This window comes from Barbus barbus (assembly GCF_936440315.1).
Source record: "Barbus barbus genome assembly, chromosome: 9".
Classification (NCBI taxonomy): domain Eukaryota; kingdom Metazoa; phylum Chordata; class Actinopteri; order Cypriniformes; family Cyprinidae; genus Barbus; species Barbus barbus.
The window spans coordinates 11,658,396-11,761,318 of NC_136737.1; the positions used below are offsets into that span (position 1 = coordinate 11,658,396).

At 36.8% G+C, this 102,923-nt stretch overlaps 3 protein-coding genes and 1 pseudogene across 6 annotated transcripts; all 4 read right to left on the bottom strand.

Moving 5' to 3' along the window:
• Window positions 1-36,332: 36,332 nt before the first annotated feature.
• On the bottom strand, window positions 36,333-38,496 carry LOC306874623 (beta-1,3-galactosyltransferase 2-like; the record flags this gene model as incomplete). Its single annotated transcript, XM_079424771.1, has 2 exons — window positions 36,333-37,192; window positions 38,487-38,496. 2 exons carry the CDS (start codon window positions 38,494-38,496, stop codon window positions 36,333-36,335), a joined length of 870 nt encoding a protein of 289 aa, XP_079280897.1.
• A 9,731-nt stretch (window positions 38,497-48,227) lies between these two features.
• On the bottom strand, window positions 48,228-68,470 carry LOC306875508 (alanine--tRNA ligase, mitochondrial-like). Of its 2 annotated transcripts, XM_079426136.1 has the most exons (23): window positions 68,195-68,470; window positions 67,307-67,495; window positions 65,337-65,482; window positions 65,059-65,250; window positions 63,371-63,515; window positions 63,135-63,280; window positions 62,949-63,057; window positions 62,828-62,866; window positions 62,024-62,138; window positions 61,744-61,871; window positions 61,477-61,621; window positions 59,808-59,977; window positions 59,615-59,728; window positions 59,388-59,528; window positions 59,172-59,309; window positions 57,446-57,549; window positions 57,098-57,206; window positions 56,902-57,027; window positions 56,696-56,806; window positions 56,324-56,407; window positions 56,127-56,240; window positions 55,822-56,053; window positions 48,228-50,648 (listed from the first exon to the last, which is right to left on the bottom strand). In XM_079426136.1, exons 1-22 carry the CDS (start codon window positions 68,450-68,452, stop codon window positions 55,871-55,873), a joined length of 3,006 nt encoding a protein of 1,001 aa, XP_079282262.1. In that variant the 5' UTR covers window positions 68,453-68,470; the 3' UTR covers window positions 48,228-50,648; window positions 55,822-55,870. The 2 variants fall into 2 exon arrangements, with proteins under 2 accessions (XP_079282262.1, XP_079282261.1); XM_079426135.1 differs by lacking the exon at window positions 48,228-50,648 and having other exon boundaries at window positions 55,412-56,053.
• LOC306874624 (beta-1,3-galactosyltransferase 2-like) lies at window positions 49,555-50,375 on the bottom strand (annotated as a pseudogene). The gene has a single exon. The product of its transcript is annotated as a beta-1,3-galactosyltransferase 2-like (transcript).
• Window positions 68,471-70,936: 2,466 nt separating the features above from the next.
• Window positions 70,937-84,952, bottom strand: LOC306875352 (ribosome-binding protein 1-like). Of its 2 annotated transcripts, XM_079425856.1 has the most exons (28): window positions 84,876-84,952; window positions 82,671-83,376; window positions 82,431-82,579; window positions 82,210-82,332; window positions 81,542-81,694; window positions 81,331-81,449; window positions 80,641-80,794; window positions 79,924-80,062; window positions 79,598-79,749; window positions 79,295-79,320; window positions 79,078-79,185; window positions 78,287-78,349; window positions 78,147-78,207; window positions 78,035-78,069; window positions 77,837-77,924; window positions 75,423-75,515; window positions 75,185-75,277; window positions 75,008-75,091; window positions 74,839-74,928; window positions 74,507-74,599; window positions 74,348-74,419; window positions 74,113-74,205; window positions 73,281-73,364; window positions 73,143-73,208; window positions 72,747-72,830; window positions 71,618-71,698; window positions 71,381-71,524; window positions 70,937-71,278 (listed from the first exon to the last, which is right to left on the bottom strand). In XM_079425856.1, exons 2-28 carry the CDS (start codon window positions 83,347-83,349, stop codon window positions 71,243-71,245), a joined length of 3,162 nt encoding a protein of 1,053 aa, XP_079281982.1. In that variant the 5' UTR covers window positions 83,350-83,376; window positions 84,876-84,952; the 3' UTR covers window positions 70,937-71,242. The 2 variants fall into 2 exon arrangements, with proteins under 2 accessions (XP_079281982.1, XP_079281983.1); XM_079425857.1 differs by lacking the exon at window positions 73,143-73,208.
• Window positions 84,953-102,923: the final 17,971 nt, after the last annotated feature.

Below are 102,923 nucleotides of genomic sequence, written 5' to 3' on the forward strand. Positions count from 1 at the left end.
TGTGAAGCATGGGGGTGGAAACATCATGCTTTGGGGCTGTTTTTCTGCAAAGGGACCAGGACGACTGATCCGTGTAAAGGAAAGAATGAATGGGGCCATGTATCGTGAGATTTTGAGTGAAAACCTCCTTCCATCAGCAAGGGCATTGAAGATGAAACGTGGCTGGGTCTTTCAGCATGACAATGATCCCAAACACTCCGCCCGCACAACGAAGGAGTGGCTTCGTAAGAAGCCTTTCAAGGTCCTGGAGTGGCCTATAGCCAGTCTCCAGATCTCAACCCCATACAAAATCTTTGGAGGGAGTTAAAAGTCCGTATTGCCCCGCGACAGCCCCAAAACATCACTGCTCTAGAGGAGATCTACATGGAGGAATAGACCAAAAAAAAGGTCGGTGCTTCCTCAGGGCCAATGACCAGGGTTTTTTGGGCCGACGAAAACCTTGGGCCAAAGAGGGGCAGCTGGGGCTAGAGGAGTGGTTATGAACAAAGGCGGAATTCTCCGCGTCTGGAGAGCGTCACGCCACGGATAATTTCAAAACCGCTACAACAGCATTAAAGACTTTTAAAATAATTTTAGTTCAAAACTCACTTTCAAGCAGCAGCGAGTGTTTGAAATAACTGTTTGAGATCCGATGTGGATTATGATCACATTATATAAGGCAGAAATAAGTGATCCAAAAGACTATGCACGCTAGCCATTACCATAATAAACATGGGAAAAACGACCACTTGAAGAAATAAGAGCTTCTCAGCCAGCTTCTTAATCAGGCTATCACAATCATATATTTATTAACATATTTTATCTGTCATAAGTGTCGTCTCGAATCTTTAGCTCCGCATATGTCATTAAAAAAAATATAATAATGGTTTTAGTTCGGGAGCGCCCTCTTCTACTCATCGTATTTTTGATAAAAAATATATATATAGAAATGATTCTAAATGTGATGTATTCTGTGACTACAAATAAACAGAAACCGACTCGACTGAAAGTAGGGTATGTGTCCTCTTTCTTTTGTGAAATAACGGTTCACACTGCCAGAAAGATTGCACAACAGGGATATGGTCCTCACTGCACAACACAAGATCCAGGGAGTGTGGTTGGATCTAGATACAACTCCTCCCACCTTACATATACCTAAACCTACGCGTCTCCACCCCCTGATCCGCAGGCACGCCAGCACAGCAGTGTAGCATACATTGATCGGCACATGCACATCACAAGACAGGCAGTGAACCGCAGAAGTGAAGCCCTCCCTCCCTCTCCAGTTGTGTTTATCTTGGTGTGGAGGTGAGTGGTGATACACAAAAAACTAGCTATACCTGTGCCTCGAATTTACAGCTGATTATCCAAAAAGCAAATATAGTTAATTGGTCTTGCTAACATCAGCTACCATAGACCAGTGCACGTTCTTTCACTGCATGATTCAGTTTATTAAAATGCATTTAGATTAAGAATGATCACAAAATTCAAGATATGGGGGTAGAAATGTATATATTTATTTCATTTCATATAGTTAATCAGTATTACGCGAAGACTGACGTGACTAAACTAATCATAGGCAATTTAGTGGACATTACACAAATTAAAATGATACCTAAATAATCATTAAAAACATTTTTCATACAATTTTATTTTTTATAGGGCCAGCAGAGAAGGCCCTGCTTCCCCTGACGGCCCACCACTGCGCTAGTAGTACAGACGAAACCAAAATTTTATTTTAGCCAAACCCATTTCAAACAAGATTATCTTATTATATTATTGTTACCTTATAGATTTAAGAATACATCCATGCCAGACAAGGAAGAGGCTCTGATTTGAATTTACAACATTTATTTTACCAACCAAACATGTTAACATATTTGTTGTCGTCTTCTAAATAATGCCGCGAGAGGGCCTTGAGGAAGTGATGTCGAGTGCAACCTGATGCAGCCCCAGAAGTGACAAAGGAAACAGAAATACTGCAAAATAATAATAATAATAATAATAACGCGACTAAACGAGACGAAATAACGTTATAACATTTTGTTTCGTCTCGTTTTGGTCAACGAGAATGAAGATACATTTTTTTTATTTTGTAAACCACATTTAGTCTCATTTTTATTCGTCAACAATATTGCATTATATATTTAATTATAGTCATCGTTACATGACCAGCATTTACGTTGCGTCTCGTCTCGTTTTCGTCACGTGATAAAGGTTCGTTGACGACGATATTTAGTCATAATTTTCGTTGGCGAAAGCAACACTAACTGCACGTTAAATGCATTCATGTCCTGCGTTAAACAGTGTTCTGTTTAATCTAAACGCTGCTTCTAATGCAGCTTCTGTGTTTTCTCTGCATTGGAAAGATTCATTTTGTCAATACTGATTTAATTTGCTTGGTAACGGCTTAAATGACTTATTCTAATTAACTGATTCAATTTAAGAATTTGACTGAAAATATGATGCACACTCATGCAGGGCTTTATTGTCCATAAAAGGTAAAAAATCAATTTAAACTTATTGTAAAATATGAATTTCTACCACTGCTGTAAACTGATCACCACAGAATATGAAGAATATCAAAAACTTTAGGAGTCAGCTGTCCATGGTATAGATATCAGCATAATAACACACTCAGCAAAATATTGTCTAATTATCGTTATCGATAAAATCGTCTCGGTTACGTATGTAACCCCGGTTCCCTGAAGGGAACGAGACGCTGCGTCGAAGCGCAAGGGGAACATCCTCAGCGTGACCGCGCTCTGAACCAGAGTGTAACCTGTCCAATGGAAGGGTGAGACGTCATAGGCGGGTGATGTCACTGACCGGAAAGCATAAAAGCACGTGCGGTTGAGCCGGCGTTTGCTTCCAGGAATGAAGCAACCGCCCGCAGGGATACAGGAAGTATGGCCTCTAGACGCAGCGTCTCGTTCCCTTCAGGGAACCGGGGTTACATACGTAACCGAGACGTTCCCTTCCAGGAACTCGAGCTGCATCGAAGCGCTAGGGGAGCGATGCCCACGCCACCAAACCTCCAAAATACCTGTCCTGTGTGTATCACTGGGAGCACCGAAGAAACCGAAGAGCCGGGAGTGGCCGTAAGATCAAGGTGATAGAACCGAACAAAGGTGAGGGGCGTGGACCAACCCGCAGCATTGCAGATATCCTGCATCGAAACCCCTGCCAGAAAGGCCTTGGAGGCCGCCATACTCCTGAGGATTCATAAGAGAAATAGTATCCACAATCCACCGACTAAGGGTCTGCTTAGAAGCAGGCAGACCCCGCTTGGCACATACAATTAAGCTTCTGGTCAGGCTTCCCAAGGGGAGGAGGACTGAGGGCCTGCAGCACGACAGGCCGTGGTATAGAAGAGGGGATCTAGGAAATAAACCGCTCGAGGGTAGAAAAACGCTTTGGCCAGACCAGGGGCAAAGACGAGATAAGAAGGGGCCATGAAGGGCCTACAAATCCCCACTCTCTTAAGAGAAGATATCGCCAAAAGGAAGGAAGTCTCAAAGTGAGAATGCGATCAAAAATCTCTTCAAAGGCTCGAATGGAGGTTACAGAGAGCTTCTAAAACCACAGCCAGGACCCACTGTAAGGCCACCGAGAAGGGCGTGGTAGGCCGATAAAGCCGCCACGTAAACCTTCAGGGTGGAGTGAGTTACCCCTGCGGAGAAATGAGCCTGCAGGAACTCCAGCACTGTACCAATCGGGCAGTTAACTGGGTCAAGGTGGCGGTCTCCGCACCAAGAAGTGAAATATTTTCACTCCAGGGCATACAGTTTCCTCGCAGAGGGAGCTCTGGATTGGAAGATGGTCTCAGCAACCTCGGTTGAGAGACCGGAAGCTATGAGCTGCGCCCCCTCAGAGGCCAGAACTTCCACACGTAATGCGCGTGTCGCCTCGGCAACGTGCGCTGCAACAGCGAGCACTCACTCAGAGGGGGAAGAACCGCACACGCGGGCTTCCATGAGCGAGAGCGCTAGATCTGGGGAATGCAGGAGGAGATAGGGCGAACCTGTCTCAACCTGTTCGCCAGATCCATGTTGCCATCCAGAACTCCCGGGAGCAGAGCGATCGGGGAAAACCGTACAGACGAAGCCTCGGCCAAGCCTGTACCATAGCGTCCAGTCCCAGAGGAGCTGGAGGAACTAGAAAGAACCAGAGGGGACATTGTGCTGACTCTCGAGTCGCAAAGAGGTCCACCTGAGCCTGGCCAAAAATTCTCCATATCTGCCTCACCACCTCGGGGTGAAGCATCCATTCCCCGGGCCTCGGCCCCTGCCCCGTTTCCCCTGGGACCACACAAGGATCTGGTGCGCTAGCTTGTACAAGGGGCGCGAACGCAGACCTCCCTGGTGGTTAATGTAAAAGACCACCGCTGTGCTGTCGGTGCGCACCAACACATGGTGATCTCTTAGGCCTGGGAGAAAGTGCTTGAGTGCACGAAATACGGCCAACATTTCCAAACAATCGATATGCCACGTTAGATGGCGACCGCTCCACAGACCGCGGGCAGGGTGGCCACTCATGACCGCTCCCCAACCGGTGAGGGATGCGTCCATCGCTAGCATATGCTGCGACAAGAGGCTCCCAGCACCGGGCCCTGAGACAAGAACCAAGCTTGGCTCCACATGTCTAAGGCACGTAGGCATCGCCGCGTGACCTTGATCATGCGAAGTGGATTTCCCCTCGGGGAGAACCCCTTGGTCTTGAGCCACCACTGTAGGGGTCTCATGTACAGGAGGCCAAAAGTAATCACATTGGACGCAGCTGCCATGAGCCCCAGCTTATATTTCAATCAAATTGCACCCCAATCCCTCATCCAGCTCTCTAAGCAGGTATGTCAAGCTTGGTGCGCCTGCAACACTCTTTCTTTTTTTTTTTTTTTTTTTCGGTGTGCAGACACGCACCAGCCTGACCTGCAGCCGCGAGCCTTCAGAGACAACGCCACGCAAGGGGACAGATAGCTCGCGAGCGTCTGTTCCACCCGGGGCATCGCTCTGATATGAATGAGAATACATAAGGCACGCGTCGCCTCGGCAACGCGCGCTGCGATCCCCGCAATCTCACTCGCCGCCGTGCCTCAGCAGCGGCGGGAATGCGAGATGTACAGCGGAGAGAAACACAATCAGCCCCCTTTCTCCTTTTTTTTTTTAGAGCTGACTGTGCCCCGTTCTCATTCATAATATGCTTGTGCAAACACTGTTTAATTGACGCGTCCACCTCCTCGGAGGAAGACAGGTCTAGGGAAGGGAAGAGGATAGGGGCTCGCCCGTCTTCCTTCAACGCTAGTAAAAACTCACTCCTCTCTTTTTCTTTTTCAAAGAGAGCCTTCAGAGAGCAGACGTAAGCAAAGAAAAAAGCTCACAAAACGGGCAGTCAGCTCCCTCGATAGCTGAATCTGCGTGCACTGCTCTCAAGCAGACCACACACAGACTGCGTGTATCCCAAGCAGTGATATAATGTGTGCAGGGAGGAACACACAGCCCGTAATGCGATCTGCTATCGCCCCAGTGCTTGCACATATTGCTGGAGCCTATTCAAGTGATTGTGCCAGGACAAACAACACTAAATAAGACTCACAACACAAATCGACAGACAGATTAGCGGTTGCTGAATGACAAAAAGCAAACGCCGGCTCCACCTCACGTGCTTTTATGCTTTCCGGTCAGTGAAGTCACCCGCCTATGACGTCTCACCCTTCCATTGGACAGGTTACACTCTGGTTCAGAGCGAATGTATTTAAAATAAATTGGCTTATTCAGTACTTAAAAAATAATGACAGTATTTGGAACTCCTTTCCCAAATATTTATTTAAGCAATTGGGTGACCTCGATTTTTTTGTTGAAGTGCAATTATTCAATTGAAAAACTACCAGTTAAGCTTGCAAAATTTCATAAACAAGCTCTTATGGCATGGATGCTGGCCTACAAACATAATTTCTCACCAAGGAGGTATTATATTTGGAACAACAAAGATATCTTATACAAAAATAAATCTTTATATTTTGATTACTGGTTTGAAAACAACATTATAGTAGTTAGCCAGCTCTTAAACAATGATGGAGTTTTATTAACGTATAAGGAATTTATTAATAAATTTAAAATACCGGTTAGACCTAAAGAATTTGCAGTTGTAATGGATGCAATCCCTCAAAAAGTTTTGACCCTTCTCAGAAGTGCATCACAGGAGAAAGATTTGAATTTTGAAGAGATCAAGAGTAAAATATTTATTGGTAATACAAATATTATACAAAACAGACTCTCAAATAACTATATTAGGAATATACTTAATAACACTGTTTATCCTCCAGCTCGCTTTTTCTGGTCTTCTGTATTTGGAGAAGTGAATTGGCGTAAAGCATGGCGAACAGTAGACAAATTCTATATTAATAATAAAGTAAAGGAGGTTTCTTTTAAAGTAATGCATAGAATATATCCAGTTAAACATGTGCTGGAACGTTTTAAATTAGAAATTGATTACTCTTGTGATTTCTGTAAAGGTGAAAAGGAAACTATTTTTCATTTATTTTTTCACTGTATACATACAAAAATATTTTGGATTGATGTGGAGTTATTTATTAAGAAAATGTTGGACATTTCTCTGCAGCTGAGTGGATTTGATGTAATAATATACTTCGGTGATCATGGATTTGATAAAGATGAAGCATACTTCATACAACTGTTAATTTTAATGGGGAAGTTTCATATTCATAAAATGAAGTGGTCAGGCTAATTTGTCTATTATATTTTGTTACTGTCCTCTGGCACTGTTTCATTATATTAATGTTGTTCATCTTTTTCTATGTTTCTTTTACACTTAAATGTTTCTCGTTGTATTGTTCTGATGTAAGTCATAATAAAAAAAAATAAAAAAAAACTCCGGTTCAGAGCGCGGTCACGCTGAGGGCGTTCCCCTAGCGCTTCGACGCAGCTCGAGTTCCTGGAAGGGAACACAGAAAATATTGATATATTTTTTGTCAATATCGTACACCCCTAATATATTTAGCGTTTTGTTTAGAAAATAATTAAATTAATATGAGAAGTGCCCTTTTTTCCAATTAAGCCTCTGCCCCTCAAAATGTCTGAGCACGTCCCTGTTGCACAATGACTGTTTCAGTGGAAGCACTCACAACCGGTCTGGTGAAAATTGTTTGAAAATAAACAAAAAAATATTCTGTTGGTGACACCCTGAGGGTTGTGGCAGTTTGTGAAAGAGGCAAATGAGCTGGAGGAATACATGTCTGCACACAAACCACATTTTAAAGAACAGAAAAAAATAGGATCCTGACAGTTTTAAACTTATCTCCAACTATTAATCTTTGGTGCTTAAACTTGTATTGTTTTTAATATCATCCAACTTATTGAGGAGAGCTGTGCTGTCATTTATAAGAGATTCTCAAGATTCTTTTGAAAAATGTGTAGGCTAATAAGTGTGCCAACAAAGGCATGCAAATCGCTTAATTCATTTCCACAAAGAAAATAAAGTAAAATGCTGCTCAAAACAAACTCCTGTTCTAAACTGAACCAGATGAATTACTCTACTACTAACGATATATTTTGACATTACTGCTTTGTTGCTTCCCTCTAGAGGCAAAATCACGTAATTATCTGTTAAAAAATTGGGGGAAGCTGGACTGACAGTTTTGGATTATCTTGTCTTATTTACATATCAGGTGTGTCTTCAGGGGTTAATCTGCATTTGAGGTTTCCAAACTATTTTTTTCTTGACAGCCACATGCAAATACATTAAGTTCAACAACTTAATGTATTAAAAAGTTCATTGTCTTCTAATTCAACCACAAAATGTTCCAGCCCAAGAATTTGCTCCAGAACATGTTCCAGGCCATGAGTCCCCTCCAGGGCCTTCTCCAGTACACGTTACCCTGTGTATATATGCCCCTGTGTTCCTGTGCATATTAGTCAGTCATTGTTTCCCTGCAGATACTCTTGCCTTGTTCTCCTACACTGTTAGACTTTGCTGTAATTTTACAGTTCCTTACAGTAAAAAAGTTCAGCAAAATACCATATATATGATTTACGGTTAACTACTGTAATACACACTGCATTATGGGTAGTTTTTATTAAGTTTACAGTAATTTACTGTATATGTGAATTTGCAGTATTTTACTGTTTACGCAAAAGCAGTAGTGCTACTGTAAATGAAGACAGGTTTCTTGAATGTGCTGCGGACATTTTAATAGGCCTAAAACATTACATTTACATTTAGTCATTTAGCAGACGCTTTTATCCAAAACGACATACAAATGAGGACAATGGAAGCAATCAACAAAAGAGCAATGATATACAAGTGCTGTGACAAGTCTCAGTTAGCTTAAGGCAGTACACGTAACAAGGTTTTTTTGTAAAATAATAAATAAAAAGAAAACAGATAGAATAGAGCAAGCTAGTGTTAGAGGCATTTTTTGCTTTTGTTAATTGTATAAAAAATAAAAGAAAACAGAATACAAAAAGATTAGAAATGCTGCTGTTACGTTTTTTTTAAGCTATTTTAATTAGAATAGAGAGTGCTAGAGCTAGAGGGTCAAATAAAGATAGAAGAGATGTGTTTTTAGTCTGTTCTTGAATTCGATCCAATTCAATTTCAATTGATTCTTGAAAACATCAAGACAATATGCACATATAGGCCTATTAAAATGTCATATGATAATGTTTTTATATATATATAAGAAAATCACGAATCTGTACTAATTTTTCTAATTTTAAAATTAATAATAAAAAAAAATCTCTCACACACACATTTTCTATTAGTATTTTAACGAAATAATAATAATAATAAATAATAATAATAATAAAGCCACAATTGCGTTCCCACAGTTTTTCAAAATAGGCTATCTGAAAAAAAATACAGACAGCCATTGAGAAACATGATAATTTAATGTTATTATTATTTTTTGCAATGCCGTGGTAATACACAAGTGGTGATACAAATGTAATTTTTAAATTATATAAAAAAATATGTATATATATATATATATATATAAACTTTACTTACACATCACAAAATTTAAACACGCGTGCAAAAGCCCGCCCAAGAACCTGGCAGAGGTTATATAAACTGAGGTTTGTGTCCAGTGCGCGCATAAGGGACGTCCCTTTTGAATGGATCGCCAGACGCCAGCTGCGGGTTTTCCTGTGAGGTAAGTAGACTACTTAATTTTTTTTTTTTTTTTTTTTTTTTTTTTTTTTTTTTTTTACAAATTTTCAACAAATGTATTTTATGAGTTATTTTTTGATCGTAAAGCATTACCAATATCAATTTAATAAAAATATATTAAGTAAATCATAAAATCCAATTAGGCTGCTGCTTTATGAAACCCATTAAATTGTCATACAATTGACTGACTGCCAGAAGATTTACCGAATGTAATATTTACACGAATAATGGTTTTCCGTCTTTTTTACGGCCAGTTATGGTATATGCCTATTTTACTCGTTAATTAAACGAATACCGTTAAATGTGTGTGAAGTCATTTGAAGTAAAGCGTCTCAAAGGCGCTCTCTCTCTCTCTCTCTCTCTCTCTCTGTGCGTCTGCTCTGTTCAGCGAACACACACAAGTTCAAGTTATTTTACTAGCATGACATTTTAATTAAAGTATTGCCAAAGCATTTTAAGTATGTGTAAAATACAGAACATATTTACACCAGCAAAGTAATAAAGGAGAAAATAAATTAGTACAAAATGAGTACAAAATATACTTATAATATAGTTGTTTTTCTTACTTAAATGCTTATATTTACACTGTAATACACTTGTTTCTTTCTGTTTGCATCTGTTCTTATTTATTATAACAAAGATGAAATAAAAAATAGCTATATTGTGGTTATTAATCTAGTAATGGTTATTAAGAAGAGTGGGGGAAAAGATGTAATGTTGCTGGGTGATTTTGCATTGAAAACTTTAAATCAGTTTTTCTCTAAATTTACTTTGCTGACCCCATAGATATCAAACAGGTTTAGCTCAGTCATTTTTCATCCAATTCCAACAAATCATACATTTTGAAGGTCTTTTAATAGAGAATGTAAAAATTAAAATCTAACTTTTGAAACTTTTCTCATTGTGACTCATTTGGCCAGCACAGGTCACAAATGTCAATATGACAATTTAAGACCTGTGTTTGTTTTAAGATTCTTGGTATGGAAGAGGGCACCAAATGCACGGCCAAAGTTGGCACAAGTCGCAAGACAGGAGGTGTTGTCAAGAGAAAGGTGACAGCCATCAGCTCCGGGGTAACAACATTTCTTAATTAGGTAACAACATAATTTCTTCGAATTAGGTAAGCTTTGCAGGGCTAAACTGGGCCAAAATATTTGTATTCGTTGTGTCAACTGGCTCTCTTGGTATCATAGCAGTGGACTACCAAATCTCCATAACAGAAGTACAATTTACATTTTGATAATCACTAATTTCTGTTATTGGATGAGCTAGGCCCTTATACTCCTTATAAAAACACAACAGGAGAAACATATAATCAACATCTACTATTGCGGAGAAAAAGAGAGAAAGAGGAGAGCCACCAGCAGCTGAATTTGTCTCGACAAAATTGGACTAATAAGATCTAAAAGCTGCTGAATTTGCTGCCGTGCCGGTGAATTTATTATTTATGTTTTCCTAAAGTTTTAGTACACATATACACTATATGGCTCCGTGGATGGCGTAGTCTTTGATTTTGCACAACTATTATATTCGTATAGAATGAGATGTAAAGAACTGTAAACTGTCAAAAGTGATAAGATACAGCTAAGAGTGGTCCAGACCAATCTTACGCAAGTATGACTTATAGAAGGTAAACTTAACTAAGAATGTTTTGGCAAACACGTATTAATGATAAGGTACAGGTTAAGGTAGGTTCCAGTCCGCCAGGAATGACATGAAGAAACAGAAAAAAATGAGACAGACTAAATCCAAAAGAACTGTGGCAATATTTCCAAGAAACTTGAAGAAACCTACCCTGATATTTCCTACTGACACACTACAGCTAAAGATTGAAATAACTGACTTAAAACCATGTGTTCTTTGTGAAAATACTGATGGCCTAAGACTTTTGCACAGTGGTACATATAAGTGTGTATTTGTGTGTGTGTGTGTGTGTACATATGTGTGTGATTAACACTTTATTTTGATGGTTATTTATAGTCAGTAGAATGTCACTGGGACCATAAAATAAAGTGTTATCAGATGTTAAGCAGTTACTATCTAATACTCGAATGACTGCTGGTTGACGTTGCAAAGTAACTTGTAGTCAACAGAATGTCTAACCATCAAAACTACAGTTACAATGTTACTAAAAGCAAAAAACACTTTATAGTGTACCTTTAACGTGATTGTACATTCAGGCAATTAATGGCGTTTTCTGACAAGGATGTGCAAAAAATACTATTTAAACAGAAACAATACTAGCAATAACTGCTGTTGCACAAGTTGTTACCTCATCTTCCATGAACACATTTTGATGAGATCAACTCATGACATAAAGTATAACATAACGAGATAAACATTTTCTCCCACATTTTCCCTCTGTTTTGTTTCAGATCAGCCATCAGTGGTTTACCAGTATGGTGGCCAGCCAACTGGGATGCTTTGCATGTTTGTTTGTTTGTTTTTTTGTTAATGTATTGTTAACACATTGTTATGATTTAAATGATATAAATTCAGTTCTATATATGATTTATGAATTTAGTCCTATTAAATTCAATAGCATTCATGTAAAATATTCAAAATAAAGATAGTGTATAATAAATAGTGTAAAATAAATTATAGTAAAATTGCTGTAGTAATATACTGTAAAACTAAGTTGCGGTAAGGGCATCATACTGTAAAATGAAACTGCGGTAAGGGCGTCATACTGTAAAACACATTTACAGTTAAAGTACTGTAAAGAGACGGTCACAGTAACTTACTGGCAATAGTGCTGCCAGTAAGCTGGCGCAAAAATACAATAAAAGGTTTAACAGTGTAGTTCGCTCCAGCTGTTTCTTTTTGTACCCGCATTTTTCTCTTTTTTTCAATAATCTGCATGCATCTGGATCCACTTCAGATGTATTTTACATCTGAGCACCTTCTAATCAGTGTAGATTTGTTCAGTATTAGTTCAGCTGCAAGAAAAGGATTTTATTTGATTTCAGGAAGTTTAATTTCAAAGCACAAGTTACTCTACTAATTACTCTACCACTATATTCTTTCTTACATGCCTTGGATTAAAAGTCTGTGAACTCAGTGACTGGAACGAAATGTGCTTTCCTTATTCGGAGTGTCTATTTACACTAAGTGCAAATTGACACTATTGACACTAACTAACGTGTGATTGGGCTTGTCAAGATTATAAAAGATGACTGACAGTCATGAGCTCTAGTGGCGCAGATTATAAAATGTGTGTTGTGGTCATTTTGTCCACCTTTTGGCAAGCTTTTTTTCTCCCTTTTCAAATTTCACATCAGAAAGGCATTTTTTTCAATAAAAATAAAGGAAATAATCAAAAAGTTTAAAATAAAGTAACAGGTAGGGTTAGGGTAGGAGGGCTTTATTGTCCCAATAAGGTGGCATTCATTTAATAATTTGAATTAAAATTTACACTCAATAACTTATTATTGCATACTGTTTTATAATGTACTAAAATAATGAGGTGCAGATAATTGCAACTATTTGTAATAAGTAGTATAAATAGCAGAAAATCCTGCTATTTTAACAGTGTAAATAGAATCTATAGCTATTTTCACTTAGTGTAAATAGCCTCTATCGCTATTTACACTTAGTGCAAATAGCCGCTGCCAATATTAATAACCTTATTAATTATATTACTAAGCAGAAGCCCAGAATATGATTGCAAAGCCCTGCACGTAAGCTTTTTCTCCCCCATAAAACACTTAGGCTAATGAATGAAAACCTTTGCATTCATATTCTGGGCTATTCTGCTTTATTAATAGTAATATTATTAATAAAGTTATTAATACAGGTCCTTTTCAAAAAATTTGCATATTGTGATGAAGTTCATTATTTTCTGTAATGTACTGATAAACATTAAACTTTCATATATTTTAGATTCATTACAACACAACTGAAGTAGTTCAAGCCTTTTATTGTTTTAATATTGATGATTTTGGCATACAGCTCATGAAAACCCAAAATTGCTATCTCAAAAAATTAGCATATTTCATCCGACCAATAAAAGAAAAGTGTTTTTAATACAAAAAAAGTCAACCTTCAAATAATTATGTTCAGTTATGCACTCAATACTTGGTCGGGAATCCTTTTGCAGAAATGACTGCTTCAATGCGGCGTGGCATGGAGGCAATCAGCCTGTGGCACTGCTGAGGTGTTATGGAGGCCCAGGATGCTTCGATAGCGGCCTTAAGCTCATCCAGAGTGTTGGGTCTTGCGTCTCTCAACTTTCTCTTCACAATATCCCACAGATTCTCTATGGGGTTCAGGTCAGGAGAGTTGTCAGGCCAATTGAGCACAGTAATACCATGGTCAGTAAACCATTTACCAGTGGTTTTGGCACTGTGAGCAGGTGCCAGGTCGTGCTGAAAAATGAAATCTCCATAAAGCTTTTCAGCAGATGGAAGCATGAAGTGCTCCAAAATCTCCTGATAGCTAGCTGCATTGACCCTGCCCTTGATAAAACACAGTGGACCAACACCAGCATCACTGACTGTGGGTACTTGACACTGGACTTCAGGCATTTTGGCATTTCCCTCTCCCCAGTCTTCCTCCAGACTCTGGCACCTTGATTTCCGAATGACATGCAAAATTTGCTTTCATCCGAAAAAAGTACTTTGGACCACTGAGCAACAGTCCAGTGCTGCTTCTCTGTAGCCCAGGTCAGGCGCTTCTGCCGCTGTTTCTGGTTCAAAAGTGGCTTGACCTGGGGAATGCAGCACCTGTAGCCCATTTCCTGCACACGCCTGTACACGGTGGCTCTGGATGTTTCTACTCCAGACTCAGTCCACTGCTTCCGCAGGTCCCCCAAGGTCTGGAATCGGTCCTTCTCCACAATCTTCCTCAGGGTCCGGTCACCTCTTCTCGTTGTGCTGCGTTTTCTGCCACACTTTTTCCTTCCCACAGACTTCCCACTGAGGTTCCTTGATACAGCACTCTGGCATTTGACGTGCAGGTAAGCAGACTGCAGTGTGTACGGGTCGAGACTATGAGAAATAGGAGTAAAAAAGAAAATTCTACAATAAATTAGTTATGGCAGGGCGAGTCGATTGGCGGCCCCCAGGTCATATTTAACTGATTTCTTATTTTAAAAACCACTCGTTGCCTGATATCAAAGTGCCGTCTTTGAAACAGCATTCAGCGGTGACTTTAACAACACTCCAGTGAACAACAGCAGTAAGTGTTTCCTAGGTAATGCTAGTATTTTTGTCAGAGGTTTGTTGATGATGATAAACGTATTTAATGTGCAGTGATTATGTTTGGTTAATCAGTGATTAATCAGCGCAATGCAATCAACCTATTATTTATTTATCTATTTATTTATGTATTTGTTTGTTTATTGATTGATTATGTATTTATTGTTTTTATTTATTTATTAATAACTCAATCAATCAGTGGTGCTGACGTCATTGTGAGGCGCGATCCCAAGGTCCACTGCGAATTTCCCACTCAGTAAGTAGAACAGTTAATTAATACAGATGGGGGCGATGGAGACAGAGTTTTTTGTTGTTAGAGTTTTGTATTTCACTCCCACTGAACAACTTGACAGACTTTTGACTGATGTATTGAGTAAAGTATTGAACAACGGAGCAACAAATGTGTAAATTAGTAACCTTTAACCTTTAGAAATAATAATTTACAAAAATGTGTACTGATGTCTGATCCAACCATAGTTGGAAACTCTTCAGTTGTATGATGTAATGGCAGAAAAGAGATGAGGGAGAAATGCAGTCAAAGGAAAATCTGGTTCTGGAAAAGATCGCTCTGCAGACCATGCTGATAATCAAAAAATGGATTTCATGGGGGTGCATTCCTACACTCGATGCAGTAGTCCAGAGCTAACTCCGGTCCTGGGTTCGGAACCATGCACGCCAGATCCCAAGAAAAGTAAATCGGAGCCAACTCTTGCTGAGGTACAAAATAACATTGTGCAAATATTAGTGGACAAAATGAATCAAAATACTGAAACCATACACCATGAGATCAAACAAAACAGAGAATGCATAAACTCTCTCAAAGAAGCTACTGAATTTCTCTTCAAAGAGACGCATGATGTTAAGAAAGACATTGTGACTCTTAAGGAAGTAAACGTAGAACATCAGAAGAGAATTTCAGAGTTGGAAGAAAGAGTAAATGAAGCTGAAAGATACCAAAGAAGATGGAATCTAAGGCTTTACAGTCTAGCAGAGCAAGAAGGAGAGAATGTCAAACAACGAGTGATTGATATATGCTGTGCTGTGCTACCGGAGGCTGCAGATAACTTTCCTCATCACATTGATGTTGTTCATCGCGTCGGGAGGAGAAGCGCCAAGAAGGTTCGGCCAATCATCTTGAGGTTTACGGTGAGATCAGCCAAGGAGCTCCTGTGGAAGAGTTCGAAGGGATCAGAGTATCTTCAGTCCAGAAAGTTAAGGTTTGGAGAGGACCTAACAACGAAAGACAAAGACACTCGCAACAGACTTTGGCCTCAAATTGAAGCTGCGTGCAAACAAGGGAAAAAGGCATTTTTTGTCAGTGCCAAAGCTATAATTGACGGCAAAGAAATCTGTGAATAAATGACTGATGTTGAAGCTGATGATTCAGTTTTTTGAGGTAAAGGTTATCCTTTCTAATAGGCTTGAAAGTAAAATGTAACCTTACACATTTGTCTTTTACAAGGGTTATAATATAACTTAAGCCGTATATTGCTTTGATACTATACCTCATTTTTGAGTTACTTTTTGTTTTCTTTTACTTCCAGAAAACATTTGGGCTGTTTAATGTTGTTTGTGACACTCAATTAGGTTAAGTAAATGTTGTTCTTGGGTGAATGGAAAACACTTCACTTCGGTAATCTATTAAGAGTCTATGTCTTTGTTTATATTCGTTCAATGTTAAGGGCATTCGTGATTTGTTAAAGAGAAAAGCAATTTTTTTATTTCTTAAAAGATTTAAGGCTGACTTTTATTTGTTACAGGAAACTTATGCAATTTTTTGGAAAAATCAATGGGGTAGTGATATCTGGTTGGCGTATAAATCAGCAGGGGTCGCAGTTTTGAAAGGTAATTACAAAGGGAAAATGTTTAAAAGTAAAGCTCACTCTGGAAGACGGTTGATTTTAGTTGTGGAAGATGACCGTAATGTTTTCATTTTGGGGAACATCTATGGTGACAATTATACTCTACAAAAACAGGTTGTTATTACAACATTTTAGAAAAGAAATTCTGGATTTCTTTAAAATATACCCAAATGCCTAATTGATTTCAGGTGGAGACTGGAACACTATTAACGATCCTTTTTTGAATTGTTTTCCTCCCCGTATCAGTAGACCGTCCCAATATACTGATGTTCCCGATTAAATTGTTGGGATGAATGAAGGCACAGAAATCTTGATAAGATAGATTTTACCTGGAGTAATAAGGATAGAATTGACTTTTGGTTAACATCTGTGGAACTTGGGAATCAAATTCAGCAGACTGGCATAGTGCCTTCAGTCTTCAGTGACCATAAAATGATCCATTTAGTTATCAGCCTGGTGATACAAGAACTCGAGGATCTAATTTCAATTACTGGAAATTAAATAATTCACTTCTTGAAGATGTTCAGTTTAAGGATAAGGTTAAAAGTGTGATAAAGAGATGTTACAATAATGCTAAAATATCAGGCTTATATGAACAAATTGGGAAATTATGAAATATGAAATTAGAAAATTTGCAGTCTCAAGAAGTAAAGAAATAGCCAAAGCCAAAAGAAACAAAGAAAATATTTTAATTCAAATCATAATGGATATATATGACAAACAAATAGAAAGTGAACAAGATAAAAATCTTTTAATAAAATTACAATTGGAATTAGAACAAATCTATGAATATAAAGCTTAGGGTGTGTTTATAAGGTCAAGGAGAAAGTGGTTAGCAAAAGGTGAATCAAATTCTAAATATTTTTTCAATCTTGAAAGAAAAAATTGAGATTTTTCCTCTTTAAAGAAATTTAAGATTAACGATTCTCTTATAGTGGACCCAAAATTAATATCTAATTTTGTTGTTATATTTTATGAAAAGTTGTATAACCAAAATAATAATAGAGATAATGCTGCTTCTTTTCTAGACTCACTTAAAAAAATGCTAAAATTATAGATCATCATTCTAAATACATATGTGATCAAGACATAACTTTTGAAGACATTTATAAAAGCATTGAAAAGCTTAAAAATAATAAAGCAGCAGGTAACGATGGGCTGTGAATTTTATAAAGAGTTCAAAGAAGATATCTCAGAGTTTCTTTTATATGTCTTTAAAGAAATATTGCAAAATGAAGTTATGCTGCCAACTATGTTACAGGGATTGATTACGTTGATTCCTAAATCAGGTAAAGACTTATTGAAGATAGAAAATGGGAGGCCTATAACTCTAATCAATAATGATACTAAATTACTTTCACATATATTTGCAAGTCGATTAAAGTTCTTGATTTCTTTGGTTTTGGCAACAACTTTATCCGTGCAATTTGAACATTATATAATGATTGCAATAGCTCTGTTAAACTTCCCTTCGGCACCACTCCTAGATTTAATATAGGTAGAGGAGTTAAACAAGCAGATTCATTATCTCCTCTGTTAGTTTTATTGGTCATGCAAGTATTGTATCTCCATATTAAAATGAATCCATTTCAAGGTATCCAGTTGGCCAATAATGTGATGTTCCCAGTCAGCAGATGATACAGAATTTTTTCTAAAAGACCTGAAAGAATTAAAGGTGGCTCGTGAATATCTTCATGAATTCTATTTAGTATCAGGATTAGCTATAAATATTAAATATTAAAAAATGTGAATTGTTTGCTTTAAAAGAAAGACTTAAGCCCCTTTCACACAGAGATTCCGGAAAATACACGGGTAATGTGTTCCTGCAATTGTTCCCGGGTCGTTAGATTTGCTGCATTCACACTGCCAGTGATTTTCCGGAATCTGTGCGCGCGTTCACACACAACCCGTAAATGTTCCGGAATGACACGTGACGTCATCATGTGACGTATATAATGCGCCGCGCACCATTTCACTAAACTGGCGAACGAAAAACAAGAAAAAAAAAAAAAACTAAATTGGCGAACGATTTCAGCTTCAGCGCGGATAGTGAGGGGCTTCGATCGCTGCTTCATTCCAGTTTACACATTTTTCGTTGTGTGAATGTTGATCTGCCTTCAAAACACCTGGTGAAAGAGTCGCATGATAACGCGCGTCATCAGCCTTTACGGCATTTATCCGGCTTTTGTTCACACAGCGCTCGTTCCGGGACTGAACCCGGCAATGTTACTAGGTCCCCAACCCGGGATTGGTCCCGGAATCAATCCCGGGTCGTGGTTGCGTTCACACAGAAGGCACTCTGGCAATTTTCCGGCAGTGTTCCGGGACCAACGTGCAGTGTGAAAGGGGCTCTAGTAACTTGACTGAATTTTGTGGCATTCCAATAAAAGACTATATTACTTATTTAGGAATTACGATATGCAAAGATCAAAAAGAAAGAATTAATCTTAATTATACCCCAATAATAAATAAAATGTCAAAATAATTTAACATGTGGCTGATGAGAGACCTTTCTTTAAACGGGAGAGTTTTATTATCAAAATCTGAAGGACTATCCAGACTAGTTTATACCGCAATGGCTATAGATATTCCAAAAAGTATCATTGAGATAAATAACTTTATATATCATTTTATTTGGAAAAATAAACATCATTATTTGAATAAAATAAATACTTTGTAATTCACTTTACCAAGGTGGGCTAAATGTACTTGATTTTGAAATATCTAACACTATTTTTAAACTTAAGTGGATACAAAATGATATCCGTTCAAAAGATAAGCTATGGTATTACATCCCTAATATTATTTTTGAAAAAGTTGGTGGTATTGAATTTCTTCTTAATTGTAATATTAGCAAGCGTCCCATAAAACTTTCTAATTTTCACAAACTGGCATTGTTATCATGGGTGATTATATACAAACACAATTTTTCCCCTCACAAATTAATAATAAATACACACCAAAATAAATGTCTTTTTTTTTAGTTAATTGGTTTAGAAATAATATTTTGTTGGTTTCACAACTTTTGAATAGTAGTAATGGTCATGTTCTTACCTATACAGAATTTTTAGAAAAATGTTCATTTTATATACCTGCTAGTTTATGATGGTAATTAATGCAATTCCTTCAGAACTTAGGACATTATTAGGAAATGATATAGACAAAAAAAGAAAAGAAAACAAATTTAGATTTTAGTCTTAAACTGAATGGTATAAATATAAAAGAACAAAAATGTAATAATAATTATCTTAGAATGATTTGCCAAATTTCCAGTGTTCCTTTAGCCATTGGTTATTGGAGATCACAATTCCAAGATGTCAACTGGAAAGAAACCTTTAAGATCTCCAGACGTTTTTGAATCACAAATAAAATTAGAGAAGTATCATACAAGATTGCTCATCGTATTTATCATGAAAAACAGGTAATTGCAAAGTTTTGTAAAGACATTGACTTGAAGTGTGTTTTCTGTAAAGAGGAAAATGAGAGTATTGTCCATTTATTTTATGATTGTATTTACACAAAAATAGTTTGGTGTGATTTTTATTTTTATTTTTTGTTAAACACAGAACTAATATTGAATTGCAACTCAAATAAAATGATGTTTTATTTTTTATGAGTATACTGTTGATTTCAAAATATGGTATATTGTGAATTTACTCATCATATATGGAAAATTCTTTATTCACAAATGTAAATGAGCAGTGAAAAAAAAACTAATTTTACTCATTTTAAAACAGAAATAAGTCACTACCTGTACACGTTAAAAGAAACCAGAAATAACAAAGAAAAAAAAAATTGTGAATTACTTTAAAGCCTTAAATCTTGTTTTTGAATAATTTGTAATTATTTGTGCTTGTTTACTGGTGTGATTTTCTTATTGCTTTTCCTATTTATTTTCTTTATAGTATTTGTTTTGATTTATTTCAAATTGTATTGCCCTTGTATGTTCTATGTTCTTCGTTCTAAAATCTGCAATAAAAAAAATAATAATAATACAGATGGGAACAATCCTTAAATTTACAGAACAAAAACTTGTTTAATCAGGTCAAGAAGTTGTGTGTGTGTGTGTGTGCATGTTTATGTGGTTTATGAGGACACAAATTTGTATAATGACATGGGTATGACAGAGGTATTACAATATGAAGGTGGTTTATGAGGACACACTGCCTATGTCCCTGTAATTCAAAAGGCTTAAAAACATACTAAATGGTGTTTTTTTGAAAATCTAAAACTGCACAAAGTCTCCTGTGAGGGCTAAGTTTAGGTGTAGGGTTGGTGTAGGGCAATAGCACACACAGTTCGTTCAGTATAAAAACCATTATGCCTATGGAGAGTCCCCATAAACCACAAAAACCAACGTGTGTGTGTGTGTGTGTGTGAGATATCTTGTAGACAGCATACTGCGAAAACTGAACCAAAGAGGAAGTTTGTTGGGAATGGGAATCAAATGAATCTTCTTTATATCTGAACCATTTCTCAGAAATCCTCATGATTCTCTGACTTCTCTGAACCTCCTTCATCTGTTTGAGTGTGGAGGAGAGAAGCTTCACAAGGTCTGTCAAGAGATGCTTCAACAAAACTGTTTCAGCAAACTACAAAGGAAATGATAAGAGACTGAAATCTTTAAACTGTATGTTAATGTTTTTGAAATTTCAAATAAAGGAACAGCTGGACCTGAATCCTTTGCTGCCCTCTGCAGGTCATTTATGTTCAGAATTAGTTCAGAAATAACAGTTACAAACCATCTTGCATGTGACTCGTTGTTCAGACCTAAATATCCTGTCGCGATGTTATTAAATGTCATTTTATTTGTGCTTTAAAATCCAGATTCCATTAATAAATCGTGTTTTTAAATAAACTGGAAATTCTGGTGAGCCATGTGTTTTTCTTTCTCCACTCACCAAGAACAAGTACATTCATTCTGTGCATGTGAATTGGGATACGCATGTGTGCATCGTGGCTTTTGCGTGAATTATGGATGAGATCAATCTGCTTCCATAGATATATGGTAGACAAAACAGACAAACTTCTGCTGTTTCTATTGGAGTTTCAGACAACCGTGAGAACTGAGATACATACATACCAGAAAAACACTGCACTCGGTTCATGGTTAAACCTCCAGTCTAGACAAAGGTGACAGAACCTGTTTATCATTGGCTGTTAAATGACCAAGTGACCAACCAGTGGAACATATTTATGGTTTTGGTTAGAGCTTCAGTTGAGTTTAACCACAGTCTAGTTACACTGTGTAGATTTCTGCTGAATACAAAAACTATATAACAAATATATATTGATATACTGTATAAGAATATCCTGAAATTCAGGGAAAAAAATACAAGTCACCAATAAACGAAAACAATTAAGGGTTTTTTCACAGGGGTCGAGGATGTGACCAACTTAAAGTCTGTTCATATATATTAACAAACTCTGTTCTTGACTGTCAAAAGATACAAGGATGTTAAATGTAACAGTATACAAAATAAAATAAATAGTCATGAATGTGTCATTTTATCTCTGATGACTGACAGAAAATATTTGAAAAAGTTCTTGTCATTTCACATGAAATCTTACATTTGGTCAAATTTGATGTCTGATCATTTCATTCTAACAAATCATTGCTCTATCAGGTTTTTACAGAAATCCCACCCATAGAACATGAATGAGTCAATAACATTATAACAGAAACTCATGCCAGGACACATTCTGACTGAAATACACGTCAACACGACAATATTAACTGCGGCTTAATAACGTAAGGACCATTTACCAAAAAAATAAAATGAATAAAATAGCCAAATGTGCCAATATAGAAACTGACTTTACATTACAATTGGTACAGCTGGTTTGGTTCTTATGGCTGATATATAACTTTTTCTGCAGATCAGCATTATGAATGTGTTTTTCCAACCTTTGTGTTGTTCCAGCAACAAAAACTATAAATAAAACAGAGAATTCAGATTCAATATTTACTAACAGGTAGATTATTGTTTCTTAAATGGTAAAACATACAGTTGAGGTGAAAGGTTGCCATCCCCCTTTCAGAATCTGCAAAATGTTAATTATTTTACCAAAATAAGAGGAATCATACAAAATACATGTAATTGTTTATTTAGTACTGACCCCCCAGAATGATATATAGTTTGTCAAGATTAACTTTGTCCCGTTTCATTTATTCTATTAGAAAACAATGACACATGCAAACAAAGAGCGTTCAGTGCGAGGTCGCTCTGGTGAAGGCTAACAGGTTAAGAGGCGGGGGGTGAAAACTTTTTGAATTTGAAGATTATATTGTTATTCTGGGAAACATGTAACAATCTTCTGTAGCCTCTGAAGGGCAGTACTAAATGAAAAAATATGATATTTAGGCAAAATAAGAAAAATGTACACATCTCCATTCTGTTCAAAGTTTTCACCCCCCGGCCCTTAATGCATCTTTTTTTTCTTCTGGAGCATCAGTGAGTGTTTGAACCTTCTGTGATAGTTGTATATGAGTCCCTCAGTCGTCCTCAGTGTGACAAGATGGATCTCAAAATCATACAGTCATTGTTGGAAAGGGTTCAAATACACAAAAATGCTGGAAAACCAAAGAATTTGTGGGACCTGAAGGATTTTTCTGAAGAACAGCAGGCAGTTCAACTGTTCAGGACAAACAAGGGAAACATGAACAACTATCACTAAACAAAAAAAAAACACACAGCTGTGGATCATTCAGGTAAGAACACAGTATTAAGAGTCAAGGGGATGTAAACTTTTGAACGGGGTCATTTTTAAAAATTCAACTATTATTTTCTCTTGTGGACTATATGTAAACATCTTTTATGTGAAATATCTTTTTCAGGTCAGTACTAAATAAACAATAACATGCATTTTGTATGATTCCCCTTATTTTGGTAAAATAATTAACATTTTGCTGATTCTGAAAGGGGGATGTGAACTTTTGAACTGAACTGTATACAGTATGGAAACAAAACAAATAAATAAATAAAGAAGCAACTAAATAAAAGCTTCACCTTCAGAGAACAGCATTATATTTATATTTTTACCCTAATGTGTATTTAATTTGATGTTTTGAACAATAAGAATAATAACTCACCGATCAGCAGAATGATCAGAAGTCCGTTGATCAGAGCAGATATGATGATAATAATCTGATATTGTGTTTGATTCTGCTCAGTATACACAGCCACTGTATGATTGTGACACTCAGTTAATTGAGCTGATTCTGTACAGAAAGAGTTCACAGTCTGTTACTGTCAGTCTTTTACTGGAGCACATTCATCTCTGGAACGAGGGATAACTATGATGACGTGTATAAATAAATAAATAACAAATAATGAAAAGTAAATAATCACATTGATTAAGGAGTAAATGAACTCACCATTGAAGTATATTCTGGTGCTGTTGCTGAGTTTTGGAGGTGTTTCTGTGTTCATACAGTAATAAACTCCTAATTCATCAGCAGTCACATTATTAATAACCAGACGATGTTTAAACTGCACTGAATATTTCTTTCTGAATGTTTTATTATAGTAAAAAGGTGATGTTGTTGTTGAGAATGATCGTAGAATCACTGTTGGAGGATCTGCTGTTTTCAGTAAAATCCAATAAACATCATTTTCATCAAGATCACAGTTTATGCTCACATTTGATCCCAAATCAGTCAGTAGATCTGATACTGCAGCTTGAAAACACATTAATACACCTATAAGATAATAAAATATATATAAGCAAAATACATTAAGAGAACCTGCTCAAAACCACTCTGAATCTATAACACAAAACAATATCCCAAATCAGTTATCAGATCCGATACTCCATACTGACAACAGATTAATACATCTATTAAAAAAACAAAACAAAACTTAAACATCACGATCAAGACTACCTGCTTTAAAACACTGTGAACCTATAAAATCTAATTTATGACAAAGCACATTACATGTAAATACACATATCATAAACTCACAGAGCTGAAGCAGAAGGATCTTCATGTTGGTTAATTACAATTAAATGTATAATGAAACCTTTTGTCCCTCCACACAACACTGAAAATGAAGTCTACAGCAGCTCTGAAGCAAAGCAAAACATCTCCCACATCAGAGGAAGTCAAGTTTGCTCTGACCACATTGTACACACTTTTCTTCAACACCAGAATCTGAGTGTAGAGAGACTTGCATTCCTGCAAAGTTTAGAATCAACCTTCAAACATAATATTTTTTTCTTTGGTTTATGGCTAACAGTATGACTGAGATTAAGAGTGCATGATTGAGTGCAGATTAAGTGTCTTATGGTGCATGAGCGGGTGGCTCTGTTAGACAGTCCCTGGTTTGAGTCCCGGGCCAGGCCAGATTGCTTCCACAGTCCAAAGACATGAAGGACTGGGGAACTGAAGACACTAAAAGGATTTGGGCCAGAAAAATATGGGAGTTACTGGTTTGAATCACATGAATCCTTCACATAAACTCAGTTCTGTAATGACAACTCTCTGAGAGTTCAGCATGGTAATGTACATGACAATGTTAATATGTTTGGTGGAATAGATCTGTTACGGTGCTGCTGAGGCAGAGCAAGTACCGAGCCTTGCTACTACCAATACATTCACAACATGCTGTGAGCATGTAAGAAATACTGCTGCTGCAAATATAACATTAATAACCCCCATATAGCACACATGAATCACCCCGTAGCGGATCTATACAGGTGGAGCTGGGGAAGGTGGAGGGTGGCACAACTGCTGCAGCAAGCACTAGCCAAGAATTTGAATGTTGAGCAGTAACTTCATTGGTTGCTGATGCGAAAAGAAATCAGTTGCGCCATGTGAATAATCATGCAATTATATCAGACTGAGTTAGAAACTTTCGGTTTACGCCATAATACCGAATCAGACTGAACAGTGATAAAAAAGTTTGAAGCAAGAGTTCAGTTCTTAAGGTGTGACACAATACTTGACTAGCCTATAGATGTTAATGATGCAGTCCTTTCTTTCTTATATAGTACATTACATGTTCCCAGTGTTTAGGGAATAGTAATTATTCTTATAGATAGATAGACCTTTTACATTTACAGCATCTTGAGGGCGGCAGAGACATTGTGGTTTGGGGTTTCATGAAAACGTGACATGCTGAACGTGTGCTTGTTGAAAATTTGATTGAATTTGATGAAAAGTCAAGACGTGTGAATATTTAACAATAGTTTTGACAGTTGCAGTGTATTAACTGTTGGATATTTAAAGCAATACAAACTTCAGTTTATGTGAAGGGGCTTTACATGCATTTAAACACTCGTCAAGCACTATTGACACTAAATGTGTAGATATATAGATAGAATTCCTCTGGTGTCTATGCATCTGTATTTCACTCCTTATAATTGATGGGACATATATAGCTGTGCATGTATGTATGTATTTATGTTTGTATTTTAATGTTTGTTATTATTTTTGATGAGCTCACCAAAGTAAATTCCAATAAATAAATGGCAATAAATAAATAAAACAGACAAACTTCTATGCTGCTGTTTCTATTTGAGTTTCAAACAACTGTGAGAACTGAGATACATTCATAAAGGTACTGGCACTCGGTTCAAGGTTAAACCTCTGATCTAGACAAATGTGAAGTCATTGGACTGCGACGACCCATTTTCAGCTTTATTTAAACAGGCAGCGAGCAATCATAAAACAGAGAAAAACATTTCAAGATCAAACAAAGAAATGACAACAGAAACCACTCAGCATTGCCAGCCAAGAACAAAACTAATAAACAGGTGCTGTGTAATCAGGCAAGGGATTGTGGGAGTTTTTTATAGACTTCACTGGAGTAAGAAGTATAAATAGTGTCCCAAATACTTATGATATTACTCTGTAAAAGAATATAGCACATGGTAACATTTTATAGAGTCACAAAGGTGCTGTTTACTTGCTGAATATTTTCCACCTCAGTGAACTGAAAGAGTAACAAGAAAACAATATTAACATCCAGCTTCAGTTGATTTACACTGCCGCTCAAAAGTTTGGGATCAGTAAGATTTTTAATTAAGGGAGTCTCTTCTGCTTATCAAGGCTGTATTTATTTGATCAAAAATACAGAAAAAAAACAGTAATATTGTGAAATCTTATTGCAATTTTTAATATTGGTTTCCTATTTTCACATACTTTAAATTAGAATTTATTTCTGTGACGCAGCGTTTAATTTTCTTCATCATTACTCCAGTCTTCAGTGTCACATGATCCTTCAGAAATCATTCTAATTTGCTGATTTATTATGAGTGTTGAAACTGTTGTGCTGCTTCATATTGCTTTATTTTATTCTTTGATGAATACAAAGCTTTAAAAAGAGCAGCATTTGTTTAAAATAGAAATCTTTTCTAACAATATAAGTCTTTACTATGACTTTTTATTCATTTAACACATCCCTCCTGAATAAAAGTATTAATTTCTTAAAAAAAAAAAAAAATACTGACCCCAAACATTTGAATAGCATTGAAAATTGTAACCCAAAATTCTTTTTTTAAATATATATATATATATATTTTAATTAATCTATATAATAATATCACAGGTCCCAAAAAATAAATATATGAAGCAGAACAACGGTTTCCAACAGTGATTATAAATCAGCATATTAGAATAATTTCTGAAGGATCATGTGACGCTGAAAATTCAGCTTTGATCACAGAAATAAATTATATTTTAAAGTATATTAAAATAGAAAACTTATTTTAAATTGCAATAATATTTCACAAAAAAAAAAAAAAATTCTGTGTTTTTGATCAAATAGATACAGCCTTGATGAGCAGAAGAAACCATTAAAAATCTTACTGATCCCAAACTTTTGAGCGGCAGTGTGAATGAATCTAAACAAAATGCTACTTTATTTTGTTGTGATAACGTCAAAATCCTTAATTATTAAAATTTACAAAATTTAGCAATAAATAAATAAAGATATTCATTCACTTACCTTACAATTGAAACAATTGGTTTGGTTCTTATGATTGATATATAACTCGTGTTTGCAGATCAATATTATGAATATGTTTTTCCAACTGTTCTGCTTTTCCAGCAGCAAAAACTACGAATTAAACAGAGAAGGGTTATATTTTTTATTAAATGGTACAAATATATAGCAAATAATTAAAAACTTTCACCTGTCTATGGAAAAGAGCATTGTGATATTTTTTAGACTATTGTGTATTAAAATTAGATAATTTTTAGAACAATAATAAAATGAAATCACCGATCACCACAATGATCAGAAGCCCGTTTGTCAGAGCAGATATGATAATAATAATCATCTGCCATTGTGTTTGATTCTGATCAATGTACTCCACATCTGTGTGTTTGTGACGCTCAGTTAGTTGAACTGATTCTGTGAAGAAAACATGCAGAGTTACAGTAACAGCTGATAGTCTTTACTGGAGTACAATGACTTCAGTTTAATATCTACATCACAGGCCTATTCCTGGAACAACCAGAAAGAGGGATATCTATGATAAAGTGTATAAAAATTGAGGTAATGAATAACAAATAATAAAAAGGTAAATAAACACATTGATCATCAATGTCTTAATCACTGATGAAGTAAATGAACTCACCATTGAAGTATATTCTGGTGCTGTTGCTGAGTTTTGGAGGTGTTTCTGTGTTCATACAGTAATAAACTCCTAATTCATCAGCAGTCACATTATTAATAACCAGACGATGTTTAAACTGCACTGAATATTTCTTTCTGAATGTTTTATTATAGTAAAAAGGTGATGTTGTTGTTGAGAATGATCGTAGAATCACTGTTGGAGGATCTGCTGTTTTCAGTAAAATCCAATAAACATCATTTTCATCAAGATCACAGTTTATGATCACATTTGATCCCAAATCAGTCAGTAGATCTGATACTGCATACTGACAACAGATTAATACACCTATAAGATAATAAAAATAATAAATAAAAAGATAAGCATTATAGATAAGCGTGTCATATTAGCTGTGAAACATAACAAATCTGTTCCAAGTTAATAAAGCATGTAAATATATTGATATCATGCAATAAACTCACAGAACTGAAGCTGAATGATCCTCATGTTGTGATTAAAACACTTTTCTATCCACACAGCAGTTAAAATGAAATCACTTCAGCTCTGAAGCAAAGCAGGAAGAAAGAAAACCATTTCAAACAGAGGAAGTCAAGTTTGTTCTGACCACATACTTTTTCTACGCCCCCATCTATTTTTTTTGAAGGAAACATCACCATTATTTAACTTTTTAATTAACTTAAATTTGTAATATTTTGTAACCACTGCTTTTATTACAATTCATTTCATTACAAACGTGAACACAAAGCTTTAGGGTTAATTCTGTGGAGGAGAGTCTCTGGAGGCATGTTAAACAAGGTCTTCAGTCTCATAAGTTCTAGGCAAGTGTGTTGAAGCTAAACTCTGCAGGATGTTGGGCCTCCAGGAGCAGGATTGGACACTCCTGCTGTAGAGTTTGGACCTGTTCAGATACCCACATTTGTCTCGCGTTAGTGCTGAATATAATGCGCACAAAGCAAATAAAGTGCAAAACGATCTTTACGTACTAATACATTCACAGGGATCAAACACAGGAGATAGAAATATACATAGCACAAACAATATCTTAATATACAGGATGTAATATACAGGGAGTGTAATCATGGATAATACAAACAGGTGCGGTCTAATCAGATACCATAGAAACAAACTAGAGGGGAAAAAACGAAAACCAAGGAAAACTAAATTATGAACCTGACAGTACATCCCCCACTCCGCAAAAGGTCCAACTGAGGAAGGAGGGTGAGGGTTCTGGAGGGGGACGAGGAATCAAAAGAAAAACAAAAATAGTCCAGAGTAAATAATACAGTAAATGGGGGAGTGGAGGGTGGGAGGAGCCAAGGGGAAGTTGGTGGTCCAGAGACCAGCCTAGATGAAGGAAAATTTTGCCAGTGACCACCAGCATTTTTTATCATTTTCTCTAAAATTTCATGGCCCCCAGAATATGTTGTTGTATGAATATCTGAATATGCAATATATCAAAATAAAGACCAGAGCCTCTACTTAAAAAAAACATATATATATATATATTTTATTCTATTTTCAATTTTTTTTTTTTTTTTATCAACACTTGTATGCATGTGTGTATGAATGCAACACTTTGAGCAAAAAGCTGAGAAAATAGTATTTTTGATCAAATACTACATCTGGATCATAATCAGTACGATGATCAAAGCACAAATGCAGTAGCTTGTTTCCATCAGCACCCCCAAAGCGTGCACAGTCCTTTGCCACTTCGTGAATCGACATTTGTCTCTGTAACATTAGCTGGTTTTCATTTATATGCTGTTAATTGTTGATGATTAAGTAAATGAGTAAGCATATGATATAATATAATCAATAATTATGTATTACAAAATTATAATAGCCTATTTGAAAAAAATAAAAAGTTAGCTGATGATAACTGGCTAGCTAACTAGCTACCTGATGCTATCTTGAGGTAATTTTAAATATAAAGTCCAAATATTTTTATTCAACCAACTAGTTAGAATATATTTGATGGAAAAACAAAGGATTTGATGTTCAGAAAAGAGTAATTGCCCATTGCCCCCTGGGGGTGTTTTTATCCCACCTGGGGCACAAAACAACAAGCTTTAAAACACTGTTTTTCTTACCGTTGAAAATGAGATAATTTACTGTGAAATCTGTTTTCTCTCCGGTACATCACCAGTGTAAGCTTCATGGTGAAAACGTCTACATCACTCTTGTCAACGTAGTCCATAGTTACAATAACAACTTATCTTGACTTTATCTTGTGGTATTTTGGGAAACACAGTAGGGGGGGGGCGTTTTCCCCCACTCTACCCTACTGTTGCATCCTGGACTCATTCAGGAGATAATAGCGCCCATATATCAGTGAAAATGGGGAAACCTGGAAAATTTCAGCTCATTTTACTCATATCAGACGTTCATTATTTATTGATGTATTAATTTTTAGGAGTGTTAGATGTTTTGATGCAGTTAGTAAGATAATTTGTAATCATGTGCTCAGATTGATGATTTATGACCCTTTGTCAGCATTGATTGACAGGTTGTCATATGTCAAATGTGTACATGGTCAGATTTATGACCTGATTTATGGCTCTATGACCCCCCCTCTGTCACCCTGTCTGTCACGTCACAGGGGTCCTGTCTGACATGACAGTAGGGTGTGTAAATCAAAGATCAAAACAGATGTTAGATTTGACATTTTTTACAAGAGTGTGGAAATTTTAACATGCTCAAACTTAAATGAATATGCAGCTTTCAGTGCAATAGTTTGATTTGTTTCAGTTGTAATGGTTTTAAGGGTAAAACAGCAAGACTTAATTTTGTGTTGATGCTTCATCGTGGACAGACACAAAGTTTCACTAAAAGAAATATCTCAAAGAGAAAAGACTGTTACTTAATTTCTTAATTTTCATTTATTCCTATTATGAGGACAGCTCACAAAGAGGTGTCTTCACCTAAAAACATACAAAGTCCAACAAACAAATTGTGAACTGCCATCTGAAATCTTGATAATATGACTAAAACTAGTGGTGTAAGAAAAATGACATTTACAAAAGATGCGTCACATCCCTAACAAAATCTGTTGGCATGCAAAAATACTCAAATGTTTTAGCACATAGTATGAGAACTGTACATTGTATCACTTGCCATAGAAAATTCAATACCAGTTTAATAGGGTCAAAAGAAATGACGATAATAGTTTAAACATCCTTGTACAACTCTTTCATGTTGAAAACTCAGATGCTGGCGCTTTAATCTTTTAGTAAACCATTTCAAATGACATGATACCTACAAAAGAGTGAGGCTGTATAAAACTACTTGTTTGGTGTGAAGCTTCATCTGGATCCCCAAAACAAAGTTTTGTGTTCTAGGTGAGAAAAATTACACCATGTGTTAAACCAGAATCTCTCCAGACCCTTTAGATTCCCAGCTCCATGTTGGTGCTTCTCCTCTTCAGTTCACCCCATTCATTTTCTGTAGAGTGCAGGTCAGAGGACTGGAATGGCCATAGCACAAGCTTGATTTTGTGCTCAGTGACCCATTTTTATCTTGTTTTTTAGGTTTATGTTTAGATTATTGTACGGTTGGAAGATCCAAACATGGCCCATTATAAGATTTCTAACAGAATCAGTAACTTATTGATTTTTTATCTGTTGGTATTTAATAGAATCCATGATGCCATGTGTCTAAACAAGATGTCCAGGACCTCCAGCAGAAATATAAGCCCACAACATCAAAAATACAGCAGTATATTTCATTGTACACATGGGGTACTTTTTATCCCTGTCTTCACCAAACCCATCTTGAGTGTTTGCTGCTAAAAAGCTAATTCTTTAGTTTCATCTGACCATAGAAGCCAGTCCCATTTGAAGATCCAGTCGTGTCTGATAACTGAATATGCTGGAGATTGTTTTTTGGTGAAAGCATTTTCTTTTCTTGATTTTTTTTTTCTTGAAGCATCCCAAACAACATGGTGATGTAGGGGCTGTTTGATATATATTTTTTAAGGTTTTCTGACCCGAAACTCAACCTTTTTCTGCAATTCTCCAGCTGTGATCCTTGAAGAGTCTTTGGCCTCTCAAACTCTCCTCTCACCGTGCATTAGGACGATATAGACACATGTCCTCTTCCAGACAGATTCATTACATTTTCTGTTGATGGGAACTTCTTCGTCCTGGAGTGGCCTAGCCAATCTCCAGATCTTAATCCCATAGAAAATCTGTGGAGGGAGCTGAAGGTTCGTGTTACCAAACATCAGCCTCGAAACCTTAATGACTTGGAGAGGATCTGCAAAGAGGAGTGGGACAAAATCCCTCCTGAGATGTGTGCAAACCTGGTGGCCAACTACAAGAAACATCTAACTTCTGTGATTGCTAACAAGGGTTTTGCCACCAAGTACTAAGTCATGTTTTGTGTAGGGGTCAAATACTTATTTGACTTATTAAAACGCAAATTAATTTATTTTTTTAAATGCGTTTTTCTGGATTTTTGTTGTTATTCTGTCACTCACTATTAAAATAAACCTACCATTAAAATTATAGACTGATCATTCCTTTGTCAGTGGATAAACGTACAAAATCATAATAGATATTTTTTTTCCCCACTATACTCATACATTCTACACCTGTGCTAAACTGAACTCTTTCTGGTCTTCTTTCTTTGACATTGTCAAGAGCTCTTAATGTCTCTTTGAAACCCTGCCCAATAATTGCAATTTTTGGAGTATCTCCTGTTGATGGTTTATATAATAAGCATCATGCTGTTATTATTGCTTTTGCCTCATTGGTAGCCAGAATCCCTCCTATGTATATTTCTGTGAAACAGGAAGCGATGGCTGGATAATTTCATGCTCATAATCACCCTGGAGTGCTCAAAATTGTGAACATGAATGAGAATATATTCAGAGATATTTTACTCATAAGAATTTCTTGGGGTACCAGTAATTGTGTCCAACATGTATTTGAGAAAAAAACATTTATTTCATAACGATATTTCCCCCCATTTTAAATTCTTATTCTCCAATGAAAGCTTAGATTTTTGTAATGTTTAAAAAATAAAAGATCAAAAGGATTAACAATGCACATTTATTTTCACAGCCTTCTTTGATCATATTCACCAAGGGTACCAACAACTCTGACCACGTGTGCAATTATAATAAAACTGAAACTATTACAGATAATACAGTGTAAACTTTTGTTAATAAACATAGACAAATAACAGACAGGGTCAAAACACCAGCAAACGGGTATGGCACGGGCAAGACACAAGAGTAATCCTAGGGCATGTGTGGGTCCTCGATCGGTGAACAATATCCAGAGGGCTTGGGAAGAGGGGTAGTCCGAGAACCTGAGCAATAATCCAAATGAGGTAAACACAGAGTCCAAAACAGTGAGACAAGGGTAAATCCACGATACAAGGGCAGGAAACAGGAAACGAGACTATAAACAAAATAAACTAAACTTAGACTTAGAGAACACAGAACGGCTCGGTAAGGCAGCTAACACTTGGAGAGTGCTATACGCAGAACAATACACGGCGATCTGTGAATAGAAGTCCATGGTTTGTAAACGGTGTGTGATCGTGAGATCGTTCTCAGGTGTGAGTGTGTGATTGAGACAGCTGTGTGTACTTGTGTGCAATGAATGCTGGGAAATGCAGTCCAGGGTAACACATGACAGTCTGTGTGGTGTGAGAGCCAATATGATGGAGAGGCGACCTCTTGTGGCAGTTAGACAAAAGATCGCAAACCGGATTCGTGACACACAGTGTTTGCTCCTTGGTTTTCTGTTTTTGGTTCTGCAACAAAAAAGTAAACAAAAAAACAATATTACTGTACTGATAAAGGCAACAGATCCATCTATAATTTATATACAACAGCATTCAGACAGAACATCCCTATGAACTTCAACCATCTGATCATCACTTATTGGATACAGATTCTATAAAACATTTTAATTTAAAACTTAATAAAATGAATCAACCATTTTCACACACCATTGATGAGCCGCTGTGCAGTCTGACATTTAGAAGAGTGAGTGATGTAGCAGATGTATTTTCCTGCATCAGTGTGTTGAAGATTGTTGAGTTTGAGTGAGAACGTTCCTTTCAGATACTCATCAGGGAAAGTTTCAGTTCTGTTCTTGAACCGTGGGTCCTGTCGGTCTACTGAATCTTCACGCTTGACTATTTCATGCACAATGTTGTTGTGTCTCCAGGGCACAATAACATCTTGACATTTAAAGGGCTCCGTAAACACAAAAAGCATGGTACTTTTTTACAATCTACAGGTACATCTAAAAAAAAATTAATATCATGAAAAAGGTCAATATTCTTTGTCACTCATTTCAGAAAGTGAAACCCATATATTATATAGATTGATTACACATAGAGAGAAATATTTCAAGCCTTTATTTCTTGAAATTTTGATGATTATGGCTTACAGATAATGAAAACCCAAAATTCAGTGTCTCAGAAAATTAGAATATTACATAAGACAAAAAAAGGATATTTTAAACAGAAATGAAATGTCTCATCCTCCTCTTGACAATACCCCACAGATTCTCTATGGGGTTCAGATCAGGTAAGTTTGCTGGCCAATCAAGCACAGTAACACCATGGTCATTGAACTAGCTTTTGGTACCTTTGGCAGTGTGGGCAGGTGCCAAGTCCTGCTGGAAAATGAAATCAGCCTCTCCATAAAGCTTGTCAGCAGAAGGAAGCATGAAGTGCGTTGACTGTGGACTTCAGAAAACACAGTGGACCAACACTTCAGGCAACATGGATTCTGTGCCTCTCCACTCTTCCTCCAGACTCTGGGACCTTGATTTCCAAATGAAATGCAAAATTTACTTTCATCTGAAAAGAGGACTTTGGACCACTGAGCAACAGTCCAGTTCTTTTTCTCCACAGCCCAGGTAAGACGCTTCTGACGTTGTCTCTGGTTCAGAAGTGGCTTGAAGGCCCTTTTCCTGAAGACGTCTGAGCGTGGTGACTCTTGATGCACTGACTCCAGCTTCAGTCCACTCCTTGTGAAGCTCTCCCAAGTGTTTTGAATCAGCTTTGCTTGACAGTATTCTCAAGCTTGCGGTCATCCCTGTTGCTTGTACACCTTTTCCTACTCAAATTCTTCCTTCCAGTCAACTTTGCATTTAATATGCTTTGATACAGCACTCTGTAAACAGCCACACCTTTCAGTAATGACAGAGTTACCAGAGTTACGCCATGTGACACACAGCAGCCACTAGCATTTATCTTCTTGTTTTATTTATTTTTCCTTTTTATTCAAAACATTCCCAAACGCATTAACTATATCATGAAATATCTCGATTCACACCTTTATAGATTTAGATCTATAGTGGGTTCAAAGTAACCTAATAATCTATTAACTATGCATAAAAACCCGTCTGTTTACTTAAGTAACTGACAACTCTCATGTGGCCACATTGAGAGAAATCAGGAGTAAGTGCAGAGATGTTGTGCTTGCTGTGTGAACATGATGCTTAATGTAGTTATAGACTAAATGAATGAATAAAATCAATAAAAAGAGTCAAATGCAAACTCAGAGTATTATACAAACCTGCAATTTTTAAATATGTTAAATAAAACAAATATAATTTAATTCCATTTTATTAACCAGTGTTTCAGCCATACTAAGCCAAAATAACACATTTGTATTTCATTTTTGTAGTGTTGAACTTTCTTCTCCTGCATCATCTTATTTATGCAATTTGTTTGAGCAGCGCCCTCTACTGTACAGACATGAATTTACATTTCCTTCAGCCTGAGGCATATTCATTTCACTTGTGTTGTCAAATGCCTTTTACTTTTGTAAAATAAGAATTTTTTTATATTGAAAACAAACAAGCAAGCCCTGCCCAGATTTAAAAAGTAATTCAACAGTAAAGTAATGCATTACTTCCCATAAAAAGTAACTAATGCAATTAATTTGTTACTTTTTAGGGAGCAACGCAATATTGTAATGCAATTCAATTAAAAGTAACTTTTCCCAACAGTGATTACAGTAATAACAAGGTATTCATTCTCAAGGTACTGTTCATTCATTCATTCAACATTTGCTGAGAAAAGCCCCCAAATAAAGGTAACTTATAATACTACCAATACATACTAAAACAATAATACATTACCATTACCAAGTATTTTCATTTTAAGTGATGCAGAAAAAAAAACTCATGACTGTGTCAAGGTTAATGTGTAAATAATAATATTAATTTACCTTAAATATACTGTTTATTTTTATTAAATATTTAAATATATTTAAAACATACAGTACATGTGTTCACTCTGTTACATTTATAGGCATATGTATCTTTGTGGACACTTTTAAATGTGATTGACCCATAATGTATTATAATGTTCATTTTATTTCATATGAACAAAGTCCTATCACTGTCCTGTATTCCTCAGGAATCGATTTTGCTATTGAATCTCTCTGAGATATCACTGCCTTTCAAGTGTATCGTAGCCATTCATTCACAGAAGATGTACTGTGTCTTCATTTTGCTCATTCCTGGTCCTTGTGTGCTGCTTTATCATCTGTTCATTTGTGTCCCTTTACATTTTGCCAGAACTCTATTACCTTCTCCGGTGACCCCGCGATTGCTGTAATGAGCTTGGAAAGGTCCGTACTTTTAGGATCATGCACATAGGTCTGAAACTGAGAAGGATTTGGAGCTCCAGAGGGATTTATGCCCAATAGTTTCAGACAAGTGCCCACATACGCATCCTCTATGTTAAAGGGCTTTATGGCTTGAGAAGCCTCCACTATTTTAGGAGGAAGATCATTGGAGAAAACATATCCCATTCCAAGCAGGTACGTGGGGTATTTTGGTTCAGGGTACAGTTCCTCTGCCACGTACCATTTAGAGTTTTTGTCTCTGATGACAGACCGGTCCCACATCAAATATCCTGTGATGTAGTTCTGTCTGGGTGTGTTGGGTGACAATAAGAGGCTCATCAGGTTCTCCAGGTTTATGTACATGTCAGAATCAACCTTCATAGCAAAAGCAGCTTGAGGGCAACGAGTGGCTAACCAGTCCATGATCACCATCGTCTTTATGGTCAGATTGAAGTAGGAGTCCACAAAGTTGCTCTGCAGTAAATCTCTGTGTTGTCGACTCTCTTCCTCCAGCTGCTGTTGAGCTCCAGCTCCTCCAGTCAAACCCACCAAGAACAGAGTCAGCACTGCTTTTCCCTGCACTGAGCTCTCATTCCCCCATGTGCTCCGGATGGCGTTACGAGCCTCCAGCTGATGGGGGGCCACAGGGACCATCAAGACCAAGAACGGATCCTGCTTACATTTATCAGGTTCATCCAGAGTGAAATGATAGTTGCTAGGATGTGCTACATATTGGTGAATAGAAATGTCTTCTGCTCTAATGGATCCAGTGGGGTTTTTCTCTGTGGTAGATGTTTCAATAGTTTTTTGATTAGTTGAAACATTCCAGACATTTTTTTTGCCAGACAAGCCCTCAGACACCGCATTATATAATTTAGTTTGGTTTAAAATGTAAAACCAGGTACGAGGGTGAGTGATTGGCATGAGAGAGAAATCGTAAATATAAACAATAATATACAAAAATAATGTCAATGTGGCCAGCACAACAAATATTGGTTTAATGCGATCCATTAAAACTCTCCAATGAGCCAAAGAGCACCTGAGAGAAAAGAAAGAGAAACAGAAAGGTTAAAAGAGTAAATAATCTGACTGAATGAACTGAAAAAAAAGGTACAAAATACAAGGCGGTACCTTTTCAAGAGGTACACTTTTGTATATTATTCATTCCTAAAAGGTGCATTTTATACCTTTAAAGTATTAGTCCTTTATATTACTACTTTATGCAGAAAATATGGCCAGAATCATGCAATCCAGACATAAATGGAATTTACTGTATAATGCGGAATGTTACGGAATTTGCACAATTTTGGATGAATAAATCAAAAGTAGGTCAGTGTGCTAACAAAGTAGATAGTGTAAATTTTGATTTCATGAGGTGTTCAATGTAGTGCTAGTACTACTGCTACTAATACAATTATTCTTAAAACATTATTCTTTAAAGAAAATTTTGCATAAAAATTATTAACCAGAATGCATTTCCCAGAACAAATGCAAATACACAATATTTCTGAAATAAGTAAATCAAATAATAATATATATATTTTTATAAAATCAATTTAGAGATGCTTTTGATTATTACAATTTTATGAAACCATTCAAATGGAATCCAGAAAATTAATGTAAAACACATTAACTTTACAAATTTGGTAAAAATAAAAATAAATTTGAGAAAACTTCATGTCTATCAGTCACTCCTCTCTTCCTTCTCTGCTAATGTCTCCACTGCTAAAAGGACATACTATCATAACAAAATTAACAATTTGTCTAACTCTTGCATGCTCTTTAAAACATTTTCCTCCCTACTTTGTCCTCCTCCTGCCCATCCTTCATCAACGCTAACAGCTGATGACTTTGCTACGTTCTTCATTAATAAAATTACAACCATCAGTGCACAATTGTCCACACTACAAACTGTCAAGCACATCTTACCAGTAGGAGTGTCCCCGACTAAGGATTTACAAAGTCGAATCAGAATTTTCGAATCTTGCCTGTAGTCGACTGATAGTCGAATCTTATGTTCAGGCTCCTCCTATCGAAGCAACGAATATTAACCTATTTGGGGTCACGCCTACTTACCAGCAAACATACTCTTGTTCACATCCTTCTCTCCACTCTCTGAGGCAGAAGTCTATAAACTCATCTTTTCCAATCATCCTACTACTTGTCTGCTTGATCCTATTCCATCTCATATCCTTCAAGCCATTTCTCCTGCAGTTGTACCTGCACTCACTCACATCATTAACACATCTCTTCACACTGGTGTTTCTCCCTCAGCATTTAAACAGGCTCATATAACCCCACTACTTAAGAAACCCACTCTGAACTCAACTATTTTAGAGAACTACAGACCGGTTTCCCTTCTTCCTTCTTCTTCCAAACAAGTTTCTGCTTTCTCACACAGAAAAACATCCTGGACAGCAAGCAGTCTGGCTTCAAAAATTAACATTCAACTGAGACTGCCTTGCATCTTCTTCAATACTTATCTTGTTGAATCTGTCTGCCACTTTTGACATGACTAACTACCAGATTCTCCTGTCAACCCTATTGGCAAAGGGCATCTCAGGAACCGCACTCCAGTGGTTTGAGTCTTACCTCTCAGATAGGTCCTTCAAGGTAATTTGGAGGGGTGAGGTGTCCGAGTCACAACATCTAATTACTGGGGTGCCTCAGGACTCAGTTCTTGGACTACTTCTCTTCTCTGTCTATATGGCATCACTAGGTTCTGTCATTCAGAAACATGGCTTTTCATATCACTTACTATGCTGATGACACTCAACTCTACCTCTCATTCCATCCTGATGATCGGACGATAGCTACTCACATCTCAGCATGTTTAAAATACATTTCTTGCTGGACGAAGGACCATCACCTTCAACTCAACCTTGCCAAGACAGAACTGCTTGTGATTTCAACAAACCCATCTTTTCATCATAATTTCACCCTCCAGTGTGGTACATCAACCATAACCTAGGAAAACCTAGGAGTTGTGATTGATGATAGGATGAATTTCTCAGACCACATTGTTAAAACTACATGGTCCTGCAGATTTGCTTTATACAACAGGAAGATCAGGCCCTTTCTTTCGGAACATGCTTGACAACTCCTTGTTCAAGCTCCTGTTCTGTCCAGGCTGGATTATTGCAATGCTGTCTTGGCTGATCTTCCAGCCAGTTCTATCAAACCTCTACAATTATTCCAGAATACACAGAATGCACGTCAAACCTCTGTTCATCAATTAGCACTGTTTAACAATAGCTGCTCACATCAAATTCAAGAAATTAATGTTTGCCTTCAAAACCACCACTGGCTCTGCACCCTTTTATTTAGACTTATGTGCCCTCAGCTTGTGTTCTGCAAGTGAATGTGCATTATTGTGCCATCCCAAAGAGCCACAAAATCACTTTCAGACTTTTACTGTACATTAACCGTTCCAGCCCAACTCAATCAAAGCAGCTGAGTCCTAAGCAATCTTCAAGAATCGACTAAAAACACATCTCTTCCATTTTTATTTGACCATCTAACTCTAGCACTCTCTTTTCTAATTCTATTTTATATATTGGTTTTCTTTTTTATTTAAAAAAAAGTCACATGATCCTCTAACATTTGCACTCTATTTGTTCTATTTGCTTCTTGTAATTTCTTATATAAATAGCAACAAACAATAACAAAAAAAAAACCTTTCTATGTGTACTGCGTTAGGCTAACTGAGACTTTTCATAGCATTTGCATATTATTGTTCTTTTGTTGATTTTGATTACTTCTATTGTCCTCCATTTGTAAGTCTCTTTGGATAAAAGCATCTGCTAAATGAAAATAGAAATGGAAAAACAGCACTTTTTACTCCTTACAATTTTATTTCAACTTGAAAAGTACTCGTTACATCTTTGCATTTTTATTTTATCTTAAACACATTAAATATGGTACACGGAAGCTCAAACTTGCATGCTAATGAGACTTGTTGTCTTGCATCACCGGCTACACATGGCTACACCATTTTAATGTAGCCATTAGCTGTCTGTGTACTATATTGTCTGAATGCACAAGACTGAGTGCAAATAAAATCAGTTATAAGAATTTAAATACAATGCATGTTTTAGTGAACATGATTACTTTTTAAATTAAATGTTGAGAATTTGTATTATAATGATACAGGGTGGGCCATTTATATGGATACACCGTAATAACATGGGAATGGTTGGTGATATTAAAGTCCTGTTTGTGGCACATTAGTATGTGAGGGGGCAAACTCCTCAAGATGGGTGGTGACCATGGTGGCCGTTTAGAAGTCGGCCATCTTGGATACAACTTTTATTTTTTCAATAGGAAGAGGGCCATGTGACACAAACTTATTGGTAATGTCACAAGAAAAACAATGGTGTGCTTGGTTTCAACGTAACTTTATTCGTTCATGAGTTATTTACAAGTTTCTGACCACTTATAAAATGTGTTCAATGTGCTGCCCATTGTGTTGGATTGTCAATGCAACCCTCTTCTCCCACTCTTCACACACTGATAGCAACACCGCAGGAGAAATGCCAGCACAGGCATCCAGTATCCGTAGTTTCAGGTGCTGCACATCTCGTATCTTCACACCATAGACAATTGCCTTCAGATGACCCCAAAGATAAAAGTCTAAGGGGGTCAGATCGGGAGACCTTGGGGGCCATTCAACTGGCCCACGACGACCAATCCACTTTCCAGGAAACTGTTCATCTAGGAATGCTCGGACCTGGCACCCATAATGTGGTGGTGCACCATCTTGCTGGAAAAACTCGGGGAACGTGCCAGCTTCAGTGCATAAAGAGGGAAACACATCATCATTTAGCAATTTCAAATATCCAGTGGCCTTGAGGTTTCCATTGATGGTGCACCACCACATTATGGGTGCCAGGTCCGAGCATTCCTAGATGAACAGTTTCCTGGAAAGTGGATTGGTCGTCATGGGCCAGTTGAATGGCCCCCAAGGTCTCCCGATCTGACCCCCTTAGAAGAGTGGGAGAAGAGGGTTGCATTGACAATCCAACACAATGGGCAGCACATTGAACACATTTTATAAGTGGTCAGAAACTTGTAAATAACTCATGAACGAATAAAGCACCAGCAAGCACACCATTGTTTTTCTTGTGACATTACCAATAAGTTTGATGTGTCACATGGCCCTCTTCCTATTGAAAAAACAAAAGTTGTGTCCAAGATGGCCGACTTCTAAATGGCCACCATGGTCACCACCCATCTTGAGGAGTTTGCCCCCTCACATATACTAATGTGCCACAAACAGGACTTTAATATCACCAACCATTCCCATGTTATTACGGTGTATCCATATAAATGGCCCACCCTGTATATTGAGTAACAATTAGTACTGTCAATTAATTATTAGTCAATGTAAATAAGTACATGATTTGCTTATTAATTAATCAAATTAGTTGTAAATAATTATATATCAATATCTGCTGAGAAAAAAAAACATCTCTAAATGCCCCAAATAAACAATTAAAATAAAAAATATTGTTACAGGCATGGGCATTGAGTAGACAACACAAAAAGTGGCTTTTTCAAAAAGTCAATATCGTATGTTTTAATTATTTGTCACTCATCATTAATTCAACACAAGTTCTTATATTCTGTCTAGAATATATTTCTGGCATCCGCATCACATCTGGCTCATAAAAGGGATACTTCACTCAAAAATTAAAGTTCTCTCATCTCTCATTTCTTCTTCATCTGAATTCTTCAGATGAACACAAACAAAGTTTCTTCAAAATGCTTACACATAGTTTTTGAAACTATGGCTCCATTTCTCAAAACTCTACACACACACAACAAAGCAAAACGTCACACACATCTCGCAAAAGCAAACACTTTTTTAAAAACTATTTTAACTCTTCTAAAAATGGTATTTCGGCATAATAACTCTCAGAAAGTGAACTTTATTTCTAAAATGCTTTATACGCTATAGATACACTGTAAACAGAAATGCAAGTGGTTAAAAACTATTTCTCTCTCAAAACACTGATTTTTGATTTATAAGTTAACAAATTATGTATAACTGTTTTCACACATGATCACTGTGTGTAGGTCATCAAATTAAACCAAAGAGCATTTAGTTTCGATTGATGTGTGTAAAGTAGGGAACTGTGTTTAGAGTATGGCAAAAAGTTTGTTTTACAATATCAAACAGAGTTTAAAGCATGTAATGTGCTTGTAGTTTTGCAGACTTTGTCTAAGGATTAGGTACAAGAGTGAATGGCTTCACTAAGTGGGCCTCAAGCATCACTTTTAGTGTCTAAGTAATTTTTTTTTAAATTTTGTAACGCAAGTGCACAGGACTGCTTCAAACAGCACAAAGTGAACAACGATAAAGTTTAAAAAAAGTAGTATTTGTATGTATTTGTTTCTTACACACCTACTGTTCAGCTTAAGAAGACATCAAAAGGGGTTATATGGTTACTGTCATCGTCTCTTTGTGTAGTTCTTGAAGCATCATCTTTGTACATGCTGTACACTTGCATTATATATTAATGCAATCTATATTTTTGTCCGTGATCTGAAGAATTAAATTCATATACATATGGGATTGCATTAAGGTGTAAAAGATGGATTGTGTGTGTGTGTCTGTGTGTTACACTGTGCTGCATTTTAATTGTTGTTGTTGCAGTAGATGCAGTTTATTTTTCAGCAATTTCACTTTGCTTTGAGAAGATGGTTCAATGTGATTTTTTTGCTAGATTACCTCTACTTTTATAATACTTGAGCACAATTTAAAGTACTTTTACTCAAGTACGTTTTTGGCCAAATATTTGTACTTTTGAGTAAAATTTTCACTGAGTATCTGTACTTTACTCAAAAATGATACTCAAGTGACTTTTTAGACCCTTGAATACAGCGACAGAACACTTGAACACGTACTGATTTTGTTTGGACTCTGAGTAACTGATTTTTATCATGTAATATTGCTTAACTGTTATTGCATAACTGCTAAACAATTTTTCATAGGAAAAGAGGAACTGCATAACGCGTAATACCATATAAATCTTTTAACATACACATCTTTGTTTGAATAATTTGTGATCATTTATCATTTAACAATATAATTATTCTTTTCTTTTTTATTATACAAATTAATTCAACTTTCCTTTCTCTTGCTTCCTTGCTCTTATGAATGTGTGGATTCAAGGGATATTCATCTTCACCATTACCAGATAAGGCGACTGTCTTTATTTCAAGATTTTTACCATCACAGTACAATGTTGTGAAGGCTGATAAAAGATTGTTAATACTATTTTGAGTATCAAACAATACTTGGTGTGAACCAGGCCAAATGCAATCTGAAAGGGACTGGATTTAACATTTCTGACATGAAGACTTGATCTAACATTTTTGGTCAGTAAGATATCAACACAGTCTTACACTTTAAAATAAACTGTTGCCTGCCTAAAAACAGCATATGAAAACACATCCCCTACTGTATGGGTCTTTATCTGAAAACACAGTTTAAACACAGTTTATAAAAAAGCAGGAGTGAACGTACCTCTTCAGTATCACCATTACTGCGTGTTTGACTGCTCATCTAAAGGAAACAATGACAGATAAGTCAGCTACTTTGCCCTACAGTACCTGAGTTTCTTTATTACTTCTCTTAATCATTAGCCAGGGGTGGGGCTAAAGTATGAAAAGTAGTTAAGGAAGAGAAAGACCCACAAGAGAAGAAGGCTCTATTTGGCCTCTGTATAATTATATCTTGAATATAGCATTTGCAGCGTTTCTTAATTTGCATGTGTTGTGAGCGTTTGCAGCGTTTCTTAATTTGCATGTGTTGTGAGCGTTTGCAGCCTTTCTTAATTTGCATGTGTTGTGAGGATTTGCAGCGTTTCTTAATTTGCATGTGCTGTGAACATTTGCAGCGTTTCTTAATTTGCATGTGTTGTGAGCATTTGCAGGGTTTCTTAATTTGCATGTGTTGTGAGCATTTGCAGCCTTTCTTAATTTGCATGTGTTGTGAGCATTTGCAGCCTTTCTTAATTTGCATGTGTTGTGAGCATTTGCAGCGTTTCTTAATTTGCATGTGTTGTGAGCATTTGCAGCCTTTCTTATTTTGCATGTGTTGTGAGGATTTGCAGCCTTTCTTAATTTGCATGTGTTGTGAGCATTTGCAGCGTTTCTTAATTTGCATGTGTTGTGAGCATTTGCAGCGTTTCTTAATTTGCATGTGTTGTGAGCATTTGCAGCGTTTCTTAATTTGCATGTGTTGTGAGCATTTGCAGCCTTTCTTAATTTGCATGTGTTGTGAGCATTTGCAGCGTTTCTTAATTTGCATGTGTTGTGAGCATTTGCAGCCTTTCTTATTTTGCATGTGTTGTGAGGATTTGCAGCCTTTCTTAATTTGCATGTGTTGTGAGCATTTGCAGCGTTTCTTAATTTGCATGTGTTGTGAGCATTTGCAGCGTTTCTTAATTTGCATGTGTTGTGAGCATTTGCAGCCTTTCTTAATTTGCATGTGTTGTGAGGATTTGCAGCCTTTCTTAATTTGCATGTGTTGTGAGCATTTGCAGCGTTTCTTAATTTGCATGTATTGTGAGGATTTGCAGCGTTTCTTAATTTGCATGTGTTGTGAGCATTTGCAGCCTTTCTTAATTTGCATGTGTTGTGAGCATTTGCAGCGTTTCTTAATTTGCATGTATTGTGAGGATTTGCAGCGTTCCTTAATTTGCATGTGTTGTGAGCATTTGCAGCCTTTCTTAATTTGCATGTGTTGTGAGCATTTGCAGCGTTTCTTAATTTGCATGTGTTGTGAGCATTTGCAGCACATATGCTGTCAAAATGATGTTTTCTTGATTTGCTGGTGTTTTTTTCTATTTGCATGTGTTTTCTGAAGTTGCAGCGCATTGAGCTCTCTCGGCCACCATAATATATATACATTTACATTTATTAATTTAGCAGACACTTATCCAATTACTGGCCAGTAGGTGCCAGTAGTGAGCGTTTAATGAGTGATTCATTGAGTTGTTCATTAAAACAATTTGTTCAAAAGGCAGAATCATCAGATGTTTATGCATGGGCTAAAGAAACTTTAACTCAACCAATTCATTCAAAACACTGAATCATTCAGCAATGAATCGGATGGTTGCTTTGAGATGTGCTGTGGTTCCACCAAAAATGTAAGTGACCTAATTTTATTGTATTTGCTCATTGAACTGTTTATAGAACTATTAAACAGTCGTAATAGTGAGTGATGTTGTCTAACTAACTGTATTTTAAATATAAAACTTTCCATTTTGAATTTTTACCTCAGTATGCTGAGTTTCTTAGTGTTGCGCGTTTTGATTTCTCCTGGAGAGGCTGCATGAGCCTCGCCTCAGCAGCGCAACCTTATACTGTCAATAGATGCATTATAATATATACAGTAGCTATATCCACTATTCGCCACTTACTCTAAATGTAATCAAATCTAGGGCTGCCACTAACGACTATTTTAATTTTGATTAATCTATCGACTAATTTTTTCGATTAATCGATTAATCTAAATGATTAATTTCCCACACAAAAAAAATCTAAAATTTTACTAAAAATCTACAAATAAAATCCAAATTTCTATTTTTAAAGCAAAAGTAAAGTGCAACAGAGTACAAGAAGCAAGTGTCCATCTCATAGCCCAAATCACTGAAATCAAAGTTCAGTATTATAGTGTGAGAATGACAACATATCCACGTGTTCTAGTCTAATAATAATAAAATTATTATCAAAAGCCACTTATTTACCAGAAATATTAGGTGAAAAATGTTTATATATATATATATATATATATATATATATATATCTCAATTAATTTTATTTAATTGTCAGCGCACAACCACCAACTCGCGTGGCAGGGATAAATAAATAAATGATCGTCTAACCCTATTTGATAAAAATGCATATTTTAGCATGTTAAATGTCATTAATGTTTTAAAATGTGAGTAATACATCTATTTCATAATAATAACGTGATAATTTCTCATAATTAATTCAATTTTGATTCAGTTATGTTTCTGTCGGCATTGAAGTTGTCATGACATGCTTAAGCCATTATGTCAGTTTATTGGGACAGTAAACTAGCCTTTAACTCAGAATTGTGGGATAAAGAGACAGCCCTAGTGTATGTAGTCTAAATGTAGTTTCTCATTATTGATTGAAAATATCATAACATTGTAATTTATCATCACAAAATACTTTTATCATCACAAACAAGTAATTTTTATAATCATCTTTGCCTTGTAAAGATTCTAAACATATGCCTACACTGTTTTCTTCATCATCAGAGGGGAGTATGAGAGATCAGAGAATCCAAAGAGCCATGGGTGTGTGCAAAAAAGTGGTCAGTGCTTTTTCTTTCTCACGGAAAAAGAATCGAGAACTAGCAGCCACTCAAGTTGATGACGGAATCACCCACCAGGTGGGGGTCACGCCATGCAATGATAGCACGAGTGCTAGAGCAGGAGAAGGCCATTGCAAAAGTTTTATCAGCTGATAAAAAAGCAAGGCACTTGGCTCCTTCATGGCAGGACATTGACGTTCTGGAGTCTGTTTGCAAGGCTCTAAACCCACTTTCTGATTTCACTGATGCCCTTTCTGGTGAAGAATATGTGAGTGTGTCGTACCTGAAACCTGTACTGCATCTTTTCAGTGAGGAGCTCTTGAAAGCTGTAGCTGATGACTCGGAGCTCACCAAGACCATCAAGGCTTCTGTCATCAGCTATCTGAATGAGAAATATGACAATGCTGCCACTGATGACCTTCTAAGCATAGCATGCCTTGTTGATCCTCGTTTTAAGACACGCAGCATCAAAGATGACAAGGTTGAGGCTGTAAAATCCAGAGCCGTGGCTCAGATGCTGGATGAATGTCAGAGCACATCGCAAGCTACTCCTGCATTCCCATCCACTGCACTGGGAGGTGGCGAAGGTGATTGTGCTGCTGATACACCAGCCAAATTGCAGAAGACGACACTGGGCAGCTTTTTCAAGAAGTCTGCAGCAACATCTGATCTCACAGAACAGCAGGCTATTGAAGCTGAACTAAACAGCTACCTGCAAGCTCCTGATGCAGACAGCGAGACCAACCCCCTGGCATAGTGGAAGATCAATTCAGCAACATACCCCAGAGTGAGCATCCTGGCAAAACATTACCTGTGTATTTCTGCCACCAGCTCACCCTCAGAGCGTGCTTTTAGCACAGGTGGTAATATTGTGTCCTGCAACAGGGCAGCTTTAAAGCCAGACACAGTGGACAGACTAGTCGTTTTGGCAAAAAACCTGTAAAAGTTTTACAAATTGTGTGTACTTGCTAGAAGTTGAATATTTTTATTTACATTTTGCACATTTAATCTACCTCTTAAAGCCACACTGTGGACAGATTAATCTTTCTGGGGAAAGCACAGCATTAATAAATAATATAATTATTAATATAAATAAATACTGTAGCAATTGATTTATTGCTCACTGTAAGCTCATGTTAGTTAATGCTTTAACAAATGTTATTAAATGAGGCGTTGCTGTAAAGTGTTACTCTCTGCTACATGTTATCTTCTTACATGGCATATTATTCTATACAGAGTTATACTGTATTTGTGTGAGAAAACATGTAGTAAATATATGAATGTTAAATTACCAAACAGTGTAAGATGTGCCAGATGCACACTTGTGGCTTTCCAGTAGATGTCTCAGTTATTCTTCTGAAGAAACAATTCCTGTGATGTTTTGTTGATGTACATATTTTGAAATTTGATGGGAGCCAGTCTGATAAAAACAAAGTATATTAATTTAAAGAGGTTCATACTTTGGTCTACACAATCTTTTTTATTCTTTATATTCACTCAGTATAATTGTGGAAACATATAATATATATCCCACAATGCACCGCGTAAACGAGTGTACAACCGATGTACACTCAACGGCTAGAGATGACCCAGAATGCACAGCTCTGCTCACAAACGCTGCTTTATCAGACATTATATGCAAGATGAAATGAAAATGACATCCAAAATTTTCTGAAAATAGTTGGTTTCCATCAGAAATACAGTGATATAAAAACACCCGCACTGGGTGCTCAACCAAGCCTTCTCCCCTCCCCCCAACCATTCAAATTTCCATAGGCATGATTTACAATTTGTGCCATCACAAATACAGGAAAACAACTTTGTAGTTCAAACGAGCCGTTCGCTGTAGTTCTTGAAAAGGGATTTAAAAAAAAACTGAAATATCTCCCTTTGGAGTGGACTTTGAGATTTGTAACTTTGTAGATCGTTTTATGCCCAAACATACACAATACACACTGACTAAAATTCAAAAAGTGAAAAAGCATAATAGGACCCCTTTAAGGCTGGGACACACCAAGCATTTGTCAGCCTATTTTTTCTGTGTGTTCGGCATTAGTTTGCCCAATTCCCGAGTGAGAACTCTGATTGGATGTTCAGTCTGCAAGTGAGTCAGTGCCCGAATTGAAGCGAAAGTTATTCAAATGAGTAAGTAATTAGCCTAAAGGTGGCACATGTTCTCATGTAATCTTATTACCCAAACATTCCAATATGCAAATATTTTCATAACAGCATGAGCCGCTTAAAATGAGTAAAGGTATCAACATAACTGATATCCAAAATGGTATGCAAGCGCTGCTTTGTTAACGTTTATCTGCTTATCTCATTTCTCCTGGTTTCGGTTTCTATTAATGATGAATATATACTATTGATAGCTGCTGATATAGACAGCTAATTCCTCTCACACAGGTGCAGAAGATGTGTTAGTGTGCAGACGGCTGTAGCTTGTGCGGCGTGTTCAAGCACAGTTTTTGGTCCAGATGCGACACCACAACACCGTCGGCTTTCGTCGCTGCTAATTCTTTGAAGTCGGCTTGGTGTGTCCCGAAACAAGAGCCGAAAAGGAGAGTGAAGGCTTTGTGAATTTGAATATGGAAAGCATAGACACACATACACACACACACACACATATATATGCATATAAACACACATATACATGTATATATAATATAATTCCTCTTCAAGGAAAGTGTATCATAGCCAGTTAGCCAAACATTCCAATATGCAAATATTTTCATAACACAACATGTCTTATTTTTGCTCATTCCTGTTCCTTGCATGCTGTTTTATCGTTCATTTGTGTCTCTTCACACTTTGCCAGAACTCTATTATCTGCTTCGGTGACCTTGCAATTGTAGTAATGACCTTGGAAAGGTCGTGACCTTTAGAATCCTTCATATAGGTTAGAAACTGAGAAGGATCTGGAGAACGTGAGGGTTTTATGCCCAACCGTTTCAGACATGTGCCTACATATGCATCCTCTATATTAAACGGTTTATTGTCCTTGGAAGCCTCAACTATTTTTGGGGAAAGATCTTTGGAAAACACATACCCTACTCCCAAAACATACGTGGGGTATTTTGGTTCGGGGTACAGCTCCTCTGAGACGTAATACTAGATTTTTTGTCTCTGATGACAGACCGGTCCCACATCAAATATCCTGTGATGTAGTTCTGTCTGGGTGTGTTGGGTGACAATAAGAGGCTCATCAGGTTCTCCAGGTTTATGTACATGTCAGAATCAACCTTCATAGCAAAAGCAGCTTGAGGGCAACGAGTGGCTAACCAGTCCATGATCACCATCATCTTTATGGTCAGATTGAAGTAGGAGTCCACAAAGTTGCTCTGCAGTAAATCTCTGTGTTGTCGACTCTCTTCCTCCAGCTGCTGTTGAGCTCCAGCTCCTCCAGTCAAACCCACCAAGAACAGAGTCAGCACTGCTTTTCCCTGCACTGAGCTCTCATTCCCCCATGTGCTCCGGATGGCGTTACGAGCCTCCAGCTGATGGGGGGCCACAGGGACCATCAAGACCAAGAACGGATCCTGCTTACATTTATCAGGTTCATCCAGAGTGAAATGATAGTTGCTTGGATGAGCCACATGATGATGCACTGAATTGTGATTTTTTTTAGTGTAGTAGTTGTTTTAATGATTTGTGGAGTAGTTAAAAACTTCCAGATAATTTTTTTGCCAGACAAGCCCTTAGTCACTACATTATAGGACTGAGTTGGATTTACAAGGTTAAACCAGGTGTGAGGATGTTTGACTGGATTAAATGAGAAAAAGTAGATACAAGAGATGACAAACAATGCTAATGTCAATGTGACCAGCAGAACGAATCCTGTTTTAATGTGACATATTAAATCTCTATCCTGAGCCAAACAGCACCTGAGAAGGAAAGAGAAATAAAAGTTTAAATGTCTATATAATCTCCTTCGGATTTGTTTTTGACACACTTAGTCCTAATTATATTTATGAAAATATGAACCTTTTGAACAGTACTACACTTTTAATGTTTTATCTATTTGTCCGGCAAGCTTTAAATGTCAAAGTGAATATCTCAAGACTTAAGTAAGCTTGAGTGGATGAGTAACAATAACACCACCACAAATTCTGATAAAATATATATATTTTTTAGATGGCAACAAAAGCATATGAAACCCCACCGCTGATCATTTGCAAGTGCAGTTTTGTGTGTATTTGACATTCAAATATGTTATGCTAATCATTCACACAATAAGCTGTTCATTATCTACAGTACTAAAACTGACTGTGCTGGTTTTCCCTGTCTTTCTTACACTAAAAACTTTCATTTTTTTCTTTTAAATTTAATAGTATTGTACAGGTCGACATACATTTTTAAAACAAAGAAACATGAGTTTGGGACACGTCTTTTTCCAGAGTTAACTATTTTTGTCATATTTTATGCATTTTGGCCAGTAGTGTACACTTGGTCTGCTACACTCAGGTGTTGTTTCCAGTGTTATTGTTTACTGAATCTAAAACTAATAAAATACATTTTCATGACTGAAATATTTTAAAGTTAAAAAAAACTGTAAAGTTAAAAAAACTGAGTAAAAAAAACTATATTTGAAAGTGGAAGTAAAATATAACTATTAGATGAAAAAACTAGGAAAAGCTTGGAAATTAGAAATGTTGCTCTGGCAGATAACTTAAGTTTAAGTACTGAAGTTACCAAAACTAAAACTGAAATACAAATATTTTAAATAAATATTTAAAAAATTATTAAAATGAAAAAGCACAACAAAATGAAATTAAAACTAAGAATCCAATAACTGTGACCATTGTCAGTTTTAACATGCAGCAATGTATTGTAGGTGTTATATTAAGATAAACTACATACCTCACCAAAGCCAGAGGTTCTTATTCAAGATCACAAAAACATCTAACACATTAACTCATTGAGATGTTTATTCTGGTGGTACAAAATATGCTGCTCAGCTACTTTTAATTTTTAACAGTTTGTCCCTCACAGAGAACAGAGGTGTGTGTGTGTGTGTGTGTGTGTGTGTACTCCAAGCCATGTGTGAGGCCAGATGAGGCCATATGTGAATGATAAAATGCTCTTCCTATTTTCTGTAGTATAATGACTGTATAAAATTATATGAAGTACTTTTTTACTATAAACACTGGAAAAAAAAGGCTGTAGTTCCCTTTACATGTCCTCCTACAATATTAGTCTGGCTAACAGTTAAGAATAAGCTTTCATTTGTTAAAACTAGTCAACAATTTTAGTTAACATCAACAATTTTAGTTAACTAACAATGCACAATGCTTCTATACTCTTAAAAATGAAGGTTCTTTATTGGCATTGAAGGTTCCATAAAGAACCTTTAACACCCATGGAGCCTTTCCACTGTTAAAAACAGGTTTCAAAGTGCACATTTTTTAAAACAATACCATTATTATCTCTGGAAACTACAAAAATTCAAACTTGTGAAAACTGACATCAGAATGCAAAACTCAATGGAAATATCACCCAAGAGTAAAATGTCAATGCAGACACTAGCAGAGAACTGCAAGTTTGTGGTAAAACACTGATTATGTCTATAAAGATGGTTAATTTAATTAGAGATTTGAAGTTCAGCATCTGTTTGTGGGTGTAACAGTTTACAGTTACTCGTATTTTCATGGAAAAGTCATAAATATGGTTTTCATGATTTTACATTTAAATGGTTGAAGAATTACATTTTTAATTGAAGACAAGTCTGTTTTAAGGGTTGCTATTCTAGCAAAGCAAGCATACTCTGTGGGGTTCCTCAGGGGTCCATACCTGAACTACTACTGTTTCTTATCTATATAAATGACTTATCGAATGTTTCAAATATTCTTACTCCAGCAATGTTTGCTGATGATACAAACTTAGTTCTCTCTCATTCAAATTTCAGTTCACTGATTAAGAACGCAAATAATGGTCTAATTGCTTATGCTAATGGTTTCATTTAAACAAATTATCTTTAAATTAGGGCTGTCAGCGTTAATGCATTAATCGCGATTAGTTAAAAACAATCCATAACGCGTTTTTTTTTTTATCGCATTTCAGGTAAGCCGTTTTGTCCCTTTGACTAGCCCGTAGTCAGCCCCTTTGGTTTGTGAAGCGGTAAAAGGTGATGGATAGAAAAAGTATGACCGGATTTTTAAACGGCCTGTTTAACTTTAAAAAAAAATCAGACGGTTCCGTTGACAACACTAAGGTACAATGCAGCATTTGTTTCAAGGAGTTCAGTTACCATCGGAGCACGTCAAGTCTAAGTTACCATCTCCAGGCGAAACACCCCAGTGTTTCACCTGACGCCTCCCCGCCAAGCAAGCCGCAACCCCGCCAAAGAACTATTCCTGAGTGCGGGCGTCGCAGCAGACCCTTGGATGAAAAGAAGTTAACCACAGCGATCGCCAGATGGGTGGCAACTGATTGCAGACCAGTCAACATTGTTGAAGATTCGGGTCTCAGGGATGTAATCAGGTTGGCAAGTTCTGACCCAGCTTACACGTTACCATCGCGGGGAACAATTGTTGCTCGCATAGAGGAGCTTTATGAAGCTGAGAAACTATCTAAAATAAATCTCCTGCGAAATGCAAGTGCTGTGGCATTAACCGGGGATCATTGGACGTCAGTAAATAAGCAGAATTATCTTGGAGTTACTGCACACCACATAGACGCTGACTGGAAGTTGCATTCGTTTGCTTTAGCGGTTAAACACTCAGAAGAACGGCACTTTGCAGAAACATGTGCCGAACAATTTTCTGAAGTTGCAGAGCAGTGGGAAATTGCGGGGAAGGTGACAACAATTGGCACCGACAGTGCCCGTAATATGACAGCAGCAGCAAGACTCCTGCCATACGAGCACATGACGTGCGTTGCGCACAGTTTACAGAGATCGATCACAATGTCACTCTGTGACAGTGGTCTTGAGAATGTCTTGGCAAAATGCCGCAAATTGATTGGACATTTGAAGCATAGTCCAGCAAATGCAGCTGAATTGCGAGCACAACAAGAGGAGATGGGACAGCCACAGGAGCCCCTCGTCCAAGATGTTTCCACCAGGTGGAACTCCACTCTCAGCATGATCACCCGGCTTCTGAGAAACAAGGACGTTGTCAAGGCTACACTTCAACTCCATCAACAAAGAGGCACACCAGCCATGCTGACTAATGCAGAACTGGAGAAGATCGAAAAGCTTGAAACACTCCTTGAACCATGCAGGTAAATATTTTGAATTTGTCCTATCAAAGCGAAAACAAAGTACCAATCTCCAGTGGTTGAAAGTGGCAACAGCGCTTGACCCCAGATTTAAGGATCTTAAATGCCTTCCCAGATCTGAAAGGGAGGAAGTCTGGAAGTTGATTAAAGAGGAGAGTGCCCAGCAACCTGAGCCTCGTAGAGAACCTGAACCAGGTCCACCTAAAAAGAAGATGCACTTTCTGTTAGCTGCAGCATCTGACACGTCTGTGGATCGGTACAGAGGTGAGCCCAGCATCTCCATCGATGACTGTCCATTGGAATGGTGGTCTGGACACACAAGGGCCTACCCAACCTTGGCACCTCTAGCACAAAAATATCTGGCTACACCTGCAACAACGGTACCGTGTGAAAGACTGTTCTCTCTCTCTGGTCACATCTTGCAAAAAAAGAGAGCAGCACTGTCCACTGCTAATGTCACCAGATTGGTGTTAGCAATTGGGTTAAAGAAAAGAAATAGGAGAGACAACTTAGAACTCAGATAGTTCTGAATCTCATGTCCAATCATGCAATATTTTTCATTTCATCTTACTGTCATTTGGACTTTTTTTTTCATCCATGTGCAGCACAGGTTAATTACAAGGATGACATTCTTCATTTAAGACTAGAAAATGTTACAAATATCCCGCTGTGGCCGTCAATGTTTTAGACTGTTCTGTTTGTCATAAGCGAGTTAGAAATTTCCTACCAGTGTTGCATATCACTTGATTGCTGTTATTTCCAGCTAGGAATTGTTTTGCTAATGATGTTATTGTTTATTTTTGAAGTAGCTTAAGAGAGTGGCCTGATAAATGTAATCTCTCAAAGTAAGCACTGCGTTACTTTATTCCTCCTAATATTAGGAAGTTGGTCTACATTGCACTTTTTTATTTTAATAAAAAAAGGTCAAAAAGGAAATTTTATGTGTTCTTTTGATTCCCATTGAAAACTCTGGTAAGATATGCGGGCTTAGAACTGCCTTGATATGCCAAATAACAGAATTTTACATGTGCAATCCAAACCGCGATTAATCGCAGTTAACTATGAAGCTTCTGCGATTAATTGCGATTAAAAAAATTAATCGTTTGACAGCCCTACTTTAAATATAAAAACTCTAATTTTATTTCTAGTGGTAAAAAGTATACCGCAAGGATTTACCAAAATTACTATTGAGTCTATTGAGGTGCCTCAAGTGTCAATTACTAAATTCTTTCTTTGAAAAGTTTTTGTTGATGAGACTTTGAGTTGGAAGGAACAAGCTGACTATGTGAGCAGAAAAATTCTTACGCTTAACTATAACTTAATTTATTTATTAACTTAATATATTTAATTTTGTTATAAAAATATATAAAGGATGGATAATTTTAATACAGCTTTGTAATTGTGGTTTTTGCTATTTTTATTTTTTTTTATGCATTGTTTGTACCATATAAAGTTTGTTTTTGGAGTATATTATTTCTGGGTTTTTGACTAAACGAAAGCTCTTTTTTCTCCCTCTGGTGGCTGAATATAGTGATTCTCCAGTGAAGGACAATAGCTGGCGTTAGCCAGCAGGGTGGTACTCTGACACAATGAAAAATGCTTATGTATTTCATACACCATGACTGTAACATTTAACTGACACAATCAGACACATTAGAAATTATATGAATCATGCATTAACAATTATTAATTCTTAACAGAGCAATGCCATTCCTTGAATTTAATAACATTTTCTTGAACCAAACCTACTATTATAAAGTGTACCCAAAACAGAGCAATAAATAACAGCAATGTTTAATATCAAAATACCCCCACCTCTCAAAATTTCACAGTCCTAACCTTTTAAAACAAAGGAACGGGAAGTATGTGGCATCCAAGATTAGTTTCTTCAGGATGCCTTTCGGATTTTGTTTTGAGCAAATTCTTCAGCCCAGTGCAAGATGTTTGTAATATCTTTGAGTTTGGCTGCTTTTCCTACACCTTTAGCCACATCGGTTGAGCCGTCTGCATTTCCTCCCAAGCGTGCACACACAGAATGAGCCCATTTAAGGGCTGAGCCACTGGCAGAGCCCTAGGAAGAGAGTATGAAGACAATCACATACCTGTGGTTGTATCATAGTTGTGAGATTTTGTGTGTGCTGTACCTTGGGTACTTGGCAGGCACAAAGCACCTTCCCTGACAACTGCAGGTGAGACAACAACATAACCATGGAGTCTGGAGTACTCTTGCTCAGCTGGAGCACAGTCTTCATCAGCACCTAAACAAGTTTGCATGTATACAAATTGTTTACATATGACACACATACAATCATCAAACATCACCACAAAACATAGTAATTACCGATATCGAGTCCGTATGGATCAAGTCCACCACCACAGGTTTATTAGAGTGTTTGACCAACAGCTCTTTGGCTTTCAAGGCAGCCTGAAGCAGGAAAAAATTAAATAAAAAAAAAACAGATGTGACATAAATGACTATACAGCGACTTACTTTTTGGGCATCATTTGATAGGCATGATCAGTGTTGGGTAAATTGCTCAAAAAAGTAATCCACTACAAATTACTAATTACTACATTCAAACTGCAAATTGATGGAGACCAGAACAGAAGAGCATCCAATCGGAAGTTAGAATTCGTAATGGCGGCACTCATCATTTATCATTTACTATTAAAAGGTCTATAGACTGAATTTTTAGCCTATAGACGTGTCTACCTCTTTGATCTCCAGTTTTCTTATGTTGTTGTTACTAGTCTTCTGCATTGCTTTCAGCCGAGTCTTCAACTCTTGCCTCTGCCATTGTGGGATAGGTGTGATATCAACTGCCTAAAACGCATCACACATAGGATATAGACCAATGAAATTCATACATCGTGAACTGAATCTGCAATGAAGATTAGCAGTTATGGAGAGCTGTGTACATTCATTAGGAGTCCAACTTCTTTAGAGAGCCTCTGTGCTGCTGGTATAGACAGGGAGCTTGCAGCTCCTACCTGGACCGCCAGAGACTCCAACTCCTCTTGCATGTCTTGGGCCGTCTCACGAGCCTGAGTCACAGGTACAGTTAGTATCATAGAAATCGAACTGGTACGCAAAAGTAGATTTTGAATTTCAAACCTTTTTGGCTTCATCTCCAGTAACAGCAAGGATACGGCTAATGCCTTTCACCATCTGTCGCTCAGACACAATAACAAAGTCCCTAATTGCTCCCGTCTTCAATAAATGCCTGATAAAAACAACAATATATTGGTGACCTTGGCTTCAGCTTGGAAAAAAACAAATGTTTTGGGGATTTGCCCAAAGGACAGGTTGCCAACCCTGTTCCTGGACTTTATTGCTTTATTTTTAAAACTACAGGCAGGTGTGTTGGAGCAAAGTTGGAAATGTAGGAAGAAGCAGCTCTCCAGAAATAGGGCTGGCTACCCTTGTTCCCAAAGTGTTCCAGCAGTTTTGGAAGAACCTTACGTGCCACAGCATAGTTCCACTGAAGCTTGTTCAGTGCTGTTTAAGTTAAGCAGATTTGAAACAGGCACGGCCACGGACACTACTCGCACTGGGTCTGGATACACCTAAAACAAACAATAGATCAAAACTTCACATGTAGACTGTTTCCACCAACAGGGTGCAGGGTACCAAAATGTCATTTTCTTTGGGGGGAATGGGACCAGAACATTGGAGTGGAAAATCATAGTCCATTAATTTTAAGTCAGGGTTGCCTAATTCTGCTCCTAAAAGTCCACTATGCTGTAGAGTTTATTTCCAATCCTACTTAAACACACATGAACCAGCAAATTAAAGACTTCAGGATCATGATTAGATGGACTTCAGGAGTAGAATCTTTTAAGCAAGTGTGTCGTAGGGCTGTATGTCCCGAGCTGATCTCAAGGATCAGTTTGAGGGTTTCCAAATAAGCATTTTTCAAGTGATTGGGATTGGCTATCCCAAGTCCAATCTTTTATTTTATGCCAACTGTCATGTGTAGATGACTTGACTGACAGACCAGCATTCTAACATCACAAGCTTCATCTATTCAGTCTTTATCTCCACTATTTTTTTCTGCTCCCATTTTATATCTTGGAGTCTCTACTAAAGAGATGATGACCTAAATCAGACTGTGCTCCACGAATGTGTTTGAAACCACTGTACTATAGTAATTGTTATGTCGGAAGTACTCCTTAGTTACAGATGCCCCTTTTTTACAGTTGAGCCCCTGCTCCTGAGGAACTCTCTGCATGTGCTTGTATACACTGGATTGATTTTAAACACTTTAAAGTGTGCACCTAGCTCTAGGAAGGTACAAGTGTCAGATCAGGACTCGGTATTGGCAGATACTCAATATTAAATGACTTGGATCAGATTGGGGGCATGATAAACTTCATCGGGACATCCCTAGATGTTGGGTCTCCAGGAGAAGGATTGGACTCCCCATTTTACATCCTCAAAGTATATATATACCTCTAGGGATACAACAATCCAATTTTCAATATTGGTGTTATATGGACAAAATATTTTTGGTTAGATAAGACAGGACAGATCCAAATCTGATACTGTGCATTAAGGTTGTTAATCTCAAGCTCCAAAAAGGATAAAACGGTATAATAAATGTACCATATATGTTTTTTGTAAAGAATATTCCAGGTCTTCAATATAAAATATAAGACATTTGATAGCTTTATTTGAAAAAAGACAGTAAATTAAGTTGTTAAACTTCCCTCTGCAGCAATCATGTTATTCATCAGCATGGTAAAACTCTCCAAGATGTTCCAGTGTTTCCATTATTATGCAAAAGCTAAACATAAAGGTCTGTGATTTTGTTTAAGGACTTTATTTTGCTGTAGTTTATTGGTGATTCTGAATGGTGTGGTACTTGTAATGAAAAGGCTTGATAAACCGTTATACACTAGGAGTTTCTCAAACAGAAGATCTCCTCTCTTTGTACTCTTACAAACTTTTCATTGAGAACAAGGCTCATCGTGACTTAAAAAGTCATTGCTTTAAAGCATATAATTCTGTGCCCTGGAGGGCATAAGCAATTTGTGCCACTCTGCATTGGAACCTTTCATATAATAAACGTTTTGCACAATTTGTACAGTACAATTTTATATTGGTATCAGATTGGCATCGCTATCAGTTGATTTTCAAGTTTGCGGTATTGGAAATGAGAATGTGGTATTGAGTCATCCCCATTTACCTCATCTATTGTTCTCAGGCCCGTAATCTGTTTAGCTTTGGACAGAGGGATCTCCTCTACATACACCTCTGCATTTTGACGAATGATATTCTGGACTGACTCCTCAACTTGCTGTAGCTCAGACACACTCAGGGAGTCCTTTAAACAAGCAAATACACATATATTAGGCATTTTGGAAATCATTAAATCACCAAGACAGCCACTCAGCCGTTGTACCTTCACGCTGAAGTCAAAACGGAGCCGTGAGGCGGTGCAGTGAGACCCTCGCTGGCTAACAGAAGGACCTAGCAACTCTCGCAGAGCAAAGTTTAGCAAGTGTGTGGCCGTGTGCTTGACCATGCAGCCCATTCGGTTAGCCTAGAGTTGGAAATGCAACACTTATTGTAAGGTATCCGCATAATGTACTACCATGGTGTTGGTACTTTTACTCCTACAACTCCCACCTCATCCAAATGAAGTTGCACTTGGTCTCCAGTTCTCAAAGTCTCTGCTGCTGTGACCTGATGTACCACATAACCCCCAGCTAGACGGACAGACTTTATAGGGAACAGCACATCCTGTAAAGCATAAGCATAATGGTGAAACTTGTGCTTATACATAAAATTAAGACATCTCAAATGGGATATGATCAATAACCTGCAGTTCATCCTTAGTGAAGTAACCCTGGTCATGCGCCTGTCCACCCTGCTCTGCATAAAAGCTGGTCTGGTCCAGAATCACACCACAGCGCTGACCCTCACTCACCTCTGAAACCAGATACCCATCAGAGTAGAGTGCCAGGACTGACGCTTTGCAAGGCTGAAACACTGACAGAGAAAAATGGCTCAGGATCCTCATTAAAGTCTTATACTGTGTCCAAACCACGTGTGCCATTAAGTCATAAGCAATAAATCCAATCACTTTCATATTAATGATAGTTTTTGTTCTAACCACCTGAAATGCTAGCTCACTGGTCCAAATCCTGCTCCACCAAGCGACATAGTGGCTGCAGTGGTGGCGTTTCATAAAATGATAGGGTATGGCGGGGTGGGGTTTTCATAGGATAAATAAAACAATCCTAAGGTATTGGAATAGAGATCTGCGTTTTGTCTGTCAATAGAATGGCTGTATCTGAGGCAGCAAGTGCATCGCATTATACGCTTTCATCAACTTTTACCGGTTCTATAACGTTTATTGTAGCTGTATGGGTGCTTAGTTTTTCTTGTTTAATACACTTGGCCAGAAAGTCATGATATAAATGATGAAGTGCTATATGCACAGGATATTCAAAAAGTACAAAAGTATATTGGCTACAATTAGACGGCAAATAGCCTACTTTTATGCTCTTCAAACACACAAAAAAGATTAGCCTTTACAGATATAGTGTTTGAGTAAAGAAAACGCTGTACTATTGAAACACCAGTAAGTTATTTATTTACCCTTGCATTGCGAAAAAGTGGAGATCTATCTCCTCCAGGCTGTGCATGGTGCGTCAATCTTCATTGAGGCGGGGAGAAGTTAAGAGGTTTAGCAACTAAATTAGGCTGCTATCCCTTTAAAACCGAGTCCAACAGTGTTTTTTTAGTGTGTTGACGTGCGGTTACTGAGGAGTTCTGAGTGTTTTTTTTAGTGTGTTGACGTGCGGTTACTGAGGAGTTCTGAGTGTTTTTTTTAGTGTGTTGACGTGCGGTTACTGAGGTGTTCCGAGTGTTTTTTGGTGTGTTGCTGTGTGGTTACTGAGGTGTTCCGAGTGTTTTTTAGTGTGTTGCTGTGTGGTTACTGAGGTGTTCCGAGTGTTTTTTAGTGTATTGCTGTGCGGTTACTGAGGTGTTCCGAGTGTTTTTTGGTGTGTTGCTGTGTGGTTACTGAGGTGTTCCGAGTGGTTTTTTAGTGTGTTGCTGTGCGGTTACTGAGGTGTTCTGAGTGTTTTTTAGTGTGTTGCTGTGCGGTTACTGAGGTGTTCCGAGTGTTTTTTAGTGTGTTGATGTGCGGTTACTGAGGTGTTCTGAGTGTTTTTTTTAGTGTGTTGCTGTGCGGTTACTGAGGTGTTCCGAGTGTTTTTTAGTGTGTTGCTGTGCGGTTACTGAGGTGTTCCGAGTGTTTTTTAGTGTGTTGCTGTGCGGTTACTGAGGTGTTCCGAGTGTTTTTTAGTGTGTTGCTGTGTGGTTACTGAGGTGTTCCCAGTGTTTTTTAGTGTGTTGCTGTCTTGTTACTGAGGTGTTCGTAGCGTTGTTTGCTTCAAAATTAAAAGATTTAGTCTCACATCTGGACAGGACACAGTTTCAAATATTTAACTGCCTGACATTATCTTTTCACCCTCCAGTACCATATTTTCCATCAGTCCCCAGACTGTAACAGTATTTTGGGGAGTCTTCCGTGTGAGGAACTCCTCTACTTTGCAGCTCTGCCAGACTATGAAGATCCAGCTGGTCAACCCTATCTTCATCATCCTCTTCTGACTTAGACCTCAACTGAGGAAAAAAAAAACACAATTATATATAACCCCAAAAACAGAGCTTATTAATAAATGAGCCCATTATTCATCCACAAATCAGATATTACATTAATGAAAGGAAAATGCTATCGAAAGTACCTTTTCATATTCATCTTCAAGCACTGCCATCTCTTTTTTATCAACCATCTTGCCCTTCTCCTCCAGCATCAGGTCAATGAGATCTAGAGGGAAGCCCAGGTTACGATGTAGCGACCAGGCGACCGAAGCTGATAGAAACGACAATATAATGGGCACAGAGAGTAAAACAAATAGAGAGATAAACACACAGAGAGAAATATCAGCATATCAGCACTAATAAACCTGTACAGATAATAAAGAGTTATAAGAAAAGCGAATTACACAGCTTTGCGGGCTTTACCTGGAAAAACAGAAGAGTCTTTGTCCATATTGCTGAGGGTCCTGTCAATAACCCTCCTGCCCTGCTTCAGTGAGGACAGGAACTGGGCTTCATTCTGATTAATGAGATTCATGATCTACACAGGAAGCACAAAGTTTATCATATCATGTATATAAAACAAAATTTAGTACCTGCACTAGCAGTTTTCCTAAATTGAAAAAGTGCCATGGTACATTGATATATACAAGTCATAATTTTAAGCTTCATTTTGAGATTTGCTAAATATTTTTTGTCTTTTTTTGTGTTACTGAATTAATAGTGTTTTACTTTAATATTTAATTGCATTTTAGAACACGGTAATACATACCATTCAAAAAGATTTTGTAATGTTTTTAAAAAAGCCTCTTATGCTCACCAAGGCTGCATTTATTTGATCAAAAAATAATACTACAAATTTAAATAACTGTTTTCTGTGTTAAAATGTAATCTAATCCTATGATGCAAAGCATGTTTCTTGGTGCTCAAGAAACATTTCCTGTTATTATCAATGTTAAAATCAATGCTGCTTAATAAATTTTCATTTATTATTTTATGATTAATAAATGCTTGAAGTTTCTCAAAAGACAAAAACAACATTTATTGAAATAGAAATCTTTTGTAACATTATAAATGTCTTTACTGTCACCTTTGATAAATTTAATGTATCCCTGATAAATAAAAGTATTGATTTCTTTAAAAAACACTGTAATTTATATTTTTGTTAGAATTTACTAATAAATGTACATTAATAAATGTAAAACTGTGGTGCTTTTTGAACATGCTTACCCTCTCAGACTCTGTGTGCAGCTCAGGATAGGCATCTCCCTGAGAAAAGAGGAAAAACGAGGACACAATGCAGTGACACAATGCAGCGATACCAGTAATAACTTAGTCGTAACCATCTCACCAGTATATGAGCTACAGTAGGCACCAGGCTTGCCAGCGCACCTTCAGGGGCCTGCAGCACTTCTGTAGAAAACCTTACAGCACGTCTCAAAATACGTCTCAGCACCAGCCTATCATAAAGAGGGCATATATCGCATGAATTTTAGCGTTTAAATGACTCTGCGTACTTTGATGAAGTCAGACTCACTCAGAGCCTGTCATTCCTGGGTAAACTCCATCAGCGATGCACACGCTGAGTGTGCGAATGTGGTCGGCCACGACCCGATAGGCCATGTCGACCTGACCCACATCAGCCTCTCCAGTCCTGCCCTGATATGCAGGAGCCTTAGAGCACTGCATGCACAAACAATAGAGGCAATGTGGTTTAGCTTGTATTGAACCTGCAATATTATTCATATAAAATGTTAAATGAAGGTTAGAGACCTGGTGGATGGCGGACAATAGAGGTGTGAAAAGATCTGTGTCGTAGTTCGAGCGTTTTCCCTGCAGGACGGTCACTAGCCGCTCTAAACCCATCCCAGTATCCACACTGCACTGGGGCAGAGGTCGCAGGCTACCATTGACCTCCCTGCAACACAGAGAGAGACCAGTGACATATTCACACCCTCACAGTATACATTATTATTATTGGTAACTAAAACTACTTAAACTATTTAAATGACTAATAAACTAATAATAAAATTATGACTCGATAAATAATAAATAAATAAACTAATAAAAATGACATAAGCACACAACAAGATTACTAAAAACTGAAAATATAAAAATAAAAGCTAGTATATGATTGGTGTCACAAGTCAGGCCTCTGTAGCTCCGATCACCACCGGAGGGCACCCTCACCCGAGTACTAACACTCTCTTGGACTCCATTACCTACGCTCCCCGTACCTAGGACAAATCACGCCAGGTGTTCCTCATCAAACCCCACTATTTAAGCCACACTTTCACTCTCCTTCAACGCGAAGTCTTGTTTAGCCCCGTCTGACATTTCCGAGCGTTTACCTTGTCTGTTATTCTGTGTATGATCCTGGACTGCCTTGACCTTTGAGATTCTCTGCCACCTGCCCCTTTTTCTTTATTTGTTCTGTTTCTGACCTGACCCTAGCCTGCTGCCTGCCCTGACCCTAGCCTGGTAATACACTTATGATTCTGGTTCTCTGTGATATCCTAGACGCTGTTGATCGACCACTGCCTGCTGTTGATACTGATCTTAATAAACACTGCAAATGGATCCAACCGCTTCAGGCTCCTCATTACAATTGGAAATGAAAACAGGAAATGTTGCCTTGGTTGAAGCAAAATAAAAACTAAAATTTAAATAAAAATATATTGAACTTAAAACCTAAAAAGTAATAATAATAATACATACTAATAAAAATTACATAAGCACATAAAAATACTAAGAAATTGAAATAAAAACTGAAAATACAAAAATAAAATCTAATATAAATGTTCGGAAATGAAAATAGTAAATCTTGCCTTGATAGAAAAAAATTGAAAAATAAATAATAAACTAATAATAAAATAATGAACTGATAAATAATAAATAAACTAATAAATAAAATGACATAAATGTTGCCCTGGTTGAAGCAAAAAAAAAAAGAAAACTGAACTAAATAAAAATACAATAAATGTAAATAAAATAAAAAAAACTAAAACTGAAATAAAAATATATTAAACCTAAAGAGTAATAAAAAAATAGTTAAAATGACAAAAGGACATGACAAAATTACTAAAAATGAAAAAAATAGTTGAATAAAAATAATAAATGAAAAACCTTAATTAAATGACAATTAGAAATATTGCTTGAACTGAACCAAAATTAAAATAAATGAAAGCTACATAGATGTTTTTTTTTTTGTCAAAGTCTTTTTAATATAATTTTGGTAATATCTACAGATTGAACCATCGCATCCCCACAGAACAAGCATCCACTGCACATTAAAGTTTAAATAAACAAATAAAACATTTGAAAAAAGAACACAGCTAAAATGTGTAAAACTTAAATGAAAATTAAAATGAAAACTGAAAATATAAAAATAAAAGCTAATTCAAAATATTAATAAAAACTGCAATAAATAGTAAAATAATACTGGAAGTATCTTTTCTAACCTGTTATACTGCATAAATACTAGATTCCAAATTTCCACTACATCTGGACTGTCTGCGTTGACCAGTGAGGTGGCATTCCGATTCCCAACGTGATCGTAGTGAATCTCTGTGCAGGGGCCACACGGACCCATCTCGCCCATTTCCCAGAAGTTATCCTTCATTCCGAACGGCAACACGTGATCGGGCCGCACTCTGCACGTGAACGTCACAACAATCCAGTGAATCTCCAATAGAAAACTAATGCGTTTGTCAACTTTGTTTTGCACTTATGAACGTACCCCATGCTAAGCCAGATTTGCCGCGTTTCCTCATCGGCAGGGAGTCCATTCGCTGCGTCTCCAGAGAAGTACGAAACGTACAAGCGATCCGCAGGAATGCCGTACTCTTCCGTTAAAAGACGCCAAGCCATTGCACAGGCTTCCACCTGGATTATGAATTATTAAATCATTCCAAAATACATTAGAATGCAACAGAGACTTAAATAGGAGAAGGTGGTGGTTAAGCTATGACTAGTCTTGCGTAGCCAGACCTTCAGACTGACGGCTGAAGGTCTGGAATCCATGGCAGCTTTAATAAATAACCAAATTCAAATAACCAATCACAGTTTGTTTCGTTCAGCCTCACATTTCGGGGCGTGGAAATGACGCCACAATAACAGATCGGTGTGTAAAACTCTCGGACGTATTTTAAAGATTCTATGCTGTGAACTTTAAATATTTCATATACTTTTGAAAATCAGCGTTTAGTTGATCCTGACAAGCGCTCGTCATCAGTTGTAAACACGATGGCTTTCTTCTTTCGTGAGGGGGTTTTGGCACCACAGCCTCTTTGTTTCCAGGCAGAACGTTAAAGGAACACTCTACTTTTTTTTTTTTAAATAGGCTAATTTTCCAACTCCCCAAGAGTTAAACAGTTAAGTTTTACCGTTTTTGAATCTATTCAGCCGATCTCCGGGTCTGGCGGTAGCACTTTTAGTGTAGCTTAGCATAGATTATTGAATCTGATTAAACCGTTAGCATCTCGCTCAAAAATGACCAAAGAGTTTCAATATTTTTTCCTATTTAAAACTTGACTCTTCTGTAGTTACATTGTGTACTAGACTGACGGAAAATGAAAAGGCCGATATGGCTAGGAACTATACTCTCATTCCGGTGTAATAATCAAGGAACTTTGCTGCCGAACTTTGCAGCTGGTGCAGTGATATTACGCAGCGCCTGAAAGTAGTCCCCAGCTATATCATAACTAGTTACCTAGCTGGAGACTACTTTCAGGCTGAGACTAAGCTATGACTGGCTGAGCATGACTTGAAAAGATTAGAAAAAAAAAAAACTGAGGAAAAATTGTATTTCAAAACAATATTTCAATGTCATTATGTTCACATGCAAAAGTATTGTGTTCCTCCAAGAGACTACGTTTGCTTGCGTTCTTGGAGGAACACAATAGTTGTGCAAGAGAACATATGTTTTGTGACAGAATACAAAGTTTCTCGTGGGAACAAAATACTTTTTGCGAGAGAAACGTTTCTCAGGGGAATACAATAATTTTGCAAGAGAACAGCCATTTCTTGGGGGGGCGCAATAGTTTTATGAGAGAATGCAATGCTTCTTAGTGAACACAATACTTTTAGCAAAGAAAAAGTTTCTCAGGGAAATGCAATAGTTTTGCGAGAGAATACAAATGTTTTGCAAGAAAAGGCAAAGGTTCTAGGGTGAATGCAATAGCTTTGCGAGAAAATGCAAAAGCATTAAAATATAAATGTTTTCCTAGTCATATGTGACCCTGGACAACAAAACAAGTCTTAAGTGGCACGGGTATATTTGTAACAATAGCTAACAATACTATGGGTCAAAATGATTGATTGAATGATTTTCTTTTATGCCAAAAATCATTAGGACATTAAGTAAAGATCATGTTCCATGAAGATCTTTTGTAAATTTCCTACTGTAAATATATCAAAACAATTTTTAATTAGTAATTTGCATAGCTAAGAACTTTAAAGGCAATTTTAAAGTTTAAAGGCAATTTTTTTTTGCACCCTCGGATTCCAGATTTTCAAATAGTTGTATTTCGGCCAAATATTGTCTCTGTAAAATGCAATTCATACACATGATACCATGAATAATAACTCTTGCATGATGAGCATGTTCCTAATTAAAATTAATTTTGAAATTTTTAGGGGGCATGAAGCATCTAGATATCACAATTAACAAAAATTGCCTCATTAAATGAACTCAATAATTGACCAAACCTTGAAGTAATCACCAAACGACCAGTTCCCCAGCATCTCGAAGAAGGTGTGATGGTACACGTCCTTCCCCACATCCTCCAGGTCATTGTGTTTGCCTCCAGCGCGGACACACTTCTGACTGTTCACCACTCGCCGGTACGACGCCATCTCACTGCGGGGGTCCGGACAGCCCAGGAGAATGGGCTTAAACTACGAGACAACACAGACCATGATAACCTACCATCAAAAGTATTATTAAAGAAGACAGTCACCCCAAAAAGCACTGTAAATAAAAAGTGGGCTGTAAATAAAAAGTAAAATAAGTAAAAGCCCTTTTTTATTATTTGGCACATCTATACATAAATTCATTTTTGAGTCTCTTAAATATATAAATAAGAATTCAAAACGTGCAATTTAGTTTATATAGCCTAGTTAAGCTTTCCAAAATTTTCAATTCCGCATTACCGTATTAACTATAGTGAACTGATAAACTTTGATAAATACTGTAGTATACTTTAGTTTTTACTACAGTAAACTTGTAGTAGGCTATAGTTGTAGAAAACTACAAGTAAATTAATTTGTTTATATATATATATATATATATATATTACCACAACAAGTAGCCTACTTTACTATACTACAGTATGGTTCAAAAACACTATAGTATTTACTATAAAATGCTATAGTATTTTTTCATGTGGGATTTGACTTTATAAACATAATAACGAGCAAATACAATAATTTAATCAAAAGTAAAGACTAGATTTTATCACCATCCACAATACAAAGTGCGAACCTTATATTTCTCCTTACATCTACAATACCATTGTCCAAAACATAGTATAACCTGTATTTTGACGTGTTTGTTCGTTGTTATGTTTGCATTATCCTGCATGTGTGATTGTGTACCTGGTTCATCCCTGCGTTGACGAACAGAAGGCTCGGGTCTCCTCTCGGACGCACGGGGGAGGACGGCACAACCCGGTGTTCATAACCTTCCTTGAAAAAGTCGATAAACTTCCGCCGTACTCTTTTAGAGCTGGATTCTTTATGAGACTCTGAGTAAAACAGGGCCGAGCACCGTCTCACACCCGAAGATAAAACGCTTAATTTTGTATTTAAAAGCGCACAGTGGAGCTGTTTCACCAGCCCTACGCGCGCAGCCATCTTGACGCGTCAAACAGCAGCAGCATCCAATCAGCGACGAGAATGAAACTGAAACTAAACATGGCAATGAATATATTCTAAATAAACAAACAAACAAATAAATCAAATGTAAATATGTGACATAAATGCGCTGAAATATATTTTATATAAATATATATATATATATAAATGTATACAAAATAAAATACATTTTAAGTATATATACATACATGTACAAGTACATGTTAAAATATAATATATGAAACAAGTAATAGGATTTTTGGTAGCACTTTATTTTAAGGTGTTTTTGTTACACGTTACATGTACTTACTATTATAATAACAATACATTATGCATAATAACACGCAACTAACCCTAAACCGAACCCTAATAGTAAGTACATAGTTAATTAATAATGCTTAGTACTTAAATATATAATTACACTGCAACAAGGACACTTTAAAATAAAGTGTGACCGGATTTTTATAGTATGCTTTTGTAAGCTTTTAAAGCAAACAAATAATGCCTCCTCAGTTTATATCGCAGTGTTCAAGCACTTAAGTTTTTAATAAACTATATAGTTTGTATATCATCTATACAGTCATGGCCAAAAATATCGGCATCCTTGGTAAATATGATCAGAGAAGGCTGTGAAAATTAATCTGCATTGTTAATCCTTTTGATAGTTTATTTTAAAAAATCGAACCTTTCATTGGATAAGAATTTAAAATTGGGGGAAATATCATTATGAAATAAATGTTTTTCTCAAATACACATTGGCCACAATTAACGGCACCCTTTTATTGAATACTTTTTGAAACTCTAAATTTCCTCCTATAATGCCTGATGAGGTTAGAAAACACCTGACAAGAGATCAGAGACCATTCCTTCATCCAGAATCTCTCCAGACCCTTTAGATTCACAGCTCCATGTTGGTGCTTTTTCTCTTCAGTTCACCCCATTCATTTTCTACAGGGTTCAGGTCAGAGGACTGAAATAGCCAGCAGAAGTTTGGATGTGTGTTCAGTGACCCATTTTTGTGTTGTTTTTTTAGGTTTGTGTTTGGATTATTGTACGGTTGGAAGATCCAAACATGGCCTATTATAAGATTCCTAACAGAGTCAGTCACTTGTTGATTTTTTTTATCTGTTGGTATTTGATCGAATCCATGATGCCATGTGTCTAAACAAGATGTCCAGGACCTCCAGCAGAAATATAAGCCCACAACATCAAAAATACAGCAGTATATCTAATTGTACACATGGGGTACTTTTTATCCCTGTGTTCTCCAAACCCATCTTGAGTGTTTGCTGCTAAAAAGCTAATTCTTTAGTTTCATCTGACCATAGAAGCCAGTCCCATTTGAAGATCCAGTCGTGTCTGATAACTGAATATGCTGGAGATTGTTTTTGGATGAGCTAGGAGAATTTTTCTTGAAACTCTCACAAACAACATGTGGTGATGTAGGTGCTGTTTGGCAATTTGTTTAAGGTTTTCTGACCCCGAGACTCAACTATTTTTTGCAATACTCCAGCTGTGGTTCTTGGAGAGTCTTGAGCCACTCAAACTCTCCTCCTCACCGTGCATTTGGACGATACAGACACACGTCCTCTTCCAGGCAGTTTCGTAACATTTTCTGTTGATTGGAAATTCTTAATTATTGCCCTGATGGTAGAAATGGGAATTTTCACTGCTCTAGCTCTTTTCTTAAAGCCACTTCACTAATTTGTGAAGCTCAATTATCTTTTGCTGCACATCAGAAATATATTCTTTCTCTTATTGTGATGGATGATTAAGGGAATTTGGGCTTTGTTTTCCCTCCTATTTGTGTTTCTGTGAAACAGGAAGCCATGGCTGGATAATTTCATGTTCATAATCACCCTGGAGCGCTCAAAATTGTGAACATGAATGGGAATATACTTCAGAGATAGTTTACTCATAAGAATTTCTAGGGGTGCCAATAATTGTGTCCAACGTGTGTTTGAGAAAAACATTTATTTCATGATATTTCCCCTCATTTTAAAGTCTTATTCTCCAATGAAAGGTTAGATTTTTGTGAATTTTTAAATAAAAGATCAAAAGGATTAACAATACGGATTAATTTTCACAGCCTTCTTTGATCATATTTACCAAGGGTGCCGATATTTTTGGCCATGACACTATATATATATATATTTATATATTTTAATCCTGATTTGATGCTCGAAATTTTTTTATTTTTTTTAAACATTTGTGCTGCTTCATATTTTTGTAATCAGGATTTATTGACAAATAGAACAAAAAAAATTAATTTATTTGAAATGGATAGTAATAGAATAATAATTTAATTGTTTTTACTGTCGCTTTTAATCATTTTAATGCATCCTTGTAGTAAAAAAAAAAAAAAAAAAAAGTATTCGTTTCTTAAAACTCTTACTGACCCTTAACTTTTCAATAGTAGCCAAAGTTTAAACTACTTGATAAATATAAACTACTTTATAAGAACACACATGAAAACTCACAAGTCAAAGTATATAGTTTTATTATTATTTCATCACATTTGTTACCAGCCAACTACAACAGTGTAGTAGCTTGTTGCATTATGAAATGTTCCTTCCTTTGACCCTCATGAGAACACGCAAACAAAAGATAAAAAGAGCGATTGCACAAGTCATCATGTGTCTTTCACTTGAGCACTGCTTTCATTTAACACTGCGAGCGGTTTTGTGATCTGGCTACTAACCGTCAGCATATTCGCTACAGTAGAAGAGAATATAAAAGTAAATAATGCATAAGAACAATTAAGGCACTTGGGTTGTTGGGTTTATTCTGTCAAACAGACGTCCCTTCTTTTGACTCTTCGGCTTCCTGTTGACAGAAAAAAAAAAGTAAATGTTACTGATACATTCCATACAAAATATGCTTTACAGCCCTACATTTGTGATTGTTTGGAAAGCGTTTATAATGTACATTGTCGTGTAACTTTTCCTGCAGGTTCTTCACGGTCTCTTTCTCTTTGCCCAGCTCTTCTTGAGTGCTCTTCAGGAGCAGTTGAAGTTTAGTGGCTGCCTGGCCGAGGTCTCGCGTCAGCTTCTTCTCTTTCTCCAGTCTCTCCTGATACAGACACATGCAAAACACACTGTTAGAGAGCAGAGATCCTGTATATGCTGGATTGAACTTGAGATGGTGAAGAGGTGTTGTAGAAACCTTTAGCTCTTCAGTTGGTCCTTCTCCAGCAGCTTTCAACTCTTCTAACTGAGCCTCGAGATCCCTGACGCACTTCTGAGCCTGAGAAAAGAAACACACCAAGAATTTCAAATTGAGAAAAAAAAAAAAAAAAAAAAAAAAAAGTTATAATTATATACATATAAATAAAATATATAATATAAACAAGAAATAGTAAAATTAAACTCAAAACTAAATACAATTCATAAACTAAAATAAAATAAAACGGATCAAATAAAACAAAATGAATCAAACCAAAATAAAAATATATAAAATGCAATCAAGTAGATTAACAAATTTATTAATTTTATATTTTTTAGTGTTGTCAAACGATTAATTGCATCCAAAATAAGTTTGTTTACATAAATAAACAGTACACACACATATATAATGTGTGTGTGTGTGTGTATACACATTTATATTTTATTATATAAATAAATTTAATATATAAACAAAATATATAGATGCACCTGTTTGTATTTACATATAATAAATATACTCAGTACACACTCATTATGTAAACTAAATTAGAGGCCGTAATACTAATTGAAATTTAATTTAAACCGTAAAAAAAAGAAATTGAATTCAGCTAAATTAAAAAAACACTGAAATAAATTGCAAGTTAATTTAATACAAATTAGTTCATTTTAAATAAATTAAATATTTTTTGTTAATTAAAATATGAAATTAAAAAGAAAAATCAAAAAGAGAAAAAATAATAACCCGAATTAGAGGCCATAAAGTAGATACTAACTGAAATGTAACTGTAAACTAATATAAACAATAAAACGACAAACAAAACAGAAATATAATTCAGTTCAATTTAAAAAGAAGAAAATAAAATACAAGTAAAGCCAAAATAGAATTGTGTAAATCAAAATAAAGTAAATGCAAATAAAAATAAACCCAAAATGAAATTAAATTAATCAAATTAAATATTAAAACAACAATAGATCATTTTTATTTAAAATTAGATTAATTTAGATCCTTTTAGCATTTTTAATGACTTGCTTTGTTTACGTTTATTAGAGTCCTTAATATTAAATGGGACTAGCTTTTAATGTTGTCATCCAGCATGAAGAGATCCAAACAGCCTTCTAAAAGGTATTACCTGTTCATAGTTGTTTGCAACCTGCTGTTGAAAGTCCTCTTCTGTCTGCAGTTTATCTATTGCCTCCTCCAGCTGTGTTTTCACCTGTAAAGTTAGACGTCGGTGAGTATCAGATGTAAGTTTGATCACAGTTACAATACCCACACACACCAGGACACAACAGCATACACATGTACACATGTGCATGTACTTTAAACACTCAAGACAAAAATAAATAAAATTAAAAAAAAAAGCATGCCAGAGAGCTGTCTTCAGGCCAGGCAGCACATCATACATGCTACACCCTCCTTCACCAACAGGCTTTTATGAAAGACAAGACAAAGAACACAAGATGCACAAAACACACACTGGGAAATGAAAACAAATGCAGTTAATACACGCACAACCAGTATTGACCTGAGTGGGCTGTGCGCTCTCGACTTCCTGTACTTGCAGAGTCACTTCCTGTAGCTCCTGCCTGACCTGTAACGCACAGCTGTCATTCAAAGTAGAAAGCCACGTGTGCAACCTGAGACAAACTGATGTTAAACTTACCAGTGAAAGCTCTGCTCTCTGTTGCTGAGCCTCCGCTTTGGCTGATACCAGCTGGACCTGAGTTTCTGATAGCAATGCCTTCAGCTGAGGAGAATATAAAGAAAGATAACCGAACTGTGAAAAACAGCACCTTAAGTACTTCTCTTGAGACTTCTTTTCTTAAATAAAACTTAATTAAATTGAACTAAACATTAATATAATATACACAAAAAAAAAAAAAAAAAATTAAATCCAGTTCAAAGAAAAATCAAAATAACAAAAATACATAAAACCGCAAATATATCAGAATAAAATGAAATTGAATGCAGTGAAAACGAAATAAATTATAGTTTGTTTAAAATATAAGATAAAATCCCTTCAAAATATACCAAGATCAGCTAAAATGGAATTAAATGAAATGCAAAAATATCAAAATACTACAGTAATTTCATTTTCAATTTAAAAATCAAAATTATAATTAAAGAACCCAAATTAAAAATCAATATTTTAATTTTAACAGTTTAATTTAAAATGAAATCAAATCAACATGAATCAAGATCAACAAATTGACTTAAGTAAAGGAAAATTTAATTAAATCCCCCCCCCCCCCAAAAAAAAAATAAAAAAAAAAAAAAAAAATCACATGAAAAAAAAAAAAAAAATCTAAATTATAATAAAAATAAATCCAAATTAAAATCTATATTTATTACATTTTAATAGTTTAATTCAAAACTAAATCGGTTAAGTGTACTACTAAAAAAAAAAACATTAAAATAAATTAATTTAAAATTAAATCACATTTATACTTTCATATTCTGCACAACAACCTTATTAAGTCAGTTAGTGGTTTTACCTGAGACATCTCTTCTGCATACGTTTGACTGATGGTTATGGATTCCAGTTGTTTCTCCAGCTGTGCTTCCAAAAGCATCACCTGCCCCTTCAGCTGCAGAGAACAGAGAAACCACAAGTGTGTTAGATCAGCGTGAAGTTTCTCATCTTTGCATTTTGGTTTTAAAGCAACGCGAGTCAGAAACCCGAAAACAATTCCCCAAAACTGAAGAACAGTGCTAAATGTAGGCATGCACCTGAGCCGTGTCTTCTCTTTCCGCATTGGTCTTCTCTATTGTCTCCTCTAGGACCTTCACCTGATCCAGGGCCTGTGGGACATCCATATAACTTAAGCAAAACCACCCGGATGTATTAAAAAGGCAAACAAATCCAGAATCAGTGTAGGATGTGCTTACCGCCTGTTTTTGCTGCTCAGCATCTGAAATCTTTGACTTCCACTCGAGCTCGCCATCCTCCACACTCTTCTGCAGAACTTTCAGCATGCTCTCCTGTATAAAACACAACATTAACCCCCCCCCAAAAAAAAACTTTATGAATGCCTACTAAAGTCAAAGCTCCATTAAATTTTTTTTAGAGATAACAAAGGTAACATTTATAGAATTTAACATCACAGTTTCATTCTGCTTCCTACAGATAAATAATGAATGTTTCATTCTACAGCAAAACAACAAAACAAATTCTAGATGTTCATCACTTTTATTGTGAAATTATGTGTGTGTCACTGTACCGTTTCACTGAGAGCTGATCTGTAGTGTTTACACTCGGCCTGGAGTGACCTCTGGCTCTCCTCTGATAGAGCGAGCTTCTGCTGCAGATCCTGACACATGTGAACATGAGACATGAGAAGAGGAAAAACCGTGGATTGCAGGTTTGTGTCCATAGAGAAGATCTCTTACCGTCGAATCTGAGCTTGACACTGTGTGCTGCTGTTCTGCTGGAGTCATCTGTGCTTCATGTGTGAATGCTTCCAGCCAGTTTGACTACAACACACATATTTAAGTTAAATTGCCCATACCTGCTCGAAAACTATTAAAAGTTATACCTTTCATTAACAAAAAAAGGCAAATGCTAACCTGGTATGTTTCTATGCTGATGTGAGGGAAGAGCTTATGGAAGGAGTTTCTGGTGTCTGTCTGGAAAGAGCTCAGCTGCTGCTCAATTTCACTCTACACACACACAAACGTCTTTGATCACTAAATGGAATTGAATAATGCCACGAGAACACCCCATACTTCATGGTTTTTGTGTATCGTGTAGATGTACAATTAAATGAGTGTTTATACTGTGTGTGTGTGTGTGTATCAGGGTTACCTGTGTGGCCTTGGCTTGGCTCAGTCTTTCTTCACTCAGCCTCTCAGCAGCAGCCAGAGCCTCCACCGCGGCATAGTTCTTCTCACGCAGTTCCTAAACAAACCACAATTAGATGTGGATAGAGGTGTAATTTAGAGATGGATGGATTAAGGGATAGATAGACAGATATTTCAGTTAGATATGGACAGATCTGTATTGCAGATGTGATGGGCATTGATAGATATGGACAAATGAGTGAGTAGATATTGATGGACATGAGTTGATGTAGAGAGACAGGTGGTTAGATATGGCTGACAGATTTTGACAGATGAGACAAGGGTGGGTTTAAATGGACAGGTTGGGTAGATATGGATGGACAGGCTGGGTATATATGGGCGGACACATAGGTAGGTAGATATGGATGAACAAGTATATACATATAAACTAGTTGGGTAGATATGGTCAAACAGGCTGGGCAGATATGGACAGACCAACAAGTTGGGTAGATATGAACAGCAAGGTACGTAGTTAAATATGAACGGAGAGGTAGTTATAGATGGAGTACGTACATTTAGATGAATGAATAGGTAGAAATGGATAGATAAGTAGGTATATATAAACTTTGGGTAGATATGAATGGACTGGTTGGGTAGATATGGACAGAAACATAGGTAGGCAGATATGGATGGATGAGAAGCTATATATTAATGGGTTTGATAGATATGGATGGATGGGTTGGGTAGATATGGATGGACACATAGGTTGGTAGATCTGGATGAACAAGTAGGTACATATAAACTAATTGGGTAGATATGGACAGACTGACAAGTTGGGTAGATATGAAAAGGTAGATTTACATCTACATACATATCCATTACATTTAGATGGAAGCATAGGTAGAAATGGATTGACTACTAGGTGTATAATATACACACACACATATAAATAAACCGTCGCTAGCCTGACGTCCCGGGGCTATTGCGTTTTCCAGTCGGGCTACCAAAATGCATCACTGCCCTGCCCAACGGGCTACCTCAAAATACAGGGCTCCCGCAGGTCCTTAAAAACTTAAACTTAGATGTATCAAACTTAAGGCCATAAAAGTTTTAAAAACGTCAATTGGTATTAGAAATGTCTTAATTATAATTTCAAGAGGTCTTACAGTTGGGGACGGAAAGACAAGAATGGCGACACGGCTGGATTAAACTTCAAAAGGCAATGATGTCATTGAATAAATATGAGCGCTGCACGTTTCAAATCAAAACACAACACGGATGTCTTTATGTGAACGTATCTGAAGGGAAGCGACTGTCCTCAGAAATGTGTCGTTGGCATTTTCATTTCATCTTATCTATAATGCCTGATAAAGCAGCGTTTGAGCGCGGACGGTGCTACTTTGTGTACTGGAAACCGCTATATTAAGCCGCTCCTAAAGCGCCATAAAGTTTGCATTTCCAATAAGCCTTTCTTGCTGTTTATGGTCAGATCAATGCAAATATCGCCCATTGTTTTTAAGCAGCAAACACAGAGTTGTAAATGAGAAAGAAGTTAATGTGCCTTCTAAAAATCTAAACCATTAGACGGTAATATTTATTTGTTTTAATGTAATATAATAATTTATATGCTTGATTTATCCCCTTTCATAAAAACGGTCTAAGGCTGAAATGCTCTTGTATAAGATTTTTGTTTGTGAAAACCTGTAGCCTAACTGTAAATCATGTAATGTTATGGCTTAATACTGTATGTTTCCATAGAGGTTGTCCAACCCTGTCATACAGTGTTCATTTTTCTTGTGCAGCTCTTAAATTGGGTCACAAATTGCCTTAAATTTATTTTGAAAAATTCTGCAGATACTTGCTGTTGATATTTGTGTATTGAAAATATTTTTGATCGACAATTAGACTCCTATCTGATTTTCTATATTTAAAAAAATTTGTTTTTTTTATTTGGGCTAGTTAAATAAATTTTCGGGCTACCAAAATCTGAAGAGTACTTGCCGGGCTACCAGGGATTTTGAAATTTTGTGAGCCCTGGTTTGGGTAGATATTAATGGACTGGCTTGGTAGATATGGACAGACACATAGGTAGGTGTGGATGGATGAGTAGGTTTATATAAATGTGTTAGGTAGATATGGTCAGACAGGCTGGATAGATAAGGACTGACAGGTTTGGTAGATATAAACAGAAAAGTAATTGTATGGGCAGGTAGATATAAATAGACAAGTAGGTAGATAGAAATGGATAGCAAATAGGTATATGAGAAATGGATGGGTAGATATGGTTAGACAGACTGGTTAGATATGGACAGAGGTAGGCATGGACCAATGAGTTGGGTAGATATGACAAGAAAGGTAATCGGATGTGAATGGATGGGCAGGCAGATATGGACAAGTTGGATAAGAGTGGATGGAAGGGTAGAGTAGAGATGGACTGACATTGCTCTTGGCCTTCATTCTCTCCATCTCTTCTTTAAGCTGTTGAAGTTCCTCCTCTAGTGAGATAATGCGCGCGTCCTTCTGCAGACTGACAGCACAAAACCAAATGTCATTATCAGAAGCATAAATGAAAAAAAAAAAAAAAAAAAAAAAGTGGCAAACATCTAAATGAACTGAGAAAAAAAAACAAAATCTTACTTCTCAAATGGCGGCTCTGCTTCATCTCTATCAGCCTATTGAAATACAATTCTAAATCAATTAGCATGTATTATACACATGCAGTTACTGTATAATCAAATGCTCCACTCACACTTTCTATCTTTTCCAGCTGAGCTTGAAGAGATGCCACCAAATCCTCTTTTTCTTTTAAACTGATGATAGAGCGAAAAAAAAATTAATCCAAATTGTCTACAAAATATACTTAAAGAAAGCTTCAGCTGTATTGTATACCTAGTTTTAAGCAGGCTGATCTCTGCGGTGTATTCCCTCCGTTCAGTGTCGACCTCATTTACCCTGAAAAACGGGTCCATGTTTGGATCAGAGACTAGAGAGCTGCACATGCACATATACTTGGGGTGCTTCTCAATTCTTATTTGTGCATCCTCGTTTCCTTTCCTTGCGTCCTTTCCTCGCATCTTAGCTCCACCCCTTCAGGATACGAGGGAAGGATGCACATAAAAGACGCGAGGATGGAGGAATTGAATCAAGTGAAATGATATATCCTCGCTCCCTTTAGCATCACTTTAGAGCGTCATCAGCTGCGCAAAATGGATCTGCCCTTATGTTGTTAAAGTTTGTTTTTTAAGACTTTCAAAATAAACATTAATAAAGCAAGATGCCCTGTTGAAATATATGACATGTATGGTTTATTTAAATTGCAAAGGTAAAATATAAATTAAAAATTATTACAACAGATGAGAAGGGGGAGGAGAATTTACACGTGCGTCAGGTTTTTCGATGAAAAAGACTTCCGCATAGGATACACCTGTGTATCCTCGCTCATAGCTCCTTTGGAAGGCTCCTCACTCCTCGTTCCTCGCCTCCTCACGGTGCAATTAGAGAATTGAGATGTCCTTCAAGATGGCTAAGCTCGATCGGTTTCCGGGTCATAGGATGGAGGACGGAGGAGTGAGGAAGCGAGGAGGGATATTGAGAAGCACCCTTGAAGTTCTAGTAACAACAGATGTGGCTAATTCCATCTTAATTTGAAGATTAATTCAATTCAACATCAAAGACCACACCTATTCTGAGCTTCCTCAGCCTGAGTTCTCTTTACTGTGTCAAGCTCCTCCTTCAGCTGATTAAACTCCACCTCCAGTGATGTCAGCTGGTCCTCCCTCTCTTTCAGGCTGCAAACAAATACATCAAAACACCCATGTTACCATTAAACTTGGAATATAAAAAATTACACTAAACTTAGTGATTCCATCAAATGAATCCAAACAGAGTTCACATTACCTGTTCCTCAACTGTTCAGCCTCCTTCTGTACCGAATAAAAACAGGGATGAGAATAGTATTATTTTTCCATTCCAAAACATACAGAATCTAATATTAACCAGGGGCCTGTTTCATAAAACAAGTTTACCAAATAAGCCAGGCTTATTTCAGTTAGTCGGACTTATTTTGAACCAAATCAACTGACACCAAGTCAGACTAACTGAACTAAACCTGGCTTATTTGGTAAACTTGTTTTATGAAACAGGCCCCTGGTATTGGTGCATTGCAAAGGCAACCTATCTGATAGTACCAAATATTTGTACCTGGATCTCAGCCTGTGCTGTTTCTTCCATCTCCACAGAGGGCTTTTCCTCAGTAACCGTTGTTGTCTGAGACAACTCTGCTCTTAATGTCTCCAGCTCTTCACATCGGCCTTTCAGCTCTGTCTCTGTAGCACGCATTCGCTCCTGGAGTTCTGTAAACCGAATTCATTTCTGCCTTAAAGTTACATAAACATAAAATGCTACAAATAGAATATGGCTACTTTAAATGTTTTCTACAACTCACTGTTTCCATCTAGAAACTGAGCCAAGGTAACACTCATATTCATATCAAATGAAAGATGATGTGTGTGTTTGTGTGTACTGACCTGTGAGAGTCTTGGCTTGCTCTTTTGCTCCATCTACTTGAGCCTGAAGTGTGGTGCTGCGGTGCTGAGCCTCACAGAGTTCCTCACTGACCTGAGTCAACTTCTTCTGCAGAGCCTGCTCTGTTTCCACATGGGACACCTAAACACAGACATAGATTGTAGTCAAAGGAATAGTTCATCTCAAAGCAGCCATATAATACTTTGTTTAAAAACCCCAAATTTAAGTTAATTTTAAAGCTATTGTACAGCCTCATTTGGAACGTAGCTAAATATAGTGCTTTTTTGTCCTTTGTGAAACCTCAGTCACAGTTCATCATCTACTTTCATTGTATACGATAATGCAAGTCATGTAGGTTTGGACCAACAAACTGTAAGTGATAACAGGATCTACATTTTTAGTAAACAATCTGTTTAATATTAAAGAATGTATCATTACTAAACAGTCAACATGGGGGTTTTAACCACAGGGGTTTGCATTTCATGCATAGCTAAGCTGAAAAAAAGAAAACCTAAAAAATAAATAAATAAATAAAAAATACCTGCACACATAAACACAAACAGACAAACTGTCCTGAGAGAATTGCAAGGCATTACAAAGACAAAGAGTCATTGCTTTTTAAGGTTGCATATGTGGTAAAATTCCTACCCAGAATTATCATCGTACAAAGACCTCAAAGAGATGAGATAACAGGAAAGAGGTCAGGGCTTAGGGCTTACTTTTGTTTGTGCTAACTGTTCTTCGGCAGCCACCATCTTGGTTTCCAGGGTCTTCCTGCGCTCTTCTTCAGCATGCTGAGCGGCTGTGCGTTCTTTCAACTCTCGGTTGAGACGCACCAAGTCCTGACGCAACTTTGCCACCTCTGCATTCTGCCTGTGTGTGTGAAACAGCCACTGATTTGCATAAAAGAAATGGTTAGATAAGACATTTTATACCTAGAGGCAGGTTAAATGTTAGTTTGGGGTGTATAGATGGACCAATTCAAAGAAACCCATGCTCAGCTCTCTGGTCCCTAGATATGGCTCCTTCTGTTCAGGTTATTGGATTTTTCCCACCCAGTTTGGCATCCACAGGTTGAAATTGTTAGCATACCTTCTTCATGTCCACATGGGAGTAGAAAGAGTTAAGGCCATTGCACACCAAGTCCAAAATTTTTGCATGCGTTTTTCTGTATTCCCCATCCTTTCCTATCAAAATGCATGCTACGGAAGCGAAAATGATCCGATTTTTTTGACGGACAAAAGACAGTGTGTAAACCATATTGACACAACTTGAGGTCGCATTTATTTTTTAACATGCGATAATTAAGGACGAAAATTTCGGACTCAAGTGTGCAGAGACCTTTACTCCAAAGTTTTACACTTCATTGGTTACAATGCAATATTATAATGGGAATTCATGTGCAATACCTGCTTTCTGCTTGGCTAGTGGCTTGGTTGAGGGCATCTCGGAGAATAGAGTTCTCCTGTTGCAGACGGGCCAGCTGAGTATTGGGTCCGTTCTCTAACTGCTCTTGCAGGTTTTGGATCTGTGGCCACACATGGAACCAAAACATTCAATAACCTGACAACATACCCAGCAAATTGATACGGAAAGTGTAAGAGGCTGGTGACATCTGACCTTGCTGTTGAGCTGTTGTGTCTCCTTGACATGCTCCTGGTTGGAAGCCTGCATACGAGCCTGAAGAGCTACAATCTCCTGGCCACGGGTGCTCAGCTCAGAGCTCATACGGGTCTCCACGGATGTAATCTTGCTCTTTGCGGAACTCAGCTCCTATTAGCCAGAGCAATGAAAGTTGGAGATACAGTTAACCATCAAGACCCTCAAGGTTAATGTCAAATTAGCAAATAGGACATGTTCTTGATCAATGTCAATTTTGGTCCTAGGACATCATTCCTATCAGCCAATCAGATTTTCTAGATAGGACTCAGGATAGGGTCAGAATTAAGGCCTTACAATTGGTAATCACACCCAATCATATCTCTGTTTATAAAGTAGTTAAAGGTTATAATATGGGGACAGTGCTAGGAGTAGATTTTGACAAGAACATTGCTCTATCCATCCATCCATCTTCCACAACACTTGTCTTTTGTAGAGTTTTGGGGATGCTGGAGCCTATCTCACCATCTAAAGCATCATATATAGGGAAGTGCTCAGGAAGGATGGCCAGTTCAACAAAGAACAAAAGATTTTTTTCAGCAGCCAGTCAAAACCTTGCTCTGAAGCTTGATCATGAGTACAAACTAGTTTGAACCTCATTTATTTAGCCATACACGCTGGCAGGTCACCTTGGTAAGCTCTTTGACACGGGTCTTGGCTGCAGCTGCGTTGCCTTGCTCAGCGGTCAGCTGCTTTTCCTTCTCCTCCAGCTGCTTCTTCAGTGCCGCTAATGGGTCACCCTTCTGAGATGCCTGCAAATAAGTATGAAAGAGATGTGAATGCTAAAAAAAAAAAAAAGAGACGAGTATTAGGGGTTTGAAGAGGGGTTGATGAGATGTAGATTTTTTACCAGTTGCCAGGAGCCCTTTCCTGCCTTCTTGCTGATGATCTCAAAGAGTTTCTGGGTCTCTGACTCGCTGAACGATGCACTATTCAGACTGGAGACCAGATTTGTATATGGTGATGGCTGGGAGACATTGACAGTTTCCACAGAAGCCACTTAAAAGAAATTCAAAATTAGGATAGACTAATGAGGTTGAGCATCTACTATTACAGCTGTCCTAGATGGATATGTCTAAAGGATACTCACCTGGCTCTGCCTTCTTCTTAGACTTCTTCTTGGTTGGAGCTTCAGTTTTGGGATCTTCAGTTTTAGGGGGAGCAGCAACCTCAGGGGCAACTGCTGCTTTCATAGCCACCTCTGCAACCACTGGCTCCACCTTAACTACAACTTCTGGGACCTCCACAGGTTTGATAGGGGCCGGTTCCACCTTGGCCACCTTCTTCTTTTTCTTCTCCTTGGAGGAAGGAGCAAGTGGGGACACCACAGCACTTACAGTGGGAGGGACAGGACACTCAACAATCTTAGGAGCTGGTTCAGGTACAACTGGCTGGGGTTTAACTTCAGGTTCAAGCTCGGGAACAGGCACAGGTTCAGGTTGGGGTTCTAGTTCAACTTGGGGTAATACTTTGGGCTCACTGTTCTCAACCACAGGTTCAAGGATAGGCTCAGACTCAGGTTCTGGAAGGTTCCCATTTGGCTTCTCCTCCTTCTTCTTGGCCTTGTTTTTCTTTTCAGATGACTTTTTCTTCTTGTCAGAGCGCTGGGGTTGGATCTTGCTTGAGTCTTGCCGCTGTTTGGCCAGGGCTTCCTCATAAGAGGTCTCCTTCATTGAAAAAGTTGACACAAGCGTAATGCCAATGGCAGAGAACACCATGAAGCCACCAAACACCACAATTCCCAGAGTTTGAGGGTCGTACACATCCATCTTTGCTCAGTCCCGTCCTTCCTAATCCTGATCATACAAATATGCAAAAAGGACTATTTAATGTTAGGGACTGTTTAACAACAACATCCTAGCATTTCATTCAAGTGCCAAGAACCATTTTACACAATAACTTCTTGTTTCTTGGAAGACATAAAAAGCAATGCTAAAACATATACCAAAAAAAGCACCTGGTTGCACAGTGCTGAATGGATGGCAGCAAAATACGATGCCTTGCACCACGAGACAGTGTGAAAAATCTCTTCCTCTTGCAGATTTTGAGAAAAGTTAATTTCATTGAAGCCAGCAACTCCATAACTTTTGCCCACTAGTTCAGGTTATGCAACACGCAGCTGAGACTACAGTCCTCAACACTCTCTCTCTTACACAGAGAGGCATACATTCAGTTTCCAGGGGACAGGTCTGTGTGCAGCAGACCACAATAACCTTCCCCCAACCTCACGTTTGCACTAGCCAGTGCAACTCTTGCCTGGCATTTCTATAGAGGGGGTATCTAAATGTCTGCCCCACGCACTCAGGTAAGGGGGAAAGCTGACTGGACTTAAAGGAAATACTCTTTAAAGCATATAACTTAACACAAGCATTGTAATTTATAAACTTCTTAGTTTAAATAGCCTTAAGGAATGCCTACAAAAGGCCCTGTGGCGGTACTATGGCACAGTGATGATATCAGCTGGTGTTGAACAATATGGTATTTATAAGGTACTTCAAAGAACACCCTAACATGGTGCATGTCCAAAAAAATAAATAAATGGTAATGCTACTGGTTTGTTACTGAAAACTTGTGAAATGTGATCATTAACACCTCAGATCTAGCTGTGATAAAAATATAGACAAATTGTATTAGCACAAACAACAGTTTTGTTCCCCCCCCCCCCCCCCAATTACAAAAGCTGCTTCCCTATGCCGGACATTAACCCTTCAGGAACATTGCTAACGTTACATAATAACTACCATAAGGAATCTGTCTTTAAAACTTAAAGTAGGGCTAATATCCCCCAGTTTTAACTTAACTATTTCTTTGGTTTGATACAATCTTTATTATTATTATTATTATTATTTTAACCCTCTCTCACAAGATCAAGGAAAATATTAAATACATTTTCATTTACAATACAATGAAAGGCAATAAGAAACTTGGAAAAAAATTTAAAATAAACAGGTTGGACGGTCTAAACATACGAATGAAATGCATTTTAATATTTGAAATCATGCAAGAGTCACAAGGCTACTCAAAAGTGTGCAAAGCCAGTAAGCAAAGCAAGATCACATAAAAAGAAAGTTGGAATCTATAAAGTAAATGAAAGCATACTCTCGCGCAGAAGAATCAGATCACCAGAAATTCAAACCACTTGAGAATGCAAATTATTCTCAAACACAACTAACCTAAAACAAGGATAATTTCAACAACACCATCAGTCAGACTGGCAAACTTTAGCCAGAAAACATAACAACTGCTTTGGTGGTGAAAACACACACGCACGAGAGAGATAAAAGCGTGCGCTTACCTGCGATCAAACTCACAGTGATAAAGAATCGCCGCTGACTTTTGGAGTCGTGGCACTTCTTGAGAGTTGGCGCAGATACGCGACCTCATGCTAACATCTGATTGGATAAACGCCTGTCAATCAACGCTCTTTAAACCAACCGGGTCACGCGTAGTATCCAAAAGCATGCGGTGGGCCGCTCTGAGGGCTGTAATGTAGAATGATGGAAGTATTTGAAATATAAACATAAAATATCGGATGTAATACCTACTTTAAAAGCATTATTAAAACATTAAAGACACCAGTTTTCTAATATTACCCCTAAACCGTACTTTGGTGGTATCATAGGGAAGTTAAGGTATCAGTAATGCTACGGTATTTTGATATTTCTGTAAGACTGGGCTAGTTGTCACTCTTTTTTGTGGGATGGGATGGGAGAACTTTTCTGGGACAGTTCGCCTACTGCCCCCCACCCACCCTTAAAACACTTTAGTATTCATGTCCTTGATATGTTTTCCTAAATGGCAGTCAGATATGGTTATGGATTGAGATTTTACACCCATTTAGTACTCTGCTAGGCACAATTATCAAAACTACATGGTCGTCATCATTCATGTATGTAGCACAAATGCTGCGAAAAGATTACTTAAGGTTAGGGGTTGTTTGTTGATTAAATGCTTGCCGTAGCAGAAAATAACACTATTATTTGAGTTAAGGTGCAAGAAAGCATTTACTGTCAGCTTTGACTGAACAAGAAGGGGAGAAAAGTGGGAAATGTGCTAGCTTGCAACTGCAAAAACCATTATCTTTCCCCTATCAGCTTGAATAAAGCTTAAATGGCAATATGTTCCTCTCAAATGTGTGTAGGTGATGTAATTATTAGCTCTGGAAAGACTTCCAGTAATCTGAGATAACTACAGTTTACACCGAGGGCAAAGAAATGTCAGAGTAACTGTTTACAAAATCAATAGTTCACAATATGTAGAAAAAGAGTCTTACTGTGTTGTGCTAGAGTTTAAGATGTAGGTGTGTATTGAAAGGCCTTGATGTAAAAAAGAAATAATTGACTGAAAAAAGTGTGTTTTTGGTTTTACCCTAGTTATTCTTTTAGTAAAAGCAAGAATAGGGCTCTTCATTGCTGTCTGTTTGCTAAGAACACATTTATACGGTATATCTTTATATGATTATTATTAGTGGTGTTTGCTAAGGTGCAACTATTATTGCACATGCTTAGGGTTAAAGATCTGAACAAACCCCTAAGAATGAGTTTTAATCTTAAGCATGCAACTCAACCTACACTGTAGCTTGTTGATGAGACATGCAATTACTTTAAGTGAACTTACGAGTCAAGTTTAACCCAAGAAACCACCAGAAAACATTTCTCCATTAAATGGGAAAATCTGCTTGCACATTACTACATTATGGAAGCCTGTTAAAGTTTGAAGATAAAGTTTGAAATAACAAATAAAGTCATATTGTAAGGCATAAAGTGATACTTTGACATGGAAATTACTAGTGCTGTCAAACGATTAATCACGATTAAAGTTTTTGTTTGCATAATATATGTGTTCTGTGTATATTTATTATGTATATATTAATACACACACATATAGTATATATTTTAAAAACATTTACATGACTATATTTATATTCATATGATTTATATTATAAATAAATATATTTAATATATAAACATAACATTTTTCTGAAATATGTATATGCATTTGCGTGTATTTATATATACATGATAAATATACACAGTGCACATACATATATTATGTAAACAAAAACTTTTATTTTGGATGCAATTAATCACGATTAATCATTTGACAGCACTATAAACTAGCAGAAAGTCAAAATTACGAGACAATACGAATGACAAAACAAACAATAAATTAAGCAGATTAGAATAAATTAGAGAGAAGTCCATTTTTAGATAAATTCGCAATTGCAAGATAAAAATGTTGCAGTTGTATTTGCATTTGTATTTGTTTGTATTTGCAGTTGAAGATAAGTCATGTTGCAAGGTACAGTTACAATCACTAGAAACAAAATTGCAACTGCAAGATATAAAGTCTCACTGTGAGAAATAAAGTTGCAATTATGAGAAAAGAAATGTAGCTGTTTTGAGATAAATTTGCAATCGCAAGATATAGTCACACTGCAAACAATATATAAAAATGAAAAATATGTGTAGAAACAGCCAAAATAGTGAGAAACAAAGTCAGAGTTCCAGATATAAAATTGGAGAACTACAGTTACATTGAGAGACAAAAAAATTCACAATTATGAGAAATATAGCATAGCAAGTGTGAAATGGAAACTGGCTTCTGAAAAAGTGGTCAGAAATTGATAATACATATCAGAAATAATTACACAGAAACAGCACATTGAATTAACACACTGAATTAAAGACAAAAATTTTTTATTTTTTTATCTGCTAAAATATACTCCAGTGATATTTTACAGTGATTTTTAGTGTATTTTACTCTGCGTGTATGCATCAATATGTAGTTGATTACACCAAATGATGTAAGCTCTTCTAGAAAGACAATTCAAGAGGTTTTATTCAATCAACTTTCATTAAAACCTTGCATCAGTCCATGACTTAGTTCACACTTCAAGCTAAAGTGGCCCAAATCCGACTTCTTTGCCCAAATGTGACCCATATCTGATTTTATGACAGTCTGAACAGCACAAACATCCGATTTTTTCAAATCAGGCCCAGGCCACATTCATATGTGGTCCTAAATCGGATACATTTCCAATGTTTTGCAATGAGACTTCAGTCTGAACGGCCATGTCTCATTTCATGCGATTTTTACGTCATTGAAATGCGACAGACGTCACAATTCTGCGCTAACATGAGCAGCATCCATTTTTATTCCCGCAAGCACAGTGCGCTGCGTCTGATGTCACGTCTTCCTCTGCGCATGCGGGTCACTTCAGGGCCACATGTCCATCACGTTCACACATGAGACTGATGGCAGTTGCATTTAAATGACAATGTGAACAACAGCGCAAAAAAAAATCGGATTTCAGCAAAAAATCCGATATGAGCATTAAGACCTGCAGTGTGAACGAAGTCCATGTTCCCCCAAAGCTTTGCTCCAAAGGTCATGGAACTTTTGAAGATTCATCTAAAACATTGTTAACATAGTACACATCCACCCACTCGCACTAACACAGAATGTTTCTTTTTTCTCAGAAACTGTTTAATGCAAGGCAAGGTAAAACATCGTAGCTCATCAGGTGGGAGGCAGTTCACACATCATTTCCAGACCTGATGAAGAAAAGGATGGTCTACAAATCAACAAACAGCCATAGAATCTGTTTATTTAGTACCGAGACACCCATTCCCATGCTGATTTCTCACAGGAGTAGCACCCAGCTGATAAGTCTACTTTTGTGTTGATACGACGGTACATCAAAGCGGCATAAGATATATATAAAAAAGTGAAAAATGGACTTAGCAGCCACTCAATACACCAAAATACCAATACGTGCCAATATACACAACAACAGCATTTCAGAGATAAGATTCCCTGTATTCACCACTAACACTTGCAAATTGAGAGTGTTGAGGAAACATATTTGCTTAGGCTCCAAATTCCCTGTTTGAGCCCCAGTGCTTTATGGTCTTTGGGAACAGCCACATCTGCCAGCAGTGGTAAGTACAATTACAGAGCCGTGGAGGTGAGGGGGGGTTGAATACGCTGGATGTTTGCTCACTGACAAGGGGTGTTCCATCAAACAAACCTTTATGGCAACCCCACACGACATGCAGCTGGGCTACTCCAAACACCAGATGTGCATGTTCATCCTTCTGACTCAGACTCCGACTATCGCGCAGACATATAGATGTTTTCCACAATAAAACAATTGACCATAATGACGGTTGCATCGTGGGTATGCAGGGTTGAGTAAAAACATGCCATGCATGAAGGAAATTCAAAACAATCACACTACAGGAGAACTTAATTAACAAAACATAAAGAATTACATAAAGAAGACTAAAAATGACTATTTTTTTTGTTTCAAGATTCAAGATTCAAGATTTTTATTTGTCACATACACAATTATACAGAGTATAACCAGCAGTGAAATGTAGGTCAGGTCCGCTCCAAGGACAGTGCAATTATATAGAATACAAATATTAAGAAAAAGAAAAGTAGAAAAATAAAAGATAAAAAAAATATAAATATAAATGTGCAGGTCAGTATGTTGTTGACTTAAATAGTAATATGAGGAATATGCAAAAAGAATGTGCAAAAGTTGTCCAGGGTATTTAAATAGCAATATGAGGTAGAGAAAAATTATGAATAGCTATTGATATGGTGATATTTACATGGAGTCATGTGATGTTATTTTGTTTCTTTAAACTGGGTTTGCCTAAAAAATACTGTTAATGCCAAAACTAAACACAGCCAACATACCAGATTTTATTTGTACAGGACATCAACATTGATTTCAGATAAAAGATATTAAAGTTTTAAAAAACTGTTGTACAAGTTAAATTAAAATGGTTTGAACTCTGTTTTTGAATGTTTTTGGAGTAAATTAGAACATTCTGAAAAGTTTTCACCACACTATAAAATTATTTTTGATGTTGTAAATAAAATTTAATATATAAATAATATAAAACAAAAAGAGTACATTTTACAAGAAAATACTATTTATAAAATAAAAGAATCATATTTAATTCAATGTTACTTGTGATTTGTAAAATTTTCTAGCAATTTCTACGTAAAACTTGTTTCAAAGTAAATTCTACACCAAAGATCAATGCATTATCTATAAAATCAAAGTTCATTTATTAAAAATGATAAAATATAAATTCATAGTTGACATTTCAAACGCTGATATTTCTATTACTTTTGAAAATAGCATATGCATGATAACATGTTTATGGGTGATTTATACTCGAAAAAAATACGCTCTGGAATTGAATTTTAAGAAATACACAGCTGAATTTAATTCGGTTTTAATTCTACTTACTTGAATTCACATTTGATTTACAATTCTGATTCCTGTTTTCTTCCTCAGTTCAAAATCAGGAATTGATTTTGAATTCAAAAGACATTCTCGATTAATTTCTAATGACACACGACCCTGGTTTTATTTTTATATATATATATATATATATATATATGTGTGTGTGTGTGTGTGTGTGTGTGTGTGTGTGTGTGTGCATTTCTACATATGTGTGTGTTTGTGTGTATGTATGCGTGTGTATAGATAGATAGATAGATAGATAGATAGATAGATAGATAGATAGATAGATAGATAGATAGATAGATAGATAGATAGATAGATAGATAGATAGATAGGTAGATAGACAGATAGATAGATAGATAGATAGATAGATAGATAGATAGATAGATAGATAGATAGATAGATAGATAGATAGATAGACAGACAGATAGATAGATAGATAGATAGATAGATAGATAGATAGATAGATAGATAGATAGATAGATAGATAGTCAGAGATAGACACACACACACACACACACATGTTGGTTTTTGTGGTTTATGGGGACTCTCCATAGGCGTAATGGTTTTTATACTGAACGAACTGTGTGTGCTATTGTCCTACACCAACCCTACACCTAAACTTAGCCCTCACAGGAGACTTTGTGCATTTTTAGATTTTCAAAAAAAAAACCATTTAGTATGTTTTTTAAGTCTTTTGAATTACGGGGACATAGGCAGTGTCCTCATAAACCACCTTCATATTGTAATACCTCTGTCATACCCATGTCATTATACAAATTAGTGTCCTCATAAACCACATAAACATGCACACACACACACACACACACACTGTGCATCAGATGCTGGAGTTTTGTCCAGTACATTGTGTCCTGCACTGAGGAGTCCAACACACTTCTGCAGGAGACGAGGACAGAGAACAAGGAGGGATAGGATGATGAGCGGAACACATTATAACTCTTAACATGTGGATTCAGACTTGAGGAAAGAGGAAGAGAGAGATTGAAAAATGAAAAGACTTAATGAGGAAGCAAAGATATAAAGCAACATCTTTGGTTTAAAGTCTTTGCTTAAAAAAGCAATTGCCTTATTGATTTTTGTTGACAGATCAATAATTGGTCATTACAGCAGACATGGAAGCTTCAAATTGATAAAACCATGCTGGACTATACAGTATTTGAAATAAGCAATTTTGCAGTGACTGGAATCAACAACTATGCTTGGAATAGTACGCATACACCACCACATTTGTGACCCTGGACCACAAAACCAGTCAAAAGGGTCAATTTTTTAAAATTGAGATTATACATCATATGAAAGCTGAATAAATTAGCTTTCAATTGATGTATGGTTTGTTATTATAGGACAATATTTGGCTGAGCTACAACTAGTGGAAAATTTGGAATCTGAGGATGCAAAGAAATACAATTTTTCAGAAAATCACCTTTAAATTTGTCCAAATGAAGTTAGCAATACATATTACTAATCAAAAATAAAGTTTTGATATAGTTATGGTAGGAAATTTACAAAATATCTTCATGGAACATACCCATAAAATGTATTGTTGGCTATTGCTACAAATATGCCTGTGCTACTTATGACTGGTTGTGTGGTCCAGGGTCACATTTATGAATTAGGCATCGTGTAGCCTATAATGTGTAGGCTATATTTCATGTCTGGGCAAAATATCTTAACGCGGTAGTCCAATCAAATAATAAAACACGAAATGTTAAAAATCGCAACTGATATAATGCGGGCACTGCGCATGCGCAGTAATCTGCCTCCCTTTGACTACACCGCCGCTCCTGACCGGTAGGCGGCAGTAAAACGCTCGACATCCAACTGAAATCACCATAAAGAAATCCACTCCATTCTGACCGCGGTCAAGTGAGCCGCCATCCGTGAATACCCGGTCAAGCCAGCCGCCACCTGGATTCTGCTGCACGTCTGTTTGTAGTATTACGGTACGGAGACATGAAGCGGCCAAAAAGCTGACGAAGACCTATATTTCAGCGGTTATGAATTAAATGTGCCCCAAAACACAAAAGATAAAATATACAGTTATATTATGTTCAAATATATTATACTGTGGAGTTTTCCGTAAAAATAAAGTCTGCTAAAATACATTATAGCATTGATTATTTCCTACTATTTTCTACATGCATTATTCAAATTCCATCAGAGTTAATACGGAAATGTCAATAAATTATTTTTCAGAACGACCAAGTCTCTATCTGTGTAAACTTTCACTGGGTTTTACTGTAGAATTTGGAAGAAAATGAATGGCAAAGTCTGTCACAATGCATTATAGCACTCCTTGACATTTAGACAGGCATTATTCAAATTCCTTCAGAGTTAACAATAAAATTGGAATGAATTCTTTTTCAGGACACCCAAGACTCTGTCTGTGTCAACTTTCACTGGGTTTTACTGTAGAATTTGGGAGAAAAATAAAGACAAAGTCTGTCAAAATATACAGGACATTGATCATTTCCTGCTTTTTCTAATGGCATTAATACAATTCCCTCAGAGTTGACATGACATTTTCTATAAATCCTTCGTCAGGATAAACATGGCTCTGTCCATGCCAAGTTTCACCAGGATTTACTGTACATTTTGGGAGAAAAATAAAGACAAAGTCTGTCAAAATATTTAAGACATTGATCATTTCCTGCTTTTTCTAATGGCATTAATACAATTCCCTCAGAGTTGACATGACATTTTCTATAAATTCTTCTTCAGGATAAACATGGCTCTGTCCATGCCAAGTTTCACCAGGATTTACTGCACATTTTGGGAGAAGAATAAAGACAAAATCTGTCAAAATACATTATAAGGGTGATATTTCCTGCTTTTTCTAATGGCATTAATACAATTCCCTCAGAGTTGACATGACATTTTCTATAAATTCTTCTTCAGGATAAACATGGCTCTGTCCATGCCAAGTTTCACAGAGTTTTACTGTAGAATTTGGGAGAAAAATAAAGACAAAGTCTGTCAAAATACATTATAAGGGTGATATTTCCTGCTTTTTCTAATGGCATTAATACAATTGCTTCAGAGTTGACATGACATTTTCTATAAATTCTTCTTCAGGATAAACATGGCTCTGTCCATGCCAAGTTTCACAGAGTTTTACTGTAGAATTTGGGAGAAAAATAAAGACAAAGTCTGTCAAAATACATTATAAGGATTATATTTCCTGCTTTTTCTAATGGCATTAATACAATTGCTTCAGAGTTGACATGACATTTTCTATAAATTCTTCGTCAGGATAAACATGGCTCTGTCCATGCCAAGTTTCACCAGGATTTACTGTACATTTTGGGAGAAAAATAAAGACAAAGTCTGTCAAAATATTTAAGACATTGATCATTTCCTGCATTTTCTAATGGCATTAATACAATTCCCTCAGAGTTGATGTGACATTTTCAATAAATTCTTCTTCAGGATAAACATGGCTCTGTCCATGCCAAGTTTCACCAGGATTTACTGCACATTTTGGGAGAAGAATAAAGACAAAATCTGTCAAAATACATTATAAGGATTATATTTCCTGCTTTTTATAATGGCATTAATACAATTCCCTCAGAGTTGACATGACATTTTCTATAAATCCTTCGTCAGGATAAACATGGCTCTGTCCATGCCAAGTTTCACCAGGATTTACTGTAGAATTTGGGAGAAAAATAAAGACAAAGTCTGTCAAAATACATTATAAGGATTATATTTCCTGCTTTTTCTAATGGCATTAATACAATTGCTTCAGAGTTGACATGACATTTTCTATAAATTCTTCTTCAGAATAAACATGGCTCTGTCCATGCCAAGTTTCACAGAGTTTTACTGTAGAATTTGGGAGAAAAATAAAGACAAATTCTGTCAAAATACATTATAAGGGTGATATTTCCTGCTATTTCTAATGGCATTAATACAATTCCCTCAGAGTTGACATGACATTTTCTATAAATTCTTCTTCAGGATAAACATGGCTCTGTCCATGCCAAGTTTCACCAGGATTTACTGCACATTTTGGGAGAAAAATAAAGACAAAATCTGTCAAAATACATTATAAGGGTGATATTTCCTGCTATTTCTAATGGCATTAATACAATTCCCTCAGAGTTGACATGACATTTTCTATAAATTATTCTTCAGGATAAACATGGCTCTGTCCATGCCAAGTTTCACAGAGTTTTACTGTAGAATTTGGGAGAAAAATAAAGACAAAGTCTGTCAAAATACATTATAAGGGTGATATTTCCTGCTTTTTCTAATGGCATTAATACAATTCCCTCAGAGTTGACATGACATTTTCTATAAATCCTTCGTCAGGATAAACATGGCTCTGTCCATGCCAAGTTTCACCAGGATTTACTGTACATTTTGGGAGAAAAATAAAGACAAAGTCTGTCAAAATATTTAAGACATTGATCATTTCCTGCTTTTTCTAATGGCATTAATACAATTCCCTCAGAGTTGACGTGACATTTTCTATAAATTCTTCTTCAGGATAAACATGGCTCTGTCCATGCCAAGTTTCACCAGGATTTACTGCACATTTTGGGAGAAGAATAAAGACAAAATCTGTCAAAATACATTATAAGGGTGATATTTCCTGCTTTTTCTAATGGCATTAATACAATTCCCTCAGAGTTGACATGACATTTTCTATAAATCCTTCTTCAGGATAAACATGGCTCTGTCCATGCCAAGTTTCACCAGGATCTGTCAAAAATGAACCCTTTTTTAAAAACAACTGTAAAATAACGACATCTACAGGTTACTACGAGTTAGAACGATTTTCTTCAAAGTGTTAAGAAAAAATTTGAGTTATAACGTAATGGAGGACTAAACCTTCAAAAACAAAAAAAAACTAAATACACAAATACATAAGTGAATACATCAATACATCAATATGGTCCTGCATAAATAAATATATAAATAAACATATATATGTATTTTTTTCCTTCTGATTTTCCCGCCTTGTTTGTTCTAAATTATTTATTGGGTGGTGATTATGGAAATTAAGCGTTGTCAAGCATTTTCATTAGTCCAAACTTCTGCTGTGATTGGTTAACTGCTTTAAGGCGGTCACTCTGAACAGCATAAATAGCACATAGTAGACTATATCTGGTTTCAACGGTGTTTGCTGGTCTCTGGTAATTGCAAGTTTAGCTCCTTTATTTTCGCCCATCTGTACGTTAATGTGCCAGGCACTTTCACATCGGTCAGCCAAAGTTTTAGTTTAACTGATAAGTTTTTTGGTGGGGAAATCAGTGTTGCATTTTGCCAATTATTTATTAATTATTGTTTTATTTAAAATATTTATTTTTTCATTCATTCAAGCTATTTTATATGCAGGAACATGTGGGTTTATGTAAGCTACTGGTTATTTATCTTTTGTTAGTGTCTATATTAATTAATTGCTTTTGCAGGTTTCATCCTGCAGTAGGCTACAGTCTACTCCAGTTCTCACCTAATTCAAGAATGAGTACACACAGGTCAGCATCCAGTTAACCAAACTAAAACGCTCTGTTTATTATACACAACTGAAGTGTACATATTGCAATACATAGCCTACATATGTTCTAATGCTGTTTTTTTGGTATGTATTTTTTAAATCATTATTATCAATAATTTCATAGTTGTGTATTAATTTAAGCAAAAACAAATCTCAGTTTCAGCAATGCTGACCCGTCCCTTTGCGCCACCTGGTTCTGCTTTCGCTTTTAGCGAAGGTTTTAGCCAGTGACAGGCAATAGGGTGACAAAGATGCAGAGCAGTTATATGACTAATGGAGCCTGGGATATTGCTGATAAGCAACATGCACATGAATTATTGACATTGTACCGTTTTGCAGATCTTCATTTAGGTCACCATAAATGTAATTATTTTTACTTCTAGTTCATTGAAATAGTATATCCAGTATATATTTAACTGCATTTTGAATTGATAGTCCAAGCACGTTATTTGCAGTATTAAGCCATATGACACACATATGTGTGTATAATTTCTTTAATTTCCTATGTATTTTGATTCCAGAATCTGCACTTTCAGCACATTTGGAAAGGCAAGTGTTAAATTAAACACACAACAGCCTACTTTAAAAAAGTGCATTCCCCTCATGAAACCATTGCATTGCTTTTGTTTATCAAATCTATTTTTCAGATGGAACACAATTTACCGTAGTGTCATGCAGTATTTGCTTTTGTGTTTAATTTCAAAGGCACGGAGAACTTCGAGAAATCTTGAAGATATTATAGCAAGCACAAATAAATTTGTTGTACCTGGGACCAAAATAAATGCCTACAGTGTTCACAATGCGGCTGGCTTTTGGTACAATGTTTGCAAAGATTTGCAAGTGCCAAATACACTTGCAAATCGCAAAAAAATTCTTCAGGCATCCCTACTTTTGAAGGTAATTTGTTATTAGATTGACTTGAAAGACTCAACAATGCTCTATATTAGTAGAGCATAGCGTCACTGTGATCTCACGCATGAACACTTAATTTGTGGAAGAATTCTAGGGGTTCAAATAATTTTTCTTCACATTTCTATATGTTTGGTACAAATATATGGTCTTGTTTCATGTTAAAATGTGCCCCATACACCATGTTTACCACTGTTTACCAACCACTGGCACACCTATTGGCTCAGGGCCTTATTTGTCTTATTTTATTTTTGTATGTGTCTTTTATCGTCAACCTATATTTTTACAATTAACTATGCTTTCATTTTTTTTTCATTAAACATTCATACAACGTTTTCAAGCCTACTTTAAACCATTACAAAAGTGAAATTTCCTTAATTTTTCTATAGAGCCCCTCTGCAGTTGAGAGTCCTTTAGAAGAGACGAATGTCAATGTTGAGGAGAGACCTGTTGGGGAGAATATTGGTACTGTGGTAAGTTAAACTGTTGGTTAAGGTTTTGGCGGGGTGGGGTGTCTCCACCAGACCTTATTGTGAGTAATTTCCTGCTCCTTTTCATTTATTTATTTGCTTATTTATTAAGGATATTATTGGCTGCATTCAGCTTTCAATATTAAATCGACAATATTAAATCAACTAACAATCACAATAAGCCTATAATCATGAATTAACTGCGTTATCTCTTCAGTGAGCAAATGAAAAACGAGCTTTGAAGGCGCAGTGGAGTTCAGCGACCTATGGTAGATTTTCCTTGATTGATGTTTCAGCCTGCGAGGTTTTAAACATTCATTCCTTAAATGCAACTCACACGAGCTCGTAATGTTGCTGTCACTATCATCATCATCATCATCATGGGAAAAGACACAAAAGCGAACTTCTAAGATAAATCAGACTTTATTAATGAAACTGAACATCAGGGCTACATTCTAGATCTTCATTTTTCATTTACGCGCTGAAGCCATTCGCCTGAGATTAGGTTGCAGTCATTGGATAAATTCAGATATACACGTTAACGAAATCGTTACACTGACCATTTGAATTTTCATCTGCTGACACTGTCATAGGTGTTGATTTAAATGCCATTATTTTTATTTCTCCTTTCTGGCCTTTTGGTTTTCAAAGAATTTTTAACTTTGGTAGGCTATACCTTAATAGTCGCTATTGCCTGTGCATTTATTTGCAATTGTTTGGTAATTAAGAATTAATACTCTTTTTGGGAAATCTTTCAAATACTTAGGATGACCAAGATGCAGGAGACAGTGACTTGTCTCCATACCAAAAAGAGGCTGAATGTCCATCTGTCAAAATGGTGACTTTTTATCTTTGTGTGCTATCCATTTGGTGTACTTTGTTTAACATTGTTTTAGAAGTGACCCCACTCTCTTTCTCTTGTCAGGATGTGTGGGAGACTTGCGGCAGTGACGTTGTCTGTAGTCCTTTAACAGGCGACTTGGAATCAAATTGTGGTTCCACAAGTGAAAAGGTTGACTGCACTTGTTCTATTAGATGTAACAAAATGTATTTAATTCAGAATACTATGACACATGTAATGAAGTCAGTACTTTGGCATGTGAAATCTAAATCTGTTATCCTTTGCAGAGTAGGCTAATTGTAATGTGTGAGGAATATAACTTTTTTCTCTCTCTCTCTCAGTATTCAAGATTCAAATATAGCTTTATTTCCATGGTGACAGAAATCTTTACATTGCCAAAGCTTTAATAACAATATACAATAAAAATAAATAATAATAATAAAATAATAATGAAAAAAAGAAATCTAGAGTAAAATATAATGGAATACAGATAAAATGATTTAAAACAATTAAAGATATAAATATCTTATAATATTTATAGAAGTGCCTCTAGGCGTCTGTCCCATGCTACAAAGTTATTTGGATAAATTGAATATCTAAAATATAAAAATCATGAAAAAGAAAAATAGTAGGGTACAACGGGGCTAAAGGCGCCTTTGATATTATTATTTTCATCTAAATCACTAGATGCAGAGTCGATCCTCCCTATAGGCAGAATACACAAGCTGCGTAGGGCCCCTGAAACACCAGGGGGCCCCCTTGCTCTCAGAGAGGTTTTAATTTTAGTTTCGTTTTTGAGTTTGGCCAGCGGTTATTGAAAACATGAATGATCATTTATTTCAATGCAGTGCGCTGTCACCCTCTCTACGTAAAAAATCAGTCAAAACATGTAACCTGAATGTCGTACAGTCTCTTGCTCAAAACTAAAAAAACGAGTTGAAAACGCACCAAGCCGCGGAAGAGATACTGTTTCTCGAGTGCTTTCCACGAGCGCGATTCACAACAAATGCGTTACATCCATTCTTTCAACCCCCCCCCCCCCCCCCCCCCATATTTTAATGACAGTATATTTATTGAACAAAAATTATTTTTTATTTTTCTAAATAAGCAGAAAATAGTACAAACTTTGCACAGATTGTTTTGAACAAGCATTAACTTAGACATTATACAAAATAGCGAAATACATTATTTTAGCTGAAGTATTTGTATCAATACCGTGGGCTTTTTACCCTGTGTGTGGGGTAAAAGGCACCCCTTGCCACCTCATACATTTATAAGATTTTGAAACAAAATACACAACTTGAAGAATTTGTTTTCACACAAAATTTGTTGCTCCATTATTGTTCAATACAATGTAATTTTTTTTCTTTCTGCAATTATACATTTTAGGCGCAGTGAATAGTGCATTTTTTATTAAGGTGGGCCTTTTGCCCCGTTGTACCCTACTGTAGAAAAAGTATTCTTATTTGGTTTAGTAATTAATTTAGGTCTGTGTTGGGGTTCTCAGGGGAATTTACCTCTTTAACATATGGCCAGTTGTGAAGGCTTTTATTTCCTGACACACAAACTTAAGCTGTAGTTTGAATTCCATATGAACACAATGGAATGCCAGCTATTGAACATGGGAGAAGGACATAAAGGACAATAGAAAGTGAAGGAAAATAAAAGACAGAAGTAAGCTTTAGATATCAGAAATGTGTGTAAACTTTTTATGTATTTTAGTTCTTTTCCTCTATTACAGACTTGGGAGAAGGAATTCCCTCAAAATGTATCCCCTTCAACACACAGCAGTGAGGAAGAAAAATGCTTCACATGTGCTTTGCCAGCTCAGCCCTGTTTCTTTTTTATAGAACAAAAAGAATGGCAGGCACTAAGAAAACACCAGTATGGCCGACTTTTTCAAGGTCTTCAATGGACCAACATAATTGCCAAGGGCATCAGGTCTGTGCATCCATACTGCAGCTTCGGGTTTAAGCGGCACAGTGTCAAAACCCTGCTCTCACAGAAACCAGGACCAGTTTTTACATGTGTGGGCTACTGCCGGTTTACAGATTGTCCAGTGAGAGCACATGTTGAAGTCACTGATGAGTGCACCCTAAAGGCAACAGTGGTTTTCTCTGGAGGTGATGTGTGTCATAACACACACGAGCTCAAGAGAAGGCCAGTGCGTGCAGATGCACGTCAGTTCACAGCAGAACTCCTACAAACGAAACTCCCTAGGAGTTTATACTTGGAGTCTATGCACAAGCTTCCTCAAATGGTCATTGATTCTGGTTGCAGGGACAATGCGCCATCCAAAGACGTGCTAAAAAACATCACTTGGAGTGAACGAAAACAAAAACGACCACATTTTGATGAATTCACCAGTTTAAAAAAAATCATTGATGAGCAACCTGGCACGGACAATGATGTTCTACAGAAGGTTTTGATGCAGCCGAAAGGGATAATGCTGTGGTCGAGGAAGACACTATCTGTATTTTACAAGAGGTCTAAGGAGGATATAGTGTATCTGGATGCAACAGGGAGTGTGATTCAAAAAAGTGCACAAAATCCACCATATTATGTGTATGAATTGGTGGTAAGAAATCCATCCAGGGGGGCTTCACCTTTACCTGTTGCAAGCTATGTTACATGTGATCACACAACAGCATCCGTCACATACTTTCTGCAGTCTTTCCAAACAGACCTTATCAGAATGTATGGAACTGGGGCAAGCAAAAGGCCAGTAATGATTATATGTGATGGCTCCCTTGTGCTTATGCACTCCATATCCATTACATTCTGCAGAACAGGTCTGGAGGATTTACTGCAGAAATACTTCCTGCTGATCACAGGACAACATCCTGCAGATACATTTGACCTCCCCATTCTTCATAGATGTTTAAGTCACATCATGAAGAATGCCAAGGATCTATGCAAAAAACAGTAAGTACGTTTTGGAGTGTAATTTACTCTTTGAAAATAAATTTACTAAGATAATAATGTTGTTCTTGATTGCTTTCTTTGTAGGATTCCAAACCATTACAAGCTAGCAATGCATGTATTTGGCCTCCTTACATGCTGTTCAACGCTTAAAGAAATGGATGAGGTGGTTTGTAGTTCTGCAGTCCTTTTTTGCAGTCCTTGCAGTGGAGCAAATCTACAAAAACACTACAACAACTTACAAATGCTCATGCAGCAAAGAGGGAGCTTTGAACATGAGAAAGACGTCATTGCTGAAGACTACAGGGTATTAAAAATAATGTTAATATTACAAGACCTTTTTTTCAGCACACAATCTCACAGCTATAATGCATACAGTATACTGTGTAATAAAAACCAACCAGACCTGCTAAAGCCTTTGGTTGCTAAATATTATGTGTGCTGAGTAAACAAGTGGGTTAAAGTTAAGTTTCTGTCTATGAGTTATCCAAGTAAATTAACACCGGTCAAGGACGTATCATGCATCTTAATTCAGGTCAGGCAGGCATAGATGAGCCACATTACTGTTAAACAGAATAAATTAAGAATTAACACACATTTGACATTTCTACAATTGTGAATATTGATTTTCAGCATGATGTCGGAACCACACCCCTCATGACTTATTTCCAGGTGACAATCAGTAATGCATCTCTTGATCTTGATGGCCCATCCAACATCTATTACGCACCAGAATTCATTTCTGGTTTGGCCAAATACTTCCTCCCGTATGCCACCCTGTGGTCTGGTATGATGCTAGGTAAGTTTAACTCATGTTAATACATTTCATTGATTTAAGACAGGTACTTATTAATCAGTACATCAATACAGCATTTGCTTACTTTCACAATTCTTAAATCACTTTTAGGAGATCTAGGACGTCATGGGACAAGTCCAGTCTACCAGAACTTGAGTAAGTTCTATAAGAAAGTCAGACAGTCAAAGAAACAGGTAAACTGTTACAAGAAGCATCTGCTATTTTTCTTTTAAAATCATGTTATACTTGTTCTTAGAATGTCAACAGATAAAAGATGTGCAATAATGTTTCAGAACTTCACTCAAGATAATCATACGCAGGGGATAATGGAGAAAAGCCAATGGGACCTAAAAAAAATTAGGTTCCAACGAAAAAGGCTAAGAAGACTTGATGACTTCGTTCAAATTTATCAAAAGATGCACGATGCGCTGATTCTGGAGTATCAAGATGTGGAAAGATGTAGGAAGAAAGTATGGAATACTTTCTGTTTTTTGATTGCTACTTTAACCTGCTCACATTTAAAAAAACAATATACGCTTGAGCAAATAAAAATGGGCATTTATGTTTTAGTCTGTGTTTGTGTCTGACAACACATCTTTTTATAAGTCTTTTCGAGTGGATCTGGAAGTCTGGAGGAAAGGTCGGAAGCGCAGAGGAGTTTATGTTTCACCTTTAGTGCTGGACCTGTCACTCAAGGTAATTATTAAAAGATGTTTTAAATGACGCAGAAATACACAAAAGCATGTGTTGTGATTTTGAATATTTCTAAATCCTAATTGGTCTACAGTAATTTTTTTTCTCTAAAACCAATGTATCCAAGATGTTTTAAATCTGTTGTAGCTATTACTGTCTGACTTAGTAAGCTAAGTTTTCATTTTTAGGGGTCTATTTTGTAGTTATGCTTTGTTGGGAAAAGTTTTTATTTTTTAAACAGAAAACAAGAGACGACTCTGCACAGCCACGTTTACCAGATGAACAAACTGAAGTATTCATGCAAACACAGGTGTTTATTAAAAAAATTTGATTTTAGATATATAGAATAGAATGTCACCTTATTCCTGCCATTTTTATTAACAGAGTTCAGAAAACATGACCACATCTGAAGCTCCAGCCACATTAAACACGACAGAGCATCAAGAGGAAGACAGAAGTACTCAAAGAACCAATGATGTACAATCACAGGTGAAGTTAAATAAAATTAAGGATTGTCAGCAAAATGCCTGCACTGATTGTTTTGGATGTGATGTAGAATCTTGGAAAAAAAACATTATCATTACTTTTATAAATTTTTCCAGGATTGTTTCTGACAGTAAATCCAACATTATATCACAGCACATTAAGTCTACATAACTTAATTCTGTCATGTACTTATGGAAAATCTATAGCAATATGTTTTCTTGACCCTCAGCTAACTGAATTATGGGAGAAAAACGACACAGAAGTGGTTGTTTCGAGGATCCCCTCTCAAATAAGAGGGAACAATTCCATCATCCACCACTCTGAGCTCCGATCACTTAGACCGCACAATTGGCTCACCGGTGAGGTATGTAGGCCAAATGGTACTGCAGCATGATCATGTAGTCACTGAAAAGTCGCAGTGACGTAATCATCT

Excerpts from the sequence above, each read along its gene's own strand:
- LOC306875508 (XM_079426136.1), bottom strand. The coding sequence starts at position 68,452 with ATGGCTGCGCGCGTAGGGCTGGTGAAACAGCTCCACTGTGCGCTTTTA. Across the intron at positions 65,251-65,336 it reads CAAATCTGGCTTAGCATGGG|AGTGCGGCCCGATCACGTGT; the intron begins GTACGTTCATAA and ends GTTCACGTGCAG. Across the intron at positions 59,978-61,476 it reads GGGGACTGATGGAAAATATG|TGTTTCAGCCTTGCAAAGCG; the intron begins GTACTGGAGGGT and ends TTTCTCTGTCAG.
- LOC306875352 (XM_079425856.1), bottom strand. The coding sequence starts at position 83,349 with ATGGATGTGTACGACCCTCAAACTCTGGGAATTGTGGTGTTTGGTGGC. Across the intron at positions 80,063-80,640 it reads AACAGTTAGCACAAACAAAA|GTGTCCCATGTGGAAACAGA; the intron begins GTAAGCCCTAAG and ends GTCTGTGTTTAG. Across the intron at positions 75,516-77,836 it reads GAATGAAGGCCAAGAGCAAT|GAACTGCGTGAGAAGAACTA; the intron begins GTCAGTCCATCT and ends TGGTTTGTTTAG.